Genomic DNA, 141,384 nt, shown 5'->3' on the forward strand with positions numbered 1-141,384 from the left:
TATAACATTATTATTATTATTACTATTATTATTATTTTCTTTCATGCTTTTTTTGAGACAAAGCCTCATTAGGCAGTCCCGGCTAGCCTAAAACTTGCTTTGTAGAGCAGGCCTTGAAACTCACAACAACCTTACCCTCAGAGTGCTGAAAGTCCAAGTGTGTACCACCTCACCTGGCTGCAAGGAACTTTAAAATAATCATGCTTAGGTAGAAAGAAGACTCAAGGAAAAAAAATTAAGCACAGAGAATTAATAGGCCACAGCCTCTGACCACCATCTATTAAAATCAGTCATGGATGCCATTCAAGGAGCCCCTCCATTCCTGAGTTCTCAAGTTTCCTTAATAAATCAGTGTTTGCTTTGCTCAAAATAATAATAATTCCCCAAATTCTACTTATAGTTCTTCCTAAGTGTCCTCAGGGGTTTGTTTCAGCGTTTCCTAGCATGCCTCCAGGTCTACAGATGGACAAACCCCATAGAAATGGTGTCCAGTTTGCATATAACCCATGCGTATACTCCCACATACTTCACTCTCTAGAGCACCTGCAAAGTCTAAAGGTTAGTCACTTTTATTTTGTCACTGTGACAAAACACCCGAAGGAACGAGCTAAGAGAGGAAAAGGTTAGCCGGGCGTGGTGGCGCACGCCTTTAATCCCAGCACTTAGGAGGCAGGGGCAGGCGAATTTCTGAGTTCGAGGCCAGCCTGGTCTACAGAGTGAGTTCCAGGACAGCCAGGGCTACACAGAGAAACCCTGTCTTGAAAAACCAAAAAAAAAAAAAAAAAAAAAAAAGAGAGAGAGGAAAAGGTTTATCTTGGCTCACAGCATCAGGGGTTACACATCAGTTCACTGGCTGCATTGTTCCAGGGCCTGTGCCAACATAGAGCATTGTGGAGAAACGGCAAGGTGGGACAGAGCAGTTTACCCATAACAGCCAGGAAACAGGAAGAAATATTCTCTCCCCTTTGTTCCTCCCTATTGAATGCAGCCCCCACAGGATGGGTCTACCTTGCTAATCATCTTAGGAAATGCCCTCGTAGACAGACACACAGCGAAGTGTGCTTCATTGATCTCTTAGGTATCTCTCAATTCCCATCAAGATACCAGCCCAACACAGATTAACCATACCAGCCCAGTGCCATATCACACTATGTAGCAGCTGTTATCCAAGGAATAACAGCAAGTTAAGATGTTGTAAGGTTCAGCAGAGATGCATTTGCCTTTTCAGTCTTCAGCTGGTTCAATTAAAGAATGTGGAGCCCTCATGTATAGATAGATAACTGTGTATAGAAATTAGGGCAAAGAGCTTCCCTAGCATTCAAGAAGCCCTGGGTTTGACTTGCAGTACCAAATAAAAATAGGTAAAAATGGTACACACCTGTAATCCCAGGTCTCCGGAGGTAGAAGCAGAAAGATCACAAACTCAAGGTTATCCTCTGCTACATACAGAGTTGGAGGCCAGCCTGGGCTACATGAGGCTCTACTTAAAAAAAAAAAAAAGAGTAGGAGGAGGAGGGGAAAAAAAAGAAAGAACATAGCAAGAAGCACATTTTCTCTTGGATAGAAGAGAAAAATCAAAACTGAAATTAAAAGTTACCTAGAAACAAATGTTGCAGCGAATGTTTTCATGGTTCATTTATCCATCCCTTTGTTCTGCAGGCGTATCTTAAAAACTCCCCCTGTTCCTGGAACTGGGAGAGGCCAGGGGAGCCAAAGCACCGTCTGGAAAGCTCTCACATTCTCATGACAGGAATAGACAGAACTAGTGACTGACCCTACCCAGCATGCAACAGTAGAGCTGCACAGACCAAACAGGTCAAGGAAGAGGGCTTTGGGATGGAGAAGGAGAGGTGAGGTTCCTGCTGAAGCTGACTAACTCAGCCAGTGGACAGGACGTTCTCCTGGGGATGGTGATATCTGGACAGATGGAGTGAGGCACAGCAGCCAGCAGGAGAGCAAAGCGCAGAGCTCAGGAAGAGGGAGTCAGCGTCCTCTGCACCTCAGTCCCCTAGGCTCTGATGTGACTCCTGACTCTAGGCGCAGAGTACAGGTGGAGGCTGAGCTCTGGCTTGTCTCTTGGAAGCATTGAGTGGGGGGGGGGGGGTTTCAGGAAGCTAACTTAGGTCACAATTTGGGGCACCCTTGATGGCCTTTGGTGCTAGACAGCTCTCCCAGGGGGCCATTTCACACTCAGGCACTATATTACCCTAGACACAGGACTGTTCTCGAAGAGCCAACAGAACTAGCCATCAACAGTTGAGAGACAGAGGCAGGACTTTGAGTTCAAAGGCAGCCTGGGTTACCTAATATGTTCTGGGATACATAATGAGACTGTTTTAAAAATTAGATGAATAGCCCCCACAAACAAACAACCAAGCTGCCCAAAGTTCTTCCCAAGAACAAAGTATATCCATTCAAATAGAGGGAGGGTCCTGCAGTTCCTGTGGCGAGACCCTTGGCCAAGAGTAACAGTTTCATCCTTAGTCCAGAACACACTATGTAGCATTATGTCTGACACACAGTAGGCACTTAGTCAGTGGCAGCTACTATTCTAATAAAGACTTAAGTTACTCGGGACCTGGGAAGAAGGTGCAATCATTAAGAGCACTGTTTGCTCTTGCAAACAACCTGGATTCCCAGCACACACAATGACTCAAACCATATGTAACTCCAATCCAGGGGATTCAACGCCCTCTTTCGACGTCTGCAGGTACTGCATGCACATGGTCTGCACATAAAACACGCAGGCCAAACACCCATACACATAAAATAAATTAAAAATAAAAGACAACTCACTTATACAGAAATTGAATTGAAAGCTGAATTTCCCTGTAGGCTGAGGCCTGGAGAGCCCTCCAGGGCTGGCCTGTGGGAACCAGAGGAAATCTGTTTCTAATAGGGTTCTGTGGAAGCTTAGTGAGTTCTTCTATCCAATTAACAGGCCCAGCGGACACGAGGGAACAGATTGCTTCCTGAGCCTGGACACTGCCATCCCTCATCCCGTGGAAATGAGATTATGATGAGGGCAGGGCCAGAGAGGAAGCTGACCTAACTCAATTATCAGCCCTGGTTTGTCCATTTTAGCCTGGGAGGAGGTGAGAGGGGAGGGTGGCCAGAGCTGCTCAGGAAATGACAAATCTGAAAACATGGCTGAGACAAGCCCACCTCAGCTTCCTTGAGGCCTATCCTGGAGTTAACAGGCTCATCTCTGTGCTCTTCTTATCAAGTGCTGGGTGCAAAGGTCCCAGTGGTGCCTTGGAGATCAATGTGGGCATCCCTTTATAGCTACAAAGACTCTGTCTGCTTAATCTCCCTAGAGACGAGGTGGTGGTTACCTGTCGAGGCCCTCAGTGACATTATTGATTCAAAGACAGCTGACTACACTGTCACTGAGACTAGGGACAGCTGGTCTTGGATTTGTCATAAAGCAGGTATGGAACTTTGGGAGGTCTCAGGTGACAGCCTCAGCTATAAATGAGATTTACGACCTGCGGTAGACACGAGTCTGTGTTCTTGGCATCTTTTCATCTCCTTCTGGAGGGTAAGGCATGATCTCCAGGTGGGTTCACACCAGCTCCCATCAGTCTTGCCTCTTGCCCTCCTACCCTTCAGAGCAGGAAGCCCTGTCCTGGTTTGTAGTGGCCCAGGCAGAGCTACCCTCCGACTCCATTAGGGACTTCAGAAAGCTTCTGTGTCTCGTCCAAGGCAGTGTGTTATCCAGAATGATGGTGCAGCTACCTCAACACCTCAGAAGAGGCCAGCCTGAGACAAAGCAGACACATACAGCAGGAGGCAGAGCCTGGAGAACCACACAGGAGGAACTAGGGCCCCGAGAAATGTTCGGCCACTCCATTCTGGAACCTTTCAGCAGTGCTGGCCAGGCAATAGCTCTCTGTGACATAACGTCATATAGCTTGTGAATGACAAACAGAAATAAAAAAGGAAAGGACATGACTGGTCCTAGGTAGTGGGGGAAAGTTCACTGTAGATAAAAGGGAGAGCATAGCCAGAGGCAGACACATCTGGCAGAGTCCAGAGTGAACAGCATCCTGAGCTGGGACATGTGAGGAAAGGGGGAGGGGGGAGGAGAGAGCTAGTCCAAGAGGTCAGGAGGGTAGAGGGTAGGAGACAGAATAGCCAAAAGGACTGGCTTAGCAAAATGGCTGGATTACATAAGGAGGGTAGCTGGGGGAAGGGCAGCCCAGGACCTGGGCTGGAGAGGTTCAGGGTAGGGGGCAGGGCATGCCAACCATACCCTGTCATAGGTAAGGACCTGCCAGCCAGGTTCACTTTCATATGTTAATGGCACCTCAGCCATTTGTCCTGATTTGAGACCTAACAGTTTGCAGGACAGTTCCTGTTGCCCGGCACCACCAGTATCTTTAGGAACCAAGATTTCATTCAGACTTCAAAGGCTCCTGAGGGGAAATTGGCTTCTGTCATTTCTACCCAAGGATAACAGTTGCACCCTGGGTGGCTCATTGGACACATCCACTCCGTTTCCACAGGAAGGGTGGTCAGGAACCTGTTGGGGACTTTTCTCATTTCTACCTCTGTCTGTAAATTGAGACAGATGAGCATTTTTTTTTTTTTCTAGGCTGGATAAAAGAAGCCCATCGACAGATACGCAGGGGGAGGTGGATGCTTTCTGGCAACTAGCTCTGTCAGAGAGATACTGCATTCCCTGGCTGGCCACTGCGCTTAAACTGGGTTTCGCTCTCTTGTTCTCAGGACGGCTAACTTAGAGTCAGTCTGTCTCCGTTTCTCAGCTCTCAACACTCCCGGCACACAGGATTTCAGCTATGATTATGAATCGACTCTTCCATGTTAACCCTTCTCTTACCTTCCCCAGACTGTTTTGGCTGCCTGTTTGAGGGGCTTGCTGGGCTTGGGATTCAATAAGCATCTAGCAGGTTCTATCTATGGGACAGGACCGTGCTAGGAGTTTTCACATACATTTCCTTATTTCCTATCCAAATTGCTCCTGGTGCTTCATGCTCGTTCCCTAGAAAGAAACTGAGTCACCAAGAGTTCTAAAGGTGCCTAACCAATACCAATACCGGTGCTGATAAAAGAAAATGCATCTTCCTCGAGCTACCACTGACCACTTCTGGTCGGGCGGCTCTGACGTCCCTTTCTTGTTCCACTGTGAAGATGGCAGAGGCTGATGTGATCATGAGATTCTTAGGCATTGGAGGAAGTGTTCTGAGAGCAGATGGCAGAAATTGCCAACCAGACACCCCCTCTTCCCCCCCCCCCCCATGGCAGTACTGAGTTCCTTTCAGGAACCTTTAGCCAATCTGGTTTTCCCAAGTCTGAAGGGCCAGAGGCAACTATGTGCCACTGGGGTGCAATGGCCCTAAGGCAGGGTCAAGGTAGGTGAACCTTGCCCAGTTCCTGTTTGAAACCAGAAGCAGAAAAAGGAAGTGGCCAAGGCCAATTCACAGGAGAATTTTCTCCTCCTTTTAATTTTCCTTTAAATGTTTTTTTTCCTGAGATAGTTTGTGTGCCCTAAAATTTACCCATCCAAAGAACACAGTTCATTATTTTGTGAACTCCTCTGTAAACCAGGTTGGTCTCGAACTCAGAGATCCACCGGCCTCTGCCTTCCGAGTGCTGGGGTTAAAGGGGTGCATCTTCACTGCCTGGCATTGTACTACATTTTAATCACTTGGCACTCACTCCCCATTTTCCCCTGGACCTTTTCATATCACATACAGAATCCAACAGCATGCCATCTCTGTGAATGGCACCTGCCACTTAGCATGTTTGTAAAGTTCACCTCTATTGAAGCATAAATCAATAGTCCCCCCCCTTCTTCCCTCCTCACCCCCCTTTTCTAAAATGGTCTCATGTAGCTCAGGCTGGACCTGAACTCACTAGGCCGTTGAGATTGGCTCTAAACCGTTAATCCTGCACCTACCTCTCAAGTACAAGGATTTCGGTGTGCACCACCATACCCTGCTCTGTGTGTCTTTTCCCTTTTTGGTGGCATAATAACCCATTGTGTCAGTTTACCATCAACTGAGTTGCCCACAGCTCGCAAGATCTTTATGTGACTGTGAAGTCCCTTCTTATGTGATCTACCCAGCCTGCCCTCACGTGGGTCTCCGTTCTAGTGTCTGTGATAGTCACTGCCCTTTGTTTTATATGGCACAGGCAATGTACATTCTCCTTTTATATACATGTCACCTCCCCCCTCCTCCTCTTCTTCCTCCTTTCCCTCCACCACCACTTCCTCCTCTTCCTCCTCCTACTTCTCCTTTGGTTTCTCTGAGTAACAGCCCTGGCTGTTCTGGAACCCACTTTGTAGACCAGGCTGGTCTAGAACTCTCAGAGATCTGTCTCCCTCTGTCTCCCGAATGCTGGAATTAAAGATATGTGTCTCCAGACCTGGCTTTTATAAACGTTTTTTGAGAGAGGGTCTCACTACATAAACCTTCTCTGGACTGGAACCTGACATATTGGCCAGAACTCAACAAAGGTCAGCCTGTCTCTGCTGGTGGAGTGCTGGGACTAAAGGCTCACAATACCATGCCTCACCCTGTACATGCAGTGTTCATTTCCATACATGGTACTGCCTTGGCTATCATTCTGCACTTTCCCCTTCACTGACAGAATCCATGCTGCCATGAGTCTGTCTGGTTATCCCTGCCCATAGCTGTGTAGCCTATGGGAGTGGGTTGCTACCACATTTTACATCTCCCCCCACCCCATGAGGATGAATACCTGTTGGTCCCAGCTCTCTGCTACTGCCCAGAGACCTGCAGTGGGCACAAGTAGGTGTCTGTTTCAGGACCAGGTGGGAACATCTAGAACACACCTCCAGGAGTGGATTGCTCTCTCAGAGAGTGTGTAGTCGCCTCCATTGAGGTTGTGAGAAGTCTTTCTCTTTCCTGGTGGACAACAAGACTGGGACCACAGCGAGACAGAGCTGTTCTCACAAATTCCCCACTCAGAAATGGCAGCCAGGACACACTTTCTGGGTAGGTCTGCACACCTCAGTGTCTCCTTGATGAAGTATACTTGACTATAGAAGAGCAGTTCTAACTCCATCCTGTGTGTGTGTGTGTGTGTGTGTGTGTGTGTGTGTGTGTGTGTGCACGAACAGAGGTGAAGAGGGGCACATGGGCCAAGCACATGTGCAGAGGTCAAAGGCCAGCTCTGCACATCTGTTTCTCTCCCTCGGTCTTTTTTTTTTTTTTTTTTTTTTTTTTTTAAACACAATCTCTCCTGGCAGACTGAAGCATTGAAGATGTACCTTGTTTTGTTTTGTTAAATATTTATTTATTTATTTATTATATGGAAGTACACTGTAGCTGTCTTCAGACATACCAGAAGAGGCCATCAGAACTCATTACAGATGGTTGTGAGCCACCATGTGGTTGCTGGGATTTGAACTCTGGACCTTCAGAAGAGCAGTCAGCTCTCTTAACCACTGAGCCATCTCTCCAGCCCCTCCCTCGGTCTTTATGTGGATTCCAGGCATGGAACTCGGGTCACCAGGCTTTCGTGGCAAGCGCTTTAAGCCACTGAGCCACCTCCCTAGCTGAGGTCCACCTTGTACTTCAGTTCTCTTGAATCCCCCGTAAGCAGCCTGGCCCTATTAAGTGCTGTTATTCTTTATGCCTCATGGATTAGAGTTTTCAAGGGAAATTACTACTCCAAGAACTTGCTTGTGTTTTGGGGGTGCAATGACTTGTAACTGGGGAGAAGTCACAGGAAGGAACGGTTTCCCTACTCACCAGGGAAATGGGGTCTGATGGGAATCTTTTTTTTTTTTTTAAGATTTATTTTATGTATTTATGTATAAGTGCTTTATCATCATGTACAACACCTGCATACCAGAAAGAGGACATCTGATCCCATTATAGATGGGATCACAACCGTGAGCCACCATGTGGTTGCTGGGATTTGAACTCAGGACCTCTGGAAGAGCAGCCAGTGCTCTTAACCACTGAGCCATCTCTCCAGCCCCTGAAGGGAATCTTAACCTACCAGGGCTGTTAGTTTCCCAGAGAGACTCAAACCATCCTGTGTAGAAGATTCTCTTGAGAGACCTCCTAAGTTTGGGGATGTTGGTCACTCAGGCAAAGCTGAGAGCCATGTGGGCTCCTTAAGGATTCCACTCAGAGCCAGGCAGGGGTGGCACATGCCTTTCATCCCAGCACTCGGGGAGGCAGAGACAGGCAGATCTTTGTGAGCCTGGTCTACAGAGCCAGTTCCAGACAGCCAGGTCTATACAAAGAGAAAACATGCCTCAAACAAAACAAAAGATTCCACTCAGCTACAGTGTATATCCCTCTAGCCCACAGTGCCTCTTCAAAGGCAGAGGGGTGTCTGAGAAAGTCTTAGGTAAAGAATCCATTTGTGTGTAATGTGAATCGCTTTGTCCTCATTTTGGTTTCTTGAGTTTGCTTTTTTCATAATAGGCTCTTCATAAAGTGAAAACAATAACCCTGCTTGACAGACCACAGCCCTAAGTGAACAGTCGGTCACCAGCAACGTATGTCACTGAGGCTTGCTGGCAGCTGGGATGGGAAATAGTAGCTACGGTGCCTAGGGCTCCCCCAAGCTGCTGCCATTTCTTTTCTTTCAAAACTTCTGGTTTTCTAGATGCTTCAGAAGTGTTTAGGAAAAGAAGGCAACCCTGATTTCACAACACGGAGCTTCGTCTGCATGTGTGCTCCCATAAACGCGGAGAAGGAAGATGGGGAGATGGTATTTTCAGTCTCCACGACCCGCCACCTATATTTCTTGTCAGCACTTTGCTTTATAGCAGCATCAAGGATGATGGCCAACAGGTCATCAGACACAATGGTGAGCATAGAAAAGGTGGGGTTTTTTTTTGTAACCAGGAGAGGCCCAGGACTATAGAGCTGAATAAGCTTGTCAGTCCTCTCTCTGCTGTAACTGAGGGGCAGCAGCAGCTGGAGATCAAAGTCCAGCAAGGAGCAGGAAGTGACTCAGAATGGTGTGGGGCAGGAGACCTGGACCTGCTAGTGACGCTCCTTTTCTGCTTCATTCTTCACTTCCACTGAGGGAGGGCCTGATGTCCCCTCCAGGGGGTCAGAATTTGTACAGCAGGAAATGTCTGGGAAACTGTGTAGCAGGACCATTCCGTGCCTCACTCCCCATGAGGATGGACAGGAAGACAGCACCTGTAACTGCAGAGTTTGCCTTCACCTAACTTCTCTACAATCTGAGCTAGTTGCTGTTGGGGCTAGGAGAGGGGGAGGGGAGACCCAGTATCTATTCACAAGCTCTAGGAGGAAGGGGTAGTAAAAAGAACTGACAGGCACTAATAATGCTCCTCTCTGGTCTGGCTATTCTCTGTGCTAAGATTGTATTGAGCCAGTTAAGCACATGACCAGCCAGTTAAGCTGGCTGTATGGAGTTTGCCGTTATCCTCTAGAGCCTAGATCTTCTAGATTTTGAAGGTGGGAACTCTAGAACCTGAGGAGAGTGGAGACCTGATTCCTTCCTGTCTGCCAAGGCCTGTCCCAACCCTGCAGGAGACTACATGATCTACGACTGCATTAATGGTTGTAAGGGCCAATTTCAACTAGAACAGATGAGCTAGTAATCCAAAACAAAAATATAGCTTGGTTGTCTTTTTTTTTTTTTTTTCCTCTCTCCTAAGACAGGGTTTTTCTGTGTAATCCTTGCTGTCCTGGAACTTACTCTGTAGACCAGGCTGGCCTCAAACTCAGAGATCTGCCTACCTCTGCCTCCTTCCTTCCTTCCCTCCTTTCTTTCTGAAGGTGCTGAGAGTACAGATGTGTACCTCCCTTGGCTTTGTAAACCTGACCTCCCAGCCATTTCAGTCTTTAGGGTAAGTCTGACTCTTGCATAGGAGATCCTAGAGTCACACTTGCCATGTCGTACCAGCATCAGCCCAGCCTACCCTTCCTTCATTCCAAGTGGAATCCAAGAACTTACTTTTCTCACCCGGAGGAGGAGAGGTTAAAAGTGCAGTGTTTAGCAGGTCCATACAGTCCCCTCAGGAGTAACTTATCTCCCAGTCTTAGGAAGTGTTTGCCTACTGGACTTGAAACCAGGGGGCAGGGGCGGCGGGTGGTGGGGGATCAGTAGACATAGCTGCTGACTGGACTATCTCCATAGGTCTCTCCGTGGGATCTTCAAGCTGGGGGAACCGTGATCCAGGCACTGACTGACCTTTGTGCCAGCCAACTCTTTCCTGACAGATGTGTGGAATAAGACAGAGCTGAGGCCAGCGTCCACCTTTTGTGCTGATCCATCTCTCTCAGTGGGTTTAATCCCCAGCGCCACAACCCCCCACCCCCCAAACCGTAAAGGACATGAGCTGCACACTGCTCATTCCGGCTCATTTGAGAAGACTCAGTGTTCCAGAGCAGAGTAAAGCTTGGGCTTGCACCTAGGAAGACTCCTTTCCTCACCAGGCCTTGCTCCTTAAGAAAGAAAGAGAGAGAGAGAGAGAGAGAGGGAGGGAGAGAGAGAGAGAGGGAGGGAGGGAGGGAGGGAGGAAGGAAGGAAGGAAGGAAGGAAGGAAGGAAGGAAGGAAGGAAGGAAGGAAGGAAGGAAGGAAGGAAGGAAGGGACAGGGTCATTCTATGTAGCCCTGGCTATCCAGAGAGTTGATGTGTAGGCCAGATCAGAATTCTGCCTGCCTCTTGCCTCCAAGTGGCTGGGATTAAAGGCATGTGTCACTGCATGCAGCCATCAGGTCCTTTCTTGAACTTGAAGGGTCTTTTAGTCTCAAGCCCAGGCATGGGCTTGTAAACGGAAGCAATCAGGTTCCTATTCTCTAGTTCCTTGTATTTCCCCATGTCCTGCCCCTCCCCCTCAGCATGTTGATGACTTTTCTCTTACAGCCAACCAGAGCTGAGAATGTGGTCAGAGGTGCAAGCTCTTGGGTGTAGGGGGAGGGTGTCCCAAACTCAAGTCACTCTTTTCTTTTGTCAAAGCCTCCACCTGACACAAGCTGCCTCCGTGTGACCATTTGCAATCCCTTACTATTGCTGTACATTGTGATCCAGCCCCAGTCACACTTGATAAGAGTGAGGCCATAAGGAAATCATGCAGGAAGCCAGGCCCCAGAGACCACATTCAGGAAGCAGTGAGATCAGTTGGGAGCACCAGCCTTAGTGATCAGCAACTGAAACTCCACCTTTGAAATGGGACAGAAGAGGCTGGTGAGGGCTCTCCCCCTCTCTTGTAGGGTCAGCTCTTAAGGTCCCGCCTGCTTGGTGCTTTGTCTGCTGTATGACACTGTGTTCTGACCTCTCTTCAGGCAGATGTGCTTTACTGGAAACCATTTCACCTTTAAGTGTAATTCCATTGCCTCTTTTCCACCAGTAATGCAAACCGCTCACCTCTCACATTTCTCTGCCCTAAGAACCGCGGCCATGCTCCCACATCACTAATTCAGCTCCTTTACCACTGCAGGCAGCAGATGTGAGCTTTCCTTCCTTGATCTATTGATCTATCAGACTTCCTTGCTGGTTTTTATGGTTTAGCCTTTTTGGATGAGATACTAAGATATTCTCTCTTCTCTTCTTTCTCTTCTCTCCTCTCCCCTCCCCTTCTCTCTCCTCCCTCCCTCCCTTTCTCTCTCTCTCTCTCCTTCTCTCTCTCTCTCTCTCTCTCACACACACACACACACACACACACACACACACCCCTCTCAATCAACCCTGCATAGAAAACTGGTTAACTCTTCTTTGGCACATGCAGCGGTTTTCCATGGCTCCCTCCTTCCCAGGTTCTTAGGGATGGCCCAGCACCAGGTCTAAGAACTTGACCTCAGAAGCCCAGAGAGCTTTGGTGTCTCACTTCTTAAGGTCTAGGTCTTTTTCTAGTATTATTATATTAAAATTTTAGTTTAATAACATTTGCCACCCCTTATCTCAACCTTTATAAGCTTGTTGTGAGCAAGGATCTATGAGATCTCTATCAGCCATGTCTGGCTTTTAAGCTTCCAGCTCTTAGGGGTGGCACTACAAAGGGTCAAAGGTCTAAGAGGTCTCCCCAAAGGCTCCAAAGCAAGCTTTGCAATGTCTATGGTAATGGGGAGATCTACTCTCTTCCAGTGCTTGTAGGCTGAGACTTGCTGTCAAACAGTATTCTTTCTCTGGAGGACCTTGACTATCCATATTTCTGATGGACTGACATCCAAAAAGCCTTCTTGTGGGGCGTGCACATGGATGTCAAGCCAGCAAGCACAACAACAAAGAGAGGTGCCAACGACAGGAATACTTGTGTTATCATGTCATCCTCAGATATGTGCCTTAATGTACATCATTCTTTTTTACATATACACATGCATACAGATCCTATGTTGGTTCTCTCTTACACACACACACACACACACACACTCACACTCTGAGGAGCCTGAGGTTCTGAGTAGTTAGTTGTCAAAGATCTTGGCACACAGTCTGGCTCTGTTGGGCACTATGGTGATGTCTCAAAAACGATGTCTGAGTAGAATCTAGAGAGCCCTCTGATCCAAGCTTCTGGAATGGAAGGAGCCACATTTTAGAGTTGAGGGACCTATTTGACAGTTCCCAAGTGTCTAGGGTAGTTGCCTGAATCCTGTCCTTCACTCAGAACCAATGTAGGCTACACTTCGTGTTCAAGTTCGGTGCTATTTCCACTCCCAGGTCTCTTAGGAAGATAGTAAATTAGCTATTATTTAAGGTGTGGTGTCTTGGAGTGCTTAGAAATGCTGGAGCACACTGACTCTGAGACCCTGAGGACACAGTGGGGGCTAGGGAGGTTGCTCACCAGTTAAGAGTGCATACTACTTATGAGGTGGCTCACAACCATCTGTAAACTCAACCTTTAGGGGGATCAGATGCCTCTGGCCTCAGTGGGCAAGCTCACATTCACACACTCACATCATTAAAATCACAGGAAGTGTCATAAAAAAGGTAGGGGCAAGCCTTCAATAGTCACTAACCAGAGTGGAATGGTTTGTACAAGCCTGTTACTCTGAAATGCTGCCAATCACCACCATACTCGCCATGATTAACTATGCTGGTGCTCTGGTTAGCAGTCTCAACCCCTCCCTTTTCTATGCTATTTATGCATTCTAGAAGTTCTCTACACTTCTATTGACTTCAGTGATAAAGTTGGGAATAAACCCGAGGGTTTTGTTTAGTGACTATTCTGTTTCTCGGTGCTGGATATCAAACCCAGCTCTGCATGAGGCAGAGCAGGCAAGTGCTATACCACTGAGCCCCAGCCCCTGACTAGCATTTTGCATGCCGGCAAATGGATCCAGGAAGCTGTTGACACTACTGGATACTCCATTTCTTTCATTGCAGTCTATCTTCTAAACCACCAGATGTCTTCCCTTTCAACTTCCCTTGACAACACAACTTCCCTTCTGTCCAAGGACTTTGTGGGGAGCAGGGTATCTTAGTATTTGTCTTTCCCTAGCTTTGGTGGCGTACTGACAGATAAAGGGAAAGGAAGCCAGCATTCTGTACTTCTGCTGGAATAGCCTGTGAGCCGAGCAAAGAGTCATTTCCCAACTTAGGCCTTTTGAGATGCTAGATAACGACTCCCAGTGGGGCAGGCTCCACAGAATCCTTCTAACACATTGAGAACTGAACTGAGTGACGACTTCTGCTTGTGCACAGTAGAGGTCAGAGTCATCTTTGCCTCTGAGTTTCCATCCCGGAAGAATCATACCCACTAGCAATGAAGTAAAACTAGAGCCCAGACGGGTTAGACTATCATTTATACTGTCAGAAGCACTGGGTCTTCATTTGAAGACAACGAAAGTGACTTTGTTTATCCAGACTCATGTTGTTTTATTCTAGTATGAATGCTCAGGACAAATGACCTTTCTGATTGGAATAACCCCACTAGAGACCCACACAGCTTGCCAAAGGCTGGAGTTGGGTGTGATGGTGTGTGTCCACCTGCAATCCCAGTACCCTGGCTGAAGCAGGATTATAGGCTAAGTAAAATCCTGTCCTAAAAATAATACAAGCAGGGAATGGTGACTTACATTTGGAAACTTTGCACTCAGGAGGCTGAGGCAGAAGGACTGTCAGTTTGAGACTAGCCTGGGCTGTACTATGAGACTATGATATTTTGTTTTGTTTTGTATTGAAGCAAAATACAATAAGTGAAGTTAAAACAACCAAACCACACCACACCCCCCTCCAACCTAAACCAATCAACCAAAGACCCAAGCCACTATCTTGCCATTGGGGACAGGCCCAGGGCTCAGGAGTGTGGCTGCACCTCAGTGTTTCCCCTATGGTGTACTACACGGTTGTACTCAGGTTGAAAGGGAACAATGGGCTTCCTCTGGAAGCTTGCTTTCTTGACAAGCATCTCGGTTGATAGGAAATGTTTCAGTTAAACACAGCCTCCTGCGGCTGCTGGTTTTATAGCAATGACACATGGTTTTGGGTTTTCCACTGTTTTTTTTGTTTGTTTGGTTTTGTTTTTTTGAAACAGGGTTTCTCTGTATAGCCCTGGCTATCCTGGAACTCACTTTGTAGACCAGGCTGGGATTTGTGCTGGGATTAAAGGTGTGCGCCACCACGCCCGGCTCACTGTTCTCTTTTAAAGACGCCATGAGAAGCATCATGGCATTTGGAAGCACCGGAAAACATCAGTTGAGGAAGGGCTGCTGGTGGTTTCTCTGCAATGTGAAATTCCAACTAATAAAAATGCCAGTTCCAGGACTTACTACCCTGAGTGCCCTAAGCCTGGGGGAGGAGGCCGAGCGGACACAGCCTCCTCTACCTTTCCTTTATTGTCAGATATGACCTTCGACCCAATATTCAGAAGTGGCATGACCATTGTCAGACATGGAATTTGTCTTCTAGTCTTCAGTATGGCTTTAAATTAAGTTTCCAACTGGGCAGGAACTAAAACAGCAAAGAAGTGAAGGAAGAGGGTGTCTAAGCAACCAAGTCTTCCCAGGAAGAGAGGAGGAAGGCAGGGAGAAGTGATTAATAGGTTTATTTGCATATACACAGAGAAGAGTCAGCATTGTTGGGTGAGAAGAGGCAGGCTGTGAGGAGGTAAGGCTTCAGCAGAGGAAGGCACCTTGACAGACAACACGAGACTCCTATTAAATCAGCACAGTTGCAAACTTCACCTGCCTCAAGCCAACAGCTCATTGAACTCATATGTCGATTGAGAATCATTTACAAAACCAGGAGAGAAACAATGGGAAGAGCAACGGTCTCTCATCCCTGGACCTGACACTCAAAACATTATGTACAGGATGCAGGAACAAAATCTGTCTGATCAGTGCCCTCTCCTGCTGGGAAAAACACCCATCACGGAAGAATTTGGGGATTAAATATGTCTTCAACAAGGGAGGCCTGGCTTCTACAATGGTTTAGGTAAAGGGGCCTTTGAAGTAGTTCTGGCCAGGCTTGCAATACACACAACACAAGAGCTCTGGAAGTAAGTGTGGAATGGCTGAACGCAGCATCCCTTTCTGCCTGCTCTGGCAGTTAATTTGGGGCCCATCTCCTGACAACCCAAACCTACGGTGCTGGAAGTCTCTCCCAGGATGGAAAGCATCCGCAAAGGCATCTACAGTTACAAACTCAATGACCTCTGACTTTTGAATGTTTTTGATTACCCAAATGAGATAGCGTTTAGCAATGAAAGACCATACTTGGCAATTGGAAACTAATTATTAAGAGCTAATTTTGCTTTCTTTTTCCTCCAGGAAGATATTGTGAAACTATCTGGTTAAAGTAAAACAGAATAGAAGAACCAGGTAAGCTAAGGGGAAGAGAGACACACACTGAGGGGTTATAACTTTTTTTGTATATAAAGGATTAAAAAATTCCAATTTAATAATTTTGAAAAGGCAAACGTAAAATGACTTGGGCTTATAAAACCAGAATTTACAATTATCTGTGAATAGTCAAAAGATAAATCATAGAACCATTTTGATTACAAATCTAAAGTAATTCTAACGTTGTTTACAGAGTCACTGTCTCACTTCCCAGGAAGAGTCCAGCTGCTGACCGTATCCACCCCCACCCTACTCAGGCGCCTTCCTTCCTCTCCTTCTCAAACCGTGCTTCTAGACTCCAGCCGCTACATCTCCCTTCTGCGAAGCTCAGAAAGATGCCACACATCCCCCTGGCTCTTACCAACTGCCTTCCTTTATAAGAACCCTGGCTCTCAGCACTGAGCAGCATCCGTCCGTCTGTCCGTCCGTTCTTCAGCCTTCACAGGTGGTCTTCTCTCGGCTCCATTCCAGCAGGACAGGTCCTCCTCAGAAAGCAACGCTGGCTCACGGAGGCCACAGCTGCCTGTGCTAAGTCCTCCCTATGCCAGTTCCAGCCAAGCTCCAGCTGTCTAGCACCTCTGCATCCAAAGTTCCACTGTTCTATCTTCCTCTTGCTTTTAACATCTACACCAATTAGGTCTTCCTGTCTTGCACAACCCTTCACTGACAACTCGGGGACTACAATCACCACTACACACTGGAAGTTTGATATTTTCTTCTCTCCATTGTTACCTACTTCAACAGAACAGAATGTCTTCTGGGAGCCAGGATACAAACCAGAGACTTGTCTCTCCATATCCCCTGTCCCCTAACAGACGTTACCACACTGCAAAGTTCAGGTGGAACCCACAGCCTCTGACAACTCCACGCCTGAGAGAAGGTGCCAGCCCCCATTTCTGACTGATGAATTGGCACTGGACTAGAACACAGTACCACATTCTGCTCGCCACTATAGCTCATTAGCATTCTTCTACCAGCCATTTTATTAGAGCAAGGGGGTCCTTCCTTTCAGTGTGCCTGGACTCCATTACCTGGAGCCAAGGAAGCACCTGCTGGCCTTGCGTGCCTCTTAGGAACCCAGCACCTAGATGGTTAGTGTGTTGTCCACTAGTCATTGTACGGCACCTCACAGCACATATCGTAGCTCTGCCCCTTCTGCACACAGTGACACTCTCAGGATCTGAGCTTCCACATCAACCTCTTATTAGCATGGGCAATGCTCCACTTAGAGCCACGGTAGAAGCTCAGCGATATGTCAGCTGGAGAAAACATGGAACATTTAAGAAAGGAGCCATGTTTTCCTCTTCAGCACAGCCAATGAGCTGAAGGAAGGCCTCTTTCCATTTGTATCTCCTTTCTGCTAGCATAAATTTACAACTCACCGCAGCACAATCTGATCTAAGAGACACTGTTAGGACCAGGACACCATGTCAAATGAACAATGGACAGGTGTGACGGCAAAAGCTACAGATTCACAGGTCTTTGCTGATGGACAGTTAAAAGAAAGGTCTCCTAAGACAACAAGCCCACATGTGCTAGTGGACACACACACACAGAACAAGCCGAATGTCCCAAGACGGGCTCATCGTCACAGAACCTGCACAGGAATGCTATGCTCACATCTCACTAGAGAAGAGCCGCTGGCAGTGCCCTCAGCAGAGAGCGAGGCAGTGCCAGCTAGACATGCTGACCCACTGGAGAGCGGCTAACAGAAGGAGCAGCAGCAGACACGTTTCAGGCCCTGGTTTTATGTGCCTTTAATACTTTTTCCTTTCCTCTGTGTTCACTAAACAAGAAAAATTATTCTGTAAGGCTACTTTTTGTAGCTTTTGTTTTCCCTTTGTATTTATCATGTTTTTAATTTCTTCTCTGAGGAGGAATTCTCTGACTCTGTATCTTCCAATTCAATTCGGTGCCTTTTGAGGCCGCTTTGGCCATGAACAACCTTGCTGCTGTCCAGGCCTGAAGGGTCAGGGGGGTCCTCTCTCATTCCAGCACTTGGGGTCTCACAGGCCATTTCCGACCCACAACAATCTTTGTGTAGAAATGTCCCTGTCAGGGATGGGCTATCATGGTCAGTGTCTAGGTGTCCTGGGGAAGAGCAGGCCACTGTCTCCAGCTCCCCAGAGCTCTGCCCATTGTTGTGGGGGTGCAGGGGCCTGGGGTGCAAGCGTCCATTGTTGTGGTTGGCACAGACAGTGTCAAGGCTCCTCTCCTCACTGTCATCAGACTGGGTCCTGGGACAGTTGCCAGATGCACTGTTGAGAGTAGAGCCCGATGCCTTGGGGCCAGGAGAGGCGGGTGGCTCCTCAGCCCGACTGCTCAGGGCCTTGCTCAGAGCCTTTCCATTGAGCTTCTTGGTTTCAAAAGAGTGTTCTAGTGGGCCACTGTTGTTAGTGTCCTGAGAGGTGCCCTCTGGCACCTCTGCCCAAGGATGGCTACTATGCTCATGGCCTGCACCGCTGTTGGGATTTCCGGCGGAAGTCCCTTCTTTACAAGCATCACTGCTGCAGCCTTCAGAGGGCAGGTCCTGGTCCCTCTGGGCTGTGGCTGTTAGACAGGCTTCCTTACTGGAAGAAGGGGTTGGGTTGTCTTTGTGGCTGGTTCCTGCTCTTCCTTCATCTGCCTCCTCTGCCATTAAGGAGGTTTCCCCATCTTTGTTATTCGAGTAAGAGATATAGGAGCAGCGGAGCCATTTGTAAGCTTTGTAAATCTTACGCTCAACTGATTCCATGTTGGCGGCTGGTGGTGCCCGGCTTGGCTGAACATCCAGAGTGGAAGCGCTCCGCTCAGGGGAGGAGTCTGGGGAGGGGGAGAGGTCATCCACCTTGATCTGTGGGTAGTCGTAATTGTCCTCTCCAATGTAGGTGTTGGTGGACTTGGCTGGACCAGTGGGCCGCTCATCCCGGGCTGTCTTTTGTCGCCTCCGCATGGCGTTCCGCTGCCGGGTGGTGGCTCGGCGTTGGTTCAGTTCCTCTTCATCCTCAGAGCTGGTGGAGCTGCTGGGACTGCTGGACCCATCCTCAGGGCTGGGCGACCGTGGCCGAGGGAAGAGATCTGTGTCCAGTTCAGCCTCACAAACATTCTCTTCAGAATCGGACTCATTGGACAGGGCCAAGAGGCGTTTGTCCTGGTAACGCCTCAGAGCAGACAGGCGCTGCTGCCGAGAGGACGCATCCTCACATGTTGGCGTTGCTGGGGTTGACGCCACTGCATTTGTGGTAGTGACGCGCAGGGGCCCCAGGTGGAAGGCGTTGTCCGCAGACTCGTCTACTGTGGGAGGTGGGGAGCGGGGCAGTGAGGCTGAAGATTCCGAGTCAGTGTAGCCTGAGCGCTCACTGACCCCTGCGTGCAGCTGGAGGATAGTGCTCTCGCTGAGGTCGCTGTCCGAGTCTGAGCTCCAGCCCTCAATTTCACGACGCACCAAGGAGTCAAAGAAAGCCATCATCCGAGGGTCCTCCTGGACTGACTGGTTAGCGTAGTCGTGGGACAGGCCACTTCCACTGTTCAGAACAAGGCTAATGTACTCCTCATGGGTGTAGAGGCAGCGGGAGTCATCTTCAATCCGACCATCCAGGTCACCTGTACATCCTGGCTGCTTGTATGGGCTCCAGATCTACACAGAAGATGAAAAACAAAGCAAGCAAATTGAATGGGAAGTGTTCAGTAGTTGGCCATGATCAATACCAGTAAAGAGCTCCCCCCAGATCACTGTCATTTTAAAGTCTCAAAGCAACTTCAAAACCATTTTCCTTACGGTACAATGGCACTCTTGTAATACTAGCACTTGGGACGGTAAGAAAGGAGGTCACGAGGACAACTTGAGCTATATAGCCAGGACTTGTCTTTAAAAAAACAAAAACAAAAAAAACAAAAAACAAAAAAACCCAAAAACCAAAAACCTAACTCTTTATTAGACTGACTCTTGTAAAATGTTTATCAAAAAATGCAGCTTTCAGAGGTTTGTAAAAGCAGCTTAGAGCATAGAATTACACTTGGATCCAGAGACCTAAGCATATCTTTAGGTGGAGGATACTCACATATTGTCTCTGCCCCCTTCATTTCCAGTACATTGGAAATTATAACTTTAATCTAAGAGGATGGTTAAAAGATGACTTTTAAAAATTTCAGAAGACTTAAGCTTTGCACAAAGAAGAGTTTTTCCAGAGTGAAAATATTCCTTGTCAGGCATGGTGGCACATTTCAGAGGCAAAGGCAGAGGCAGGCCAGTTTCTGTGAGTTCAAGGCCAGTCTGGTCTACATAGCTGAGTTCCAGGGCTACATTGTGAGACCCCATCTAAAAAAACCAACCAACTAACCAATCAAATACACACCCTAAAAAGATTTCAGTCTATAGCCACACTTCTTCCAAACAACAAAATTCTATTTTTAACCAATGAGAATTACTCACTAGTGCCTGACAAGAATAGACAACTGCCTACACTGTGCTCCCTCTTGGACACGCAGGCCTCAGTTACCCAGGAAACTGGGTCCTCTTAACCAGAGAGTTAGTTGCTGGCTTGCTTCAAGGGTAATTCTCATAGCTTCAGGAAGAGATGAGGCGCACTGCCCCTGGAGGGTGACTATAACTCCATCCCTTACCAGGTCCCCCATGGTTAAGGATATATACTCATAGCTGGGAAATAGCAAAACTAGAGTTTTAAACTCAGGTGTTTTTAGTCAAAACCTGAGCTCTACAGTGGAGTTAAGTTATGCAAAATCAAGTTTAAGATAACTAAGCTGTTGATGCAAATGAGAGCAATCAACTCTGCCTGACAGCCAGACAGGTCCACAGGATAACACCAAGCAAATCAGTTATGCCAGCCCATAGCCATGGCACCTCAATGAAATTTCAGCCATTTTCTTGCCTGACAGGCTGGTGCCTAACTTTAGATGACATCTAACTCAGAGGACAGTGTCCCATCCTACCCCATCCACGTTCTCAAAAGCGCACTAAGAGCAAATTCACCTCCCAGGAAACCTCCGAGGCCTACTGCTATCTCTGATAGGTGGTCTCTGAGACTTCCAGTTCACATGAGGCTTATGACACCTCAGGCTGGCTACTTCTCAACATCAGCAACCCAGATGTATTCTTTCAGTTTGTTTCCTTTCTACAGCCAGGACAGGGTTGACCCTGAAGCCCCATTAAGAGACTGTGACTCATTAAGTCACAAGATCATGTTCCCAAGGGGGTCAGTAGAGGTGGGATATGTTAACTAAATGCTACCATATAATAACCATAGAGCAAATAGCAGAAAGCAAAGGTTTAGTTTGAAGGACAGTTAAATTCTTTGTGACAGTCAATCACAAGCGTGGAAAATACTCAGGCAGCACAAGGCTCAAGCTTCAGCCAACCATCTCTGCAAACAGACTCTGAGGATATCAGAGTTTGGTGAATAGGAAGGGAGTTGAAGGGTTCCTTAGGATGCTTTCAGGTCTCATTCTTAATTCTGAGCCAAGTGCTTAATTTTCCCAGTTAAAAAATAACAAAATGTTATTAGCTATATTCCCTAATATGAAAACAAATATATTTTTCCTTCATAAAAATTCACTCTGCTCACAGAAATGGCCTAACTACTTCATAAGCCACTTTTTAAAATTAAAAACTTTATTTTACATAGCCTACCTCATAAACCACTTTTTAAAATTAAAATTTTATCTTATGCATTTTAGTGTTTTGCCCACTTTGGAGGCCAGAAGAGGTAGTCAGATCCCCTGAAACTGGAGTTACAGAAAGTTAGAAGCTGCCATGTGGGTACTGGGAACTGAACCCAGGTCCTCTGCAAGAATAACAGCCAGTGCTTTTACTCACTGAGCCATCTCTCCAGCCCCTTGAGAAGCCATTTTTAAAGTTCTAATATCAGGTTGGGTATTTAGCTCAGTGGTAGAGCACTTGCCTAGCAAGCGCAAGACTCTGGGTTTGGTCCTCAGCTCCGGAAGAAAGGGAGGGAGAGAGAGAGTGTGAGCGAGCGAGCAAGCTAGCTAGCTCTAATCTCAAAGTCCCTACATTTTCTCTTCAGGAATAAATATCACAAGTTTTTTTGTTTTGTTTGGTTTGGTTTGGTTTTTCGAGACAGGTTTTCTCTGTGTAGCCCCAGCTGTCCTGGAACTCACTCTGTAGACGAGGCTGGCCTCGAACTTAGAAATCCGCCTGCTTCTGCCTCCCGAGTGCTGGAATTAAAGGCGTGCGCCACCACGCCCGGCTAAGTTTAAAGTTAGTTATACGTTGACTCTGGAAGGTGCCAAAACAGACTAAGCTCAACTGTGTATTTCTGAAGACTGAGGCAACAGAATAAGCCCGGATCGGGAGGCAAGAGACTTGGGAGGGTGGGCTCCTAGTTAACTGGTAACCCTGGGTGAGGCGTGGCTCCTCCACCCAAGCAGTGAGTTAGATGGGCTCTAATGTAGCTCTAAGATTCAGAGCAAAACAAAACTTCTCCCTAGAAGTCAGTGTTTGGTTGAGAGCAGTACAGAGCAGCAGGAGCCCATGTCCCACCATTTCCCACAGTCCTGAGCAAATCCCTTCACCCTGGAAAGCCTCCATTTCTCAACCATATTATGAGAGTGATAACACGACACAGGCTATAGCCAAGCATTGATAGGCATGCTGCTTCCTCTTTAATTGGTGGCTGAACCTGTCAGCCAGAAAGCTTTAAGACCAAAAGGCATTAGCTGGCCATCAGAATTACTGACTCCCCATTATCCTGGTCCAGAACGATTTCAAACAATTATAAAACTGTTCATTTCTTTAGATCTAAGTTAGCAATTCAGAAGCAGAGCAATGCTGGGGCTGCAGAGAGGCCTCAGTCGACAGCACGTGCTGCTCTTCCAGAGGACACAGGTTTGACATCTAGTACCCACATGACAGCTCAGAATGGTCTAATTCTAGTTCCAGGGAATTCCATGTCTTCTGACCTCTGTAGGCACCAGGCATGCATGTGGTGCACAGACATATGCATGTAAAATGCTCATACACAAAATAATAAATGCTAAAAGTTTAAATTTAAAGACAGGCTAAGTGAATGTAGGATTCATGAAGGAACCCTGAGAACAGCAGTGGGAGGAGCTCCAAGTGGGCATGCCCACTGCTCTTGAAGTCTCAGTTCAAAGTCAAGCTCAGATAGTAACCTCTATTGAGATGATAAAAATTCTTCTTTCTAAAGTGCTTTGTTAACTGGGCAAATACCTCTAATTCCAGCACTTGGGAGGCAGAGATAGTTTGAGGCTAATCTGGTCTACAGAATGAGTTCCTGGAAAGCCAGTTACTGAGAGAAAACCCTGTCTTGAAAAACAAGCAAGCAAGCAAGCAAGCAAACAATCAAAAATTTGTCTCCATGTCTTGGGAACCCTTTCATCTTTATTTTTTCTCTTCCCTTCTGAGTCATTAATTCCTAGAGAGACCTGTGTGACCTTTGTCATTATGCTCCCCATAGGGGCTGCCACAAACAGCAAGCACACTGTAGACATAACATAGAGCTTTAGAGGAGAATTTGCCCCATCTTCTCAAACGTTAGCTATAAACAAACCCTTTCTTTTGCTGCGTGTGGGCATTCAGAGTAACAGAGGACCTGTTATGAGTGTGAAGAGGTTGGCTCTCTCAAAGGGGCCTCTTTTCCAAGATGACTGAGGCAGTAGAGGATGAGAAAGGAGAGTGGACGGAGGAGATCAGATCTCATGGGAGAGTATGCTCCTGGAGCCGTGACCTGACCCTGTAGAAGCAGCAAGCAATGAAGTGACATCCCATTAAATAACAGTGGTCAGGCCCAGGAGAATCCCAGGCAAAGGTGGCAAGTCCTCACAAACAGCAGACACGTACATTGCTGAGACGTAGGGGTCTTTCAGGATGATGTCAGCTTAGCTAAGCAAGGGTGGTCATTCTAACAGAGAATTGGGCCAGCACTGAGTTTCAACCTGCTTCTTCTCCAATGCCTTTCCTGCATTTAGTTCTCCTTTTCTTTTTCTTTTTTTTTTCTGAGACAGAGTCTGGCTGTGTAGCTTGGGCTGACCTGGGAATGTGCTGTCCTCCTGTCTCAGACTCTTGAGGGCACTCCACCAAACCCAACTATACTATGCCCAGCCAGAGGCAGGTGGGGAAATGTGTGAGAACCCAGAGAACCCAGAGAACTTAAGTGCTCTGCTCTCATTGCACGCTCACGGCTTTAAATGGCCTCTCTGTTCCTATGGGAACCTGGGAGCAGTGAGCTCCACAGCTCAGTCTGGATAACCTCACAGAGAAAACATTTTCTTCTCTTTCTTGAGAACTTGGCCAGTTTCCAACCTATGACCTTTAGAGTTAAGACTTTGGTTGACTAAACAATATCTGAGGAGACTCAGCACAGAAGCATCCAAGTAGATGTCAAACAGGAATTTCTCTTCTAAAGGAGATGCCCAAGCAGAGAGCTCTGAAGCGAATGACGTCAACAGGCCTAGAAAGGGCACGTTTTACAGTGCCAACCTATTAATCATAGGCCAGAGAGAGGGGAAGCAATGTGAGGAACAGGGCTATTTCAGTGACCGTCCTAGTGAAGGGTGACTGAGATGGTCCAGACAGATGACAGATGGCTGCTGTCCGCTCCCTTCGACAGCAAGGTGAAGGCGGTGGATAAGGTTTCCTCCTGGCTTTCTATACATTAACCACATGACAGCAATTTGTAATTTAAATTTCATTGTCTGAAAATATAAGAGACTACAGAATACTCTGTCCCAAATGATAGATCTAGAATCCTCCCCTTCCTAAAGCTCAGAGATCACTGTGAAGATGAGACAGGAACCTGTAAGAGGCAGAGGGGATGGATGACTACAGCAGAACTGCTTCCTGAACACAGCAGGGCAACTGCACAAGTGAACTTGCAGCGGCAAACTTAAGCCACACCAGACTCTAGCATGAACAGGAAGATGCTCACCAAGTCCCAACCTGAGCTGAGGAGCTAGAAGCAACTGATGGCTGCTAGAGGAACAAAGGAAGCTACACACACCCCTCACTCCGCCCCAAACCCCATACACAAACGAAAGCACTAAGTGGAGTAAATGGGCTAAAAAACTTACAAAGCACATAAAGTTGGGTGGGGAGAGTGGTAGGGGAAACCACTAGGCAGGAATTGTAAGGGAGTGGATGCATGTGTGAAATTCTCAAACAATAAATAAGGAGGAAAAATACTAAATCATCACAAATATACTTTTACTTTTCCTCTGAAAACTCTCTCAGGTTATATTGTCATTAAAAAATATTAAAACAGGGCTGGTGAGATGGCTCAGTGGGTAAGAGCACCCGACTGCTCTTCCGAAGGTTCAGAGTTCAAATCCCAGCAACCACATGGTGGCTCACAACCATCCCTAATGAAATCTGACGCCCTCTTCTGGAGTGTCTGAAGACAGCTACAGTGTACTTACATATAATCAATAAATAAATCTTAAAAAAAAATATTAAAACAAATTTTGAGGAAAGGTTGAAGAGATGACTCAGTGGTTAAGAGCACTGCTTGCTCTTCCAGAGGTCCTGAGTTCAATTTCCAGCAACCACATGGTGGCTCGCAACCATCTGCAATTGGGATCCGATGCCTTCTGGTGTGTCTGAAGACAGCAACAGTGTACTCATATACATAAAATAAATAAAACCTTTACCAAAAAAATTTGAGGAATTTTAACTATTGTAGGAAACATAATCTCTCCTTACTTAAGAGTCAAGTTATCACAGGTCCTAAAGTATTTATCATTTTATGGGGGCAGGAAGAACTCATAGTAAAGCACTTGCCTTGCATATACAAGGCCCTGGTACAATCCCTAGCCCTGGGCGAGGTGGAGAGAGAGGGAAGGAGGAAGGAAGAGGAAGGGAGGGAGAAATTATCATTTTCCCAAACCTTTGTTTCCTCGGATATGGAAAAGGGCCGCTAGCACTGTGAGTGACAACAGGTCACCCTTCTGTGAAACAAGCCGGGCTGGTCCCCTCTGTGCCAGCCAGGGTGAGTGTGTTTGGATGGCTTAGTATTCATCTCTAAGTCACCTCAGTCAAAACCACATGCAGGTTTTGTCTTTTAAAGTGGATTTTGAGCTAATTTAGTCATGAATCTGACAATTACTCAGTTAAACCTGGGCTAAGCAATTCAGCCATAGGGCACACCAAGCAACAGAAGAGACAGCGGTCCTCCTCCTCACATGAACGTGGAGAGCAGAACTTACTAGTCAAGATCAGAAGCTACTGGAACACAACTCATAAAGTAGTGTCCAGGGTACACTTCTGGTTTCCAAGCCTGGTGACGAGCCAAAGAGAAGTCAGGATGCTGGGTCAGGAGCCCCAAAATCTGCTTGGTTTAAGGCCATCAAATCTACACTGAGATCTATATAGGTCCTCTGTAAAAGTAAGTATGCTAAATTAGCAGTTACTGAAAAGCACATGAAGGGATATTCATGGACCACACACACACACACACACAAATGTATCAGATGCATACATACTGATTGACCTGGGATTTTTTTTCAATATTTTTTATTAGGTATTTTCCTCATTTACAGTTCCAATGCTATCCCAAAAGTCCCTCATACCCTCCCCCCAACCCCCGGCTTGGGATCTTAAAACATAACAAATAAAAGCTACCTATCTTTCTATGGAATTATGTACACACATGTGTATATGTAAATACACACACACACACACTTTTTTTTTTTTTGAGACAGGGTTTCTCTGTGTAGCCCTGGCTGTCCTGGAACTTACTCTGTAGACCAGGCTGGCCTCGAACTCAGAAATCCACCTGCCTCTGCCTCCCAAGTGCTGGGATTAAAGGCATGCACCACCGTTGTCCAGCACACACACACACACACACACACACACACACACACACACACAACTTATTTATTTATTTTAAAAGATTTATTTATTTATTATATGTAAGTACACTGTAGCTGTCTTCAGACACACCAGAAGAGGGAGTCAGATTTCGTTATGGATGGTTGTGAGCCACCATGTGGTTGTTGGGATTTAAACTCAGGACCTTCAGAAGAGCAGTCGGGTGCTCTTACCTTCTGAGCCATCTCACCAGCCCCCACACACACATTTTTAATTTAAATTTTTTTTGTGTGTGTTGAAACAGGATCTCTAGTCCAGGCTGACCTTAAACTCCCTATGTAGTAAAGTATAACCCTGACCTTCTGGTGCTCCTGCCTCCATTTCTCAAGTGTTTATACTTGTTTACAGGTATGTGCCATGATACCTGAACAAATGTACATTTCTGATAAAAAATGAGCCATATAAAAGTTCTATAAGTACACTGATTAATAAACATGTTACAATGATTCTGAAAGAAATATTAAAAATCACTTGAAAACAAACAAACACCAGACTCATAGTGTGTAGCCCTGCCTGGCCTGGATTCACTATAGACTATGTTAGCTTAAACTCAGAGAGATCTTGTATTAAACACATTTAACCCCACCCCCATGCCCCACCTACTTTTACAATATCAACTTCTGCAACATAGCTAGCTATTCTCTTAACCTTGGCTCTAAGTGTCAGGTTTACAGGCATGCACCACCATTCCTGGCACTCATGGAGGAGTCTGATAATTGTCAAGATTTAGATATAAATCCCAACACACATTGTTCTAATTTCTTCTAGTTATGAACTACAAACATTTCCCTAAAAGGACAGAAGAGGAAAGTGCCTCACCTTGATAATCTTTTCTACGCCAGAAGAGCAGATCATATAGGTGTGGGGGTTAAACCGAACCTGGTTCACGATGGACCGATGCCCTTTCAGCACCATGAAGGCTCCATTGACCACCCTGCCAATGCCACCTAGGAAGACAGAAGCAAACAAAATCAAATGATAACAGTTTCCAGTCATGACATATAAACAACTCTGAACAGGGTCGAGATTTTGACTGACTATGAGAGCAGAATGCAGAATCTTTAGATACAGTGCTGGAGAAAAAGGGGCAGAGCACCCCTCAGCAAATGGCTCTTACCAAGAGCCTTTATCTAGCCTGTAAGCAATGCCCACACCTACCCACAGCAACTCCATTGTCAATCACCCAAAGCTACTTAAAACACTGCGTTTTTGGTCTCCAAGTTTTAATCCAAATGTTGTATTAGAAAAAGCAATAGAGCAAAATGAGATTGAATACTTGGGATGAGCCAGGCTGCTAAGCCAGGAGCTTGCAAAACCAGGAACATGTGACGATTTAAATACACAAGACGTCTTTAATCTGTTTAACTTTCAATTTATACTAAGATGACATTAGAGGGAAGAAAATAGGATAACACAAAGAACCCTTCCTTTGCCCTTGGACAGCAGGAGATCTGGATCACAGTCCTAACAGTAAATATTAAGAGCAGGAAGGAGGACCAATGGATAAAAGCACTGTTGCCAGCCTGACAATCTGAGTTCAATCCTAGGGCCTCCCAACCATGGCAGGAGTTGTCCTCTGACACCCACATGCTGTGGCACACAGTAAGTACTAGGGGCCTGGAGTGTGTTAACAGAGTAAAAATAATGAACTTGGGCCACATTTAGGTTTAACATCCTGACATTGGTATTATACCCACACAGGACACATGCACTGCATTCTGAACAAGGTTGCTCTAAGGTCTAATATACAACTAAGTACAGCTAATAAGGCAGAGCATGAGGCATCCAGACACAAACCAAAGAGTGTTAATTGGACAGCGGATACTTTGTGCCTCTACGGTTTCTGTTCCATGTGTCTGCTCTACCCCACAAACACTTTGAACAAAATTCACTCCAGGGCTGGTGAGATGGCTCAGCAGGTAAAAAAGCACTGACTGCTCTTCCGGAAGTCCTGAGTTCAAATCCCAGCAACCACATGGTGGCTCACAACCACCCGTAATGAGATCTGACACCCTCTTCTGGAGCATCTAAAGGCAGCTACAGTGTACGTATGTATAATAATAAATCAATCTTTGGACTGAGCAAGCAGAGTTGACCAGATCAAGCAGGGTTGACCAGAGTGAGCAGAGGTCCTAAAATTCAATTCCCAACAACCACATGAAGGCTCACAATCATCTATCTGTACAGACAGCTACAGCGTACTCATAGACAAAAAATAAATCTTAAAAAAAAATTCACTCCAAACGTTTCCCCGTATCTCAGTGAAGGAGCGACGATTACAGCAACATGCTTTCTCCCAACTAATCTCTTTCTAGAAAGTTTCACATTTGCTCTACTGGTTAAAGTAGACTGACATGGTGGGATCCAGGCAAGTCTGACCTGTGAGTCACAGGCTGCATGAATTCCAGGATAGAAGTGAAGCTTGGCACGTTATATCACAACATCAAGTGCCTAAGGGTGGCATGAAAGGTGGGAGATATGGCTTGGGTCTCCTACGGAGATGGGGATCCATAGAAACCTAAGGGCATACAGTAGCTGTCTAGATATCGGGCTCACAGTATTTCTCGGGAGCACCTTTTAGTTCTGTTGTTGAGACTCTGGGAGAAAGGGTTTATTTTAGCTGACAATTTCACATTACAGTCCATCTACCACTGGGGCGAGTATTAGAGCAGGATCTGAGACAGCTGGTCATAGCACACCCACAGTCAAGAGCTGGAGAAGAACGCACGTAGTATTCGGCTAGGTTCCTAGTCAGATACAGTGCAGGACCCAAACAACGCTGTCCACAGTCAGGCTGGGCCTTCTCACATCACTTAAGGCTCTCCAAACTATCTTCCAGGTGGATGTGGCAGAGCAAACCTTTCACTCCAGCTCTTGGGAGGCAGAGTCAGCTGGATCTTTATGGGTTCAAGGCCAGCCTAATTTAATTTACACAGTGAGTTCCAGGACACCAGGGCTACAAAGTGAGACCCTGTTTCAAAAAATCCAGAATAAATAAAAACAATCTCCCAGAGCCGTGCCCACAGGCCAGCCTCATCTAGGCAGCCCGTCCTTCACTGTGACTCCCTGGTAATTCTAGGTTGACAAAGAAGCTAACGAGCATGAGCAGCTGTGTTTCTGCTTCTGTAGGAAAGGTTGATCTGACAAAATCAAATCAAAACAGAACCAAACAAGTAACAACAACAACAACAAGAAGAAGGTTGTGTATACAGTATGGATCTCTGAATTCCATTTTTTAACATCCTGTTCTTGCCCCCTAACCTGGGGTGGTCACTAGTAAAGAAACTGGATCAAAGCTCGAGTCAGTCTTCTGTGTAGTCTAACCATGGTGGGTTTTTATTCCTTCCTATCCAGATCCAGTGAACCTGAAAAAGGCTCTAATGATAGGACAGGTACAGGAAGCATTTCTGCCATTTGTTAGGGTGACCACAGCTGTGTTCCTAGAACTACAGCAATGGATGGCTCTCTATGCACTCACAGGACTTTCTCAGCACAGAAGTAACAAAGTATCAATGTATCTTGGGATTTCATTGTGCTAAAATGTTTGATTCCAAAACCTGCTGTTTGAGTTGCTAATCTGAGTTTCATAAACGATTGTTAAATTAGTTTTATTGGGATTAGGTCAGAATGCCCCACACCTTTTCAAATAGCCCTAAATATAGCCCGTCACTTTATACTAGATATTATGTGACGCAGCATGTGCTGATTGATGATCACACAATCAAAGTATCTACCAGCTCTGGACGATGGCAGAGATTCTCTATGTCTGCAATATCGAAAACTCAGTCACAACTGGACTAGTTCCTTATGTAAAAATAAACAAGCAAGCTGGGGATGTGACCCAATAGTGACCCAAGGCCCCAGTCCAATTCCCAGCACTGCAATAAGTAGATGAACAAGCACATCTATACCTATTAGGGTGCAAATTTGCTTTCCTTTTCATACAGACTAAAATTATATGAATACTAAATAATTGTTTTAAAACAAATTTTTAATTGTTTATTATCAGTAGTGGTTTGATTTATGTATCTATTTGATATGCCTATGTCCCCAGGGAATGTGAAACAGGGTTGCAAGGAGGAAAGCTAACAACACCCCGCTTGGCAGTACGGTTCTCAGGTTTCAAATGACTTGAATGACTGTACAGTTTATGTAAATGATTTGCTGAGTGTAGTCATGACCTAACCACTAATAATGACTATCAAGAAATAAACTAACACATGCTCAGGAAAAAGGACCCATCTTCCTAAGCTGCTATTTGATCAGTTCTGTTCAAACAGTCTTTTCTTGGGGCCATCGGCTTTGGTTGGCTTTGCTAAACATGGCAGCACTGATTTGTAGGTTTTGCTCAAAAGTCAAAGATGCAGAGCACAGAGATGGCTCAGTTGTCATGAGCACTTGCCACTCTTCCAGAGGACCTGGGCTCAGTTCCCAGCACCATGTGGTTGGTTCACGGCCACCCCAGTTCCAAAGGATTCAAGGGCTGCCTTCTGGCTCTGTGAGCACCACACACAGCAAAAACACTCACACACAAAATAAATACATCTGTTTTTTAAAGAGTCAAAGCTGAGGCTAGGAGATGGCTTGGAGTGAAAAGTGCTTACTGCACATGTGTGAAGCCCTGAGCTCAGATCTCTAGAACCCATACTGACATACAAAATGGCGAACAAACAAAAAAATAAGACCCTGTCTCAAACAAGGTGGAAGGTGAAGACTGACACCTGAGGTTCCCTGACTGCTACACATGCATCCTGGCAAGTGTGCACATACACACACACAAATAGTAAAGTCAGTCAAAGCTGAAGTTCCAGTTTCTTTCATGAAAAAGGGATGCTAGAGGTGGGAAAGGCTATAAATCCTCTTATGTATTCTGCTCAGATTGCAGAAAACAAAGTACAAATCCCATAGATGTTCATCACTCACTGTCTTAGGGCACACTGGGATCCAAGTGACTCACACAAACACGCTGCTCAGAACCCAAAGGCCTTTCTAAGATGCTCTGGCATTGTAGGTACAGTGGGCTCATGCCGATAATCCTGGTACTTGGGAGGTCTAGGCATGAGCACTGATACAAGTTTGAGGCCACTTTCAGCTATACATTGAGTTCCAGGCCAGCTAGAACTAATAAAGACCTTGTCTATAACGACCAACCAACTAAACTAACTAGGCTGGGTGTGGTAGCAAACATCCCAGCCACTAGTATGGTTAAGGTAGATGATTACAAATTCAAGGCCAGTCTGAACAACTTAGTGAGACTCTGTCTCAAAATAAAGGTGGCTGGAGATGTAGCTAACTGGTAGAACATAGCACATTTGCCTAATTCAATCCTAATTAGATCAGAGAGAGAGAGAGAAAGATGTGGGGAGGAGGGAGAGAGAGAGAGGGAGAGAGAGGGAGGGAGGAATAGTCTCCTCGAGACATTCCTTTGAGAAGAGGAAGGAAAATCGACTCAATTAACACTAAGTTGCAGGCGGAGGGAAGGGGCAGTCTGATGCAGGAAGCTTCAGAGCTTGAGGCCCTGGACTTTACAGTGAGACTTTGCTCCAAACAACAGCAAACCAAACCAAAACCAAACCAAACCAACCAACCAACCAACCAAAAAAAAAAACCCAAAACAATTAAGGCAGCAAAAAAGAAAATGTCGGGCTGGTGAGATGGCTCAGTGGGTAAGAGCACCCGACTGCTCTTCCGAAGGTCCAGAGTTCAAATCCCAGCAACCACATGGTGGCTCACAACCATCTGTAACAAGATCTGACGCCCTCTTCTGGAGTGTCTGAAGACAGCTACAGTGTACTTACATATAATAAATAAATAAATCTTTAAAAAAAAAAAAAAAAGAAAATGTCCATTTCCAAGCAAGAGCACAGGCCTTCATGAAGAGGAAAAAACTTGGATTTGCTTCAGAAGTCTGACAGACCCACAGCAACAATGAACTGATAAAGCATAATTATGAACAATACCTAGCAGAGCGAAACAACATTCTAGAAGCTGAAGTATCAGGTAATTTCAATGATACAGGGTGGGGGGCGCACAACTACAATGACCTTCTTGGGCTTAGGGAACTTTAACATGACAGCATGCGATGTTATCAGAGGCCAGTGGCTCACTCAGTTTCAACCTGACTGATCCTACTTGCCTACGTGATTCCACACAGCGGCTCCTCCATGTTTGGTTTTCAGTAATTCACCTCCTCCTCTTTTTCCCTCTTTCGTTCCCCCCCTCTCTCTCTCCCTCTCTCTCTCTCTCTCTCTCCCTCCCTCCCTCCCTCCCTCTCTCTCTCTCTCTCTCTTCCCTGCTTCCCTCTAATACACAGGCTTTGCCATATACTCTGGCCTGGCCATGAATCCATTTTACCTCAGTCACCTGGCAGGGATTACAGGCATACAGCACCACACCTGGCCATGGTCATTTTTTTTTGCCTACTCAAGAAATCCTAATGGTTTTATTTTCTACCTGTATCTCTGATCTAACTTTAGGCCTAGGTCCAAGCCACCACCACTCCTCACATGTCTCAGACACACAGTAGTTCTCCCCATTTCTCTCGTGAGAGCGTCACTCCTACTATATACCCTCAACTCAGCAGCCAAGCAATTCCTTTAAATTACATGTAGCCAGGGTTCTATTCCTGCACAAACATCATGACCAAGCAGCAAGTTGGGGAGGAAAGGGTTTATTCAGCTTGTACTTCCATTCTGCTGTTCATCACCAAGGAAGTCAGGACTGGAACTCAAGCAGGTCAGGAAGCAGGAGCTGATGCAGAGGCCATGGAGGGATGTTCTTTACTGGCTTGCTTCCTCTGGCTTGCTCAGCTTGCTTTCTTACAGAACCCAAGACTACCAGCCCAGGGATGGCACCACCCATAAGGGGCCCTCCCTCCTTTATCACTAATTGAGAAAATGCCTTACAGCTGGATCTCATGGAGGCATTTCCTCAGCTGAGACTCCTTTCTCTGTGATAACTCCAGCCTGTGTCAAGTTGACACACAAAACCAGCCATGCAGTATGTTCCCCTCTGCTGAATACCCATCCTCCTTTGTTCCACTTACCTTGGACCTCATCTTCCACTGTGTATCCCCTGTGATACCCTTGCTCTGCCTCAACCTATTAGCTTTCATGTGTGTCAAAATACACCGGGGCCACTCCTGCTGGCTCCCCAAGGCTGAGTCTTGCCCGAGTTTCCCACTCTGAGGGCTTTGCTCAGTTGTGACCTTCTCAATGAAGTCTCTTCAGAACATCTAATCAAAATCTGCATCTACTGACTCCCCATCATACTAATGCCATTCCTAAACCCCTTACTCTGTTGTTTTCCATTGCACAACTAGACATTCTGTTATTCATGTCTGCTATTCCTTGTGTGAAAAGTTCCCCTCACTAAAAGTAAACTCTGTGATGACAAGACTCTTGTCTCTGCTGAATCCCCAGTCTCTAGACCATTGCCTCAAAGCATGTTTCCGATAAATACGTGATGACCAAACTGAAACATGAATATATAAGACTGTGGAATAAGGGGGGGGGGACTCCACTTGTGGGGCTCTATTACCACCATATGGATTTATCCAGATGTTTCTTTGTCTCTATGTTCCTGATGCTAATTTTGGGTGTTTCCTTTATAGCATTTTTACTGTAGTAAGAGCAAAGAAACAAAAGCAGTTAAACTCCCACCTATCCTCCATAATGCTTTAAAATGTCAATTCTATGAAAATTTTATCAAACTCCTGAAATCTATTCACATTCCTCTTAACAATTATGTATGGACCTTGGAGTCCTCACATGTCTTGAGATACCGATCCAAAATCCACTTCTAAGTTGAGTATGTACACATGTAGGTAAATACCCTTTTGATCACCGCCCCCCCCTTTATAAGTCAAGAAAGTCTTGGCTGGAAATGTGGCTCAGTGGTATAACATTTGCTTAGTATATTCAAGGCCCCGGGTTAAGTTCCCAGCAGTGTTAAGGATCTGCCCAAGTAACTCTGCAATGTCTTCTCTACGACACCCAGTAAGTAAATGAACGCAAGTAAAGCCCCTTTCATACGCTCTGGAGCAAAGCTTGGAGGAGGAAGCGAGAGCTATAACCTGCAAGGATACGGCTTGGTAAACAGTGGCTGAGAAAATAAGCCTACTTCATCCCTGACCCCACTGATATAGAATTATGAGTTTACAAATATGGGTCTCCAGAAAGTTCCAGGACAGCCAAGGCTAAACAGAGAAACCCTGTCTTGAAAAAGAAAAGAAAAGAAACAACAACAACAACAAAGTTTATAAATATGAAAGGCAGAAGACATTTCTCTTCCTGGCACACTTAGAAGAGAAGCCCAAAGAAATCTTAACATTTTCAAAAGGTCTGAACTGACAGTTGCAGGCTTTAAGTTTCAAGTCACAGGGAAACACAATCAAGGATACTGACAAGACAGAGGGAGCACTAGCTGTCTCTTTGGACACACGTAACCACTTCAGAGATGAGAGAAAGCAGATGGGGACAGCAGTGCCCTCAGCAGAGCTCCAGCACTCCATAGGCAGCAATGCCTAATTGTACAAAGACAATTATACCTAACTCTTCCTTCAGCTGTACTTCACATGTGGCTGCAACCAACTATGTGTGGCCAACTGAAAACAGTTGTTTTTCTAGTTACAAGGAAGGGAAAAAACCAGATGCCTAAGCCTAACTCACTGAGAACAAATGTACATGTAGGAAAATTAAGAGAGCCGATGAGATGGCTCAGTGGGCAGCGGCAGCTCCCAAGTCAGCTGTGCAGAGCTTGATCCCTGGAACCCACCTGGTGGGAGGAGAGAAACAATTTGTGCAGGCTGTCCTCTGACCTTTGTGCACATGCACACACACACAGAATAAAGGAAGCGATATTGTCTACACATATATGCAGCCTGATAAGTACACCTTACAGCTGTTTCTAGCTTCCTGCCTGTGGGGCAGCTGACATGACTTGAGAGTGAAAATGCACGGTCTCCTTCTATTGGAAAGTCTGTCAAAAGGCAATCCTTCAGATGACTCATGATTCCAGCAGTCTTCAGGTAAGGACCACTAGGTCATTCATTCATGAGGATACAAAGGACAATATCTCCATCCTGGATGACATTGCTTCTTTGTGTAGGCCATGTTAGCCTCAAACTCACAAGGGATCCTCTGCCTCTGTCTCTGTCTCCCGAATGAATGCTGGGATAAGAGGCAGGTGGCAACACTGCCTGTCCATCCTACCTTTTTAAAAGGAGTATTCAAAAAGGGAGGAGACTATTTACTTTTTGTTTTTCAAGACAGGGTTTCTCTGTGTAGTTTTGGGTGCCTAGAACTGTAGACCAAGCTGGCCTCAAACTCTATGGGATTAAAGGTATGTGCTGGCATCCCTAGGTGGGAGAAACTTTTTAAATAAGGAAGAAATCACTGAGTTTGTAAGCACTCTCAGAGTAATACCAAGAAGGTAGACACTGCTGCTTTGGGTGACATTATCATTCTTATTTTACATGGGAAGAATCAGGTAGGAAGGGTTACAGTGTTTCTCTAAAGCCCCTGACTTTAAGATGAATGGATCAGGAATTTAAAAATCAAGACTATCATTCCATCTGGATTATACGCCTTTCCCATAAATAAAAAGGTTGGGGCAGAGAGACGTAGCTCAGTGGTAGGACACTTGCCTAGCATGTATGAGGGTCTAGGTTCAGACAACAGTTGTGCATACACACACAGCATCGAGAGAAGAAAAGAAACAGATCGTATGGAATTAAAGTAGACTCCTACCTCAGGGAAAGCTGCTCTGAGAAAACTTTAAAACAAGTTAGAGAAAGAGAAATACAAATATTTAAAGAGTAACCTGTCTCTGCCACTACTTTGCCAAATCAATTACTTCCATATGTAAGTCACTAGAAAAAAATGCTTTGGAGCTGCACCGATCGTAATACTCGTAGCAACAGCAGTAGCATGCATATATTAAACTATTATTATTAGCACTCAGAAGGCAGAGGCAAGCAGATCTGAGTCTGAGGCCAGCTACATACTGAGTTCCAGGTCAGCCAGAGCCGCTCAGCAAGACTTTGTCTTAAAAAAAAAAAAAAAGATTGACTTATTTACGTGTGTGCTTCTATGTGTGGGTCTGCACACCCCACAGCATGTGTATGGTGGCCAGAGAACAACGTGCAGACCTAAAGAGGATGGTCCTCTCCTACCATGAGGACCAAATTTAGGTCATCAGGATCAACAACAAAGGTCTGCTGAGCCATCTCAGAGGTCAATGTCTTCTATTCACGTATATATCGTTTGAAGAAAGCTTCTAGGGCTGTTAAACCATGTCTAAAAATACCTTAGACAATACCAGTTTTTGAGAATCTTCCCTAGACTATTCTTTGACCATGACACCACTAGATCTCAGGCCCGTTGCTCCTTTCCCTGGCTGGGTATGTAACTTCCCATCTGTTTGTCTTATTTTCAGGATTACAACACACAGCTGATGCCTTTCCTTCCCACTCGAGAGCTGTAAACATCCTCACAAGTGTTTTCTTTGCCACAGCAAAAGCTCCTGATTCTAGTCTGTCCTTTGACCTGGGGATTTTGAAAGTAATTTTCACCAACTGAAAAAGGAGACCTAATCTTGCTAGGTCAAGAGTTTGACATGGATACGGGTCTTACAACAGAAATAGTCCCTCAGCTCCATCTGAAGTCTTGCAGGAGGGAGATGGCTCAGTGGTTAACACTTCCTGAGTTCAATTCCCAGCAACCACACGGTGGCTCACAACCATCTGTAATGGGGTTCCTCATTCACCATCTGTAATGATGCCCTCTTCTGGTGTGTCTGAAGACAGCTACAGTGTACTCATATACGTACAATAAATAATTCTTTAAGAAAATTAATTTCTTTAGAATTTGTATAACATTAAAAAAGAAATCACACCTCAAATACCCAAAAAGAAAAGAAAGGGGAAAAAAAGCCCCTGACTTTGGCTTACACTCAGGATTTTCAGCATTTGGCAACCACTATAAAGCACACAGCAGGCATTTAATTAATGTTGATTACTTGTCATTTAGAGTCAAGTATTAGTTGTGCCAGTAAGGTACATAATACTAAGTCAGCTTTCTTTATCTGCTCACCTTAGTATCTTATGGTCAACAAGTATGACTAAAGAGGGAAACCGTGATTGTCCTCAGCCCAGAATCAGTTCATTTAAAAAGGCAGGAGGATGGATTAGGTCATTTCTTTTGACGCAGTCAAAACAAAAACTCAAGAGCCACATACAGCCCTCAGATGTGCTGTTTGCTTTGCTGAAAGTTGCTGAATGTTTTTTCTTTAAACTATGAATTAATTGCTAGCATTTAAAAATTAGAAGGCCAAAAGGATGGCTCAGCAAATAAAGGAATTTTGCTGCTAAGTTAGATAACCTGAGTCCAATCCCTAGGAACCATACAGTAGGAGAAAACAAACCCCAAACGTTGTCCTCTGATCTCCACATGTGCACCCATCCACATGGGTATGTGTGTGTGAGGGCACATGTGTACATGCGTGGGTGGGCATACACATGTGCATACACAGTAAATATAATTTTAAGAAGCAGAGCAATTACATTATAAAAAAGAGATGTTAAGCATTTCTGAAGCCAGTCTGAATAAAGGCTGAGAAAACACACACCCAGATGAGACAGCAGTTACATCATCACATACCTCTCTAAAGTCTACTTGCTAAGAGCTGCTCACCCCAAGTAAGCTGAGGCCAGGGTGCTAACTGATGGTGACCTGAACAGGTTTCACTATGGGGACATAAGCTGTAGGTGGAATTAAAGGAGAATCTGGAGATCTGGGAGAACCATAGCTCCAGTCTGCTGCGTGGTTTTTACAGGCAGATTTTTAAATTCTTTTGTTTTGGTGTGTGTGTGTGAGAGAGAGAGAAAGCGCACGAGAGAGAATATGAATATGGGTGGGCTTATTCTCATGTGAGTATGTATATATGTGTGTGTGTGAATGGGTGTGGACTTACTTGTGTCAGCATATGTGTGTGTGAACGGGTGTGGGCTTTTTTTTTTTTTTTAAAGATTTTATTTATTTATTTCATGTTATGTGAGTTCACTGTTGCTATCTTCAGACACACCAGAAGAGGGCATCGGATCCCCATTACAGATGGTTGTAAGCCACCATGTGGTTGCTGGGAATTGAACTCAGGACCTCTGGAAGAGCTGAGCCATCTCTCCAGCCCATGTGGGCTTACTCTTATGTGTGTGAGTGTGTGTGTGTATAAATGGGTGTGAGCTTACTCAATGTGTGTATGTGTGTGAATGGGTATGGGCTCACTCTTCTCACAACACTCTGGGTAGAGGGGTCAGAAGACAAATCTGTCTCCTATTATCCTATGTGATCTGGGGATTAAAATCAGGCCTTAGGCCATTGTCAGCTGAGCCACTTTGCTGGCAGTTATAGTAGTATTTTAACTGTCCATCAAATAGCTTCTGTGTAAAAGACTTAAGATAAATAGCAAGTTCTAGGCCAGCCAGTACTAGCAGGCTAGAAAGCAGACAGTAATATCCTGTCTAAAACTAAACCAATAAACTGAGCAGTGGTGGCACATGCCTTTAATCCCAGATCTCTGAATTTGAGGCTAGTCTGGTCTACACATCCAGTTCCAAGACAGCTAGGGCTACACAGAGAAACTCTTGTTTTAAAAAACAAAACAAAACCCAACCCTCCTCCAAAACATAACAAAAGAAATTAAACAACTAAATGAACAAATAATAAGCTGTAAGCTGTCATAGGGTGAAGTAGAGAAGGCTGTCTTGTCTTAAGTTCTAAATAATTATTTGATTTAAAAATTACACAATTAAAATTACTTTAATAAAAATAATTTAATTATAAGAATAGTAGAAGTAGAGAAAAAGGAGGCAGCTGGCCAGAAGAGGGAAGCTCACACATGAGAGAGAACGTGGGGGGTCTCAGAGTACTGGTGGCAAGGCTAGACTCCCGAGAGAGGCAGGCTTACTAAAAATAACTGCGAAACGTACTTTCGTTACATGCAGACCAAGATGATGATGAAAGGAAATGACTTTCTGTGACATGATGTAATGCTGGAAGACATACAGAGAGAGCAAAGCCCTCAACTACCAGCTCCTGAGACCAACAAGAGGGAAACCATATGACCCTGCCCTTGCAAACAGAGAAACCCAGTGTAGAAATGATGGCTTCTGGCCAGCTCAAGTATAACTGTAGTAGATGTGGGGTCTGTGGCCTCTAACAGCTTACCTGACACTTGACGTACTTCCTCATTATTTATTTTTAAGATAGGGTCTCATAATTTAATTCTGTTTGATCTGGAATTCACAGGGATCCACCTGCCTTTGCCTCCCAGTACTGGAAATTAAAGTTGTGCCCCTGGCCCAGGGTGTGCTTTCTGTTTCACCACCATAGCACACTTCCTTGGCCCAGTCTGACTACATCTTTGGAATCCCCTAGTTGGATTAACTGACAGGACAGACTCAGAGAGAAAGAAATGATAGCCAACCTCAGTTCTTCGAGGAACTATAAAAGAATCCATCTCTGAAGAATAGCTCAAAGGGGATGTGAGAGCTATCTTATAAGAGGAAAATTATCAGGGGTGTATTGCATAGAGGAAATGGGGACCAAGGAAGAAGACCATCTCTTCAAGTCAGAGAGAGAAGCACAATCTATGGGTGGCTCTTTGACCTTTTAGCTTTCAGAGATATGAGGGACTACATTTACGGGTTTTCTGTTTATTTATTTATTTTGGAATAGGGTCTCTTTACATAGCCCTGGCTGTCTTGAACTTGCTATGTAGACCAGGCTGGCATTGAACATTGCCCACCCCCACGCCCCAATGCTGGGATTAAAAGCATGCGCCACAATCTATCTTTTAATTCAGTTTGTGTTATTCTGGTATTGTAGCCATGGCAGACTAAGAGGCTCAAGCCTAAGGCAGTACACAAGGGACTTAGGGGGATACCCCAAAACCAAAACAAACAACAACCAAAACCCAACCAACCAAAACAAAACAAAACAAAAAAAACCAACAAATCTAATTAAAAAAATCCTCCCATTCTGTTGCTAGTCCCCATTTTTCTTTATACCAATGTGAAAATATGGCAGAGAAGCATTCCTGAAAGGGAAAGGGAAATCTACTTTCTACTGTTTCTAAACATTATAGTGGCTTAACAATCAAAAACACTGCAAGTCAGGTAAAATATACAATTAAACATGAAGGTGTGATCTGTGGAGGTAGGAAGCCTGAGCCAGAATAAACTTCAACAGAGTCTGTTCTGCTTGCCACATCTGGCTGACTGTTGCCACATCTGGCTGACTGTTGCCACATCTGGCTGACTGTTGCCACATCTGGCTGACTGTTGCCACATCTGGCTGTGCTTGAGGAGGAGCTGCTTCTCCACACTTCCAAATTCCACAAGGGAAGTGCTTATAACTTATTTAGCAACTAGACCACAGCACCTGAACACACCACACCCACACCTCGTTTAGAGTTTGGTAGTGATGTTATTCACTCAACAACACACAAAGCCAAAAATGCCTCAGCTCAGAGCACTAGACATGTGTGTCACACAAGGCAAAGTCCTCTGCTATGTTTCTGATGGCCATGTTCCAGTTTGATGCCATCCATGTATCACCCACTGCAGACAGCTAAATTGAGCTGCCCTCAAATAAATTTTTGTGGCAGTAGGTAACATTAAATAGGTGAGGATAGCAGTAGGCAACATTAAATAGGTGAGGATGCCATTATTTTAAAAATGAGATTTGAGGGGCTGGAGAGATTGCCCAACAGTTAAGAGTACTGTTGCTCTTGCAGAGGACCCAAATTTGATCCCAGCACCTACAAGACTCACAGCCATCTGTAACTCCAGTTCCTGGACCTCTGGTGCCCTCTTCTGATTTCCATGACCATTAAACACACATGTGGTGCACAGACCAGATAAATATGAAGGCAAAACACAATTCAATATGATGAATAAACCTTTTCAAAATTAGGTTGAAAACTTAAATGTTCCAAATGTATGGAAAACTATAGGCCTTAGTCAGAATATAGCTGGAGCAGATACAGAAATGGCTATTTGATGTCTGGGGTTATCAAACATCAAGAAACACACCTGCCCATCCTCAGAGAAGCCCTCCTTTAGTTTACATCACCATGGAGTCCAACAGAAGGCAAGGCCCTAACCAACCATGCATAAAACAACAAGCAGGATATGTGATGCACGAGGAAAAAGCACAAGAAAAAGCATTTCACAGCAAAATAAAAAAACAAAACAAAAAAACTTCAGAGCTGGAGAGATAGCTCTGCAGTTAAGAGCACTTCCTGTTCTTATAGAGGACTGGAATTTGGTTCCCAGCTCTACGCGATCCAAGGTCTCCGGCCTCCAGAGATACAAAGGCAGGCGCGCACACATGCACACACAACTTAAAATAAAAAATTTAAGTGTCTTGAGAAATCCTTTTAAACAAGATACAAAGGAGATCCCTGAGGGCTAAAGAGGGACTTTTAGGAGTAGGGTGTAGTGACAAACACTTAAGAATCTCAGCAATCTGAGTGTTGAGACAGGAGGATTCAGAATTCCAGGCTAGTCGGGAGTACATAGTGAAACCCTATTTTTAAGAACTACCTCCAATCTCTCCCATAAAGAGTGAATGAAAGTAGGGAAGGTTCTGGGATTGGAACTGTGATTCAATGGGTGAAGACTCTTGCTGTCCAATCCTGGCCTACATGGTGGAAAGAGAAAACTGACTATGGAAAGTTAGTTGTCCTCTAACTGCCACATATGTACCATGGCTAATGTGCATGCACACGTGTGTACACACACACACACACACACACACACACACACACACACATACTCAAACAAATAAATGTAAAATAAAACTTTTAAAAAAGGAGGTTCTTAGGAGAGAAAAATATCTAAATATCATTTATGCCAGATAAGACTATGTGTAAATGACCTGGCTTCTAATCTTTCTTTTCTTTTCTTTTTTTTTCTTCTTTTTTTTTTTGATTTTTCGAGACAGGGTTTCTCTGTGTAGCTCTGGCTGTCCTGGAACTCACTCTGTAGACCAGGCTGGCCTCGAACTCAGAAACCCACCTGCCCCTGCCTCCCAAGTGCTGGGATTAAAGGCGTGCGCCACCACCGCCCGGCCCTAATCTTTATTTTCAAAAATGAATGTTTTCTGATAAACTGCTTACATTAAAAGAAAGAAGTATAGGGGGCTGGAGAGAAGGTTCCACCATTAGCCCTGTTGCTTTTGCAGAGGACCCAGGTTTGGTTCCCAGCAGCCACATAGTGGCTAACAACCATCTGCGACTCCAGTTCCAAGGGATCTCACACTCTTGAGGGCCCCAGATACACATGTGACACATATACATTCATAAACAGGCAAAACATTCATGCACATAAAATAAAGTTTAAAACATTATTCTTAAAGAAGTATGTTCATCAACTGTACTAGTGCTCTCTCAGGGAACTGCATTCAAGCGGATTGGCACATCTGCCCGGGACACACCCACCTGCCTCTGGATCTGCAGGGATCTTCCACATGTACAAGTTGAAGTCATCGGAGCCTGAAAGGATGTACTGTTGGAACAAAAGAGACATTTTATATGTTATTTTATAATTGGAAAGACATATCCAATTACATATATCATTCTGTAGAGAGAATATTTAAAAAACGAACCAGGGCCATGGAGATGGCTGAGTGAGCAAAAGCAATCGCTATGTGAGCCGGAAACCTGTGATCCCTGATCCCACAGTGGAGGGGAATGGGGGAAGAATAGATCGTGCATCAAGGCTCCATCATTTGTGGCATCACCGTTTCTGTGCCTCTCTTCCTCCCTTTCTGTACATTAAAAGGTGTTTTTTTTTTTAACCTTTTCATTTATTTTATTTTTGTACATGCATACCATGCACTTGTATGGAGGTCTGAAGGCAACTTGCGGTTATTTGTTCCCTCCTTCTCTTTTTTTTTTCTCTCCCCCCCCCCCCCCCAATAGGGTTTCTCTGTGTAGTCCTGGCTGTCCTGGAACTCAGAAATCTGCCTGCCTCTGCCGGGATTAAAGGAATGTGCCACCACTGCCCAGTTTGCTCTCTCCTTCTACTATGTGGGTCCTGAGGAGGACAGCTCAGGTCATCAGGTTTGGCAGCAAACACCTTTACTTTCTGAGCCATCTCAACAGCCCCCACAACTGTACATCTTTAAATTAAAGGTTTGAGGGACAGTGAGAATTGAGCCCAGGGCCTTATACATGTGAAACACCATGCTATTGAATTATACCTCAGCTCCTAAAGTGTACTCTGTGTGTGTGTGTGTGTGTGTGTGTGAAACTGGGTATTGCTAAGTAGCCAAGGCTGGACTTAATCTTAATCTTGTTAATTCTCCTGTCTCACCTTCCTGGGTATGAAGATTATAGGCATGTACATATACACCCAGATCAAAACCTAGTACTTTTACATGGAAAAATCTCAGATAATATTTGTGTCACAATTTTTTTTTTTTTTTTAGGGTTTTCGAGACAGGGTTTCTCTGTGTAGCCCTGGCTGTCCTGGAACTCACTCTGTAGACCAGGCTGGCCTCGAACTCAGAAATCCGCCTGCCTCTGCCTCTCAAGTGCACGCCCGGCTGTGTCACAATTTTTAAAAGTGTAGAAAATAAAACTTAGGCCCTTCATAGAGATCTTTGAGGTCAAGTATCCTAAGGTTCTCTGTATCTCCCTAACATCCTGGAGCAGCAGGCTACCTCCAACCCAACCATGACAAGGACGTAAGTGATGTCTTTCTATGTGGCAGCTTCAAATCATTATTGCTAGGTCTAACCTAACTAATTAGACTCACAAATACATTGTGTTATGAGCAAACAGTGACAAACAGCACCTTGAGCACACACTTATTTCCAGATGTTGACAGACGCTGTAGCTCCCCGCCCTTGGGCCACCTTCTGCCTGGCTGCCTACTGCTAGCCTCCCTATCTCTGACAAAGGCTCTCCCTCTCCAGAGCATGTTTGCAAGTTGCTCCAAGAAGTGAATGCTGCACAGGAACAGCCCACAACCAAAGACTGCTGTGAGTGGGCCTGTGAGCAGCCCAGCTTCCTGTCCTGACATAAGAATGAGGATGTCTGTGCTCTATGGCTCCCCTCTCAAGGGCAAACTCAAGGGCTGGTAGCCATAGGCAGTCCTTGTCTTCCACACTACCCTGCTCTGCTGCGAACTGCATTTCCAAAGAATTAGCTACATCTGAAAACTGAACCTCTAGTACGGCAGAGGGAGGGAGCCAGAACACAAAAGAATCATCTACTAATTACACGCATGTATGCATGTATGTATTTATGCATGCATGCATGCATGCATAGAACAAAACTCGCTAGTCCATACCTCATTCTTTCTTGTTTTCTTTAAAAGAAGCCATGAACCTAACATCAAATTCCTGCTTCCCTCCCTCTCTGAACCTCACCAACCGAAATAAACAAAAAATGCATACTAAAAACAATACCACAAGGCTATACTCATCAGAAGTCTTACTTTACTGAAAGATCAGTATTTTCCTAATTGCTTAGTACTCACTGGGGCAGAGCCCAGGACCGTTAAAGGGGCCAGCTGTCCAGACAGAACGCTGACTCAGAAGACAGCCTTAGAAGGAAGAAAACATTCCCAGAGTTAAGTCTGCTGGTTCTGATATAGCTCCTCAAACACACAGAAAATGCTTGGAATGCTTTCAATGCTTTTGGGGGTAAAGCAAGTTCTGATAGTTCTTCTCCTTAAAACTCTTCCATCTACCAGGACTGATCATTTCCGGGGTGGTGGGGGTGGGGTGTCTCCACCCACTGACATCTAGCCAGACTCTGTAAGTGCTCACACCAACACTGGAATTACAAGCTGCCCTGAAGAATTCAGTTATGGCATTTAGTGGTTGGCTGTTGGATTCTTGCCAACATTAACAGTTGGCTGCCTGGGATACTGTTAACTGTGAGAGCCTGAAAATAAAATGAGTTCATTCTTTTATTCTTTAAACAAATATTTATTGAGTGTCTACTATGTATTGAGCACTATTCTAGGGAAGGAAAGAGAAATGGCGAAGAGAAAGCAACGCTGTCTCTGCTCTCACGGGACAATCATCTTTTATTGAGTCGGGTAAAATTATACACATATAATGTGGGAAAGGGGAACAATGTTAGGAACAAGAAACAAGAAATATATACGTGACGTTCCCAGTGGGGGCAAGCATTAAAAGAACAGGGAACCATCTAGATAAGAAGCTGAGGTAGCCGGGGTAGGTGGTTTCCATTTATGTAAGGTGGCCACAGAAGACTTCTCTGATAAAATGGCACTGTGAGCAAAGCCCTGAAGGAAATGAGGGAGCAAATTATGTGGTTATCTGGGAGAAGACTATTCCAAAAAGGGACAGAGAATTCTGGGATATTTAAAATATAAAGCAGCAAACTCTGTGTAATGGCTGAAACCTGTAATCCAAGTATTCAGACGGCTTTGAGGCAAGAGGCCAAGTGAGGAAGAGCCTAGCTTAAACTATAAAGAGTTCTAGGACAGCCTGGACTACAAAGTCACAGCACATCACAAAACAAAGTAAAAAGCATAACAAATTAGGTAGCCAATGAGCCTGAGGCTCCACTCATGCTGGGCAGGAAACCCCCTCAACTGTACTCCTCCTGACCTTTTCTTTTTTTTCCATTTTTTAAAAAATTTATTAGGTATTTTCTTCATTTACATTTCCAATGCTATCCCAAAAGTCCCCCATGCCCTCCCCGCCCCAACTTCTTGGCCCTGGCGTTCCCCTGTTCTGAGGCATATAAAGTTTGCAAGACCAAGGGGCCTTCCTCCTGACCTTTTAAAACTTGTTCTGAGACTGTGTCTTACTAGCTTGCCGGTCTGACCTTGAACTTGCCACCACAGGCCTTTGTCATTAGGCTCCACTTTTTTCAATGTGTGTAGAAGATTATCTCAAGTGGGCCCTGAGGTAGTGACACATTTAACCTCACCACTGGGAGTAGAGCTTCCTTTCCTAAGGTTGCCTCCTAGGTCTGGGCTGGATGAAACATCAGACTTAGTGAGGCCTGGCAATGGTCAGTGCTCACGGCACTGAAGTCCTGGTGTGCTCTCTGAAAGATTTCTGCTGTAGAAACAGAGACAGAAGAGCTCTAATGCCAATCACTCCCAAGAGAAATCTACAGTCCATGCTCTCATTAACATTCATAATCACTTGTACTAAACCATAAAGCTGAACTTCATAAAGCAGAGGTGTAATCTCTCTCTGTCTGTCTGTCTGTCTGTCTGTATTGGTTTCTCTTTCTTTCCTAATCACTGGGATTACAAGACTGGGCCACCATGATCCAGTGTTCTGCATGGGTCCCAGATGGTGTGTGTATTGGGGGTGTTGAAACTGGGTCCATTTAATCCCAGAAATCAGGAGGCAGAGGTAGCAGATCTCTGTGAGTTTGAGGCCAGCCTGGGCTACATAGAGAGACCCTTTCTCAAAGCAAACAACCCCCCTCCCCTCAAATCTCAGTTCTTAGGAGCCTTTACCTTATAAGGTAGAATAGAACAGGGAGATGCCAGAGGGAGACTATTTCAAATACAATACATAGGCAACAGTGTCTCCATTTCTCCCAAATACTTAGAACTGAGGAAAAGGAGAACCATATACTACCTTGGGGCAAAGGAGACATACTTTGTCTGGCTTTGGGCTAGAAAGATAACAATACAAAACCGAGCATGGGTTGTACAGTCTGTATTCTCCACAATCTTTTTCCAGCTAGTATCAAAGCTTAGCTGTTGTCTCCACAATGACTCATTTCACTGCTCACAGGGAAGTTTAACCTAATCCACGTCAGTACACAAATACTAACTTGATCAAGTACAAGGGCTCAACAATCACTCCTTCACAATGGGTGTCATAAAAAAGAGGACCACACAGGGAGCTGCGTGGGCTTGCTTGCCCTGATACACTGTAAGTGTGCTAACCTATAAGGCAACAGTGATTTAGGCCATACTCTACTTTCTGGTGCTATGATAAAAAGCAATGTTCGCGCCAACAACTTCTGCCCATTTCTTCATTTCTCTTTTTCAAATTAAAAAGGAAAAAAAAATATACACGTGTATGTATGTGGTGTGTGTATATGTGTGTGTGTATTTAACTAATTTAACTATGTCTATGTGTGAGTGCAGGTGCCTGGAGGCCTGGACTGGAGTTACAGGTGGCTATGAGCTGCCTGCTGTTGGTGATGGGAACTGAATTCAGGTCTTCTGGAAGAACAGGATGTGCTTTTAACCACTGAGCCATTTCTGTAGCCCCTACTTTTTCATCTCTCATATTTAAAGATGTTTTAAAATTTGTATATACAAATGTTTGACCTGCACTGTGTAAGTAAGTGTACCATGTGCATGCATCAGCTCCCCTGGATCTGGAGATGCAGATGGCTGCGAGCTACCACAGGGGTCTAGGACTTGAACCTGGGTCTTCTGCAAGAGCAACGGGTGCTCTTTACCACTGGGTTATTTGTAATGGCTTGAACAAAAACAGCCTCCATAGGCTCGAATATTTGAATACTCGGTCCCCAGTTGGTAGAATTATTTGAAAAGGACTTAGAGATGTGGCCTTTTGGAAGGAAGCGCTCTCTCTCTCTTGCTTATGCTCTCTCTCTTCACTCCCTCACTCTCCCTGGCCCCACTACTTGTGGATCAAGAGGTGAGCTCACAGCTGATAATACCATCATGAGCTCTAACCCTCGGAAACTATGAGAAACATGAACCTCTTTTTCTTTTTTATATGTTGTTCTGGTCACTCACTGTGTGTTAGCACAGCAATAGAAAAGTAACTAAGACACCATCTTTCTAGAGCTCGTCTTCATCTCTTAACACTTTGTCTAGAAATGTCTCTTTCTGTTGCAAGGTGCTTTTACTAGTTGAGAAGATGACATAAGAATCATTGAAGACAAACATATACACGTATGTGTACACACACACACACACAAATTTAGTGTATTGAATACTCAAAGAAAGATCTAAATGGCTTCTTATAGGAAAAATTATTTCAAAGGACTATCTGGAGTACAGGTAAATTCTTGGCAGCTACACTGTAAGTTTTATATAATTTTAAAAATATGGTTATAAACAAAAACCGATTTCCTATCTGAGTTAAAAGGAAAAAAATCAAAAGGTACAAGCCACCCACCAGACATAGTCCAATTCATACTCTGAAAAGGTCTCAACAAGCCCTTTGGTAAAAGAAAAATCTCTTGCTTCTTTTTTGACATTTATGTAGATAGATGGATGGATGGGTGGAAAGACAGGCACACACAAAATTGTGTGTGTGTGCGTGTGTGTGTGCATGTGGTATGTGTGTCTACAGTGTGTGTGGTATGCGTGTCTGCATGGCTCTCACAATTCCCCACCATCTCCTGAAGGAAACACATCAATCCATTACTACTTGATGTGTGCTGATCAACTTAGTTCTCTCCAAAGGTTCCTTCCACACTGATTACTCCCCAATAAAAGGCATGTCTGTCTAATTAACTGTATTGACCAGGCTAGAAAAACCAGATGGCTCTGTGGCCAGGATCAGTAAGAAGAGAAACAACTATTTTTATTCAATTAAACACAGTTCTTTAGTTCCCCTGACCTTTGTGAGAAGGGGAAAAAATAAGGTAGTATAACTCTGAGAGAGACTCGTTAGCGGTCATTTCTACAGAAAGGTTTGCAAGCTGTATAAATACAAGTCTGATTATGCCATCTATAATATAGTACTACCTGCCACAATGTTATCTAAAGCAACAGAGCAAGCTTTCTCCTGAAATGGGCAAGCCAGAGATTTAATTGGTGATAAGACAAACAGAATTGCATTGGCTTTGAATGAAAACCCATAAGCATACCCAGAAGAAAGCATATGCATATGTATGTCCAGAGGAAGAGCATATACGTATATACACATCCAGAGAAGCAGCATATATGTATATTTACATGCAGACCAGGATTACATATGCATATGTATACCAATAAGAATAATGTTAGTTCTGCATGTAAAGTTATATTATTCTTGTTTTGGATCACTTCCCATTTCAGCTCTATTAAACTCCTGGAATTTTTGATTTATTAATAACCAAACTTTATGAGGTATGAGTAGGGCAAATATGTTAAGAAATATTCCACAACAGCAGCCAATAATATTCAAATACTCAGTAGGGAAGAAAAATGTTACCCAGCTCTATCTAAATCATCATCAGCTGCTATAGGCAAGTAGCCTGCCTTACTTGAAGGCAAGAATTTGTGGAAATTCATTTTGGAAACCCAGGTTTGGTCTGAAGAGCCATTAATCAAATGGCATCAGTACCCAGTCTTTCTCCATGGGCCTCAGCTCTGATACTCCGGGGCTGGACTATCTCACTCCAGCGACAGCCATTGGTCAAACAAAGGCTCTAAGCATTCTTAAGAAGATGAGTTCCCCTTTTCTCCAAAGCTTAAGCATGAGAAAGAGGCAAAGCTATCGGCTGAGTGATATTTTGAAGGGCGTGGGGCAGGCAGAGCAGGCGCTACGACCTGTCCGGCTTTGTTAATGTCTACTGGGGTTTCCGAGTAGATCCCAGCTCCCAGCTAAGGTTGTGCGTTAAAAGAGAACTGTCATGTCACATCACCAGAGCACAGCAATCTCACTTATTCCTAATCTAAGAATAAATTCAAGTTACCTCATGGGCTTTTTCAAACAATTATTAACCTGTCTACCCCTAGCAAGCTTTCCATGATTTCTAAACTCCAAACCAGTAAATGGACTACAGGATGAACCTCATCCAAAGAAGATTGTTGAAGATTGGTAGTGCCTGAGCCTCCAGGTCCCAGGAGTCCTGTAAACCCTTAGGATTATCTACCACACTATCTAGTTATATGTATTTTCTGACAGTGTTCATGGCTTCTGGATTTTTAAAAAGGTCAAAAGTTCAAAAGAATTCGAAACAGCTGATTTAATAAACAGGTTCTCTGCAATCTACCTTTCCTCTTTGGTACTGGGTACTGAGTCCACATGGAGGGCAAGTGCACCACCTCTGGGTTACATCCCTCCCAAGTCTTCCTCTAACTTTATTTGGGGACAGGAGACTCCTTCTGTTTCAGTCTCTGCAGTAGCTAAGACTACACTGTACTACCAGGCCTGGTTAAATAAAAATCCTCTAAAATTCACTCACAGGCCATACTGCATATGCCTTTAATCAGAGGCAAATGGATCTCGATGAGGTCCAGGTTCCCAAGGCGCCACAGTAAAACCCTGCCTCAAGAAAACAAAACAAATATATAAAATATTCACTCCCTAGTGGTTGAGGAGATGGCTCAGTGGGTAAAAGTGTTTGCCATACAAGCCTGATAATTAAATGTGCAGAGTGAGGAGACCCTATCTCAAACAAGACAGGAAGGTGAGGAACACCACCTGAAAGCTGTCTTCCACATATGTGCACATGAGCACACACAAAAAACAAGTAATAATTCCTTTAAAAATCCACTCCCTAAACAATACATACAAGGAATTTGTCAGCCATACGCTCTTTCTCATTGGCCCACAAAGACCACTTGATCTCAGTAATATGGAGGGAGCATGATCATGAAAACAGGCACAGTCACAGGCAAGGGTGTGAGTTTAATCCTGGCTAGTCCACCACTGACTCACACTGCACATCACTCTGGGCCTCACCTTTAAGGGGAATGAAACCAACTGTACCTAAAGGTCACTATGTGGACTCAAATGCAAGAGAAGAAAATGAGCAAGGAAGTGGAAAAAAAAATTGGCCAAAAGCCATAAAACAAATCAAAGGATGGAATCCAAGAGTTATATCTTCCTATAGAAAAAGTATATTTTTATCTCATATGAAAAAGAACATATCATATGTGGAGTCCAGGGGTGACAGTCATAGAAAGTAGAGCTATAGTGTGACAGGGCAGTTCTCCTGCTGTTGTCATGTAGTAGTCTTCCTCCTCCTCTTCCTCTTCCTCCTTTAAAGATTTATTTACTTTAAGTATGTGAGTACACTGCAGCTGTCTTCAGACACACCAGAAGAGGGCATTGGATTCCATTATAGATGGCTGTGAGTCACCATATGGTTGCTGGGAATTGAACTCAGGATCTTTGGAAGAGTAGTTAAAGAGCCCCACCCCCTTTTCTGTCTGTCCTGGAGCTCACTCTGTAGACCAGGTTGGCCTGGAACAGAGAGCTGACTGCCTCTGCCTCCTTAGTGCTGGGTTAAAGGCATGTGCCATCACCATCTTTAATCAGTAAATTTACTAGCATTAAATCTATACTACATTCTTGCCCCTCATCCTACACATACACATAGCATCGACAGAGAGACGTGAGCAGTGACATCATGTCTAAGGCCAGGCCACATCTTTTTTTTTTTTTTTTAAAGATTTATTTATTTATTATATGTAAGTACATTGTAGCTGTCCTCAGATACTCCAGAAGAGGGTATCAGATTTCGTTACGGATGGTTGTGAGCCACCATGTGGTTGCTGGGATTTGAACTCGGGACCTTCGGAAAAGCAGTCGGCGCTCTTAACCACTGAGCCATCTCGCCAGCCCCAGGCCACATCTTTAAGGACACTTTGTTAGATTCATGGATTCATTCACAAGACAGCTCTTTGGAGGAGGGCCAAATGATTTCATTAGCATGATTTTGGGGGCCCTTGCCAACTGTCAAATCCCCAAGAAAGAGAGCCCAATGCTCTGTCACCCAGTGGCTCACCTTTTCAACTACACTTGGTCATATTTTCCTTTCCTTCTCTATTCCTTTTTCAGCAAGATATAGAGACAAGCAGGCCTTGCATTAATTGAGACTAGAAAAGGGAAGATTTTAAAATAATCAGCACGTCCATTTCTAGATATACAAGCTGCTTGCATGAAAAACTGCTTTTTCAGAAGTCTGAGCATCCCGCTGGACCCAGCCTGGGACAAGAAACACTTAAGGAATCGTGAAGGAAGGAATAAAAGGCAACTGCTGCTTTCTTAGTGTGTACAGAAAGCCAGCAGGTGGAACACTAGCATTCTCTTTAACCTGTTAAGAGCTTTGCTTGCCTACCTGGCTGTACATGGGGCTGTAAAGCTTAGAAGACAGAATGTAGCCAGTCCAGCTTTAGCAATAAAAAACAAAATGTAAGGATAAGTGAAAGCAGAGAGAGAATTTGAGCGCAGGTGGCTTCTGGGGGAGGAATGCTGACTCTGGGACTAGAGGGTGTACTTCCTGAAAATCAAGTCCACAGATGGACAGCTGCCCATGCCTGTAGCTCTTGATGCTCAAGGGAGGAAGCTCAAGTTGGAGGATTAGTTTAGGCCCAAAGTTCACGGTCGGCTTGGGCCACATAGTGAGACTGTGTCTCAAGAAGAAAAAGAACAAATTCAAACCTTTTGTTACTATTGATATCCAGCTGTCTAAATGTTACTGTCATTTAATCTAGTGGTGAAGATGGTTAAATTTGGATAATTCAAATATACTAGAGATCAACCAACCAATGCACTGGCAGCCTAAAGCATGGAAGGCGGACTATACAGAGGCTGTGAATGAAAATCAAGCCGGGGACTGGCCCACCAAAGCCCCTGGAGCACAGTAAATGCTCCCCAACACCTGCTGCATTGCTTTAAAAGGCATAAAGCAGGGAAGGCTGTTCTCACACATCCACTAACCAGCCAGACCATGGAACCACACGTGAGATAAACAACTCTGAGGAGTCAGACAGGGGTCTCATGAAGGCCTATGTCAGAATACAGATAGTTCACAGATTCACTCTATTTCTACCATTAGTATCAATTTGCCACTGTAATTAAAATCAAGAAAATCTACCTACTTGTTAGGTCAGATCCTTGGCAACGCATCGGCTATCATGGCAGTGATGGGCTGAAACTGAGTGGAAGCCATCCCACATTGCCAGAAGTCAGGCTTTCCAGTTAAATGCAGTTTCCTTTTTGTATATGCCAGACAAATTCACTTATTTTTGAGTCTGAGTTGTAGTCCTTGCTTAGCTATAAACACACATGTAGCAATAATCTGGTCACCTTACCTTTCTGAACCTCAGATTTCTCAAAAGGAAGAGTTGGTTCAAATGATCTTGGATAGCTTTGTGGTTAGAACTTAGAAGGCACAGGTGGGCTCTTCATTATTTCATATTTTATTCCTTGAGTATAATTTATCAAAACATTAATTTAATTTTGAGGCCAATGAACTATCTAGTGAACCTTGGATAGTAAAAATTAAAAATAAAAATAAGTGCAGGCCCTCTGGCACAATAGCTAGATCTATAGATGGGGTCTGACTAATCACTTTGTAATTAAAAGCTAGAAGGCTGTCTAGATAGGTGGGGTCATACATGGTCATTCATTCCTATTATGGAAATCCCCAAATTCCTCTCCCGTTACCTAGCCTATGACTCAAGGAAGACTGCACAGCACAGAGTCCCAGGCTGCAGGAGTTCTTGGAGTACAGACACAGGAATGATGTCAGAGATAAAGACCAACTAAGTGTCAGCTGCTGTGACCCTGCCACTTACAAGGCTGAGACATTATGATTGCAAGTTTAAGCCCGAGTGGGCAATGAGTTGAGACCCTGCCCCAAACAAATAACTTAAAAGCAGCAAAAAAGGCCAGGCATGGTGGAGCCATTAATCCAGCACTCAGGAGGCAGAGGCAGGCAGATCTCTGTGAGTTCAAAGCCAGCCTGGTCTATAAAGCAAGTTCCAGGACAGCCAGGGTGGTTATACAGAGAAATACTGTCTCAAAACAAAACAAACAAAAGGGCAGCCAAAAGATCCTGTCTGAACTAGTCTAAAAAGCTGCCAGAATATAGATCACTGTGAACTGGCCAATGCGGCATTAACCTTGGCTATGGAAAGTCAGAGCCTATGAACGAATCGAATCACCTTTAAAAAATATTTTCTATGACTAGGACAGTAAGTCTGTTTGGCACTTAAACTGTTTGCACACTTACAATTATAAGCTTAATTGACTAGTTTTACTATAAATCCATAGCTTTTTTTTTTTTTTTTTGGCTATCTTGGAACTTGTTCTGTAGACCAGGCTGGCCTCAAACTCAGGAGAACCGCCTGCCTCTGCCTCCCAAAAGCTAGGATTAAAGTCATGCGCTACCACTGCCTGGTACAGATCCATTACTTAATTTATCCTATCAAAGCCTCTCTAAAAGTTGAGCAGGAAAAAAAAAACTATTATCAATCCTGATTTATAGTTATAGAAGCTTCTGTCCAGAAAGCTAATATTATACACCGACCAAAGTACTCAAGAGTCACTTCAACAGATCCTTAGAGTACTCTTACGACATTCTAGGCCTTGAGACAAGGCAGTGATGAGTTAGCTCTCTTCCTAGCCCTTGAGGACTGAAAAAAAAAAAAGTCAAACATAAATCTAGTTCCTAATCCACTAGGTTAGATATCTCGGATAATCTGAAAGGGGGCTATGAGCAGCCTGAAGGCTGACTCAAGGCCAGAGGCAGTAACTTACATCCTCTTTCATCCAAGAAAAACTTTTTACTGCAACCACAGAGACTATAACGCCTACAGACTCTCCCACTAGGATAAAAGTAATAATAACTTAGTCAAATAATTGATGAAATCAAAGACAATCAATGTTTCTATCATTGTATACTAATCTGTAAGGTGAAACCAGCTGTATCTTCAAAACGTGGCTCTGCTCTCACAGTGCCTGCCCCAGTGCCTGTTGGCATGCCACATAACTACACTCTAGATGACAGTTCCTCATCTGACACGAGCTCCTCTTTCTTTTCAAAACCGCACATTCTTAGATTCTCAGAGTCCATTCACAAATGTGGCAGAGCTGGTTGCTTAGACCATGCTGTAACTTAGCCTTGGTTTAAAGGGTGCGCCTTGTAATATACATACTCCTGGTACCCTGGATAAAGAGAGTCATGAGGCAAAAAGACAGAATCGCTACTCCCTTCAATAGTTTCTCCTTCATGTGGTACAAAAGAGACTGAGAGCACTACAGAAAGACATGGGGATGCAGAAGGCGAAGGCACTGACCTGGTCACGATCCCCGGCAAAGCAGCAGCTTTTCATAGTGCATGAGTTGAAGTAACCCTGATTGTCAAACTGGAACACTGGCAGGCGGGAGTGGATGTCATAGAGGACAGGGGGCAGGCGGCGCCGCAGTGCCAGGAGTTGGGTCCCATTGCTGTTGAATCGCACACTCATGGCACTCTGGAGAGACAGGTTGCCACCATAGCGCAGGAGAGAACTGGAAGTTAAAAGCACAAGGATCAAGTCTTTGGCAGACAGGATAAAAGCTTGCAAAACACACTCAATTTGCTTCTTCATGTGTGTCCAAGCTGTCCTGTAAGGCTTAAATCAGAGTTTCAACCAATGGTAATTAAATCCTAGAGTATCTTTTATTAGAATATAGTAGTTCCTCGAAGCCAGGCAGTGGTGGTGCAGGCCTCTCTGAGTTTGAGACCAGCCTTGGTCTACAGAGTGAGTTCCAGGACAGCTAGGGATACATAAAGAAACCCTGTCTCAACAAACAAACAAACAAACGAAAAACAAAAGAATTGCCCCTTGGAAACAAACAAAAACAAAAACAGGAAAGAGGAAAGAAGAATATCTCTTTGGTTACATTAACATAAACTTTTTTGTTTGTTTGTTTTTGGTTTTGGTTTTTTCGAGTCAGGGTTTCTCTGTGTAGCCCTGGCTGTCTTGGAACTCACTTTGTAGACCAGGCTGGCCTCGAACTCAGAAATCCGCCTGCCTCTGCCTCCTGAATGCTGGGATTAAAGGCGTGCACCACCATACCTGGCTAGAAGTGTTTAATTTTAATTTGTTAAAAGATGAGCTGGTAAATTGGGCAGCAGTAATGGATGCCTTTACTCTCTTCATGTAAGAAGCAGAGGTTGGCAGATCTCTGTGATTTCAAGGCCTGCCTGCTCAATAGAGTTAATTCCAGGACAACCAGGGTAACACTCACACAAAAAACCCTGTCTTTAAAAAAAAAAAAAAACTGTTAGAATACCTGATGATACCCCAAGCTCAGTTCCCAGAATTTACATGGTTGAGAGAGAAGTTCTATAGAACTGGCTGATCCCACAAACACAATGGCACATGTCTCACACACTCACTCACACACACACTCACACACACACACACACACATACACACACACACACACACACAGAGTTTTTTTAAAAAAGTTTTTGGTTTTGTTTTGGCTTTGGTGGGCTCGAGAAATGGATCAGCCATTAAGAGCACTGGTCCCTCCTCCAGAGAACCTGCATTTGATACCCAACACACACATGGCAGCATATAAGCATCTGTAATTCCAGTTCCATGAGATCTGGCTCCCTCTTCTGGCCTCCAAGGACACCAGTCATGCAAGTGGTGCAAAGACATATTCAAAGCAAAACAGTCACATACATAAAATCCACTATATTTTATAGATTTGTCTTTTATAACATGTCTGTTGATGTGCCAGGTCAGCTAAAGCTGCATACTGAGACTGTTTCCAAAACAAACAAACCAAAACAACAAATAACCAAACAAATAAAAGAAAAAAAAATTCATATTATATATGGGCCAACCAAATAAGTAGCCTAAATAAAGACTTCAATGTAGGCACATCCCCAAATGCAATAGGAAGAGTATACCTGTTTCCTTTTAATTTAAAACAAAGGTGGTTTATTTTTAAATTATTCATTTGTAAGATGAGGGGCATGCACCATGGTGCACGTGTGGAGATCAGAGGGCAGTTTATGGGATTTAGTTCTCTCCTCCCACCATTAGTGTTCCAGAGATCCAACTCGGGTTGTCAGGCTTGGAAGCAATGCCCTTACCTACTGAGCCATCTCACCAGCGCTTGCTTCCAGCTTTTCAGTTCCCAAGTGTATATTCAGCTTTGAAATATCTTAAATTTATTCATGTACTCTCATTTATCTAGCGTCCCTGGAAGCCAGTCTCCCACTAGCAGTCTTCAGATGAAGATGTAGAACTCTCAGCTCCTCCTGCACCATGCCTGCCTGGATGCTGCCATGCACCTGCATTGATGATAGTGGACTGAACCTCTGAACCTGTAAGCCAGCCCCAATTAAATACTGTCCTTATAAGAGTGGCTTTGGTCATGGTGTCTGTTCATGGCAGTAAAAGCCTAACTAAGACATACAGTATATTCTGGTTCACTTATTATGCTATAGTGTAGTGTGTGTTTTATGTGTATATGTGAATGTCTATGTATATGTCTGTGCACCATGCATAAGTCTGGTGGCCAGAAGAGGGCACTGGATCTCTTGGAACTGGGGTTAATGACAGCCACCAGAGAGATGCTGGGAATCTCAAGCCCAAGTTTGCAACAGCTCTTAACCTCTGAGCCATCTCTCCAGCCCTTCCAAGTGCTCATAACTGAGCCGTCTCCCCAGTCCCTCAACAGAATTCTTGATTACCTGGGCCTTATCTCACAGAGGGGTGGTTACCCATGCCACAACCATGTTCTCTTTTATATCTCTGATTCACTGAAGTCAGGCTATGTGAGTATCATTTGTATAGCTTTACTAAGCGGTTATATGTTCTTATTGCATTATTTTTTCTGTAGTTTCATAATGTTTATAACATTTTTAAAGTCATGAAGTGTGATGTTTGCATATGCTCTACCCAGGGAATGGCAGTATTAGAATGTGTAGCCCTGTTGGAGTAGGTGTGGCTTTGTTGGGAGTCATGTGTCACTGTGGGTTTAAGATCCTCATCCTAGCTGCCTGGAAGCCAGTCTCCCACTAGCAGTCTTCAGATGAAGATGTAGAACTCTCAGCTCCTCCTGCACCATGCCTGCCTGGATGCTGCCATGCACCCGCATTGATGATAGTGGACTGAACCTCTGAACCTGTAAGCCAGCCCCAATTAAATACTGTCCTTATAAGAGTGGCCTTGGTCATGGTGTCTGTTCATGGCAGTAAAAGCCTAACTAAGACATACAGTATGCTTCTAAATGACTTCTTTTGCTGATGAGGTCCTGACTTGCCTGAAGATGACCTACAGGAAGAATGGCCCTGAAAACGTTCATGCAGGAGCAGCTGCCAACCTGGCATGGTCATAAACACAACCTGCCAACACCAGCCGCAGCCATGCCTACTTTACCCTCCCAAAGCAATCTTCTCACCAAGGGAGGAATGCTGTGGTACTGCGGCTGTGTGCAGAAACAAGGTTTGGATAAAACATCGTGCCATCCTCCTGGGTGGAATGGATGGAAGACAGCAAAGACAAAAACCATCCCCAGAACTCCAAGTACCAAGGAGGAGTCTAGAATCCCAAGTCCCCAAATGATAAACCCAGCAAAGAAATAAATGATCTTATAATGTCTTGAATACAAGCCACACTCACTCACTCATACACAGAGAATGAAAGGACTGGGCAGCTGGAGCCCAGGCATTTCCTTTATAGGGAGCCCTGGCCACCACAGGCATGCGGTGCTATCTAAACACTGAGTTCAAAAACAATGAAAGGCTTTCAATCTACAGTCAGCATGGAGCTTGCAACTCAGCCAGAATCTGTGGAACTGAGGGTGGGTGAGGGGTGGAACAAGACTCAACAGAAACAAACTTGGCCAGCACAGCCAGCCCAGCAGAGCCCAGCAGAGCCCAGCAGAGCCCAGCACAGCCCAGCACAGCCCAGAACAGCACAGCCCAGCCCAGAACAGCCCAGAACAGCACAGCCCAGCACAAGAGCACAGCCAAGCACAGCACAGCACAGCACAGCACAGCACAGCACAGAACAAGAGCACAGCCAGCACAGCGCAGCGCAGCACAGCACAGCCCAGCACAGCACACACAGCACAGCACAGCACAAGAGCACAGCCAGCGCAGCGCAGCACAGCACAGCACAGCCCAGCACAGCACAAGAGCACAGCACACACAGCACAGCACAGCACAAGAGCACAGCACAGCACAACGCAGCGCAGCGCAGCACAGCGCAGCGCAGCACAGCACAGCACAAGAGCACAGCGCAGCACAGCACAGCACAGCACAAGAGCACAGAGCAGCACAGCGCAGCGCAGCGCAGCGCAGCCCAGCCCAGCCCAGCCCAGCCCAGCACAGCACAAGAGCACAGCGCAGCACAGCACAAGAGCACAGCGCAGCACAGCACAAGAGCACAGCGCAGCACAGCACAAGAGCACAGCACAGCACAGCACAAGAGCACAGCGCAGCACAGTACAGCACAGCACAGCACAGCACAGCACAGCACAGCACAGCACAGCACAGCAGCAGGGTTGACATCAGCTCAAGTCCCTGACAGGAAGCAGGGGCCTCTGCTAAACTCCCTTCTCATCAGTTAATAGTTATCCTCTCTGTCCATTCCAGTCAGGCCTGAAGAGGAGCCTGCCCATCACTGGCCCACGGGTCTATTCTATCCCCACCCAAGATCCTTGACCTGGCATTTATAATTTGGTTAGAGTGCAGGAGTGTGGCTCCAGTAACTTTTCTTCTTCCTGCATTTCTGGGTAAGAAGATTAATCTTTCAACCAAGGAGAGTGCACAAGAACCTGATGTAGTTAGGAGTACATCGTAGAGAACAAAATGTGATTCCTTCCAGAAGAATGGATGGATACATCTCAGCAGGAGTTTATGCAGCTGGCCATTTATAGTGAGAATAAGGAATGATCTATTTTGCCAAGAGAAAAGGCTTTCTTCCCACCGCCTCCCCAAGCCCCCTGAGACAAGGTTTCTCTGTGTAGCCTTGGCTGTTTGGCTGTCCAGGAACTCACTCTGTAGACCAGGCTGGCCTCAAACTCAGAAATCCACCTGCCTCTGCCTCTGCCTCCCAAGTGCTGGGATTAAAGGTACACGCCACCACTGCCCGGACTAAGAAAAGACTTAAAAACAGTTTGTCTTCATAGTCAGGATACGGTAATGTTTCTTTACTTCAGATCTAAAATGCTGGCTTAGTGGTTAAGAGCATGCACCAATCTTCCAGAGACCCTGAGTTTGGCTCACAACCACCTGCAACTTTTGCTCCAGGAGATCTAATGCCCTCTTCTGGCCTATGTACAAATACACACACACACACACACACACACACAATGCCCACTTCTGGCCTGTGTACAAATACACACACACACACACACACACACACACACACCCCTCCTCTCACATACACACAAAGTCATCCAGAGACTAAGCATAATAGGTGTACACCTATAATTCCAAAACTTAAAAGATACTTCTTGAAAGTTAGCATGGGTTACATGTCAAGATCCTGTGAGGGGCTAGAGGATTTTTTTATTGAAAATTTTTTGTTTGTTTTGAAACAGTCTCTCTCTACATAGTCCTGATTGTCCTGTAATTTATGGTGTATACTAGGCTGGCCTCAAACTCAGAGATGCTCTGCCTCCACAGTGCTGGGACTAAAGGTGATCTAGAACATGTTAAAATGTAGGTTTCCATATGGCTCAGCTTTGCCACTCTTGGCTACATATCTAAAGGACTCTGCTGCTGAGATATGTGCGTCTGCTGTTCTGTTCAGAATAACTGGGGAATGGAGTCAGTCTAGATGTCTATCAGCTGAAGGATAATAAAAATGTGGTACCTACACATAATAAAATTTTATTCATTCATATCTGTAAAGACAACTGAAATTATGAAATTTGCAGGAAAATATATGGAATTAGAAAATGTTATTCTGAGTGTGGTAACCCAGGCCCCCCAAAACACAATATGTTCACTATAACATAATTCTAGCTTTAAATTTTTAGATTTGTGTGTTTAATTTGGAATTTCTATAGAGGCCAGGGAGCTAAAACCAGCTCCTGATGGGGTCTGCGGGGCGTGAGGCAGCAGCATGGAGGGGTAGTGGTGCGAGTAGAGGGCACAGGGATGAGAGTGCAGGTGACGTTCTGGGCGTGCAAAAATTTATGTGGGGATGAGGGGCAGAGGAGAGGAGATGGTGAGGGTAGAATCACCTAAAACCAAGGACATTTGAAAAAGCCTACTGATCTAGAGAGATGGTTCAGCAGGTGAGGCAACTGCCGCCAGCCTGGCAATCCCAGATCCATCCTAAGACCCACACAGTAGAGGGAGAAAATCAACTCCCACAGTTACCCTATGACAGCACATCTGCACCACGGCATGTATGCCTTCATCCATATATCCATCTATACATACATACATACATACATACATGTAATAAATTAGTTTACTTTGTAATTTATAATTAAATTTGTAATTAGCTTACTTTGTACTGTGTAAAAAGGTTTGAACTCAGGTCCCCTATATAACTGGTTAATGCTGCTTCCAGATTATTAAGTGAAAATCCATTGCCAGGCATGTGATACTTCCCCAGTTACTGACTGGGGAGACCCCAAAGGACCCCAGCCCAAACAACATGTGCTGTCATCATTGCTCTTGTCTGACTACCAGAGCTATATGGTGAGGGCCTGGTGCTACAAAGCCTGGGTACAGGACAGAGAAGCCAAGCTCTGAACTGAAATGGAAACTTCCTATCTACTGGCTAGCCTTCATAGTGCTGAAAGATGCTGTGCAGGCTGCCAGGGAGAGACACCATCAAACATCTTACCAGCAAGGGACCCTGCATGCTATGCCAAAATACCAGTCTCCCAGACAAGACGTGCCTACTGGTGCAGTAGTGACCTGTTATGGACCACACTCTCATTGAATCTGAGGCCACACTTACAGGAGGCAATCTACTCCTCGTACTATAAATTTGGTTAAAGGATCATGGCCGGGAAGATCATAGACTCTAGGAAAGAACACATTACTGTTGTTTGCTTAATAGGTTTGTTGCTAAATGGCCCTTAAATATTTATGAGTATTACAGTTTCTCTCTCCTCTGTGTATGTATGTGTGTGCACATGTATGGGTGCTTAAGTGTGGAAATCAGTTTTCCTCCCACCATCTGGGGTCCTGGGGACTGAACTCGCTCAGATCATTACGCTTTGTGGCAAGTGACTTTACTCACGCAGCCAGCTTGATAGCTCTAAATATTTATATTCATATCCACAGGTGAGCATTGCTTTCAGTCTTGATCAGAGAATCGTTTTACAGTGGGCAGCAGTTAATGCGAGACTCTAACTGAATTAAAATGCTGAAAAGTATGCTTAGACTTAACAGTGCATGACTTCCACTCCCGCAAGGCTCAGGGGACACTGTTGAAGGGGCGATGAGAACAGTGTAGGAGCCAGAGGGTATAAAACAGTGTTCTCAAGTGTTCTGTGAAGCATGACGCGGCCACTGTACCCCGACAGCAGCTGTGGTCACTTGCACAAGACTGAAGCCGTCAACACTCTAGCATGACCTTCACCCTAGCAGAGGAGCTATGGTTACAGGGAGAAGGAGTCATTTTCTTCAGTAGTATAGCAACTGGGGAGTTGCTCCCACACCCTTATAAGCCTACACCCATGCTCGTGTAAGCAACTTTAATTAAATGCATGACTTTAACCCCATCACTTAGGCAGAGACAGGATCTCTGTGAGGCTGGCTATGGAGAGCTCTAGGACATCCAGGGTTCTACAGTGAGACCCTGCTAAAAAACCAAAATGAGTGGGGGGGGGGAGAGGGGGGAGGGTAAGGAGGGGACTTTCAGGGGTGGAAGGAAGAACAGCATTGGGAAAGAGATAAGGGAGGACAATAAGGGGCTGAAAATGATCAGAATACATTATATATACATATGAAGTTGTCAAAGAACAAAAATTTTTACTGGAGACTTCCTTCTCAGAAACATGACTCCATTTTGGAAAGAGGATGAGCAAGGTGGACAAAGATTACAATCTCAATGAAATTCAAATCAAGCCGTGTGGGAAGGTTTCAGCCTCTTGTCTATCACTAGAAAGCTGCTCCTGAGGGCAGAGTGCCACTGTTCCAATGTCTGCAATGTCTGTTTTCCCCCACCCTCCTTCCTTAACATGTTCCCTGAAAAAGAACATTCTCATTCCTCTATAACAACTGAGTGATGTTATAAGAGAATGCTTCTATCCTGATTTGCTCTCAGAAAACCGTTTTTTTGTTGTTGTTTTTGTTTTTTTGGGTTTTTTTTGGGGTTTTTTTTTTTTTTTTTTTGGTTTGTTTTTTGAGACAGGGTCTTCTCTGTGTAGCCCTGGCTGTTCTGGAATGTACTGTGAAGACAAGTCTGGCCTCAAACTCACAGAAATGTGCCTGCCTCTGCCTTTGGAGTGCTGACTGGTGAGATTAAACCTGGCTCAGAACACCAACGACAAAAATGCCACGGTCTACTGTTCACAGCAATATCTGTCACTGCATACCCAAATCTGGGTGGCACGTGAAGCTCTGCTCAGCACATGACAATGAGTCAAGTAAAAACATCCCTAAAAGAAGAATGCAAGGTTATTTTCCACTAGCGACTTGCTGTAAAATGCAACAAGAGCATACAGGGGGTCGACAGCACAAGACCTTAGACTACAGGCAGGACGTGAGGTGCAGCAGCCTGAACCCGACAGCCTACACTACTGCCAACTCAGTTTGCTCCTTGCTGTTGTTTAAGGTACAGGAAGAAAATACTCGGGCTGGTGAGATGGCTCAGCAGGTAAGAGCACCTGACTGCTCTTCCGAAGGTCCTGAGTTCAAAATCCCAGCAACCACATGGTGACTCATAACCATCCGTAACAAGATCTGACTCCCTCTTCTGGTGTGTCTGAAGACAGCTACAGTGTACTTACATACAATAAATAAATAAATCTTAAAAAAAAAATACTCAGCACTCTTTACTGCTCTAAAGGAGCAAAAACACTTGACCAAGTCTAAGGCCTTGGAAGAGAAATGAAACAGGCCAAGGAAGTGATTGGGAAAGTCATGTCTAGTAGTTCAATATAGGTGTCTTTAGTATTCTACTGCTGTGAAGAGACACATGACCATGGCAACTCTTATAAAGAAAAGCATTTAACTGGGGCTGGCTTATAGATTCAGAGGTTTAGTTCATGGTTATCATGGCAGGGAGCATGGCAGCACCCAGGCAGACACGGTTCTGGAGAAGGAGCTGAGAGTTCTAATCTGGATCCACAGGCAGCAGGAAAAAAGATAGCCAGTGGGCCTGGTGTGGCCTTTAGAAGCCTCAGAGCCTCCCTCCAGTGACACACTTCCTCCAACAAAGCCACACCTCCTAGTTCTTTCAAATAGTACCACCCCTTGGTAGCACTGAAATCTGAGCCTATGGGGGAATTCTCATTCAAACTATCACAATGGGGCAAAACTGCCAAGTATAGACCCTATGAAACACATTACTATAAGTCCATGACTAAGTAACTTATCTAATGCTGCCTGATGCTGCCAGCAAGATTTCCAATACACAATAGCACCAATTTCTCCACTCTGTTAATGTCTGGGTCAACACACTGCTATTCTAACTCAGATATCAGGGCTGGTTCTTACTGCAAGCAGAGGCAAAATAAAGCCAGTCACAGGAAGTGAATCCCTCCACATTAGTTTCTGCTTTAGGATTATATATGTGGAATATTCTGTAATCTCTATAATTGGAATATTAAAAGATACTAGAAATAGGTATCTATTTTACCATGTTTAGTAGTTCAATGAATGCCAAAATGTTTCTTTTATATGAGCTGGAGGGAAAGAAAGAATCTCCCATCTCCCTTCTCCTGTCTGCCCTACCTACACAAAAGATGGCTCTTTCCCTTTCCTCTGGTCTCTCTCTTCGTTTCCAGACTGGGTGTCCTTATGCTTCCCATACCAGCCTTATATCCCTAGACTCAATATCGAGCGCCTAACTACAAGATGCTTTTGTTTTTTTCAAAATGGTCTGAGCCTTATTCTCAAGAATGAAACCACCCTGAAGGGAGTCAGACCTTCAGAACAACTAGCCCGAGAAAATTACACAATAAACTATGGTCTGTGGCTGAACAAATTTATTGTCCCCTGAAGATGATTCATTATGAGTCTGAGTTCAGATCTAGAAACATCCAGAACTTTAATATCTAGAGTACCTAGATATTTAGTATTTAATATCTTAGATATCAAGAAATTCAATTTTTACTGAAGGAATTAAAGTTCTGGCAGAGATATCTTTGCATAGTCAAATGGAATACCTAGTCCAGCTATGATGAAAACATGGATGATAGGCACTGACGTCACCTTTATCTTATAAAAAGGAGCTTCCCTGACTGGAAGTATTCCAGATCCTCCTCCTAGATGTTTCATTTTGGAGTCCAAAGATCCTAAAACCCTTAAGGAATTAAGATAGTGCCATAGTGGATTTCTTCGAGGATTACTTATGACTTTCCCATAACATCAGGGACCCACTGGGTTCTTAAGGTGTCTTGGTTCATTCTAAATCCCACTGAGTGTGGTGGCAAGCACCTGTAATCCTATCACTTGGCAGGCAGTAGGGGGAGTTATGGCGGAAGATCACAAGTTTGAGACCACACAATCTGAAAAAAAAGCACACAAACCAAGAGCAACTTTGAAAACACCCACACAGGACGCTGTACGTGCCTTTAATCCCAGTACTCAGGGTTGACTGAAGCAGGGGGATTACTAAGAAGTTGAGGCCAGCTTGGTGAACAAGATGAAATTTTGTCTAAAAACAAAAGATATCCTTACGCCTCCTTACCACAAGCTTTGTGAAAGAGATCATGTGTGAATCTGTTCCACATAACTTCAGCCCTGACCTTAGGGTAAAAGCTAAAGCTAAGGAAAGGCTAGTCAGTGGATAATGGGGGGGAGGGGGCGGGTGGAGGTTGAGATGGAAGTTGCTACTAGCACCAGGGATGGTACAGGAGCAGGGAGGAAGATCTGAAGTTCGGAAGGTGGAGGAGATCTGAAGGAGGTGCACACACAGCCCTAGGTGACAAGACCACAGAACAGGGGAAAAAGCAAAAGGGGAAGGGGCTGGAAGATTCCAAGCAGGAAAGGATCAGAAAACAATATTCGCAATTGGATAGCTTCTGAGAACTTTTAGGGGAAAACCCCTGAAATGAAAGAAGACCAAGAGGTCACAGAGTATGGCGAGTGAGACAGGATGATGCAGGAGGAGATGTGCTTCATACAGGAGCCACTCGCCAAGAATGAGTCGCTCTGGCTGACAGTGTGATTGCCATGGTTTCCAGATTCTTTTTATATCTTTGTAATAAATGCATTTTATGCAGCTTCCCAGTACACCCACATTTATGACACAAATCACCATTACATGCAATGCAACACTTTGTATTTTACTTATTTTTATATTTAACAAATTCTGTATGACCATCCCGAATGATTTCATGCTGTACTAGATTATCAAAAGAATTTGCAACTAAACTTCCTTGCTTCCATCCTTTTGTTTTAATTTTTAAATTTTTATTAATTTTATAGTTATGAGTGTTTGCCTGCTCGTATGTCTGTGTGCATGTGTGCAATGTCAGAGGTGGCCTGAGGTAGGAGGCAGGTCCCTTGGGACTGACTTACAAATGGTTGGTTTGTAAGTCACCATGTGTGTGCTGGGAACAGAAGCCAGTAATAAACAGTGGTTTGAATATATTATCTAAAAGATCAAGATAGCAGTCTATAAAAGTCTTGACTTAGAGTATAAAAATAAAAATTTTAAAAATCCTAAACTAGGTGAGGTGCCATGCCTTTAATCCCAGCACTGGAAAGGCAGAGGAAGGCAGATTTATACTAGTTTAAAGCCATCTGGGACTACATAGTAAGTTCTAGGGCAGTCAAGGTTACAGATTGAGACTCTGTCTTTTTTTTTTTTAAAGATTTATTTATTTGTTTTATTTATATGAGTACACTGCAGATGTCTTCAGACACACACTAGAAGAGTGCATCGCATCCCATTTCAGATGGCTGTGAGCCACCATGTGGTTGCTGGGAATTGAACTCAGGACTTCCAGAAAGAGCAGTCAGTGTTCCTAACCGCTGAGCCATCTCTCTAGCCCGAAGACCTTGTCTGTCTGTCTGTCTGTCTGTCTGTCTTTTATTTATCTATTTATATTCACTTTACATCTTGCTCACTGCCCCCCCCCAAGTCACCCCTTCCTACAATCCTTCCCCATCCCCTCTTCCCCTTCTCTTGAGAAGGTGCAGGCCCCCTTGCCCCCCCCCCCGCGCCGTATCCCCTCACCCTGCACATCAAGGTGAGACCCTGTCTTTAAAAGTTTCACACAGCTCCTGACATTTGCCTGTCCAGTAAGTTCAAAGCTATCTTTAAGGGAGAGGCTTCAGGGAAGCACTGTGGTGAAGGCCTAAAATACTAACACTCAAAAATTAAGCAGGAAGATCACAAGTTCAAGGCCAGCCTGAGCTACATACAGTTCAATTACAGTGAATAAAAAAATAAAATCTGTCTCAAATAAAACCAAACCAAACACCCCCTGCCCCAAATCCACAAAGAGCAGGGAAGGGACTGGAGAGATGCCCGGTACTGAGGAGTATATGTAGCTCTGAGGGCCTGGGTTCAGTTTCCAATACCCACAAGGTGGCTAACAAATACCACAAACGAGGATAGGTAACTCTAGTTCCAGAGGATCTGATGTCCTCTTCTGGCCTCCACCAGAGCTAGCACCAGCCATGCACGTGGTACTTGCAGGCAAAGCACACACATAAAATAAGTCTTTAAAAAGACAGATACTATAGAGACGGCTAAGGGAGCAAAGTACTGCTGGGTAAGCCTGACCGTCTGAGCTGGATCCCTGGAGTCCACAGAGGCAGCGGACAAGAAACCTACTTCACAGTGCTGTCCTCTGACCATAGGTCTGTGAGCTTAAAAGAAAATCCAACCTCTCTCGGCAACCACAGACACCTTCCACTATTGGAGAAAAGCCAAGTTGCTAAAATTGCGTATAGAATATTTACTTAAAGGCAGTAGCTCATACATAGGTCTCACTCTAGACCTGTGGTTCTTACCTGTGGGTTGTGAACGCTTTAGTAAACCTCCATCTCCACAAACATTTACATTACGATTCATAACAGTAGCAAAATTATAATTGTGAAGTAGCAATGAAAATAATATCACGGTTGAGGTCACCACAACATGAGTAACTGGATTAAAGGGTCACAGCATTAGGAAGGTCGAGAACCACTGCTCTAGACCAACAGTTCAATCTCTGGGCACAAATTTCATTAGAGCACTTAAACCAAGCAACCTGATGCTTGATAATCATGAAGTCTAAAGGACATGTGAGCCTGGAGTCCTCCACCAATGAGCAAAACTGATTTCACAGTGCCACCTTGTGCCTTAAAGCTAGAAAGCAACTTTACTAGAATACCTGGCCTTGTCTCTTACATGAAAAGCCCAACAGGAATGTGTGTACCTCCCACTAAGGTCCCTGTTATTACACTTCGAACGTATGGACTGCTTGGCTGGAGAGGCTGAGACAAGAAGATTAGACTACATAGTCTTAATCCCACCCAAATCCTAAAAAGAACACTGAAAACAAACTATTTACATTTGACTATAGTTCTAAGCATTCACTCAACATTTACTAAGTTCCCATAATATCCCAGGTTCTATGCTACACACTAGAGATTAAAGATGCAAACAACATGGTCCTTTAAGATTCAGAAAAAAATCAAGAACTACAGAACAGATTAGCATGCCTCTTTCTGGGTAGTGACCCTTGCACCTGGGAAAGGACAGCAACTGGTTTCCCTGAGGACAAAACAGAGTCACTTAGTAAAATCCCCTCAGAGTAAGAGGAAATTTGACTCACTAGATACATATTTTGTGGCAACGCCATGGTAGGTGCTAAGAACACAAGGGGCAAGCTTTTAAAGATCTGCCAGGGAGGTCTAGTGAGGGAGTTTCCTCGGGTAGCTAGGAATTGAGCAGATGAACAACAAGGAGAGCGGTGTACACTAGGACAACTGTAGTTCTAGTACTTGGGAGGCTGGGGCACCATGAGTTCCAGGCCAGTCTGTGTTACAAAACAAGGCCCTGTAACAAAAATCAGAAAAAGGGGGATGGAGAGATGGGTCAGAACTTAAGAGCCACAGGCTGCTTTTATGGAGGACCTAAATTTGATTTCCAACATCCACATGATGGCTCATAACACCAGTAAATCTAGTTCCAGGAGATCCAATGACCTCTTCTGGTCTCTACAGGCACTAGGCACACACATGATGCAGATGCAAACGAATACGCATACGTATACAACAAAAGTTTTAATAAATCAAAAGAAAAGAGGACAAATCCTTGTGTTGTATCTAGAAGAAGAGAGACTGCACAGAAGGACAGGCTGCTTAAGCAGTTCTTCTTTTATTTTTCAATCTAGTGAAATAGGTTATTGATTAAAAATTATTTAAATTTTTATAGCATCATACACAATATATGTTCTGGGTATATAAATATGAACAAAGATAACCCCAACGAGCTATAAGACAACAGCAAAAATTGTTTAAGAATCTGCTGCTCTAAATACAAAATTCCAAGTAAAGAGGCAGTGTGGACAGCAACTATGGGAAGGAGGTGACAGCTATGACGGAGAGGCTGCTGGAACTTGAGGTGCCAGGCACGATTAGAGCAAGGAAACCTATGCGGGGCTCCAGGATTTCACCCAGAAAAACTGTAGGAGTGAGGACGGCATTAAGAAAAGCAATGGAGAATAGAACAGAGCGCTGGGGAGAAAGCAGGCGTTTAACAAATGTGCCAGTAGGTAGGAAAGAGGAGAAGGGGAAGAGACCGGCTAGCTAAGTGTGGGGGCCACTCTTGTAGTGAGCACTTGGGAAGATGGCACAGGAGGACGGCCAGATATTGAGGCTACCTTGGGCTCCACAGTGATATTTGTCTCAAAATACAAAGAAGAGAAGGGAAGACAGAAGGACTAGGGAAGAGAGGGAAGGAAAAGGAAGAGGAGCTGACTAGCTAGCCCCTAAGTAGAGCTATTCGATGAGGAGGTCTGCTCTTTGCTGTTTTTTTTCTACTGTTCCATCTAAGCTCCTGGGTCCTCCTAATCCTGATCTCTCTTTGTCCCTTCATCAGCTCTCTACACAGTTAATGAGGCTGTTGTGAGCACTGGACTCACAGGGAATAAGGTAAATACTCAATGAAGTAATAGTCTTCCACTTATTTTCCTAACAGAGTAGTAACTTCAGTTTATTTCCTTTTTGTAAGATAGTACATTTAATCAGCAGAGATCCTAAACAAACTAATAAGGAAATCAGTAAGTAGAGTGAGAGTCTAAGGTTGTATGGAGGTGAACGATCAGACTCAGCCAGCTATTCTAAGTCAGACAGAGACCTCCATATTCATGTAGGACCGCTGCCTTCTGCAAACAAAGGCATTTTCTCCTTTGTCTACATGGTTGGTTTTGCAGCTTCCAGTTTGAATTCCTTTTGGTCAAACTTATTGACCAAACTTATTGTCCCTTAGATAGGCTAGAGATATACCTCTTTCGCATGTCTATGTAGTGTGATACCCTGGAGTTGATCCTCAGCACCACACATTCAAACACAGCAGTTAACATGATACACTACTATGTATTAACTCTACATGTACCTAGTTGAATATGTTATTTCAAAAGTATACACCAATGAACCACACCAGATCAAGACATGATTTCAAGCTTGGTCAATATCTTACCCTGGGATACCACTATTCTAACACCTATAATCTGCCTGTCCTTAAACACCACACAAACGGAATCATAGAAGACAGGTTCCTCTGTGGCTGTCTTCTTTCACTCAAAATTCTAGCCATGAGGCTCATGCACATCTACATGTGTGAGAGCATCAAGGTGTTCTTTTAATGTTTGCCCAGTGTTTTACTACATGGCCACTGTCCGCTCTGCTATCCACTGTCCTTTAGTGGACATTAGGCTTGTGTCAGCTTTTGGCTACACTAAGTAAAGCAGTCGCCATACTCCTGTATTTACTTATCCCCAGTGGAAACACAATTGCATCTCTTAGGGAGATCTGAGAGTGAGGCTCAAAATGTTATAAAGGCCATACCTTTAGCCTCAGCAGACACTGACCGCTTCCCCTGACGGCAGTACCTATTTAGAGTTGCCGAAAGTATAAAGCAGGATGGCTTCCTTAGTCTCACATCCCGGTCAACACTATCAGTCTTTTCCACTGGAACAATTCCAATCATTTTCAGTTACCTCATGAGTAATGAAGTTGAAAAGCTTCCTTACTTTTCTTCCTTCCTTTTTTAACTCTCATTAACTTCAGGCTGGCCATTCAGGTAAAGATGACCTTTAATTCCTGGGGTTGCCTTTCCAGAGGTCCTGGGTTACATTCCCAGTACCCACAGCTTACAACTATCTGTAACTCCATTTTCTAGGGAGTCCTACACATTCTGCTGACCTCTTGGGACACCAGACACACATAGAAGGATTAAAAAATTAAAATTACTTTAAAATGGAATTCTATCTTTCATAGATCATACTTTTTTATATACTCTGGCTATAAATTCTTATTCAATATATACATTACAAATTACAAGTACTTGTCCTTGGCTTATCTTTTCACAGATGTCATACCGTCTTTGATGAACAGAGGTCTTTAATTTTAAGAAATCAAATTTAGTAATTTTTTTCTAGTTCTATCCATTTGCCTAAGAATTTCATGAATTCATTGTTTTTAATAGCTGAGTTGTACTCCATTGTGTAAATGTAGCACATTTTCTGTATCCATTTCTCTGTTGAAGGACATCTGGGTTCTTTCCGGCTCCTGGCTATTATAAATAAGGTTGCTATGAACATAGTGAAGCATGTGTCCTTATTACATGTTAGAGCATCTTCTGGGTATATGCCCAGGAGTGGTATAGCTGGGTCCTCAGGTAGTACTATGTCCAATTTTCTGAGAAAACTGCCAGACTGGTTGTATCAGCTTGCAAAAAGAAATTGATTAAGATCTCAGAAAATGGAAAGATCTCCCATGCTCATGGATTAGCAGGATTAATATAGTAAAAATGGCCTTGTGCCAAAAGCAATCTACAGATTCAATGCAATCTCCATCAAAATTCCAACTCAATTCTTCATGGAGTTATTAGAAAGAGCAATTTGGAAAATCATTTGAAATAACAAAAAATTCAGGATAGCAAAAACTGTTCTCAACAATAAAAGAATTTCCGGGGGAATCACCATCCCTGACCTCAAGCTGTACTACAGAGCAAGAGTGATAAAAACTGCATGGTATTGGTACAGGAAGATCAGTGGAATAGAATTGAAGACACAGAAAATGAAACCACACACTGATGGTCACTTGATCTTTGACAAAGGAGCTAAAACCATTCATTGGAAAAAAGACAGCATTTTTAACAAATGGTGCTGGCTCAACTGTCGGTCAGCATGCAGAAGAACACAAATGGATTCATTCTTATCTCCTGTACAAAGCTCAGGTCCAAGTGAATCAAGGATCGCCACATAAAACCAGTTACACTGAAACTTATAGAGAAGAAAGTGGGGAAGAGCCTCTAACTTATGGGCACAAGGGAAAAATTCCTGAACAGAACACAAATGGCTTATGCTCTAAGATCAAAAATTGACAAATGGGTCCTCATAAAATTGTAAAACTTCTGTAAGGCAAAGGATACTGTCAATAGGACAAAATGGCAACCAACAGATTGGGAAAAGATCTTTACCAACCCTATATCTGATAGAGGGCTAATATCCAATATATACAAAGAACTCATGAGATTAGACTCCAGAGAATCAAATAACCCTATTTAAAAAATGGGGTACAGAGTTAAACAAAGAATTCTCAACTGAGGAAACCCGAATGGTTGAGAACCACCTAAAGAGATGCTACACATCCTTAGTCACCAGGATACCTTTCTTATACCTCTTCTCAGGACACCCACCACATGGTGGCACCACCCCAGTAAGCTAGCTCCAATAACAATCAGCAATCAAGAAAATGTCCCACAGGCATGCCAACATCCCAATCAGATGGAGGCGACTCCTTAACTGAGATTCCTTATTCTCAGAAATCTAGGTTTGTGTCAAGCTAACAAAATCCAACCACACCATTAGGAATTTGTACTTGCCCACTTCCTCACATGTTATTTACACAACACCTAAGATACCATCTCATGAGGTTAAATCTTTATGGGGATTCCTGACTTGCCTGGTTTTATTATTAGGAGAGAAAGAACCACCTCCCCTATTATCCTTGTCAAAGCTAGAGATGGCTACCTGACATAAAACTAACAGCTCCTGACAGAAACCAAAAAGATGGAAAGGGGAGGAGATGGTGGGTGAGTAGACAGCTAAAACAGGCAATGAAGGAATCAGATGGGCAGAGCAGGAAAGGGGGACAATTGCTTTCTCTCCATTCTCTACACAGTAGAGGACCTCAGTTCTAAAGACTGTTCCAAGGCTACTGCAGGCGTCCGAGCATGGCATACGTGGGATGTCGGCACTGACAAAGAAGGATGGCTACGAGAATACACCAGAAACTATCTAAATGAAATCAATGACATCTTGTCTGAATATATAAAATATACTTGTGGGTGTGAAGTTCTCTCTTTTAGTCAATTATATGCAAGTTTCTCCTCCCTACGGCCCTGTCATCACCACCTAAACTCCAAAAGCTAAACTTTCCAACCTTAAGTTTATTGGGCCAGGCAAGCCATCTAAGGGCTTAAGATTAAAATTAAGCCTTTAAGAAATGCTGGGACCCTGAATACATTAAGAAGTTTAAAGAAGAGCCCATGGCTCAGTTTTAGATGTTATCATGAAAAAAGGTCTTTAGACTTTTCAAAGTTGTGCATATACATAAGCAAAACATTCCTACACATAAAATAAGATAATGTTTTAAATGGATATTTTTAAGGCAAAAACTTAGAGCCAAGTCACATGTGGTAACATAGGCCTGTAATGAGACAGAGGCAGGAAGACCATGAGTTTAAGGTCATCCTGGACTATAACACCCTGTCTCCACATTGGTGTCTTAAGACTTCAGATTGCACTGGAAGAACGCACACTGTCAGTGTCTTCCCTTACAGTTCCCTCTGGGGGGTCAGAGCAGATGCTAACTCAAGTCCTTCCCACCGTTAACATTTTATCCTGCCAACCAGCCCTCTCATGGTTTATTTCAGGGCAGCAGTGGGACAGCATGACTGTGCGGCACACCCACAGGCTTCAAGCTGAACTGGAGCAGTGTGGTTTAGGAGAAGGCAAAAGAAGCTGCTCAATAGCTCAGTATCCATAAACTGTGCCAGAAGGACAGGTACTCAGTGGGAAGGCCTCCTCATGATCGTAAGGAGTTATACCTCTAGGTGCCCAGCAGCCCTTTAGACCCCTCGGATCCTCCCACAGCCTATAAACTGGACATAATTTGATCCGAGACCCATATGGTAGAGGGAGAGAATTCTTTCTGCTATAAGTTGTTCTCTGACCTCTACACATGTACTGTGGAACATGAATGTGTGTGTCCATGCATTCACACACACATGAGCATGGGTATTATAACATATTACATGTTTCCATCATTCATAGGATACACTTACTGGTATCAACATTAAATTATATTCCAAAAAGACAGACACATAAACTGTTCACTGTATTTAGAGTGTGACTTTAGAGGCAGCGACTACAGACTAAGAAAAAATGAGCTAATGGACATTCAAATGGATTTTTCCTCTTTTCTCTCTACACTTTTTTACATAAAAGTCTTAATCCAATGTGTGTTACTATACAAATAAAATGGTGATCATCAGTTAGGGCCTGGGCCTTTCCTATGGGATGCTTGCCCAGCCTCTCCTCTTCCTCTGCACATCACCCTTCCACATGGGCCTGGAACTGCTCCCAGATAACCTTTCACCTTCTTCCTACTCCTTAGCAAACATGTTGAATGGCTTAGAAATTTTAAAAGAAACAACATTTAGAGAGGAGCCAAGGGGAAAAGGGATAAGGGTCCACTCAGTGCACAGTAAGAAACTGGCTGGGGATTCCAGGGGTAGATCAGAATTAAGACATTAGGACACTCCTCTCAACACACTGCTGTGACACCATAAACCACTCAAGCTTTCTACTGGAGGCAACCTCAGTGCTCCACCCCAGTTGCCAGCTGTGCACTGCAATTCTAAGTAGAGCAGACAGCAAGCTGGAGGGACGCTGGCATTGTTGGTCCAAATTTGACCTATTTACATAGAACCGTTGTACTGAAACGGCAGAGAATGCTATGCTGAACCTAAGAGGCTGTCCTCTTTGCAGACAGTGCCCTCCTTAGGCACATGGTGCAAAGGCCCATGTGAGGGCGTGGCACTATGTGTCAGAGAAGCAGGAGGGGTGAAGGATGTGCGACAGAGTGAGGAGGCAGTCTCCTCAGCCCTGGAGCCTCAGGGAACCCTGCTCGACATGAGAGGCACTCCTCAGCTGCAGAAGTTCCAACTTCTCAACTGCCTGCCCTGGGAAGAAAATCAAGAAAGATAATCCTCTACTTAACTGCCTATTTCATCAAAGGTCCCTTAAATGAGAACCTTGCTTATTTTTCCATGGCATTCTGCAAGATTGCTTCACAGAGAGCTATATTCATCTCCACATAGGATTTCCAGAGAAGTTAACTGTTTTTATAAACAAGGCAAGTTTTATGTACAAGTGCCAAAAGAGGCCCTGCCTTCATCCCAGGACGTAAGAAACATGAAAGAGCCTCCTATATATATACTCCATCCTCACCACTTTTAATGACTCCTGAAGTTCCCTAATTAGTGCTTCTCGTCAGGACTCGTGTACTAAAAAACAGAGGGGGAAAAATCAGCTCCCGAATATCACAAGGTCCTGGCTGTTAACTTGGTAACTTAGTTCTTCTAAAGATTTCCTTCTCAAAAGCTATACTTACATGAATAGATAACAATTTCCATTTAATTTTGGTAGTTCACAGTTCTATTTAAGTCTACCTAGGGATGTCCTGTGGACTCAAGAAACCCTAGCTTGGAACACCACCCCCTTGGGCCCCAATCCCACTCCCACTCCCCCAGAGCAGAGCTCCTGGGCAAGTAGGGAGGGATTGAAGGAGACTTTCAACTCTTCAGACGTGCCCAGAAGTGACCCCATCTAGAGTCCAGACTACAACTTCCGACTCCACAGGAAGTAGAGTGGTCTGCATCACCCGTCTGATGCTCAGGAGTAGGCGTTCCAAGCTCCAGAGAAGCAGGGCATGGCAGAGAAGCCCAACTGAGCTCACACAGCTACTCCACAAGTTCTTGCCACACTGCTGATTCTACTCCCTGAGAAATGAAGAAGGGAAAGTGAAGACCTTACAAGCCAGCGGGCCTTACCTCTGAGGCTTTCTAATGTCCCAGAGTCCCACTCCTTCCTTTGAATTGGCTGTGGCCAATAGCCGGGGCTCCACGGGGTTAAACATGACGCTGTGAAAGGCTGACGGATAGTTTGCCAGGCAGAAGGGCTCTGTGAAAACAGAAATTACAATCATGTCACCTGAGGCATCGCTCCAACAGGGGCAGGCAGTGGACACAGCAGGAGCAGACTCTTAACTGCCACCCCAAAGGTGGCACCACTCCCATGTAATACACACCCCATGAGGTACCAACTTTCATGTCTCCCTGACCCCTAACACCAACCAAATCCATTTAAGCCAAGCCAAACTTAAACACTCAGATCCTAGCTCAAAGGGGAAAATGAGCTGTCTACAGAAGTAAAATGAATTCCCTAAAAACTTTCACAACCAACTCCTAATACAGTTATCACATTCTTTTAAGATTTATTTATGTATTTTATGTATGTGAGTACACTGTAGCTGTCTTCAGACACACCAGAAGAGGGCATCAGATCCCATTACAGATGGTTGTGAGCCACCATGTGGTTGCTGGGAATTGAACTCAGGGCCTCTGGAAGAGCAGTCAGTGTTCTTAACCACTGAGCCAGCTCTCTAGCCTCCCAAGTTACTATAACTTTAATGCTTATAAAATTGCAAGTTTTATACACATATAGATTTAATGAAGACAAAGTGAAACAGTGAAAAATGAAGACAAAGCAACACAGTACAGCTTCCCTCTAGTTCATGATGCTCCCTGAAGGGTTAGGGCAGAACTGTGTCTTCCAGTATCAAAAAACAAAAACAAAAAACAAAACAAAACAAACAAACAAACAAAAAACCCTGCCTGGTGCCCCTTTTCTGTAATTGAAGGAGAAAGACTGTGAGTTCAAAGCCAGTCTGAGTTGCACAGCTAGACTCAGATTTTGTTTTTGTACAGTGACAGGTAGGCTGACTGGTAAACGTATTCCTCTGCGACCACTCAGGGCAGGATGGGTCTCCAGTGTTATGTGTGTGTGCTGCATGTGAGAATCCTACATTTCTATCCTCTGGATGCTACTCATACACTGACTGTACTCAGACTGTTCAGCACAATCCAAAACTGTCCAAAATGACCGACCTCCATGGGGAGACTCCCGGATATCCCAAATGAGAACCCGGCCATCATCTGAAGAGCTGGCAAAAATGTTGTCATTCACGGGGCTCACTGACAAGCCATATACTGCATCTTCATGAGCAAACACATCCAGGGTCTCACTGCTGAGAAACAGAAAAGCACATAGACATATTTATATACACAAACATTGTTCAGAGGCCCAGCCCTATTGTACCTAACTAGAGTTCAGTTTCTTTTATTAACAAGAGAAATTTAACCCAGGTAAACCAACAAGATGCTAAATTAATATAATGGGCAATGTTCAAGTGAAAAACATTAAGTATCTAAAATGTCTGCATAAATATATATGTATATTTAAAAGTATTACTTGTATAAATTTCCTAATTTTCACACTAAACGTATTTAAAAATGACCCAGTAGCTGAGTTTTTTGTTTTCATTTATCAGTTGTATGGAGATTTGAGGGTGGTACTAGATTTCCAAAAACAAAGGGGAGGTTTTAAAGCAGCAGAGGTAGAGGGCCTCCCAGGAGACTAGCATGTGGATTAACAGCACAGCTCTGAGCTAACAAGACCCGGTGCAAAGTCCTAGCATTACCTGACCTTAAGTTACCTAAGAGCTCTGGGCCTTTGTTCCCTCTTGTCATGGTTATCAACAATATCCCTCACTAAATGGTCATAATGGTTAAGTGGGGAACACAAAAATCCCTTAGAACAATGTCTGGCACATGACAGTAAAAACTCAATAAATATTTGTTATTATTAACTATTAATTTTTATTATGTAATTATGTATAACATATAAATATAAAGAGGAAAAACTGTTTTCTCCCTCTTTTTTTTTTGGGTTTTTCTGAGACAGGATTTCTCTGTGTAGCCCTGGCTGTCCTGGAACTCACTCTGTAGACCAGGCTGGCCTCGAACTCAGAAATCTGCCTGCTTCTGCCTACCAAGTACTGGGATTAAAGGCGTCTCTTATTATTTCTAATTGTATGTCAACTTTGCAAATCTTCCCTTTCTTTAAATAAAACTGAAACTATTATAGTAATTGGTTTGTTTGCTTCAGAAAACTAATATTGGTTCCATATTAGTTCCCTCAGAACCTAAAATCTATGTCTAAAAAGATATTTGCCACTGTTCATGTAAAAAATGGTCAGTCATCGTCACACACCAACAATCTATTTACCTTTCAACATCATGGAGGATAACTTGCTCATCATTTCCTACAAAGGAAAAAAATAGACATTTTATAATTCCTACAAGTGATCCCTTCCACCCGACAATATAGGATTTTAAAGTTTCTAAAAAAAAAAAAAAAAAATCATAAATTGGCTCAGTTTGTGGAAGTCTTGAAAAGTCTGAATTCCTGAGCTTGATTCCCAGAACCTATGGTAGGAGGAGAAAACTAGTTACTGCATTATTGAAAGTTGTCCTATACATCTGTGTGTGCGCGTGTGCACATGTACACATGTATACACACACACACACAGACACACACGTGCACATGTACACACACACACTCAAATACAACATAATAGAAAATCGGAGTGTTAAGTTAGGAGAGACTATGAAGGCAATCTAAGAAGTCAGGCACAGTGGTGCTTGCTTGTATGTAATTCCTACCCTTAGGGGAGGTAGAGGCAGAAGGATCAGGAGGCTCAGGGCCAGCCTAGGATACATGAGAACCTGTCTCAAAAAGCCACATATTCTCTCTTTTAAAAAATATTTAACAGAGCTGTCTTTATAGAGTTTTGTTTTGTTTTTTAAGCAATAAAGTATAACCTGGCAACAGTTCAGAATGCATTATTCAAGGGATCAGACCAAAATAAACTGCTGTCACTCAGGAAAAGTAAATGGCCAAACAGTTCACTCAGCCAGGCTAACCCACGCCATGTCTAGCAAAGCAACCAGCAATTATAAGACCTGGAATAAAATCTCTTAACATTTCTAGGCTCCGGCTGTCCACATGAACATAGGGATAACAAATGTCTACTATTCTGGGGTATTACAAGGACAAGAGCTTGTAAAAAGCATTCAGAATAGGGCTGAGCACTTGAGAGGCCCTGGTAACATCTGCTGTTTCTACCTCATCCTTCATTGCATTAGAGTCTGATAAGTGTGATCCTAAATGATTGTAAAGCTTTCTTCCATAACTTCCTCTTACATTCTTATTCTAAGAACCTAAAATACCATATTCATGATGTCTTCAAATGGCTTATAAAGCCGAAAACAACTACAGTACGCATGTGTAAGACAAAGACATATGCCACTCTCAAGTGCATAGTCCAAAGCCACCTAAGCACAAAGCAGAAACGGCAGCAAGGTCTAAGTCATCTCAGCTTTCCAAGCCCTGTAAAGCCGTAAAGTCTCCTGTGGGCACATGCCAATAGCATAGACCAACTCATGCCTTCCAGCTCAACCTTCCAGGTGCCAAACATGGTGGGGCACTGGAAAAGATGCTGTCCAGTCCTTTAAGAACTGAGAGTCCAACCACACAAACTACTAGTAGTAGGAGGGTGAACTGTGGGAAAACGGGACTTTTAGCTTCATGTTCAGAGACAAAGAATCAGAAATCAAAGACACTCGAGCAACTGACAACTGTAAACTCCTGCAGGTGGGACAAGGATAGGCTGTATATGTGGCTGGAAACTATAAACCCAGGACTCAGGAAGCAGAGGCAGGAAGATTACCTCAAGTTCAAGGCCACCCAGGCCAACTTGGGACCCAACAAGACCTGCCTCAAGAAATTTTGAAAAAGTGGGAGGGCACAAGGGGCAAAAAAAGCAGCCCAATGCCACCTAAGACATCAAGTTGTTTAGTCAGCAAGGGGATGGAGGCTGGACAGGTCAACTGGATTACACCTGATTCTGTGGACCCTAAAGGTGAAAGGAAACCTGTAAAAGTGTCCTATTACCTGCTTACTGCTTAATAAGCTCACTCTTCCGAGTTCTTTCTGAATTCTAGCTGACTGGTTCAACTAGCTGTGATGGCTCACACTCCTCTACAAGCTGACTGATTCAATCTGGCTTCTCTCAGCTTCTCCTGAATTGCTCTGTTTGGCCTTAAACTAACTCTGGGTAATTTGTTCTAATCTTCTGGCTCCTCATTTTCTGGCTTCAACTGCCTGTGTTGACCTGCATGAACTCAAGAACAAACAACTCCACTGCACTGGACTGACTCCTATCTGAACTCCCTCTCCCTCTGATGCCCTTAAATAGCTTCTCTTTCCTGTGCTGTTCTCCTGAGAGTTGGGCTTATCCTATCTCTGACTGTCAAAGATAGTCAAATCTTTCTCTTATTTGTCACTTTGTCTGTCCCTCAATTAGACATCACTGTTTGGGATTAAAGGTATGTGCTAAAGCTGTGTCTATATTCCAACCAAAGGAATTAAAGATCTGTATTCCAGCTAAATCACACGGACCTAGCAGGTCTTTGGATGTTGATCCCTTGCTAGAGCAGCCATGTTGCTGGATTAAAATTCCCCTACAAAAATATGGTCAATTTTTTTAAAATGTTAATTTATGGTCAGAGAGAGATGGCTCAGAGGGTACAGATCTGCCACACAATTCTGGTGACCTATGTTGATCCCTGAAATCATATAAGGTAGAAGGAGAAAACTCAACTCCACAAAGTTGTCCTTTTACCTTTGTATACACAATGTGCCCACATAGATCATGCACATACAATAAATTAAAATTTTAATGGACATAGTACTACCAGAAGATCCAGCAATACCTCTCCTGGCATATTCCCAGAAGATGTCCCAACTTGTAATAAGGACACATGCTCCACTATGTTCAGAGCAGCCTTATTTATAATAGTCAGAAGCTGGAAAGAACCCAGATGTCCCTCAACAGAGGAATGGATACAGAAAATGTGGTACATTTACACAATGGAGTAATACTCAGCTATTAAAAACAATAAATTTATGAAATTCTTAGGCAAATGGATAGATCTGGAGGATATCATCCTGAATGAGGTAACCCAATCACAAAAGAACTCATATGATATGCACTCACTGATAAGTAGATATTAGCCCAGAAACTTAGAATACCCAAATACAATTTGCAAAACACATGAAACTCAAGAAGAACAACCAAAGTGTGTATACTTCGCTCCTTCTTAGAATGGGGAACAAAATACCCATGGAAGGAGTTACAGAGACAAAGTTTGGAGCTGAGATGGAAGGAAGGACCATCCAGAGACTGCCCAACCCGGGGATCCATCCCATATATAACCACCAAACCCAGACACTATTACATATGCCAGAAAGATTTTGCTGACAGGAGCCGGGCGGGGTGGTGCAAGCCTTTAATCCCAGCACTCAGGAGGCAGAGGCAGGTGGATTTCTGAGTTCGTGGCTAGCCTGGTCTACAAAGTGAGTTCCAGGACAGCCAGGGCTATACAGAGAAACCCTGTCTCAAAAAGCCAAAAAAAAAAAAGATTTTGCTGACAGGACCCTGATATATAGCTTTCTCTTGTGAGGTTATGCCAGTGCCTGGCAAATACAGAAGTGGATGCTCACAGTCATCTATGGGATGGAACACAGGGCCCCTAATGAAGGAGCTAGAGAAAGTACCCAAGGAGATAAAGGGGTCTGCAACCCTATATAGGAGGAACAACAATATGAACTAACCAGTACTCCCCAGAGCTCCAGTCTCTAGCTGCATATATAGCAGAGGATGGCCTAGACGGCCATCAATGGGAGGAGAGGCCCGTGGTCTTGCAAAAATCATATGTCCCAGTACAGGGGAATGCCAGGGCCAGGAAGCGAAGTGGGTGGGTTGGGAAGCAAGGCGGGGGGAGAGTATAGGGGGCACTGGGGATAGCATTTGAAATGTAAATGAAGAAAATATCTAATAAAAAAATTAAAAATTTAAGAAACTTCAGCAATGTTTAAAAAGTCATTCGAAAATACACAGATGAATGAAAATTTGTGAAAGCAATGACTTGAGGGAAAGTGAGTGATCAGGGCAGGTAGAAGGAGAGAATCGACTTTAGTAAAGTATCCTCTGACCTCCACATGCTTGCTCGCCATGGCATGCACTCCCTGAATAATTAAGTAAATGCTATTAAAAGAAAAAGGGTGTTGTTGTTTTACATCAAGCTTAATGTTCACAATAGGCCTATAATCCCAGTGCCTGAAGTTAGGAGTTTAAGGCCAACCTGGGCCAACCTCTGTCATCAACCTACCAAACAGCAGAAGCAGCAGCCCAGATGGAAAGCAGGGAAGGCAGGCAATGCCTGTTATCCCAGCACCTGGGAGGCAGACACAGGTGGTCAGAGGACAAGTCATCCTCGGCCTGTACTTGTCTCAAAAAACAGTATGGTCAAATCTTTCTAGATGAAAATTTAAAGCTGGAAAGATGGGTCAGGAGAAGCAAAGGAACTTGTTGCATAAACCTGGTGACTCAAGTATGATTCCTAGAAGCTATGTAAAGATGGAAGAGTACACATACCCACATGCCCACTAATAATTAAAAATACAACAGGACAAAAATGAAATATCAGAAGATATAGAACAAAATAGGAAGCATGCACTGTATGTGGTAAGATTATTACTTCCTGTGTGCGCGCTACAAATTAGCATACTTTCAGCCAAGGCACAAAGGGGCGGGGCATGGAGAAAGGATGATGGATCCCTAATTCACACATCTAAACTGCTATAACGCACAGAAGTAAAAATGATAGTCAGCCAGTAATTTCACAGCTCAGTAAGCTATGGGAAGAAAAATACGCTCTTACCACTCTGTCTTTTCACTAATTTCCCACGGTAGAATCTGTCTTCTTACCTCCAGAGAATACTTTGGTGTTCCCACTGTTGAAAGCCAGGCAGAAAATGTTGGAATGGTGTTCCCCTTTCAGCTGTATGGGTTTGACCCTGGAATGGATAGCTTGTTCCATGTGCCATAGCAGAACTCGGCGGTCGTCTCCTCCTTTAGCAGAGAGCAAGAATCTAGGGTTAAAATAGTTATTGCAAGGCTAACATTTGGTTTTGCCACCTCAACTCCCATCCTTTCTGAATCTATATCTCTCCAACTATGGAAGACTCTGAGAGGGCACATAAATCTAAGATTTTTTTTTCCCATGAGGCACATGAACTCTAAAGCACCCACACTTTCCCAGGACTTGTTTGGTTGACTGTTTTAGGTTAGTGGTAATAGAGATGGAACCCAGAGCCTTGTGCATACTAGGCAAGTGCTCTATCTACCACTGTGTTAAGTCTCAGCCCTCTTCAAGTTCTGACTCTTAAACAGATAATACAGAAATTAAAATGAATAAGCTCTGGCATGAGACACTCCTTACCCAGTACCACTTTGTCCAGCTTGGCTTCCTTGAGACTTAGCATTTAAATGTTTATTTGCTTATTATTTGGAATCTTTCTAGTAAGTTTTTTGAGAAGGGAGCAGGAAATAGCCATTAGAACCTAAACTAGTTTCTACTACTTGTAACCAAAGAACTCTTAAGTAGTATTTCTAGCATAACAATTTGCAAAGCAATCTTTGATGTAGTCTTGGTGACTATGGGACAGTATACACACAACTAAGGGCCTAACTCCTATTAGGGTTGTTATACTGCAGTTCTTCTGGGGACCTGGCTCTTTTCATGTAATTTTCAGTGGTCTGAACTGCAAAAGCAGTAGCACACTGTATCAACTAGCTCCTAGAGAATCAGAATACATACGTGTGTTCTACATATTTGCCGACGTGTTAAAAAGTGTCTGGAGAGAGGAACAAACTACTAATGAAGATTACATCTAGGAAACAGAAGTGGGGAAGAGATTGCATTTCACACTTTGCACATACTCATGCACACATGCACATGCACACACACACACACACACACACACATGCACATACTATCAAGGTTCAAGTGCTTACCACTGAACTATTTATTATACCCATTCCTACTTGACTTTTTAAAAAATGGAAGTGTAGGTGTGTATCTGCATGTGGTTATGTGCACATGAGTACAGCTTCCTGCAGCGGCAGAGATGTTGGATTCCCCTGGAGCTGAAGTTGTGAGCTGGCTGACATAGGTGCTGAGAACTGTACCAGGTCCTCTTGAGGAGCAGCCAATGCTCTTAATTGCTACGCTATTTATCCCACGTCTCCTGTTTGACTTTTATAACAAGCCAACAACACCTGTTTGACTTTTATAACAAGCCAACAACATACTTATCTTAGTCAGGGTTTCTATTCCTGCACAAACATCAGGACCAAGAAGCAAGTTGGGGAGGAAAGGGTTTATTGGGCTTACATTTCCATACTGCTGTTCATCACCAAAGGAAGTCAGGTCTGGAACTCAAGCAGGGCAGGAAGCAGGAGCTGATGCAGAGGCCATGGAGGGATGTTACTTACTGGCTTGCTTCCCCTGGCTTGCTCAGCCTGCTCTCTTATAGAACCCAAGACTACCAGCCCAGAGATGGCACCACCTACAATGGGACCCCCCCCCCATCACTAATTGAGAAAATGCCTTACAGCTGGATCTCATGGAGGCATTTCCCCAACTGAAAGCTCCTTTCTCTGTGGTAACTCCAGCCTGTGTCAAGTTGACACCCAAAACCAGCCAGTGCAATACTCTTTTCCAAAAAATAAAAATAAAAAGATAAGCTACATGGGCAGCAATTAACAGTAGCCCTGAGCTTCTGGCTCTCCATCTACCCAAGGTTAAAAATATAAGGACTGGAATGGCCAAGCTAGTGGTGAAGCTATGCTGCCCTAGGTAAACAGTGCACTTGGCACCACTTACAGCACATCTATACAAACAGGATCATGCCACAGAGCAGGCTGTCAGTGGTTTATAAGAGCCTGTGCAGAAGTACCCAGAGGTCTTTTCTGGAGGAAGAATTGGGTGTAAAAGAGTATGGGCGCCAACATCCATTTGTGAAAAATATTTTTTAAGCTACATGACAGCAGAGATTTTGGCAGTTTTGTTGAAACGTTGGAATCTAAATGAATGAACCAAAAAGTCAGTGCTGGGGCTAGAGAGACGCCCCAGCAGTGAAGAGTGAGCACTGTTCTTACAGAGGGACAGAGAGAGTTCAGTGCTAGCACTTCATCATTGTGGGTCAGGGTCACCTGTAACTCCAGTTCCAAGAGATCCACCGCCCTCTTGTGGCCTGACAGGGTACTGTACTCATGTAAAAAGGCACACACACACACAATTAAAGATAAAAATGTTTTTAAAAACTAAGCACTGGACAGGATTATATAGCAGATTTTGCCTACACCTGCCTAGCCATTCCTAGGTGATTTTGCAGTATGGGAAGTTGTTACAGTGCCCACTGTAACTATTAGGCTGGTGCTGGGACACTTAAATAGGATAAAAAATGGGAAAGAACTACAGGAATAAATTTTCAGAGAATGTCTGATAAGGTATTCGAATTATATAAAGGGCCATTAAAGCTGAACAATGATAAACAATCTGAATCTTTGAAGGGGTGGGGGCGAACACACATTCGCTGATGTGGGTGCAGCCTCCCTGACTTCCCCTCCATGATGGACTACATCCTTGAACTGTGAATCTAAATACACTCACTCTCCCTTCTTAGGGTTCATTTCACTTTGAACTAAGATCACTAAAGAAGAAGAAGGAGGAGGAGGAAGAGGAAGAAGATGATGATGAAGAAAGAGGAGGAGGAGGAGAAAAAAAGAGGAGGAGGAAGAGGAGAAGAAGAAAGAGAAGAGGAAGAGGAAGAGGAGGAGGAGACGGCGGCAGCTTTTAAGTTACAGAAGAGTAGCCTTACCCAGAGGGTCCTGGCACTAAGCAGACTATATACCATGACTAAAGCTGTCATCTGGCATTCTTACTTTATGGTCCAGAACAGCTCAACACAGAAGGAAACAATTTGCTTTGCGTGTCCTCAAAAAGCTAGGCAAGCCCAGGCCAAGACCAGGGGAGAACCCTGAGACTCTAGGCAATAGTTAAGACTGAAAACCATCTAAACGCCTACCAACTGAAGTCTGGTTAGACTTCCTGTTTAAGACTGGGGGAGTGAAGTACTCCCGACACTAAGGAGCCTGAGGGAGGAGGATTACCATGAGTTTCAGACCAGCCTGGGATATGAATACTGAGTTCCAGGCCAACCTAGGGTACAGAGTGAGACCTTGTTTCAAAAAGCCAAAATAGAGGCTGGAGAAATAGCTCAGCAATTAAAAGCAATTGTTTCTCTTCCAGAGAACTTGGGTTTGGTTCCCCATGACCATTTCGGGTGGTTTACAACCTCACGTAACTCTAGGGGATCTGATGCTCTCTGCTGGTCTCTGTGGGTACTGCAGCAGGTACACAAACACATGAATGAGCACAAACACATAGAGATTTAAGCTGAGCCAGGCTAGTACTTGGGAGGCAGAAGACTGTGACTTCCAGGTCAACCTGGTCTACATAGTGAGTTCTTGGACAGCCAGAGCAATGTAGAGAGACCAGCCAGAGCAACGTGGAGAGACCCTTTTTCAACAACAACAACAACAATAATAGTAGTAATAATAATAATGTACATACCTCAAAACACCCTAATTTCTACAAAGTATCATCTATGAATTTATCCTTGCCTTTCAAATTTTTTATTTTTTTTAAAGATTTATTTATTTATTATATGTTAGTACACTGTAGTTGTCTTCAGACACCCCAGAAGAGGGCACCAGATCTTGTTACGGATGGTTATGAGCCACCATGTGGTTGCTGGAAATTGAACTCAGGACCTTTGGAAAAGCAGTCAGTGCTCTTAACTGCTAAGTCATCTCTCCAGCCCCGCCTTTCAAATTCTTTTAGGTAATACAGGACTATGAATCACATGAAACCCATCCTAGCACTTGGCAAGTAGAGGCAGGAGGACTATAGGAGACCACTGGGGGTGGGGGGGCAACAATGATCTGAATGCAGGACATGGGCACCAGAGACTGCTCCTTAGTCTACCTCAATCCAGCCTATTGACAGTGAAGAGATACTGAAACTAGGCAGATTAAATGGCCAGGTTTAAAACTTTTTAAAAAGAGTCAGCTTGATCTCAAAACTTCAGTGTAGCTAAAATGATGCCGAACCCTTGATGCTCTTGCCTCTTTTACAGACAACCAATAAGACATCAGGTTTTGTGTGGAGCTAGGTCCCAGGCAAACACTCTAGCAGCTGAGCTACACCACCTGCCCAAGTTTTTGTACACTGAATGATGGCTGCATTTGACCACAGGTAAGCTAGGTTGGGTGATCTGCCAAGGCACTAGGCTTTTTTTTTTCCTTCTTGCTCCAGCCCCACTCGCTCTGGCCCAAAGATGTATTTATTTATTATATGTAAGTACACTGTAACTGTCTTCAGACATACCAGAAGAGGCATCAGATCTCATTACAGATGGTTGTGAGCCACCAAGTGATTGCTGGGAATTGAACTCAGGACCTCCGGAAGAGCTCTCAGTGCTCTTAACCACTGAGCCATCTCTCCAGCCCTAGGCTGACTTTCAATGACACTTCTTAAATCAGGAGTATGGGTAAGGAATCCAAAGGCAACACAAGCAAGTCTGAAGAGGTAAGGGCTCCATCCAGACTTTGACCCCCACTGCAGAAGTTGCCAGAGACAGAACCAAGCCTTGTTGCACTGTCCTGTAATTAAAACTACTCTGGAGGCTGAGACAGGAAGATAAAAATGCAAAGCTTTCTTAAGCCAGAGGTGGAATAACATCTATAGGTATCTGCAAACACCCAATTTTTACCAAGGACTTTCCTTTTAAAAGATAAATCTGTTTATCTAATTTTATCTCATACCAGATAAGAGAGCAAAGTTATTCCTATTTTAAAAGGCTCAAAAGTCAGGGCTAGGCATGGTGGCCTATACCTATAATTCCAATATTTGGGAGGCAGAACTGAGGTAAATTTGAAGCCAGCTTGGGCTATAGAATGAGATCCTGCTTGGGAAGAAGGGAAAAGAAAATGAAGTCTGACTTGCCTTGGTTCCTATCTTGGAGTACTCTACATTAAATAGGTAGTGGGTATCAAAGCACCACTTTTAACTGGATACCTAGAACCCCGAGAAATAAAGTGCTTTCTCTAGAATCAGATAACTAGTGTGTTGGAATATAATAAAGTTATAGCTTTAAAATCTGAACTCGATCCAGTCAGTCTTAGACAATGTTTCTAATTCCTGGGCAGAAACAGATGAAATCTACCATGCTCAAGTGTGCTTTCTCCTCACACCAGTCACTCACTCTCAATCATCCCTGGGGGATTATTTTCTCCAATTGCCCCATTTTGCTTATGAGGAAACAAATATAAAAGAAGCTAAGCTCACTAGTCCTAAGGTACTACCATCAATTAGGGATTAAAGTTCAACATGTCCTTGCTCTTCCTAAACACCACTGGATAATTCTAGACACTGGAGAAATGTTCTTTGTAGTTTAAGGTATATTTAAAAAAAAAAAAAAGCACAATAAAACCCACAGCTTCATAGACATTATAGTAATATAAAATTTCCTTTCAAATACTGTTCTCAAAAGAATAAACTTAGCCGGGCAGTGGTGGCGCACGCCTTTAATTCCAGCACTTGGGAGACAGAGGCAGGTGGATTTCTGAGTTCGAGGCCAACCTGGTCTATAGAGTGAGTAGAGTGAGTTCCAGGACAGCCAGAGCTACACAAGAGAAATCCTGTCTGGGGAAAAAAAAAAAAAGAGATGCTGGAGAGATGGTTCTGTCAGTAGAATGCTTGCCAACAGGAGGGCCTGAGCTCAGTCCCAAGCACCTACATTAAAAAACTAAAAACAGACAATAGCTGAGTGGCTGAGTGGTGGGGGGCACACCTTTGATCCCAGCACTCGGAGGCAGAGGCAGGAGGATCTCTGAGTTTAAGGTTATCCTGGTTTACAGAGTGAGTTCCAGGGTATTCAGGAGTGCACAGCTAAACCAAGTCTTGAAAAAGCAAATTAATAATCTTTTTAAAGATTTATTTATTATTATATATAAGTACACTGTAGCTGTCTTTAGACACATCAGAAGAGGGCGTCGTCAGGTCTCATTACGGGCGGTTGTGAGCTACCATGTGGTTGCTGGGATTTGAACTCAGTATCAGTCAGTGCTCTTACCTGCTGAGCCATCCACAAAGATTTTTTAAATTGAAAAAACCGTCAGTTAAGGGCTTGCTCTCTTCCTGCCTCCATCTTGGGCCCGTGTTCTCACAAAAAGGCCTAGGAAAGCACAGAAACCCATTCTGCTGCAGTTGCCACAGCGCTGGGTGGAGGCAGGGTCTGAGCTGAACCCCACAGTGATGAGTAGCAGAGCTGCTGAGAGTCACACACCACACACACACAAACAGGTGGCAGTGGCAGCTGACATCAGCAAGGAACCAGTGAGTGACAGAAGGGAAGGAAGGCGACATCCCAAAGGGGTCCACAGATCTCGGGGACCGCTAGAGGCAGTCCTGGGGAAATCTACGAACACCCTCTGCTCACCCCAAAGCCTGAAGTGCGCAGGAGCCCAGCTACAGAGGCCTGCACAGTTTTGTAGGAGCCAACACAGAAGACTTAGCTCAGCACACTTAGCTGGCAACTGCTGAGAAACAAAGTGAAAGTACTTCCAACATTCAGGAAAATAGACGCAACTGCATAAGAGGAGGAAGGGGTTGTTGTCACAGGTATGGAAGTTAAAAACATAGACTTGGTCAAGTCACCTGTAAGTGGGAGCCTGAACACCAACAGTGGTGGCCCTGTAAATGTTGTTATGGAACTGACAATCTAAAAACAAGGACTCTTCTGTTCCACATTTCAAAAGGAGCACTACAAGCCAAGAGTGTGGCGTACATCCCAGCACTCAGAAGGTAGAGACAGATGATCTCTGAATTCAAGGGTAGCCTGGTCTACAACCCTGTGTTCCAGGCCAACCAGTGCTACACAATAAGACCCTGTCAAGAAAAAAAAAAAAAAGTGGATTTTTTTAAAGAACAGCTTGGTTCTAAATTTGCACTATTTATATCACCAATAAAGTCATGGCTTCTTGTGGGGATCGGGGTTAAGAGCAGGTACAGTGACATACATTTGTAATCCCAGCGCCTAGCAGGGTCCTGGAGTTTGCTGGCCAGCCCAGCATAGCCAAATTGGTGAGCTTAAGTAGGAGATTCTCTCAAGCATGAAAGAGGAGAGTAATTAAGGAATACACCCAACATGGACTTCTGGTAGTCACAGGCACATGTAGAGAAAATATCTTGTGTCTGTATGGATATGGTACCTGTCAATAATAAATCTGATGGCCTGTGGCTTGGGTAGGAATTAGGAGGTAGAACATCAGGGAGGCAGAAAGGATTCTGGGATAGGGCCAGGTGGAAGGTTCACCTGGGAAGTGAAAAGACAGAGTCATGGTACCTGAGCACAGGTAAGCAGCCATGTAGCAGAATGTAGATTAGAATAAATGGGTTATTTTAAGTTATGAGCTAGTCAGAGAAGGGCCTAGCTACATGGCCAAGGTATTTATAAATATATTTTGAGTGATCTTATTTCATGGGGCTGGGAGGAAGAACCGTTACTTCCACAGGCACAGGCAATCTACAACTGCAACTCCATACAAGCATGAGCATGTGAGCACACACATGCACACACACAAGTAGGATAAACAAAGTGAATTTTGAAGAAAAAGAAAGCTAAACAGCATGAATGACATACTTTAAATGTGATGAAAAATCAAAAAAGTGCAGTTCAAACTTCTGAGATTTGGAAAACAAATTACCAGCCAGCTTCACTACCTCTAAGAGAGCACCTCTGTGAGGTAGAGACTCCCAAATACACACACTGTAAGTGCAGAATGACCTCAGAAGGTACAGGACAACTGTTTTAACACAGTTAAAAGGTCACAAAATCAGCAGTAGATGACGTCATCCGTAATGTTCTTTTCTGGTTCTTGAGAGACAGAATCTCATGACAGACGAGCCTCTACTAGTGACGTTTTGTATACTGTATGAAGATGTGTCTCTGTCCTTCCTTGCCTGCCTAAGGCATCTTCTGATTGGCCATGGCCTATAACATAAGGCAGAATAGTGAGGTGGCACTTCCAGACAAAGAGAGGAACTCTAAAAAGAGTCAGGTGAGGAAAGATTCCCTTTGAGATGGAGGAAGTTTGACTGTATATATGGCAGACCTTAGATTAACATAAACAGAATAACTGAATTACAAGCTAGTAGGCATTAATTCATAAATAAACCTCCATGTCATTATTCAGGAACTGGGTGGACATAGAAAAGCTCAAACAGTTACAATCCTCAAACTTAGTATATAGCTATGTGAAGCTTGTCTTGGACTCCTAAGCCCTCTGCCTCCATCTGTCAAGGGCTAGGATTACACGTACGGCATACATGTATATATACATACACACACACCACCTTAACCAACCTACAAAAATATTTTTAAAATACAAAAATTACTCACATTCATTGGTTCAAAATTATTTTTAAGATTTATTCTAAAGAAAAAATTAATTTCCAAGATGATCTAGCTACAAGGTGTACAAAGAAAGCAAAAATTAAGTATAACAAAAGTTGATTACATTTTCTTTTTTGTTGTTGTTGTTTTTGGTTTTTCGAGACAGGGTTTCTCTGTATAGCCCTGGAACTCACTTTGTAGACCAGGCTGACCTCGAACTCAGAAATCCCACTGCCTCTGCCCCTCTCCGAGTGCTGGGATCAAAGGCGTGCGCCACCACGCCCGGCTAAAAGTTGATTACATTTAACATAGATGTTTAACAGCATGTTGTTGTAAAGGGCTTTAGGACATCTGGTCTCAAAGCGTGTTGGGGTGGACTTCAGAAAGTCTGCAAAGCTAGAACAATGCTTCTTTTTCCCTTAGAGTGAACTAAGGGCTGAACCCAGGGACTGAAGATGTCAGACACACACTCACCACAAGGCTAAACGCACTACCCCTTTGTACTTGACAGGGTCTCACTAAGATAACTGGTCTTAGAAATCTTCCTGCCTTGTCCTATCAAATAGCTGGGATTATAAGAATGCTTCAATAAGCCTGACAAATTTTTATTTGCTTTTACAAAAATTGTGTGAGTAGGCATCCAGAGATAGCGTAGAGGGCTGTCTTAGTAACTCTTAATATACTCTTCTACTACTGTCAAGAGACCATAACCAAGGCATCTTAGAAAAGAAAAGTGATTAAGTGGTGACATGAGTAGTTTCAGAGGTGGGTCCTTGACCATCAATGGTGGGAAAGGTGGAAACGAGCAGAAGGTATGGCTCTGGAGCAGTAGCTGAAAGCTGGCATCTGATTTTCAAACCCGAGACAGGGAGACCCGAAGCCCACTTCCCAAAGACACCTCCTCCAACAAGGCCCAACTTTCTAATCCTTCCTAAATAGGCCACCAACTGGGAACCAAACATACAAATACATGAGCCTATGTGGGCCATTCCCTGGATACCACAGACCTACTAGCCATACTATAATATAAAACACACTCAGTCTAACTCCAAAATTCCATAAATCGTTCAGTCTCAAGACTGTTTAAAAATCCTAAGTCTCTTCTGAGATGCAAGGCAAACTCTTGTTATTGTTGTTGATTTTGTTGTGGTGGTAGTGGTATTTGTTTGTTTGCTTGTTTTGTAAAACAGGGTTTCTCTGTGTAGACCTGTCTGTCCTGGAACTCTCTCTGTAGACCAGGCCAGCCTCAAACTCACAGAGATCTACCTGCCTCTGCCTCCCCTGTGCATCAAGGCAAACTCTTAACTGCAACCCCTGAGGTAAAAAAATCAAAAAACAAATTATATACTTCCAACATACAGTGGCACAGAATATACATTACCATTCCAAAAAGAAGGAAAGGGGGGCAGGTAGAAAATACTGGACCAAAGCAAGACTGAAACCCATCAGGTCAAACTCCAAATCCTGAAAGTCCATGCCAAATGTCAAACGGCTTATTATATGGTTCCTCAAATCTCCCACTCCTTTCAGCTTTTTTCTTTTTTAAGATTTATTTATTTATGTATATGAGGACACTATAGCTGTAGATGGTTGTGAGCCTCATGTGGTTGTTGGGCTCCAGTAAACTCCGCTTACTCTGGTCAGCCCCTCTTGCTCAGTCCCTGCTCACTCAGGCCCAAAGATTTATTTATTATTACAAATAAGTACACTGTAGCTGTCTTCAGACGCCAGAAAAGGGCATTAGGTCTCATTACGGATGGTTGTGAGCCACCATGTGGTTGCTGGGATTTGTACTCAGGACTTTTGGAAGAGCAGTCAGTACTCTTACCTGCTGAGACATCTTACCAGCCCCTCCTTTCGGCTTTCTTGACTGCCATATACTTCTCTCTCTTGAGCTGGTTCCACACCCTGTCTTCAGATCTCCTTGGCAGGTATCTCAAGGCTCTGGCATCTCATGGCTCTTGGGGTATCCAGTGAAACGTAGGCTTCACCTTCACAGCTTCACTCTGGGGCCTCTCTGGGCCCTCTATGCTGGGACACCCCTCCCACACACCTGGCCTCAGCAGCTTTCCTGAACTGTGGAGAAAATTCCACAACTCCTTTATTCCTGTATGCTTGGCTTTAAAGCCAGAATCACTTTGGTCAAATCTGCCAACACATGGAATAGAATCTGGCCCACTTGAGGAATTAATTTGCATAAATTTGACTTGTTGATGCTCTCCCTAGTAGAAAATTTTTCCTTTCCTTTAAAAGATTCTTTAGGCATTTAACACCTAGGAAGCTTAGCTGGGTGGGGTCCGGGAACCACTCCTTTTATCCCTGTTTAGTTAGCCATTCTTTAAACTCCTTCAGCTCAGGCTCCACCATTACATTTCCTGGTGACCTTTTCCTCCTAAACTATACATTTAGATTTTTTGGGGGGCCTGGCTTGCTGCTTTTTTGTTAGATATCTACATAAAAATGATTACTAATAACCACATAACACAGCTCATACTAGACTGTCTTGAAATCTCCTCTGCCAATGACATTAGTCCAAAAACTCTTCAATTTAACATCTGGCAGGACAAAACAGCCATATTCTTTGTCAAATCATCATAAGATTGCTCTTTAGCCCAGCTGCTAATATCATTTCACCATGAAATTGTGAGTTGGGCTTCACACTCCACATTGCTCTCAGAACTACTGCATTCAATCACTTTTCTAAGACAAAGTCTACATTCCACCAACAAGCAGTACAGTCAGGCCGCCCCAGCATCAGTACCACTCCCTACAATCAACTTTGTCTTAGTCACTCTTCTATTGCTGTGAACAGACACCATGACCAAGGCAACTTATAAAAGAAAGCATTTAACCTGGAGCTGGCTTACAGTTTCAGAGGGTAAGACCACCATGGCAGAGAGCACGGAGGCAGGCAAGTATGTGGCACTAGAACAGTAGCTGAAAGCATCATCTTTTGAAACCTCAAAGACCACTCCCATTGGTACATTTCTTCCAACAAGGCCACACCTCCTAATCCTTCCTAAACAGTCCATCAACTAGGAACCAAACATTCAGAGATATGAGCCTATGAGAGCCATTCTCATTCAAACCACCACAAGGTCAGAGGACAGCCTTTAGGATTTGGGTTTTCTCTAATCAATTCCAGGAATCAAACTAAGGATATCAGGCTTTCACTGCAAGCCCTTTTAGCCACTTAGCCACCTCACCAGCCAATTTTCTTTTTAAATTGTATTGATAGTCCAAAGGTAATGATGGCTAAATCACTGATAGCTTAGTACTGGTTAGAGCAACGATATAAATCTTACTGGTCATCAGTGTATTCTTTATAATGTTTTATGCTTATTTATTTAATTTTATGTATATGAGTCTTTTGCCTATTATATGTTTGTGCACCATGTGTGTGTGTTGGTGCCTTTCAGAGGCTAGAAGATGTCAGATTGCTTGGAGCTAGAGTTATGGATTGTAGTCAGTCAGCAGGTGGCTGCTAGGAACCAAACCTGGTCCTCTGCAAGAACAACAAATGCTCTTGACCAGAGCCATCTCTCCAGCCCCTCATTAGTTTAATCTAACTCCTAATCACTTGTAGTAAAACAAACAAAAATAAAAAAAATACCATCTTCATTTAACCTGTCCTTGATGAAATAACAAAATCAAATTTCAACCACAAGACATAGCCTAAATACTCTGTATGATAAAACTCAAAGTTCTTAATAAAACACAAGCACATAGAACAACAGCAAATTCCACATCATATGCTAACCTGGATGTCTTTCATTTCTACCACTTTTTTTTTTAACCGAAACAAACAAACTATGGTTTAAGACTCAGGAACTTGGCAATATTTTTTTTTCAAATTAACAAGATAGGGATTTGGTATTATTTTTTCAAAATGAACAAGATAAGCCTGAGATCTCAAGGAAAATAACTAGCAACTATCCATAACCAACAATAAAATTCAATTTTTCAAGTGAAAAGATATTCCAAAAACTTGTATTTGCCACAGTGAACTAAAATACTTGTTATTGTTTGAAAATATCTGATATTTGTGATGATACTAATAAAGTGATTTAAATGTTTTAGTTTAAGGTGTCAGTTAAATGGCTTAGTGGATTGTTGGGAGCCGCCCCCACATTCGCCGTTACAAGATGGCGCTGACAGCTGTGTTCTAAGTGGTAAACAAATAATCTGCGCATGTGCCAAGGGTATCTTATGACTACTTGTGCTCTGCCTTCCCCGTGACGTCAACTCGGCCGATGGGCTGCAGCCAATCAGGGAGTGACACGTCCGAGGCGAAGGAGAATGCTCCTTAAGAGGGACGGGGTTTCGTTTTTTCTCTCTCTTGCTTCTTGCTCTCTTGCTTCCTGCACCCTGGCTCCTGAAGATGTAAGAAATAAAGCTTTGCCGCAGAAGATTCTGGTCTGTGGTGTTCTTCCTGGCCGGTCGTGAGAACGCGTCTAATAACAATTGGTGCCGAATTCCGGGACGAGAAAAAACTCGGGACTGGCGCAAGGAAGATCCCTCATTCCAGAACCAGAACTGCGGGTCGCGGTAATAAAGGTTCCCGTAAAGCAGACTGTTAAGAAGGATTCAACTACATGAATTCAGAACTTTTCAGCTGGGGAACGGTGGATACCAGTAAGTATAGCTTTACGAGGTACGCCTGGCCTTGAACTTTCTAACGAAATTCAAGACAGTCTATCAGAAGTAAAGTGGGGAATAGCTTTACAAGGTACGCCTGGCCTTGAACTTTCTAACGAAATTCAGGACAGTCTATCAGAAGTAAAGTGGGAAATGGCTTTACAAGGTATATTTGGCCTTGAATTTTTTCTGGTGTTAGGAGCCCTTTTGTTCCTTTTCACATGTTATCAAGTGATTAAGATAGGGCTGAAAATTCTAGAGGAAATTCAGGACAAGCTATCAGAAGTAAAGCGGGGAGAGAGAGTAGGAGCAAAGAGAAAATATGGTACACAAAATAAGTATACAGGCCTTTCCAAGGGTCTTGAACCCGAGGAAAAGTTAAGGTTAGGTAGGAATACCTGGAGAGAGATTAGAAGAAAAAGAGGAAAAAGGGAAAAGAAGAAAGATCAATTAGCGGAGGTCTCTAGGAGATACTCGTCACTAGATGAGCTCAGGAAGCCAGCTCTTAGTAGCTCTGAAGCAGGTGAAGAATCCTCCTCTGAGGAAACAGACTGGGAGGAAGAAGCAGCCCATTACCAGCCAGCTAATTGGTCAAGAAAAAAGCCAAAAGCGGCTGGCGAAGGCCAGTTTGCTGATTGGCCTCAGGGCAGTCGGCTTCAAGGTCCGCCCTATGCGGAGTCCCCGCCCTGCGTAGTGCGTCAGCAATGCGCAGAGAGGCAGTGCGCAGACTCATTCATTCCCAGAGAGGAACAAAGGAAAATACAACAGGCATTTCCGGTCTTTGAAGGAGCCGAGGGTGGGCGTGTCCACGCTCCGGTAGAATACTTACAAATTAAGGAAATTGCCGAGTCGGTTCGTAAATACGGAACCAATGCTAATTTTACCTTGGTGCAGTTAGACAGGCTCGCTGGCATGGCACTAACTCCTGCCGACTGGCAAACGGTTGTAAAAGCCGCTCTCCCTAGTATGGGCAAATATATGGAATGGAGAGCGCTTTGGCACGAAGCTGCACAAGCGCAGGCCCGAGCAAACGCAGCTGCTTTGACTCCAGAGCAGAGAGATTGGACTTTTGACTTGTTAACGGGTCAGGGAGCTTATTCTGCTGATCAGACAAACTACCATTGGGGAGCTTATGCCCAGATTTCTTCCACGGCTATTAGGGCCTGGAAGGCGCTCTCTCGAGCAGGTGAAACCACTGGGCAGTTAACAAAGATAATCCAGGGACCTCAGGAATCCTTCTCAGATTTTGTGGCCAGAATGACAGAGGCAGCAGAGCGTATTTTTGGAGAGTCAGAGCAAGCTGCGCCTCTCATAGAACAGCTAATCTACGAGCAAGCCACAAAGGAGTGCCGAGCGGCCATAGCCCCAAGAAAGAACAAAGGCTTACAAGACTGGCTCAGGGTCTGTCGAGAGCTTGGGGGACCTCTCACCAATGCAGGCTTAGCGGCCGCCATCCTCCAATCTCAGAACCGCTCCATGAGCGGAAATGATCAGAGGACATGTTTTAATTGCGGAAAGCCTGGGCATTTTAAGAAAGATTGCAGAGCTCCAGATAAACAGGGAGGGACTCTCACTCTTTGCTCTAAGTGTGGCAAGGGTTATCATAGAGCTGACCAGTGTCGCTCTGTGAGGGATATAAAGGGCAGAATTCTTCCCCCACCTGATAGTCAATCAACTGATGTGCCAAAAAACGGGTCATCGGGCCCTCGGTCCCAGGGCCCTCAAAGATATGGGAACCGGTTTGTCAGGACCCAGGAAGCAGTCAGAGAGGCGACCCAGGAAGACCCACAAGGGTGGACCTGCGTGCCGCCTCCGACTTCCTATTAATGCCTCAAATGAGTATTCAGCCGGTGCCGGTGGAGCCTATACCATCCTTGCCCCCGGGAACCATGGGCCTTATTCTCGGCCGAGGTTCACTCACCTTGCAGGGCTTAGTAGTCCACCCTGGAGTTATGGATTGTCAACATTCCCCTGAAATACAGGTCCTGTGCTCAAGCCCTAAGGGCGTTTTTTCTATTAGTAAAGGAGATAGGATAGCTCAGCTGCTGCTCCTCCCTGATAATACCAGGGAGAAATCTGCAGGACCTGAGATAAAGAAAATGGGCTCCTCAGGAAATGATTCTGCCTATTTGGTTGTATCTTTAAATGATAGACCTAAGCTCCGCCTTAAGATTAATGGAAAAGAGTTTGAAGGCATCCTTGATACCGGAGCAGATAAAAGTATAATTTCTACACATTGGTGGCCCAAAGCATGGCCCACCACAGAGTCATCTCATTCATTACAGGGCCTAGGTTATCAATCATGTCCCACTATAAGCTCCGTTGCCTTGACGTGGGAATCCTCTGAAGGACAGCAAGGGAAATTCATACCTTATGTGCTCCCACTCCCGGTTAACCTCTGGGGAAGGGATATTATGCAGCATTTGGGCCTTATTTTGTCCAATGAAAACGCCCCATCGGGAGGGTATTCAGCTAAAGCAAAAAATATCATGGCAAAGATGGGTTATAAAGAAGGAAAAGGGTTAGGACATCAAGAACAGGGAAGGATAGAGCCCATCTCACCTAATGGAAACCAAGACAGACAGGGTCTGGGTTTTCCTTAGCGGCCATTGGGGCAGCACGACCCATACCATGGAAAACAGGGGACCCAGTGTGGGTTCCTCAATGGCACCTATCCTCTGAAAAACTAGAAGCTGTGATTCAACTGGTAGAGGAACAATTAAAACTAGGCCATATTGAACCCTCTACCTCACCTTGGAATACTCCAATTTTTGTAATTAAGAAAAAGTCAGGAAAGTGGAGACTGCTCCATGACCTCAGAGCCATTAATGAGCAAATGAACTTATTTGGCCCAGTACAGAGGGGTCTCCCTGTACTTTCCGCCTTACCACGTGGCTGGAATTTAATTATTATAGATATTAAAGATTGTTTCTTTTCTATACCTTTGTGTCCAAGGGATAGGCCCAGATTTGCCTTTACCATCCCCTCTATTAATCACATGGAACCTGATAAGAGGTATCAATGGAAGGTCTTACCACAGGGAATGTCCAATAGTCCTACTATGTGTCAACTTTATGTACAAGAAGCTCTTTTGCCAGTGAGGGAACAATTCCCCTCTTTAATTTTGCTCCTTTACATGGATGACATCCTCCTGTGCCATAAAGACCTTACCATGCTACAAAAGGCATATCCTTTTCTACTTAAAACTTTAAGTCAGTGGGGTTTACAGATAGCCACAGAAAAGGTCCAAATTTCTGATACAGGACAATTCTTGGGCTCTGTGGTGTCCCCAGATAAGATTGTGCCCCAAAAGGTAGAGATAAGAAGAGATCACCTCCATACCTTAAATGATTTTCAAAAGCTGTTGGGAGATATTAATTGGCTCAGACCTTTTTTAAAGATTCCTTCCGCTGAGTTAAGGCCTTTGTTTAGTATTTTAGAAGGAGATCCTCATATCTCCTCCCCTAGGGCTCTTACTCTAGCTGCTAACCAGGCCTTACAAAAGGTAGAAAAGGCCTTACAGAATGCACAATTACAACGTATTGAGGATTCGCAGCCTTTCAGTTTGTGTGTCTTTAAGACAGCACAATTGCCAACTGCAGTTTTGTGGCAGAATGGGCCATTGTTGTGGATCCATCCAAACGTATCCCCAGCTAAAATAATAGATTGGTATCCTGATGCAATTGCACAGCTTGCCCTTAAAGGCCTAAAAGCAGCAATCACCCACTTTGGGCAAAGTCCATATCTTTTAATTGTACCTTATACTGCTGCACAGGTTCAAACCTTGGCAGCCGCATCTAATGATTGGGCAGTTTTAGTTACCTCCTTTTCAGGAAAAATAGATAACCATTATCCAAAACATCCAATCTTACAGTTTGCCCAAAATCAATCTGTTGTGTTTCCACAAATAACAGTAAGAAACCCACTTAAAAATGGGATTGTGGTATATACTGATGGATCAAAAACTGGCATAGGTGCCTATGTGGCTAATGGTAAAGTGGTATCCAAACAATATAATGAAAATTCACCTCAAGTGGTAGAATGTTTAGTGGTCTTAGAAGTTTTAAAAACCTTTTTAGAACCCCTTAATATTGTGTCAGATTCCTGTTATGTGGTAAATGCAGTAAATCTTTTAGAAGTGGCTGGAGTGATTAAGCCTTCCAGTAGAGTTGCCAATATTTTTCAGCAGATACAATTAGTTTTGTTATCTAGAAGATCTCCTGTTTATATTACTCATGTTAGAGCCCATTCAGGCCTACCTGGCCCCATGGCTCTGGGAAATGATTTGGCAGATAAGGCCACTAAAGTGGTGGCTGCTGCCCTATCATCCCCGGTAGAGGCTGCTAGAAATTTTCATAACAATTTTCATGTGACGGCTGAAACATTACGCAGTCGTTTCTCCTTGACAAGAAAAGAAGCCCGTGACATTGTTACTCAATGTCAAAGCTGCTGTGAGTTCTTGCCAGTTCCTCATGTGGGAATTAACCCACGCGGTATTCGACCTCTACAGGTCTGGCAAATGGATGTTACACATGTTTCTTCCTTTGGAAAACTTCAATATCTCCATGTGTCCATTGACACATGTTCTGGCATCATGTTTGCCTCTCCGTTAACTGGAGAAAAAGCCTCACATGTGATTCAACATTGTCTTGAGGCATGGAGTGCTTGGGGGAAACCCAGACTCCTTAAGACTGATAATGGACCAGCTTATACGTCTCAAAAATTCCAGCAGTTCTGCCGTCAGATGGACGTAACCCACCTGACTGGACTTCCATACAACCCTCAAGGACAGGGTATTGTTGAGCGTGCGCATCGCACCCTCAAAGCCTATCTTATAAAACAGAAGAGGGGAACTTTTGAGGAGACTGTACCCCGAGCACCAAGAGTGTCGGTGTCTTTGGCACTCTTTACACTCAATTTTTTAAATATTGATGTTCATGGCCATACTGCGGCTGAACGTCATTGTTCAGAGCCAGATAGGCCCAATGAGATGGTTAAATGGAAAAATGTCCTTGATAATAAATGGTATGGCCCGGATCCTATCTTGATAAGATCCAGGGGAGCTATCTGTGTTTTCCCACAGAATGAAGACAACCCATTTTGGGTACCAGAAAGACTCACCCGAAAAATCCAGACTGACCAAGGGAATACTAATGTCCCTCGTCTTGGTGATGTCCAGGGCGTCAATAATAAAGAGAGAGCAGCGTTGGGGGATAATGTCGACATTTCCACTCCCAATGACGGTGATGTATAATGCTCAAGTATTCTCCTGCTTTTTTACCACTAACTAGGAACTGGGTTTGGCCTTAATTCAGACAGCCTTGGCTCTGTCTGGACAGGTCCAGATGATTGACACCATTAACACTTTGTCAGCCTCAGTGACTACAGTCATAGATGAACAGGCCTCAGCTAATGTCAAGATACAGAGAGGTCTCATGCTGGTTAATCAACTCATAGATCTTGTCCAGATACAACTAGATGTATTATGACAAATAACTCAGCAGGGATGTGAACAAAAGTTTCCGGGATTGTGTGTTATTTCCATTCAGTATGTTAAATTTACTAGGACAGCTAATTTGTCAAAAAGTCTTTTTCAGTATATGTTACAGAATTGGATGGCTGAATTTGAACAGATCCTTCGGGAATTGAGACTTCAGGTCAACTCCACGCGCTTGGACCTGTCGCTGACCAAAGGATTACCCAATTGGATCTCCTCAGCATTTTCTTTCTTTAAAAAATGGGTGGGATTAATATTATTTGGAGATACACTTTGCTGTGGATTAGTGTTGCTTCTTTGATTGGTCTGTAAGCTTAAGGCCTAAACTAGGAGAGACAAGGTGGTTATTGCCCAGGCGCTTGCAGGACTAGAACATGGAGCTTCCCCTGATATATCTATGCTTAGGCAATAGGTCGCTGGCCACTCAGCTCTTATATCCCATGAGGCTAGACTCATTGCACGGGATAGAGTGAGTGTGCTTCAGCAGCCCGAGAGAGTTGCAAGGCTAAGCACTGCAATGGAAAGGCTCTGCGGCATATATGAGCCTATTCTAGGGAGACATGTCATCTTTCATGAAGGTTCAGTGTCCTAGTTCCCTTCCCCCAGGCAAAACGACACGGGAGCAGGTCAGGGTTGCTCTGGGTAAAAGCCTGTAAGCCTAAGAGCTAATCCTGTACATGGCTCCTTTACCTACACACTGGGGATTTGACCTCTATCTCCACTCTCATTAATATGGGTGGCCTATTTGCTCTTATTAAAAGAAAAAGGGGGAGATGTTGGGAGCCGCCCCCACATTCGCCGTTACAAGATGGCGCTGACAGCTGTGTTCTAAGTGGTAAACAAATAATCTGCGCATGTGCCAAGGGTATCTTATGACTACTTGTGCTCTGCCTTCCCCGTGACGTCAACTCGGCCGATGGGCTGCAGCCAATCAGGGAGTGACACGTCCGAGGCGAAGGAGAATGCTCCTTAAGAGGGACGGGGTTTCGTTTTTTCTCTCTCTTGCTTCTTGCTCTCTTGCTTCCTGCACCCTGGCTCCTGAAGATGTAAGAAATAAAGCTTTGCCGCAGAAGATTCTGGTCTGTGGTGTTCTTCCTGGCCGGTCGTGAGAACGCGTCTAATAACAGTGGATAAACGTACTTGCTGCTAAGCCTGAGAGTGGAAGAGGAGAATCAAGTCCTTCAACCTGTCCTCAAACATTCTGCACACCCAAACAAACAGACAGACACATACATTTAAAGAAAAAATGTAAAGGCTAGCAGTGTGGCTAGGTTGGTCTAGTGCTTGCTTAGGATACATGAAGGCCCGGGTAGAATTCCCAGCATAACTGTGGTACAGTGACACATCTCTGCAATGCCTCAGGATGTAGAAGCAGGAGATGAACAGTTTAAGGTCCTCCTAAGCCAGCTTAAGATACATGACAGTCTAATTTTTAAAAAAAAATAATAAATTAGCTGGGCAGTGATGGCACATGCCTTTAATCCCAGCACTTGGAGGTAGCTCAGAGTTTCAGGTCAACCTAGTCCTCAGAGCAAGTTCCAGGACAATCAGAGCTATACAAAGAAACCCTGTCTCAATAAACAAAAACAAATCAAACAAAACAAAAAGATTAAGACCGAGTAATGGCAAGGCACACACCTATAATCTCAGCACTCCAGAGGCTAAAATAGAAGGACCTTGAGTTCAAGGCCAGCTTTTAGGAATCATTAGTAGGTTTTAGACTAGCCTGGGCTACATACAGAGACCTTATCTCCAATATAAGTAAACAGAAATAGAAAATCAATCTCTCAGTCTCTCTCTCTCTCTCACTCACTGTTTTAAATGATTAAGCGTTCTCAGTTTTAATTTTAATTCTAGTGCAATAAAATCATAAAGATAACTCAAACTGTAGTTTTCCTGAGATCTTTAATGATTTCAATGTAAAAATGTCTTGAGACCCAAAGTTTTTGAGAATTTCGTTTTACAGCAACTTTTTAAAATCTAAGTTACCCCCCCCCAAACCCCAACCCCTCATTCCCTCCCCACTCCACCCCACCCTAGCACTGGGCATCTTTATAGACATTTTTTGATTGTTACAAAATGGGAACTACAGTTACCACAGGAATACTGAGTAAAAACTAGTGAGGCCACTACTTTGCACAGGATAGCCCACCATAACAAAAACATTCAGTCCCAAGACAGCAACATTGCTAAGCTGAAAGAAAAATATTCTTCTGAATGGTCAGTAACATGTGAAGAAAATATTCACTTTAAGAAATGTTGCAAAATAGTGGAGATGATCTCATTCCAATTTCACATACATAAATCTGGGCATGGTGATCTATGCCAGTAAATCCAGCGATCAAGAAGTGGCGGCAAGGACCAGAGAGATGGCTCAGTGGTTAAGAGCACTGTCTGCTCTTCCAGAGGTCCTGAGTTCAATTCCCAGCAACCACATGGTGGCTCACAACCACCTGTAATGAGATTTGATGCCCTCTTCTGGTGAAGACGGCTACAGTGTACTTATGTATAATAAATAAATAAATTAAAAAAAAAAAAAAAAAAAAAAAAGCCGGGCGATGGTGGCGCACGCCTTCCCAGCACTTGGGAGGCAAAGGCAGGTAGATTTCTGAGTTCGAGGCTAGCCTGGTCTACAAAGTGAGTTCCAGGACAGCCAGGCCTATACAGAGAAACCCTGTCTCAAAAGACCAAAATAAATAAACAAACAAACAAACAAAAATAAAAAATAAAGGCAGCCTCAGCTACAAACATAATCTGAACCCAGTCTGGGCTACATGAGACACTGGCTTAAAAAAAAAGTATACATATATACCAAAAAGGTAAAAATATCCAGATATTAACAATAGTGATCCAAAGTAGGAAGAATTATTTTTCCTTTAATTAATTGTGTTTGTGTATTTGTATGCCATATTTGTGCAGGTGCTGGAAGAAGCCAGAAGGGCTCCCCTTGAGCTGGAGTTACAGGCAGTTGGAAGACACCTGATGTAGGTGCTGGGAACTGAACTCTGGTCCTCTGGAAGATCCAGTGGAAGAGCACCAAGTGCTCTGAATCACTGAGCCATCTTGCCACCCAGCCTAAATTTACTTTTTCTTAAAATCAAATTTCCTATCTTTAGCAAATATTTGTAAAAATTATAACTAGAAGCTGGAGATAGAACTCTATGAAAGAATGCTTGCCTGGCATGCATGAGACTGTTTTCAATCTCCAACATGCACGCGCATGCACACGTACCCACATGTATACACACACACAAACACACACAAATGAAACAAAAAACAAAAAAGGGTGGGCAAAGTGGTCCAGAAAGTAGAAATGCTTGCCCAGAAACCTGATGACTGAGTTCAATCCTCAGATCCTCCAAAGTGGCAGGAAAGAACTGACTTCCAAGAGTTGTTTCTGCCCTTCACATGCACACCATGACACTTGAGTGCCCACATTCACATATGCACACAAATGAACAACTTTTACATTTATTTATTTTTATGTGCACTGATTGGTGTTTTATCTACATGTGAGTCTGTGTGAGGGTGCCAGATCCCCTGGAACTGGAGTTACAAACAGTTGTGAGCTGCCAAGTGGGTGCTGGGAATTAAACTAGGGTCCTCTAGAAAAGCAGCCAGTGCTCTTAACCACTGACCCCATCTCTCCAACCTCATAAATAATTTTGCTTAATGCACAAAGCTTTAGTCCCAGGATTCAAAAGGCAGAGGCAGCTGGTTATCTGTGAGTTCAAGATCAGTCTGGCAACAAAGTAATACTTTCTTTCAAAACAAACAAAAATAACAAATGGATGGGAAGATTCTTATAACTATCATATTCTGATAACTATTGTGAACGCCTTATTTGAAAGAAAAAACAGAATTATAATAGAGCTAGACACTGAAAACAACATTTTCAGTACCTAAACATTAAGGATCCATAGGAGTTATTAAGGTAGTAGCTGTTGCAATGTAAACATTCCCAGATCACAAGGCCATTATTCTTTCCAGTCTCAACTCTTCTAATGCAGGAAACTGTAAGGTCTTCTAATTATACCAGATACTCCATCCACACCTTCTGGGCAGTTTATGCTATCATTTTTCTAGGTAAGATCACTGCTTACACTTTTACAAAACTTTTTGCAAAGAACAAATTAACACCATAAAGCTTATCTTTCAACAATTCTAAGATTAAATCAATCACCTGCCACTACCCACCTACCAGCACTTGGAGACTAAACCAAAGCTGCCAAACATCCACATTTTAGTTGTTCTTCCCACAGCCCATTATAAAATGAGCTATTGAGATGGTATATGTTGGGGGTGGTCTTGTGTGCTGTGTATTCAGATTCTGAGTTCTGTGCCCCAAGATCAGGTTGCAATCTGGACATGGGCATTGTATTGACCAATGTGCTATAAAGAACGCATTCCAACAATCTCTGATTGGACAAAAAGGTAGAGCCTAGGCAAGGGCAGGAGAGAGAGGCAGGACTTGAGATCAAACACGGGATCTCAGATAGGACCACAAAGAGAAGGAAAAAGGTAGAGGAAAGAAGAGGTTGGCATGAGGCAGGATGAACCATGAGTGCATGGCCAAAAGCAGCTCACAATGAGGACACACAGGAAACAGCACAGCTCAGCTGGCAAGGAATGCAGCATTTACCTGGTTATTAATAGCCTAGCCGGGTTATAATAGTCTCAGAATCTTCCCAGTTTAGGATTGTAGCTTGTTAATAAATTCTGATGTCTTTGTGTTGTTTACTAGAGAGCTAAACAGGAAAGATTGGAGCAGAATCACCCACCTCCCAAAAAAATTACTTCTATAGGTAAACATACTTACTGCACAAGCCTGGAGACCTGAATTCTATCCCTGGGAACCATACAGAGTGGAAGGAGAAAATCAACTCCACAAAAATTCCCTTCTCATTTGACAACCATTCCAGGCCCCACACTCAGGCATCATGCCTATAGGGGAGCGCATGCATGCATGCACACAAAGTAACTAAAAGTATTTTTACTGCCAGGCAGTGGTGGCACATGCCTTTAATCCCAGCACTTGGGAGGCAGAGGCAGGCAGATTTCTGAGTTCAAGGCCAGCCTGGTCTACAGAGTGAGTTCCAGGACAGCCAGGGCTACACAGAGAAACCTTGTCTCGAAAAAAAAAAAAAAAAAGATAAAGTATTTTACTAAGCCATCACACACAGTCAATTTATCTAACAGTAAGAAAGACTATCCTCAGAGGTCAAAATAAGAAGCAAAGCCAAGTGGTACAACTAGAATTTAGATAAAGACTTGAATGAGAATTCAGAATAAAGAAAGCTACGTGACAGTTTTTGACAGGAGGTAAGGGGAGGGCCATCAATTCAAGGTCATTCTCAGCTACAAAATGAATTCAAAGCCTACCCGGACTTCATAAAACCAATCTTAAGAATGAAAAACAAATTCCTCTTCTTGACCAATATTCTAGGAAAAAAACAAAGACCTCCAAAGTAAGATGCATAGCTCAGCTTCACACTGGAGACTCAGCAGGAGAGACTGCCCAACTCTACTCTGTAAAATCTCCCCTTATGGGACACCATCAGTTTAACACAAACAACTATGCTTAGGATGGTGAAACTACAGAAGAGTTACACTGGCAAAGTAACCCATCTAGAGAGCTTGTCACTACTTGAGCAGGTCTTTATTTCTGTCCATTTGTAAGGTTCAAATGAAACAGCAACTGTAGCAGCAGTAGGACCTCTAGACAAGAGGCAGGACTAAGCCACTGTGTCAACTCATCAGTCTCCATCCCAAGCCCGGGAGATACGCCAACCTTACTACCTGGATGAGAAAAGACACAGGATGAATGACTTGTCAAAGCAACTACGTTAGCAAGAGTGGAGAATCTCAGTCTCTCTCCATAACTGTGGATCCCTACCACAGTGATGGTTGAGGTCCATGTAAATGTTATAGTCTAAACAGCTGTCTCCCTTTATAAAATATGACCAAACAACTAAATGTCTCTCCCTGTTCACAATTCTTCTTTGGAACAGCATAGCTGCTACCTGAAAAACTTCCGAAAGTACTTTCCTTAACATTTAGTCATAAGCACCAGAATGATATAATAATTTCAATGAAATAAAAACTTTAGCTGGGCGTGGTGGCACACACCTTTAATCCCAGCACTTGGGAGGCAGAGGCAGGTGGATTTCTAAATTCGAGGCCAGCCTGGTCTACAAAGTGAGTTCCAGGACAGCCAGGGCTATACAGAGAAACCCTGTCTCGAAAAACCAAAACAACAACAACAACAACAACAAAAAACTTTATATGGGCCATTAATTCACTAGCTCTACAGAATCCAATGCCCGCAACCTCAATGAGGGGGAAATAATATTACAGCAAACTCTCATTACTAAAGAACAGAAACCCCTTTTTCCAACTGCAAAGATTCTATTTACACAAACCTTTACACTTATAAAATATAAGAGATGCTGGAGAGGTGGCTCAGCAGTTAAGAACACTGGCTGATCTTACAGAGGATCTGTGTTTATTTCCCAGCATCTCAGAGGGGCTCTCAGTAACTTCAGTTCAGGAGATCTGACACCCTCTTCTGGCCTCTGGGCACCAGGCATAAGTAGTGCAAACACATACATGCAACAAAACATCCATACACATAAAATACGATATAAGAAGGTAATTTATAAATCCATGTCCGATATCTACAGAACTATTTCTGATTGGTTTTCCACACATCTCAAAGATGTTCAACTTGGAGGGTACTCACAATCACCCAAAGGGTTATGGATTCTAAGTAGCCATGTGGCTGCTAGGAACTGAACCCGGGTTTTCTGAAAGAGCAACCAGTGCTTTTAGCTATTGAGCCATTTCTCCAGCTGCGTAAAGCTTCTTTTCAAAGTCTAGTTAATGCTTTTGATAAGCTTCTTTATAAATATGTATATGTATATACTATGTGTGTATATTTATAAAATATTTAAATTTAAATACATATTGCATTATCATTCAAGTGATGAGTGTTTCTTGCAAGCAATCCTAATGCTATTAATAAGGTTAGCACTACATATCTATAGGGGACACCCTGGATTTAACCTGTTAGCTATGTGGGTACACTCTGGTGTAGCTTATTCCCTTGCAGTTGTGGAGCCTGAACTTTGGGTCTCGAGCCTGCTAGGCAAGTGCTTTACCACTGAACTCCATTCCCAGTTCCAGTATGTACAATTTCACTACCTCGTCAGTTTTCCCTTTTCCCTATTCAGTGCTCTTTTATAGGTTTGCTTTTTTTCTTTGGAAACATGAACCTAGACTGGACTCAATTTCACTGCGTAGCCGTTGATGGCCTTGGATTTCTGAACCCCCTGCCTCTGTTTCTCGAGTTCTAGGATCACAGGCATAAACTCTCCTGCCAGCTTTGCCCTGTGCCATGTTTATGTGGTGCTAATGCCAGGGCTCAGGGCTTTGTGCCTGCTATGCAAGCCCTCTGTCAACTGAACTACATTCCTAGCCTCAGCACTGTCATGAACAGCAACTTCACTGACCATTCATTACCACCCTGTCTTGTACTTAGGACAATCTATTACCTGAAGCAGTTTACCTAAATCTATACAATCTATGACTACAGCTAAGACTTCTAACTTCAAAGCATATGTCACCCTATCCCAGGTGTTTTCCACTGTTCAGGCTCCACAACTGCAAGGGAATAAGCTACATCAGAGCATACCCACATAGCTAACAGGTTAAATCCAGGGTGTCCCTACACCAGAGTGTACCCACATAGCTAACAGGTTAAATCCAGGGTGTCCCCTACACCAGAGTGTACACACATAGCTAACAGGTTAAATCCAGGGTGTCCCCTACACCAGAGTGTACCCACATAGCTAACAGGTTAAATCCAGGGTGTCCCCTACACCAGAGTGTACACACATAGCTAACAGGTTAAATCTAGGTGTTCCCTATGGATATGTAGTGCTAACCTTTTGTGTCACAAAGTCATAAAACTAGCTACATGAGTAATCCCAGCATTTTGGCCTCAAGGCAGAAGGATCCAGAGTTTAAGGTTAGGCTGCTGGGCATGGTGATAAAAACCTTTACCAGCACTTGGGAGGCAGAGGGTGGTTGATCTTTGTGAGTCCAAGGTCAGCCTGATCTATACAATGAGTTCAAGGCCAGCCAAAGCTACATTGTGAGACCCTGTATCAAAAAAATAAAACAAATAAACAAACAAACCAAAAAAAACCACTAAAGGCTTAGGGTAGAGCACTTGCCTAGAGTGCCCAGAACTTGAGTTCAATCCCTAGCATGGCAACAAAAAAAGTCACAAAACTATACGGTCTGCCCAATTTGCAGAGGTCTGTTACAACAGTATTAGGCAACTATGAGGGAAAAAGTTAAGAAAGCAAACAGGTTTTTATTATGATTCTGTGCAGCACCCTACATAAATCTCACAATAACCCCTCAGGTAGGCCTGAAATTCCCACTGTACAGACCAGGAAAAACAGCACCCAAGAGGCTCAGTGATGTGCAGTCACAGGCTCGAGTGGCCTAGCAATGATCTTAACTACATGTAGTGCCACAATACTACACTGTTTGCATGGCACTACAGTGATACTGCTTTCTGGTCAATCAAAATAATAATAAAAGTAACTTCTTTGGTGAAAATATTTTAATATTCCTTAAAACCATTCATGGTTGAAGCACACACCTATAATCCTGTCACTGGGGAAGTGGAGGCAAGAGGACCAGAAGTTCAAGGAGAATGTGTGTATATCCCAAACTGGGAGAACTGAACAGAGAGCCCTGGAAACTAGGCCAATCGCTCTAACATGTATGTGTACATACAACTAAGCATTTTTTTTTCCTTTTTAAGTAAGGCTCTTGCTAAATTACTCACATTGACCACTTTATCCTGCTCTAACCTCCCAAGTAGATGAAACTTCAAATGTGTGTCACCATGGCCAGTTTTCACAACTTGAAAGTATCAAATAAAACTAGAGAGATGTCTCAGCAGTTAAGAGTACTGCCTGTTCTTCCAGGAGACCTGGGTTCAATTCCCAGTACCATGTGACAGCTCACAACCATCAGTAACTCAGTCCCAAGGAGCTCCAAAGGCACCAGACATAGACACGGGACAGACATACATGCACACAAACCAAACATACACATAAGACAAATAAATAAAAACTTAAAAAATAAAAAATGAAGTGCCAACTAACTTAAAGTATCAAACATCCTCTCCCTTGCTGTCCCTCACTGTCCTCTGTCAGACAGACTAGCTGACAGGAAAGCGATGTATCCTTAAACAGTAACCCTTTATAGGCCACAGAAATATGCTTGTCCTAGGCCTCAATTAATCCTACCAAATCCTGTGTATTAGTTACAAAAAAGCGGGCCTGCCCAACTATTAGTAAATGTAAACAACTACCTAGAGACAGTCTGTCAAGGGTATCTTGTCTCTCTAAGGGCTTTCACCAATCCTGATCAAGATACAACAAAATGCAGAAAAATACTATCCCAGAATCTGATACCCCTCCTTACTGGGGATAGATGCGCCAATCAGTCTCACACTGGTTTGATTACCCCTCAGGTGATAACTGTTAATAAGGGACAGTGCCCAGTAAGAAAACAAAAGACAAAGGGGAGGGGCTCTCACACCTGTAATCCCAGCATCTGGAGGATCAAGGAGTTCATTGGCCAACCTCAGCTACACACCGAGTTCCATACTAACCTGGGCTATGAGACCCTGTCTCAATAAACCAAAGGAAAAAAGCATGCAAATATGACACTTCAAATACTGTTAAACTTGGAAAGATCACTGAAGGACTTCTCAAGGGAAAACATTTTTTAATTAGCTTTAACAAGTTATGGAGTATTATGAATCCCCAAGGGGGCTTCCTTGTCAAAAGCAAGCAGAATGTATCGTTAACACAAGCTGTACTTACAATACAAGGTGAATTGCTTTTAACAAAAACTTGTGTTCTGGGAATAAATAATATCTGAGTCCAACCGGATGGGCCAATAGAGCTGCCTGCTGGCAGGAAGGACTAAGAGCTGGGACAGGAGTAGACCGAAATGAAAATGAAAACAAAAACAAGACAGGAAGAACGAACTGGGCTGGGAGGTGTGATGGGGGAGGGCAGGTGGGCTGGAACCCAGGAAGTACTGACTGATGGAGATGGATAACTCGGGACTAGAGAAGGAAGTGACCACCTGAACCAGAGAGCCTGAGCCATGCGCCCAGTCCTTTCCTACAGCACACACTGAAGATCCTGCCTGCATGACTCACAGCTACAATCCCAGCACTCTGGAGGCTGAGGCCCCTGGGGCCAGGCAGAACCTCAGTGTGAGTTCCACAACAGCCTGGGAGAAGAAGGTGAGATCCTGTCTCCTAATAGGAAAAAGAAATAAAGCAATATAAGCTCACCACTTGGTAGGTAGAGATAGCAGGGTGAGCAGTTCAAGGTCATCCTGGGTGGAATATTGAGCTCAGGCCTGCCTGAATTACAACAGACTCATTCTCAAACAGAAATTAAAAAGAAAGAAACTGGCCAACACTAGAGATAATGGGGCTCAACCAAGATATAGAGGCACCAGTTATAGAGCAAGACCCTGCCCCAAAACAAAACCAAAAGATCCTAAGAGAAAGAGTACAGAAGAATGCTGGGAGTATACACAATCTCAGTGAGCCTAACCCTAACCCCCTAACCCCCCTGACCCCTGACCCCTAACCCCCTGACCCTAACCTCTAGGCCCCTAACCCTGGCTTTTAAAAATGTATTAACTCTTCTTACTCCTCTGCTTCTCTGCCTTCTGACTAAGAGTAAGTGAAAAATGTACAGGGTGGTGTGGGAGCACACCTTTCATCCCAGCAGAGAAAGGCAGGCAGATCAAGGCCAGTAGAACTACACAGAGAAACCTTGTCTCAAAAAACAAAACAAAACAAAACAAAAACAAAAAAAACAAAAAACAAAAAAAACACACACACAATGAAAAAGAGTAAAATGCCTTAACTTTAAATGGGAGAACTTTATGGTATTTGCATTATATTTCAAGTTTAAGTCTAAAATGTGTTAAGCTGGGCCAATGTGTGATTAGTAATGATTAATTAGTTCGTTATAAGAGTATCCTCACAGTCCCTCATTCCTTAGGTAAAGTGACTGTTTGGGAGAGCCGCTCATTGGTTAATACATTAATCTCAGGAGAGAGTTGTATTACAAACACAGAGACAGCCTTCAAAGAAGCGTTCTTTCTCTCCATTTTTGCACTTGAATTTTGTTAGGTAAAATTCTACACCATGGTGTGTGGGAGAAAAGCTTTTTAATGTAGGGCCTGCCTTGAAGTAGTATATCAGGTTTCTTGGGGTCAGGGGGTGTCATCTAGGGTCCAAACTTTAAGCAAGGGGAAAATAATCTGGTGTGAAAAGATGGGGTCAGTTCTAGAGAAATCTCCGGTCTATCATGAAATAATCACAGACCTCTTATCTCTGCTACCCACAAACTGGACCATACTCATGGTGGCACTTCCGCCTGATACTTGCGAAGACAGATGCTTTGCCATAACCGCCGAAGTTTCTGGAAAGCTGCCCACTGACGCAAATTAGAAAGCCATTCAGGTATCCACCTGGATGAAGTTAAGCGCCACGTCCAGGGCTGCCCCCCCCCCCCCCCCCGCCCAACCCTCCCAGTATAGGAAAAAGGGTCGAGGAAGGAGGCGAGCGGGAACGCCCGATCTGGTCTAGGCCCTTCACAGCGCAGCCGGGTTTCAGGGAGCCGCCCCTTCTCGGGCAAGAGCCCAGCCCCACCCGCCCACACCCGGGGCCGCGACCCCAGGGGAGGAGCGGGGGCAGCCAGCGACCCTGCCGCGGCGTACGCAGGCGCCGCCGCTGCCACCGTCGCCGCCGCCGCTCGGGTCCGGCCTCCCCCCCCGGAGCAATAGGCTATCGATTCAGCTGCCTGTCGCTAGGAGCCCCGAGAGAGCAAGGCCTACACCGCCCGGCCGGAGCCCCGGCCTCGATTGCACCACTTTCCCCCACCCCAGCGGGGAGACCCTGGAGGCAAGTAGGCCCAGCTGAACCGGGTGGGGGAGGAGGCGAGCAGCCCTGCAACAGGAGCCGCGCGGGTGAAGGGGGTCCTGGAGCCCGCCTCCCGCCAGTAGGTCTCCCGGGGGGTCCTCCTGAAGCCCTGCCTCCCGAACAGCGCATCCAAGTTCAGGCTGGTTGGTGTCCCTAGGTCGCTAGAGCCCTCGCCACTCTCGGAACCATAATAAAAACAAGACGCTGAAGAGGCTACCACTGCGTGCTGGGAGATGGGATTGGGCCCTGAGAGAGCCAGGGGGAGGGGACGCCTCTCTGCTACCCGTCACCACCCGCCCGACCCCGCTGGCCCCACGGTGTCCGGCTCTGTCACCGCCGGCCTCCGGCTCCGAGGCCCCTTTTCTCCATGACACCGAGGACTGGGGCTCGAGCTTCGCCTGGCCTTTGGCGAGCCTTGGTCTCCCCCCCCCCCCCGGCCAGCCCTCCCCCCAGTGCCCCCCGCACCTTTTAAACTACGCAGAGGAAGAGTTTGCCAACCAACTTAGTCAAACCGTAACCTCGTCCCCCTCCCCGACCCACACTGGTGGGGCAGGCATCTGGAGGGACCACTTTGCACTTGGGATAAAGCACATTAAAGACCTGTCAACCATTTTAGGTCTTTTTTTATATATATAGAAGACATCCTCCTCTCCTTCCCCTTCTTCCTTCCCTCCCCCCTCCCTTCCTCCCTCCCCCTGCAATGGTATTAATTTCACACCAAATCTTCCCACCGCTGGAGAGGGGTTGAGAAGGGCGGGGGTGGGGACGCAGGGCAGCAGGAGGGTGGCGGGGAAGGGGAAGGGGCAGCTGGAAGGGGAGCGGGAGGCGCGGGGAGGGGAAGGAAGGGGGTTGATTTACCTGAGACCAGCCACTGGCCTCCATTGTTGGAGAATTCAATGGCATTGACACAGCCGAAGTGGCCGAGAAGGTCCTTCTTGTAGAGGTTTCTGCAGCCCCGCAGGCGTCTCCTCTGAAAGTCCTGAGTGAGCAGGGGGTCCCCATGCAAGCCCCGCTGGGACAAGAAGCCCACCACTGACCTCATGCTGCCCCCCAGGCCAGCTCTCCTCTTCATGCTGGAACCGCCGCCGCCACCGCCGCTGCAGCTCGCGCCGCCGCCCCTCCCTCGGCCGCACGCCGGGCCGCCGCTCCCCTCCCGTCCCGTCCCTCCCCGCGCGCAGCGAGCCGGAGGCTTCTTTAACCAGCCATGGCAGACGGAGCGAGGTGTGCAGACGGTCGGTCGGCGGCGTTCGCGGCTTCCTCACGGTCGCGTCCCTCCCTCCCCTTCCCCCCTAGGCTCCGCCTCCCTGCCGCCTCCAGCAGCTGATCCCCAGCTGCGGTCGCGCTTCCGCGGTGCGGGGCTCTTCCGCCGGCCGCCGGGCCGGAGAACGCGGGCGCCAGCTGCCCCTCCCCCGCGGACGGCTGCCCGGAGATGGCGGGCGGCGGCTTGCAGCGGCCGCTGACCGCGCCGAACCACGGTTGGCTCAGGATGGCGGCGACGGGGCACCCCCGGCACGCCGCACTCTGAAGTTGGACACGCGTAACAATCAGAGTGGCAGCCGGCCTGCGGGCTCACCCTCCTTCCCTGGAGGGACAGCGGCTCGCCCAGCGCTGCTCGCTGCCTCCTGGGGCGCCCAGTTCCCTGTTCAAGTGAGGGAACCCACGATTGGACTGGACGTCTGGAAGGAGGTTGTCTGTGGGGTTTTATCGGTGCACCTGCCCTTTCCAAAAATGTTGATACACCCTTCTATTCTCCAATTCAGTTTTCTAATTGACACTCACCACCACCCCCACCACCACCCCCAGCCTATCGGTTTAAAAAAAAAGGCAGAATTATTCAAGCTGATAGGACACTTGGGTTTAGGGGGTTGCGGAGAGGTGAAAAGAGAATTGAGCTGATATAGTAGCCATATAGTAGAGCGTATGCTTTTTGCATTCTTCAAGTTCTGGGTTCAATCTCTAGCACTAACAATCCCCACCCCCCACTCCCAAAAGAAAGTGAGAAGAAAATTGCCAAAATCAAATTGAGAAGGTCCTCTGTCCATTGGTTCCAGATGCATTTGCAAGCCACAAGAAACATTATGAAACGTAGCAGTATCTTATTTCATTGGTAGGGGTGAGGCCAAAGGTCTTGAGAATGGAGGCCTGGAGATGCACAGCTGTTAACCAGCAGCCACAGTATAGTCCAGAAGTAGCTGCCTTTCAATAGTGCAGGAGTCCTCAGTTGAGTTGACCTCAGTGAGGAAACTGGGTAAGTGCACTGGAATTTTACCAGGTAAAGTTGAAAGTCCCCTTTTCAATGGAGTGCTTTTCCAGGAAACTATCCTCTATCATTAGTGGTAATTAACTAACCTGAAATAGGCAGGTGTCAGGTTTGCCCTTTCAGTTTAACACGAATTACAATCTCAGGACCAGAGATGGCACAGGAGTGGTTAAATACAACCATAGGTGAAAGATGAACTAAAGAAATTCTTAAGATAAAGATGGGGAATGAGGAAGAGGTTCACCTGTCAAGCAAAATTATTTTTTTGCAAGTAGTTAATTCAAAAGTTCATATAACAACATTCTAAATTTATTAGAAGGTCACCAAACCCAAAAATGAGAATTCAAATGGAATATTATCCCTTAAATAAGAAAATGAGGGGCTGGTGAGATGGCTCAGCAGGTAAGAGCACCCGACTGTTCTTCCGAAGGTCCTGAGTTCAAATCCCAGCAACCACATGTTGGCTCACAACCATCCGTAACAAGATCTGACTCCCTCTTCTGGTGTGTCTGAAGACAGCTACAGTGTACTTACATATAATAAATAAATAAATAAATCTTTAAAAAAAAAAAAAAAAAGAAAATGAGTAATGCTTAAAAAAAAAATCCTGTGCACACTGTGGTTTGTACATATAATCCAAGGACTTGGGAAGTGGAGGTGGGAGAATCAGGAGTTCAAGGTCAGCCGATAGGCTATAAGAGACCCTGATCTCAAATAACAGTAGCTGAGTAGTAGCGGCTCATACCGGCGCATACCTTTAATCCAGCAAGAGGCAGGCAAGTCTCTTGAGTCTACCGAGCAAGTTCCAGGACAGCCAGAACTACACAGAGAAACCCTGTCTCAAAAAATAAACAACACAGTAAGTTTTGTTCATTTATTGCAAGGTTTTTCCCATCTCAGTTCCTTTTCTTGGCATGCTCAACTACACATTTAAAAAGCGCCCTTTGGCTCTGTTGTATTAATCAGCCATTATTTATCTCTGCCTTATTTGCTTAGGGTAGGGGAGAGAGGCCTAGTAATGATGTGTCTGAAGTGGCCTTACTGTGTCAACATATGACACACTACTCTCTTCTCTTAAATATATACTTTAATCCACAATTTAAAATATGACTCTTCCCCCCCCCCCAATCCCTGGAAAACTTCAGCCTAAAAATAGTTCAGGATCTGGTCACAAGGTAGCTCAATTCTAGGGCTTTGTGGGAAGTTCCCTAACTGTCCAGTGACCAACTAGAGCAAAGATGAAGGACCACCTAGTCTTTATCCTACAGTTATTCTGGATAGATTTTATTATCTCATTTTGACAAATCTAGGGGTTGAGTTTAGAGCCTGGGCATGCTTTGCAAGTGCTCTAGCACTGAGCTAGGTCCTCAGCATCTCTGAGTAAGCCACAGTGCTCTACCTCTGAGCTAGGTCCTCAGCGTCTCTGAGTTAGCCACATTTCTATAAATAGGTTTTCCAGAGAAAAATTAAAAAGCATTCATTCAGTTCAGCATGAATTTCAGATGAATGGTGAGTTGTGTTTTAGTATTAATATATCCATGAACTATCAGGCAGACATTTTTAAAATAATTATTCATTGTTCATCTGAAATTCAGACTCATTGAGTTTCCTATAATTACTTGCCAAATTAGCTCTATTGAAACAGTTAACTTGCCAGGCGTGGTGGTGCACGCCTTTAATCCCAGTACTTGGGAGGCAGAGGCAGGCAAATTTCTGAGTTCAAGGACAGCCTGGTCTATAGAGTGAGTTCAAAGTGAGTTCCAGGACAGCCATGACTATACAGAGAAACCCTGTCTCGAAAAACCAAAAAAAAAAAAAAAAGAAAGAAAGAAACAGTTAACTTCAGGAGGTAAAGCACCATGTTATTTATTTACTTATATTAAGAATGCGAGGGGGAGGGGCTGGAGAGATGGCTCAGTGGTTAAGAGCACTAACTGCTTTTCCAAAGGTTCTAAGTTCAATTCCCAGCAACCACATGGTGGCTCACAACCATCTGTAGTGGGATCTGATGCCCTCTTCTGGTATGTCTCTAGAGACAGACAGTATACTAACATATATAAAATAACTAAATAAATCTTTAAAAAAATGTAGGGGGGCTGAAGTTCAGAGCACTAGTTGCTCTTGCAGAAGACCCACAACTAATTTTCATCACCCATGTCATGGCCACTAACAACCCACTGTAGCTACAGTTCCAAGGATCCAATGCCCTCTACTGACAAGTGCCTTTATTGAGCTATCTCAGGAGCCCAGTTGTTTGTTTGTTTAGTTGGTTGGTTGGTTGGTTTTAAATTTATTTTTAGCCAGGTGTGGTGGTCATGCTTTTAATCCCAGCACTCTGGAGGGAGGCAGAGACAGACCTATCTCTGAGTTTGAGGCTAGCCTGATCTACAAAGTGAATTCTAGGACAGCCAGGACTACACAGAGAAACGCTGACAGACATCCCTTAGGGCTCACTTGTCCATGTTTCTGTAACTTCAAAGCCTTTGACACACTGATCTTTGCAGAGGAACTGAGTAAGCCACCACACCCTGCTCTGGTGCTGAGGATCCAACCCAAGGCCTCCAGCGTGCAAAGCTATACCCCAACACTAAATATAATCATTGAAAAATTACCAATCTATAGGGTTACATAAGGCTATTAACAATATATATGTTGCTTTGAGTTTGGGCTATTCTTGAGACACTATGAAACCTAGGCTGACCTTGAGGTGTCACAGATTACAGATGTGATGTCAACATGTCTGATGACATAGTTGTCAAAAAGAAAAAAATGATTTCAACTTTAATCCCAGCACTACAGAAGTGGAGACAGGAGGATTGAGAGAAGTTTGGGGCCAGTATATTCTATGTAGTCAGTTTCAGACCAGCCAGGACAACACAGAGACCTCGCAGAATAAATAAATAAAACAGAAAACATACTATAATGGAAATACTTCTAAATATCATTTTTCAAAATATCCTTTGGAACAGCTTTTGAAAAGCAGTTGTTTTCTCACTTGTCAAAATGCCAACCCTACATTGGAACAGAATTTAAAAATATTGTTTCTTAGTATCTGCAAAGTAGTGTACAACTGACAGCTGCCTTATTATCATTGACAAAGCCAGCAGACTGTTAATGCTTGAGTTTTTGTGAAAGCACAAGTTATTTATAGATTCTGACAACTATCTTAATACTGGACAAGAAACACCTCACATAGCCGTGGATAAAACTAATCCCTTCGTGATCAGCCCGTATCTCACCACAGACAACAGTATTGCAACAGTTCTCAACCTTCCTAATGCTGCAATCCTCTAATGCAGCTCCTCGTGTTGTGCTGATTCCAGACCATAGAATAATTTCATTGCTACTTAATAACTGTGATACTGTTATGAATCGTACTGTAAATATGTGATACACAAGATATTCAATATCTGACCCACAGAGGGGTTGAGACCCACATACTGAGAACCTCTACTGTTGTAAAGATCTTGCTGTGGGGGGCTAGAGAGATGGCTCAGAGGTTAAGAGTACATACACATTGTTCTTGTAGAGTAATACAATATTTTGAATGGCTCTCAACCCCCAGGGGACCCAACACCCTCTTCTGGACTCTGAAGGCACTGCAATAATGTGCACATGCCTAAATTCACACATAGCTAAAAATAAAATCTTCTGAGGAAGAAAGAAAACTCCTACTATGTAAGATATAAGTGTCTACAAAAGTTAACATCATTTCTTGCCCCCCCCCCACACACACAAATATTACTTGGAAAGCACTACCTCCCGTCTGTTCCATAAAACTCTTAGGCCAGACTAGAGTCAAGCTCAACAGGGTCTTCTTTCCCCGCTGATTCCGCCAAACCCGTTCCCTTGGCTGTGGTTTCGCTGGATAGTAGGTAGGGACAGTGGGAATCTCGTTCATTCATCCATGCGCGTCACTAATTAGATGATGAGGCATTTGGCTACCTTAAGAGAGTCATTTGAGAGTCCAAAATGGCTCAGAACTATCCAGTCAAAACAGAGATGAAAACATTTATATAGTAAATAGTAAGGCTAAATTTATTTTGTCCTTTTTATATTTAATAACTACTGTAGCAGGAGGTGGTGATGCACAACTTTAATCCTACCACTCAGGAGACAGAGGCAGGTAAAGCTCTGTGAGTTCCAGCCCAGTCTGGTCTGCAGGGCCAGTTCAAGGACAGCCAGGGCTACATATAGATAGGGAGAGAGAAATGTCCTCCACATTTGAATGGCTCGTACACCCCTGTGGACTTGCTCTTCCCACTCTGTTAGTGGATTAGAGGATGTGGTGGCTCAGGCTTTTTCTGTGTTACAAAGGAATGTGAAACACACACACACAGTCACACAGTCAAGGAGTTGAAATCAGAAAAATCAAACTGGAATTTTCTAATATGGCTCCACCCATCAGCTGTGTAATTAGGTACTGTGGAAATTAGGTAACCATTGAGCTGACACATTTTAAAGTGGAATGCTATTGTGAAGTGGAGGTAAAAAACTTGTTACTGAGTTAACAAGAGACAAACAAGTTTTAAATGAGTATTACAGTAAACACTTGAAACTTCAGAATTCAGGAGGTGTAGCCACGAGGATTAGGAGTTCAAAACCAGCCTCAGTCACAACATGAATTGAAACCTACTTGACCTACATAAGACCCTCAAAAAAAAATCTTTTTAAAAATCAAAACTAAGGAAAGAAAACCTTGTAGCAGAGTTCAGTGGCTCACAACTCTAAGTCAAACATTCAGGAGACTGAGACAGGAGGATGGCAAGTTGGAAAACAGCCTGAGCTATTATGAGACCTCATCATACAAAACCAAAACAAGACAAGAAAAAAAGGTTTGCTAATCTATGATACTATTTCTAAAGCTTCATAGATGGAGCTAGAACACACTCCCAAGCCCTGCTCCTGAGGCTTGACTTCTTGGCCATTTCTCAGGGATCAGAGATCATAGAGATCTGCCTGAATTTCAGCTCTCCTCACCGCAAAACTCCTCTCATCCAACCACCACCTCATCAAAGAAGCTTCCCATTTGATTTCCTCGTTGGCCTGTTCGATTACTAACCTGCCGCTGCTTTCTCCACTATGCTAATACATTGTATGTTACTGATCCTCTTCCCAAAGTTAATAAGTATGATCAAATAATCCCCAATAAAAAAAGATTTAGCACACTTTAATCCCAGCACTAGGAAGGCAGAGACCGGTGGAGCTCTATGAGTTTCAGGCCAGCCAAGCACTTCACAGTGAGACTTTGTCTCAAAAAGGGGATAGTGGGTAGTGGCTGGAGAGATGGCTCAGCAGTTAAAAGCACTGACTGCTCTTTGAGATGACCAAGGTTCCATTCCCTGTATCCACAGGTGGCTCACAACTGTAACTCCAGTCTCAGAAGATCTGATAGCAACCTTTTCTGGCTTCCATGGTATCATGATATCAGGCATGCACCTGGTGCACAGACACATATGCAAATAAAACAATCATACACATAAACTTTTTTAAAAACTAAGGGTGTGTGTGTTAGTGCTATTTTAGTAAATGTTGTAGTTTCCCTCTTTTTTTTTTTTTTTGTTTTCTTTTCTTTTAGGTTTTCTTTTTTTTTTTTTTTTTTTTTTTTTTTGATTATTTATTTTATTATGTAAGTACACTGTAGCTGTCTTCAGACACCCCAGAAGAGGGCATCAGGTCTCATTATGGATGGTTGTGAGCCATCATGTAGTTGCTGGGATTTGAACTAACGACCTTCAGAAGAGCAGTCGGGGCTCTTAACCGCTGAGCCATCTCTCCAGCCCCCATAGTTTCTCTCTTAACCCAGCTAGCTCCCAAATAATTGAGACTGGACTACTATAGTTATTTACAACTTTAAGGGCACAATAACTGAGCATAATATTTTACTCTACTTTAATCCTCTAAGCTAATCAGGCTACCTCCCAGCCCAAATCTCCATGATTCTTACAGTTTATGGCTTTCTCTGCTCTGGGAGTTTTTCTGATCTCTCCAGGGCTCTCTCTTCTTTCCCCTCCCCTGTTTGGAAAGAAGCCCTGCTCTATTCTCTTTTCTGCTCAGTCATTGGCTGATCAGAATCAGCAATGTTTGCACAACACTGAGACAGGATAGTCTCAGAATAAGGATTGCAACCAGATAGCTATATCAGATAACTCTGGGTTTGAATGATGTGGAAGAACCACGGAGAATAATCCTGACATCCGTTTCAGACCTCCACAGGGATGCACACCCCATGTAATACACCCACACATGTAAACACGCACTTGTTTGGGATTGGTTCTAATGCTTTAAATTAATCCAGCCCCCCCCCCCCAATCAGGAATCTCTGTGTCCAAACACTGAAGGTCCTTGTCCCCAATTGTTTTTTTTTTTAAAGATTTATTTTATATATGTGAGTATACTGTAGCTGTACAGATGGTTGTGAGCCTTCATGTGGTTGTTGGGGACTGAATTTTTAGGACCTTTGCTTGCTCCGGTCAACTCCACTAGCTCAGTCCCTGCTTGCTCCTGCCCAAAGCTTCATTTATTATTATACATAAGTACACTGTAGCTGACTTCTGATGCACCAGAGGAGGGCGCATTACAGGTGGTTGTGAGCCACCATGTGGTTGCTGGGATTTGAACTTAGGACCTTTGGAAGAGCAGTCAGCACTCTTACCCACTGAGCCATCTTGCCAGCCCCCCAGTTGGTTTTTGATTGATCAACAAAGAACCAACAGCTAGTGGCTAAGCAGGTAGACTGAGGCAGGACCTTTAGATTTGCAAGGCTAGTAACTTGTAGAAAGGAAAACAGAATCACTATGATTCGGAGGGAGATGGATCAGATTTAGAGTAAGAAGGATCAGAGTTAGAGCTACAGAAGGAAAATCATCCAAAATGTAGGTGAAAAGGAATGCAGCCCATGGAAGGACTGCCCAGAAGTGTCTTGAGCAGCAAAGACTAGGGTGCCACCCAGAAGGAGCCAGGGCAACAACGATAAAATTTAGAACTGGAAGGCATTAAGCCAGGATTACAGGAGGGAAATGTGTGCTAGCCATAGGGAGGATTAGAACTGCCGAACCCAGAGAAACCCTGTCTCAAAAAAAAAAAAAAAAAAAAAAAAAAAAAAAAAGAACTGCCTAACCTTTGAGCAAGTCAAGGCATATGAAAATTAATGTGTTTCATTCATGAATCCAGGTTGCTCCTGGGTGGGTGCACACATGCCACCTGCAGGGAGCCAAAGTGGTATAGCTAAATCTTATCACACACATACACATTAGGAGTCAAAACAAGATGGCTCACCAAATGGCGGCGCCGGGGCTCAGGTGACTGTGATTCTATTCTCAGTACTGAAATGATGAAAGGGGAGGACCCCTGTGACTTCGCCTCTGCTCTCCCATGCATGCTGTGGCACTCGCAGCCACCGCCAGGTACACATAGGTTAGACAAGTTTAAAAGAAGGAAGCTGCATAGCTGTCCCTATGCTAGTTTCTGTAGGAGGTTGTGAGGCTGTTGCATTTATTTGTTTATTTATTTTTGGTTTTTCGAGGCAGGGTTTCTCTGTGTAGCCCTGGCTGTCCTGGAACTCACTCTGTAGTCCAGGAAGGCTTCGAACTCGGAGATCCACCTGCCTCTGCCTTCCAAGTGCTGGGACTAAAGGCGTGCACCACCACTGCCCGGCTCACTCTAGGTTCTTTAGCTACTCCCTGAACCACATCTTCATTCCTGAAGGACCTAATCCACTTCAACAATCCATACTTTTCCCCTTGCTTCCATTCTCCATTAGTTTCTCTTGTTAATCATGGAAAACTGGCTTTGTTACCCTTCTCCCCCTTTAAATTGCCTTAAAAAATGTTTTTTCACACAATATATTTTGTACAGGTCAAGTAGTGGTGCCACACACCTTTAATCCCAGCATTTGTGAGTCAGAGGCAGGCAGATTGGAGTTTGAGGCCAGCCTGGTCTACAGAGTGAGTGCTAGTACAGCCAGGGCTATACAGAGAAACCCTGTCTCAATCAAAACACCACCAATATATTTTGTTCATATGAAACCTTGTCTCAATAAATTCAAAACAAAACCTGTATATTTTGTTCATATTCTTTCCCCTTTCCCAGGAGAAGGTGGAAAGATTAAGAGCCAGAGGTGGTGGACAGCTCCAAGAAATACACTACAGGAGTGATGGATGTATAACACCACACAGACTATGATGGCATACAAGGCCAAAGAATCCCTTTGATTCCAGAGAAATTTGGGTACCAGTCCCCACCAGGCAACAGAAATCTAGAGGCCAGAGAGATGGCCTAGCCATTAAGAACCCCTGATGTTCTTCCAGAGACCTCAATGTTGGGGTGACTTTATTTTGTGCACTGTGTAAAGACTGTCTTTGTACTATTCATGTGCTGATTCTGGGCAATGATATATATATGGCCAAATGAATGAGTTCTACAGATGCCAGCATATTACAACACTTTCCCTCACTCTCATCTACCTCTCCTTCCTACTCCTCCTTCCCCAAAGATGCATGGTAACCTATGCTTTACCTTGAATTTCATTTTGTTTTTTGAGACAGAATTTCTCATTGAGACAGAATTTGTCATTTCCAGGACAGCTCCTGGCTGTCCTAGAGCTCACTCTATAGACCAGGCTGGCCTCACAGAGGTCCACCTGCCTCAGCTTTCCAATTGATAGGATTAAAGGTGTGCAGCACCACAGCCTGGTATGAATGTAAGGTTCTTTAATGCTTAGAATGTTTGTTTCCCTTCGATGCTGGCAATAGTTATAGTACCTCTGTGAACAAGAGGAAAGCCTCTTTCACTGTCACTGGAAGTTTGTGAGGAGACTTGGTTGTCAATGGATCCTAACTGAACTGACCCACTATCCTTAGTCCAAGCTCCAGAGTTCTGTCAATCCATGCCCTATCTTTCATTAGAGAGATTTAACAAGATCGTGAAGGCTATTTTGCTATTCTGAGAGATGCACAAGTAAATTTTGTATTTGAGCTTACAAAAAAAAATATTCATCGGTAGGGATGAAAATCAAGGATTGTCTTAGTCCTGCCATGGAAGTCTTTGTTTTCTTTGACTTGAGCTGAAGGCTTAAGCACCAGAACATCTCATTTCTTCAGGTCTTCAGTGTGTTTATATGTTGTCACCTCCAACCTACCATTGTAGAGACTATATCAAAAAGCAAATGTTGCTCCAAAGTGCTTATTTTTTAGACACTTCAATACAGTTGACTAAGGGTGAGAAGTCTATTCCTTGTGATACTAGTCTATTCCATTTCCCATTGGTAAGCTATTCAACACTGCATTCGAGTGTAAGGGCATGTATAGAAAGCATCAGTGAAACCAGAAATGTTAACAAAGGGTTGTCTCTTCAATGGAGGAAATGAATACCTATTTTCTACCCAGAGAGCTAGGAGTGAATATTGTTTTTTGGGCTTTTTTTTAAGGAGTGAATATTGTTAATGAGCCAGAGACCTTTGCTATCTGTAAAGCCAGACATCATCCAAACCCCCCAAGAATATTTATCCCAGACTCTCCCCCCCCAGATATTAATTTTTAGTCTGTTCCACAGTCAACAGAACCCACTCTCAGGGGAGATATCACATGTACTTTATAGCCTGGTGACCTCCATGCTATCTTGATCAGAAACCACACCAGATTGTAGGCTCTTAGGCTATAGAACCCATCATCAAAGTCGCATATACTTTGCACAATTAAAGTAGTCACACCCTAAGCTTTATTGTGTACATGGGATTGAGATAATTTTCCCCAAAATTATACTGCACTTAAATATGTCTAAAATAAACTGCCTGGAGTCAGACTCCAGAAGTTTGAGCCAGCCTTAGCTAACTAAATTGTGCTGAATACTTTTCCATCTTTTGTCACCCTGATCATTTCCCTGCTGACAGTACGGTTTGCAGGGTCACACACATACACATACAGGTATGAGTAAATCAACTTGAAATCTCAACTTTTGATACAGGGTTGGGGGTATAGCTCATTGGTAGAGTGCTTGTCTAGCAGGTACAAGGTCCTGTGTTGGAAGGTGTTTTGTTGGGGCAGACATGTGAAGGATTGTTTTCCTGAAGTGGACAGAGGTAAAAGATTAAGGCAGACTCCTGAAGGAACATTCTGTGTCACTGAAGCAGACACAGAAGACAGGCAAGACCCTGCTGAACTCGGCTTGCTCATAGTTAGCTGTGCAACACTCGTGGATCCCAAGCTGATCTTCACTTCCCTGAAAGAGGCTGTACTGGCTAGTTTTGTGTCAACTTGACACAGCTGGAGTTATCACAGAGAAAGGAGCTTCAGTTGAGGAAATGCCTCCATGAGATCCAACTGTAAGGCATTTTCTCAATTAGTGACCAAGGGGGAAAGGCCCCTTGTGGGTGGGACCATCTCTGGGCTGGTAGTCTTGGGTTCTATAAGAGAGCAAGCTGAGCAAGCCAGGGGAGGCAAGCCAGTAAAGAACATCCCTCCATGGCTTCTGTATCAGCTCCTGCTCCCTGACCTGTTTGAGTTCCAGTCCTGACTGCCTTTGGTAATGAACAGCAGCATGGAAGTGTAAGCCGAGTAAACCCTTTCCTCCCCAACTTGCTTCTTGGTCATGATGTTTGTGCAGGAATAGAAACCCTGACTAAGACAAATTGGTACCAGCAGAGTGGGGTATTCCTGTGACAACCTGACCATGTTTTGGGGAGGACTGTGGAAGGACTTTGGAACTTTGGGCTTGAAGATCCATCCGTTGTTAAGAGCTCTGTCGGATGTTGTGTAGGAGCTTGGAAGATAATGTTGAGAACACTGCAGAAGATGGAGGTCTGGTTTGTGAAATTTCAGAGGGAAAATTAAAGACTCTTTTCAGGGCCATTGCTGTTTTGATTGTGAAGATTCTGTAGTTCTGGTTAGCTGGGGCTGAAGAATCAGCGATGATTAACAAGATACCAGAACTACTAAAGCAAAAACTTTACATTACTGGGACTATTGATGCTGGTTAGCTGGAGCTAAGAAATTAGCGGTGATTAAGAAAAGACCAGCATCATTGAGGTGACATCTTCTGGGAAGTGTTTTCTGAAAGCACAAAGAGGCTGTGTTCCAGAGATGGCCAAGGTTGTACTCCTGCTGCAGCGGGACTTGGTAATATGTAAGGGTCACCCAGGTGGTACTGGTTTTGAAGGCATGAAGGGGTCACGCAAAGCAGCTGAGGCTCAGCACTGTGAGAGGCCATGGCAGGCCATTGGTGAAGGTGCAGCCTCAGTTGCAATTGAAGGCCCAGGACTGAAGGGGTCATGCAGTGTTTTGGAGATGCCAGTACCATGAGATGACCACCAAGAGCAGCAGCAGCAGTGGAGTACAGGCATCTGGAGCCTAGAGGATGACGCGTGTGCTACAAAGGGCATTGCTGGAGAAGTGACCCAAGCCCTTGGAGAAGCCCAGAAGATTGTAAGTTGGATCCCAGACATTGGACGGTTGGAGATTGACTTTTGCTTTTGATTGTGACTGTGCCCTGATATTTTCCCTCTTGAAGGAAGAAACTGTTTTAGTGGATGGAGCCCACAGTTAAGACACTTTTAATTGTAAAAAGACTTTGGATTTTAAAAGAGATGGATATTTTAAAGAGATTGAAATTTTAAGAATATGTAAAGACTGTGGGACTTTTAAAGTTATTTAGATCTTGGGGATGAATAAGAATGTAAGGGTTGAGGCTTACTAGTGATGCTTTTGTGTGTCAAGTTGACAAGGGGTCAATTGTACTGGCTAGTTTTGTGTCAACTTGACACAGCTGGAGTTATCACAGAGAAAGGAGCTTCAGTTGAGGAAATGCCTCCATGAGATCCAACTGTAAGGCATTTTCTCAATTAGTGACCAAGGGGGAAAGGCCCCTTGTGGGTAGGACCATCTCTGGGCTGGTAGTCTTGGGTTCTATAAGAGAGCAAGCTGAGCAAGCCAGGGGAGGCAAGCCAGTAAAGAACATCCCTCCATGGCTTCTGTATCAGCTCCTGCTCCCTGACCTGTTTGAGTTCCAGTCCTGACTTCCTTTGGTGATGAACAGCAGCATGGAAGTGTAAGCCGAATAAACCCTTTCCTCCCCAACTTGCTTCTTGGTCATGATGTTTGTGCAGGAATAGAAACCCTGACTAAGACAGAGGCACAGCAGAAGAGAACTTCTGACACAGAATGTTCCTTCAGGAGTATTTTGTCTGTAGATGAACTGAGGCAATTCCTGCCTAGTGGCTCTCTTGCCACAACTGGAGCAACTCCAACTGATCCTCAATTTCTTCTTTGAATCCAAGAAAGGGAACGCTGTCAGGAGCACACTTGTCTCAACCACAAGTTAATAACTAACATTAAATGTCACATTCTGTGGATTTCTTACGTTTTTTGAAAACCAACTATCTATGTAAAGTAGTCTATACTGTTCTGTTAACTACTCTCAACCACTTCTAATTAAAATAAATGAAAACATCCTAACAATAAACTCAGAGCCATGAATTTCCTACTTGGCCCTAAACTCACAAGCTTAATCATCTCAACTCAGTTTCTAACAACAGTAATAGAAGGGCTGGGTCCAATCCTTGTATTCTTAATTGTGTTAGATAGGTACAATGCCTATGTAAGAGTGACAATACTAATCCTAATTTTATATCAATAAAATTTTCATATCAATGAAAACATTAAATTTGTATCAAGTAAATTCTGTACCAATGTAAGATATAGCTATGTAATATTTTGCTTAAGAGTAAATTTGCTAACCTACCCCTATTTGTCTATTTCTATAATATTACTATATCCCCCCTTTCTTTCCCAACCCCTACCTTTTTACCTAAGAAGGAAGGATAGAGAAGAGGAAAGGAAAGCTAGAAATCCCCGAGTTTAAGCTCTCTAGTTCCCTTTTACATTTGTAAAGTATCCCTTAAATGATAACATATCTATAATTCATAACATAACCAGAACCATCCACCCCAACATAAGGGACTGGGACGATGCTCCTCTTTTGTCTGCTTCCAGTTGAAATCGGGGTGAAGAATTCCCTTCTGTGGACCCAAAGGGAAATGGGAAAGTTGGCTTTGTCAAAGGAGAGCTAGCTGGCATCATTTGCCTTCCAGTCACTGTGTGCTGAGAAAGTTCATTGCTTAGTTAACATCTTGACTATGACAGTCTGAAAGACTGGATAGGCAAGCTAGCAGTTCTGGAAAATTTCTGGAAGCAAGTCTCTGAAAGCAGCAGCTTCGATGTCATTGAGGTAGCACTAAGCTGGAATGGATGGTTCCAGAATCTCAGCATCCCGGAGTGTGAATCTCTTCAGGGCTGTCTTTATCTTCTTTCATCCTACAGTATACAAAACTTAAAAGCAACATACAGTTTTGTAAAGACATTTACCAAAAAATCTCCATTCACATGGAGAGTGTAGAGTGCAAAAATTGGTCAATGAAGATCAATAAAGGTGACTGCCTTTCTTCATATTTATTTGATCATATAATCAAACTGCAATATAACTTTGTGTACTTGCCCTCATAAAGGACGGTATGTAATAACAAGTGATGAGAAATTTGTACCAAATAAACATCACCACATATACATCACCTATTTTGTTGATTAGTCTCCCTTTTCTTCTCTGTTGCCAAAGTCTTCAGGAGGTCTCCCTTTGTCATGTCTGATTTCCTATGAAAACATAGGCATAGTGTAAAACAGTTCTCATTTTCCATTCTGATGTTAGAATATCCTTAATATAAACAGGCTGGTTTAGTTCAATAGTTCTTTCCACAATCCAGTCTTTCAGCAGCTGTGGTGTTTTGTTCATTAGCATTTTTAAAATTTAAGGTTAATAAAGCACTATGTAATCTATCTTTGGGGGTTCTTGTTGATCCCTTTTGCCTATTAAGGCTCTCCATTAGAGTTTGATTAGATCTCTCCACAATCGCTTGTCCTGTAGGATTGTGTGATATGCCTGTGTGAATATGTTTTATAATATTCAAAAATTGCTTCATCTTATTAGAGATATATGCAGGACCATTGTCTGTTTTAATTTGTATGGGTACTCCCATAATGGCCATAACTTCTAACAAATGTGTAATTACAGAATCAGTCTTTTCTGGCACTAAGGCAGTTGCCCATTGAAATTCAGAATATGTGTCTATAGTGTGGTGCACATATTTCAGTTTACCAAACTCTGTAAAATGGAAGACATCCATTGGCCAAATATCATTTCTTTGGGTACCCTTGCAGTATCTGAAAGCTATCCCTTTCTTGGATTCAAAGAAGAAATTGAGCATCAGTTGGAGTTGCTCCAGTTGTGGCAAGAGAGCCACTAGGCAGGAATTGCCTCAGTTCATCTACAGACAAAATACTGTCCAGAAAAAGGACACTTCATGCGGAATAGTCGAATGATAATCTCTGCCAAGACAGGGTAATCGGCCCTTTAAAATTCGGCATTACAAAGGTCTGTCAGATGACCCTAGGCCAGATGGCTGAAGACCAGATGCTCCAACCTTTTGAAGTATAAGGGGCTGTCCAGGTGTTCAGTGGTCTCTATCAATTGGCTAAGTTCTGGAAGCTATATTTTGTGCTTCTCATATTTTCAGGTAATATTAGTCACTCTTGGATTTCTGATGGGGTTAAAGACTGGTAGTCTCATAGCCAACCTAGGTTTATTAGCATTGAGAAAGAGGATATAGGTTTGAGATGATGGTTTTCAGTTAGCATACAATCTAGACCCAGGACATGAGTAAGGTATGTAATTTTAAGTCTTTTAAGATAGGTTCTATTTAATTAACAAAGATGGTGGACTGGGTGTTAGGTCTCTTGTACTTTATAAATTACAAAATAGTAATTAATAGTTGTGTTCAATTATATCTGAGATAAAATAGTCTTTTAATTGGACAGAAAGGGGGAAGTGTTGTGGATAGCCCTGGGGCTAACTGTATTTGATGTTAATTCTGTTCTCTTGTGAGGGGTTGTGAACAAGGAATTAGTCAGCACTCAGGTGTGATTTCCTGTAAACCTGCTTCCCACCTTAATGTATTAATAAAGCCTAGAGTGGGAAAAAAAAAAAAGCCTAGAGCGTTGATTGGGCAGAGAAAGAAGGGAAGTTGGAGCTGAAGGTTTTGGGAGGGAAAAGAGGGAGAGAGAGGACGATGGAGGAGGAAGAAAGTAAGTAGAGCCAAAGCACGTGGCCTGGAGACACCCAAGTTAAAAGGGGTCTCATAGATGGGGAAGATGGTAGTGTAAAGGTAGATCTGCCCAGTCTAGGTGCACAGCTTATATTCATATTAATTGAGTTGTGTTTTCATTGTCAGGGCTTATTTGGGTTGGAGATTTACCGCAACACTTCTGGTGTCCCTCCTGGGTCCCTCCTGCTGACTCAGGCCAAGGCTGAGGCCTGCCCGTCTCTGCTAGGTTGTGCCACCCCTGTTGATTCAGGTTTGCTATATTGACCCTACAGAACTGGATGCTGGTGTATCTGTGAAGTGATTTCAAGTGGATCGAGTGGCTGCTGCTGCTGACCTGGGAACTGAACTGCTGGATTTCCAGACAACACAGATGGGAGTTGCTCTATAGAACCTTTCTAAACAGGTCCACTACCCCCTTCTGCATCCCTTCTTGTATCCTTTCTCTCCTACTACCTCTGGTGAGTAGTGGGCTAAAAGGAAAGTTAAAGCTTTTAAGAACCATCATTAAGCCTTTCATGAGGAAAATACCTAATATTAAAACAGAAAAAAAAATCAGATCATGAAAAAAAAAATGATATGTGTCAAAAATAAAGAAAAACAAATCAATACTTTAAACCTGAAAAAAAAACATCATTAAAAACAGGCTTTGAAAAAAAATTAATGTTACAACACATGCTTAAAGATAATTTTTTAAAGAATTAGATGGGGCTTTCCGATCTGAGCCAGTGCCCTGAGCAGACCTTGGGTGCGAACTCTGTAGCCAGTCTCACAACACCCAGAGGATGCTCCATTCCCAAGCTCTCAAACACACCCAGGATCATAGGATCAGAGGTAAGGAGGACACAACATCTGCCCCAACACTGGAAGTAACTGGGATCAGTAACCAAGGAACTCCACCCGACCAGTGGCACAGGTTCCTTCTGGTCTGAGCTGATGCCCCAAACAGACCTTGGGAGTGAACTCTGCAACCAGTCCCACAACACCCAGAAGAAGTTCCACTCCTGCTCTAACAAGCCCAGGACCACAGGATCCCAGGATCCAATGAGCTTGGTCACACCAGGATCTCAGGGTCCCAGAGGCAGCTTGACTCTCAGGAGCTCTGAGACATCCAGGATCTCAGAATCACAGGATCCCAGAGACTGCTGAACTCTGAGAAGTTCTGACACAACCAAGATCACAGGAAGGACAGGCCACAGTCAGATATAGCAAGGGCAGATAGCACTAGAGATAATCAGATGGCAGGAGGCAAGCCTGAGAACATATGCAACAGAAACCAAGGTTACTTGGTATCATCAGAACCCAATTCTCCCACCATAGCAAGTCCTGGATATACCATCACACCAGAAAGGCAAGATTCAGATCTAAAATCACTTTTCATGATGGTGCTAAGGACTTTAAGAAGGACATAAATAACTCCCTTAGAGAAATACAGGAGAACACAGGTAAAGAGCTAGAAGCCCTTAAAGAGGAAACACAAAAATCCCTTAAAGAATTACAGGAAAACACAATAAAAAAGACAAAGGAACAAAACCGTCCAAGATCTAAAAATGTAAATAGAAACAATAAAGAAATCACAAAAGGAGACAACTCTGGAGTTAAAAAACCTAGGAAAGAGGTCAGGAGTCATAGATGCAAGCATCACCAACAGAATACAAGATATAGAAGAGAATCTCAGGTGCAAAAGATACCATAGAAAATATTGACACAACAGTCAAAGAGAATACAAAAATTCCCTAACCTAAAACATCTAGGAAATCCAGGACACACTGAGAAGATGAAACATAAGGATAATAGGCATAGAAGAGAGCAAAGATTCCCAACTTAAAGGGCCAGTAAATATCTTCAACAAAATTATAGAAGAAAACTTCCTTAAAGAAAGAGATGCCCATGAATATACAAGAAGCATACAGAACTCCAAACAGACTGGACCAGGAAAGAAATTCCTCCCATCACATAATAATCAAAACACCAAATGCACTAAAAGAATATTAAAAGCAGTAAGGGAAAATGGTCAAGTAACATATAAAGGCAGAACTATCAGAATTATACCAGACTTCTCACCAGAGATTATGAAAGCTAGAAGATGCCGGGCAGATGTCATACAGACCCTAAGAGAACAAAAATGCCAGCCCAGGCTACTATACCCAGCAAAACTCTCAATTACCATAGACAAAGAAACCAAGATATTCTATGACAAAACCAAATTTACATAATATCTCTCCATAAATCCAGCCCTACAAGGGATAATGGATGGAAAACACCAATACAAGGAGGGAAACTACACCCTAGAAAAAGCAAGAAGATAATCTTTCAAGAAATCCAAAAGAAGCCAGGCAGTGGTGGTGCACGCCTTTAATCCCAGCACTTGGGAGGCAGAGGTAGGTGGATTTCTGAGTTCGAGGCCAGCCTGGTCTACAGAGCGAGTTCCAGGACAGCCAGGGCTACACAGAGAAACCCTGTTTCGAAAAACAAAACAAACAAAAAAGAAAAAGAAAAAAGAAAAGAAGATAGCCACACAAACATGATTCCACCTCTAACAAAAATAATAGGAAGTAACAATCACTTTTCCTTAATATCTCTTAATATCAATGGACTCAATTCCCCCAAAAAGACATAGACTAACAGACTGGATATGTAAACAGGACTCAACATTTTGCTGCACACAAGAAATGCACCTCAGTGATAAAGGCAGACACTACCTCAGAGTAAAAGGTTGGAAAACAATTTAGCAAGCAAATGGTCCCAAGAAACAAGCTGGAGTAGCCATTCTAATATCAAATAAAATCATCTTTCAACCAAAAGTTATCAAAAAAGATAAGGACACTTCATGCTGGTCAAAGGAAAAATCTACCAAGATGAACTCTCAATTCTTAACATCTATGCTCCAAATGCAAGGGCACCCACCTTCATAAAAGAAACTTTACTAAAGCTCAAAGCACACATCATACCCCACCCAATAATAGTGGGAGACTTCAACATCCCACTCTCAGCAATGGACAGATCATGGAAACAAGCTGAATAAAGACAGTGAAACTAGCAGACTGTATGGACCAAATGGATCTAGCATATTTGTGGAACATTTCATCCTAAAGCAAGAGACTGTACCACCTTCTCAGCACTTCATGGTACCTTCTCCAAAATTGACCATATAATTGGTCGAAAAGCAGGCCTCAACAGATACAAGAAGATTAAAATAATACCATGCATCCTATCAGATCACCACAGACTGAGGCTGGTCTTAAATAGCAACAAAAACAATGGTAAGCGCACATACACATGGAAGATGAACAACACCCTTATTCAATGATAACTTGGTCGAGGAAGAAATAAAGAAATTAACGGCTTTTTAGAATTTAATGAAAATGAAGACACATCATACCAAAACTTATGGGACACAATGAAAGCAGTGCTAAGGGGAAAACTCATAGCTCTTGAGTGCCTCCCAAAAGAAGGTGAAGAGAGCTTATACTAGCAGTTTGACAGCACACCTGAAAGCTCTAGAACAAAAAGAAGCCAATACACCCAAGAGGAGTAGATGTCAGGAAATAATCAAACTCAGGGCTGAAATCAACCAAATAGGAAAAAAAAAAAAAAAAAAAAAAAAAAAAAAAAAAAGAACTATATAAAGAATCAACAAAACCAGGAGCTGGTTCTTTGAGGAAAAAAAAAAAAAAATCAAGATCGATAAACCCTTAGCCAGACTAACCAGAGGGCACAGAGACAGTATCCAACAAAATAGATCTTGAAATAATTTTTTTTTAAAGATTTATTTATTTATTATATGTAAGTACACTGTAGCTGTCTTCAGACATTCCAGAAGAGGGAGTCAGATCTCATTACAGATGGTTGTGAGCCACCATGTGGTTGCTGGGATTTGAACTCTGGACCTTCGGAAGAGCAGTCGGGTGCTCTTACCCACTGAGCCATCTCACCAGCCCAGATCTTGAAATAATTATTCTGTTTGTTGAATATTAACAGTTGAATATACTAAAATCATGTTCTACAAACATCATGGAAATATTATTGATAATTTTTCTCACTGTGCTTGAAATTAGCATTTCCATAATGTTTAACTTCAAAGAGTTTGATATGTTGAAATTTAAAAAATATAATTACTGATAAAATAATTTCTCTCCTAGAAACACTGATAATCTTTTTTAAGTTAACTGATTGTTAGACAATGTACATAGGTATATAATGCGTTTTAAACACTCTCTTACTATATCAGGTGATATCATATAGTAGCTTTTGCATATATTTCTTAATGATTCATTTTTAATATTTTATGCTTTTTACTATGCTTAATTCCCAAAGAATATTTTTGCATGCTTTGAAACAATTTAGTATTTAACATTGGATATAGGTTCCTCAGTTATGGATAGTATTAAATATTCATTAATGATATTTTTAGGGTATGAAAGGATATGAATATAAAAGTTGAACAAATTATTTTGTTTGTTTTAAAGATTTATTTATTTATTATATGTAAGTACATTGTAGCTGTCCTCGGATACTCCAGAAGAGGGCATCAGATTTCGTTACGGATGGTTGTGAGCCACCATGTGGTTGCTGGGATTTGAACTCGAGACCTTCAGAAAAGCAGTCGGCGCTCTTAACCACTGAGCCATCTCGCCAGCCTCAAATTTTTATGTACTATTTGATTCTCAAAACACTCAATATCATTATGTTTGATGTATAAAGTGTATTTGAATAATAAAAATTAAGAAAAAAAAGAAAGCCAGGTTGTGGTGGCACACGCCTTTAATCCCAGCACTTGGGAGGCAAAGGCAGGCAGATTTCTGACTTCAAGGCCAGCCTGGTCTACAGAGTGAGTTCCAGGACAGCCAGGGCTACACAGAGAAACCCTGTCTCGAAAACAAAACAAACAAACAAACAAAATCAAAAAAAAAAGAAAGAAAGAAAAGAAAAACAAAACAACAAGAACAAAACAAAAACACATCAAGCATTTTGATTACTGATATCTCTAGCCACAATTTGCCCTATGATATTTGCATTATACTCCTGAGAACCAATACCAGTTGTTTCCATTATCCATCACATTTTCTTTTTTTTTCCGACTTGCTTAATTATACTTCTTTTTTTAATTAGGTATTTTCCTCGTTTACATTTCAATCCATCACATTTTCAATGGTCTGATTGCTCTTACATTCGGTGTTTGCATTCTCAGAGGTCAATATTTCTCTATCAATGACTGTCTGGTTTCAGGGTCTGATATGGTTCTGTTCACAGCTGAACTCAACCTCTGTAAGAATTCTGTAAAGAATTCTCCAGAATCCTATATTATTTTAGTAAAAGAGGAAAAGCGGTAGAGTCGTCGTCCCTCTCCCCCCCCCCCCCCCCCCAGGTTCTGCAACCAACTCCCAAGCTCTTCAAGTGGCAACACACATTGGTCAGTTACACTATCATCAGATCGGATTTGTTTTTGTAAGTCAGCACAAAGGCCCTTCACCCAGCAGCTGGTCTTTAGCAACATATATTGCCCTAGCTAAATTACATTGTGCTAAGTTTTTTGGACCAGCTGCTAGAACAGCTGACACCAATCCCTTCCAATCTTGTGGGATCTCCCTATGCTGTGTTGCCCAGTTATTTAGCATTTCTTTGACAAAGGAAAAATGTAAGCCGTACAAAACAACAGATTCTTTAAAATGCTTTAGATCAATTCATTATAGGCAAGAATACCATCATTAGCAGGCACATGCTGCACAAAGACTGGGAAGGCTGTGTAGGCCCACGCAAATCCTCTGGTGGTGCACTCGGTTGCACATTAACCCTTTGTGCTTGCTCTTCCCGGCTCCTTGTCTCACTGAGGCACTTTGGGCACCTGGTATCGAAAGTGCGTGGAGCAGGGCAGGGCAGTGTTTTATTGTCCAGCCTATTTTCTTTCCCCTTTTCTCCATGCAGTCCATTCCCGGTCCTACTCACCAAGCTTGAACTCTGTTGTTCTCCCCCTGGTTCTTTTTGCTTTCTAAGCACCTCGACTTCTAGTCACAAACTCTACATGCATAGCCAAGTCTGCAATGTTTTCTAACAAAAGAGAATTGAGTTAACCTCCTGAGTTTTCAGCTTTCCCTCCAAACTTTCAGAATAGTATATGTGAACACTACAAAGCAAAACTAGAAAACCCCTGCTAGGAACATAGTAGGAGACTACCCAGCAACTGAAGCTGCCATTTTGCTATTTTCCTTAAGTAACATTGCTAACCCCTCATAATCTACAGTTTTCTCTACCACATTAGAAGCAGAGTTACCCATTATGCCTAAGCCACATTGGGTGCCACCTGTAGGCATAATTTTTTGCAACCTACTTTTAACTTCTCCTTTAGCCCACCATCCAGCAGAGGTAGTGGAAGAGAAAAGTTATTAGGATACAGGGGAAGTGTACCTGTTCAACAATAGTTCTTTGGGGGAAGCTCCATCTTCTTACGCAGCAGTTCAGTCCTGTAGCAAACACCAAACACAACTTTGCAGCTGCAGACCAGTCCTCTAGGCAGGCAGGCAGACAGCACACATGAACCAGCCGCTACAGTCCAGTCCAGTCCTTTCAGTCCAGTCCAGTCCTTTCAGCAAACAGACACCAGGCAGCTGCAGTTCAATCCTGAAGAAACCACCAGGATCTCCAACCACCCGAGGTGAGGCCACAGAAGTGGCAAGTTGCCGCAGGAACTTCATGAGCAGTTCTTGGGAGTGTCTCTCTCAACAGCAGTATTATAACATGTTGAGCTCAACAATGCTATGTAAGGCGAACCAATACATGCGTGCGTGCCTTTAGCGAAGAATGGTAAGGCAGAGCAAACCAAACCGAAGCTCAGTGCCCATCTCCCACTGTCTGTGGGGTCATATTTATTCTCCTTCATCAAGAGTTCTTTCACGTGTCTGCTATAGCCAATCATCCTTTCACCTGTGTCTGCTTCAGAAAAACAGTCTTTCAGGTGTTGGCTTTAGCAAGACATCCTTTCAACTGTGTGCCCCAGCAAAGCATCATTTGGCATAAATAACTTTTCTAAGAACTAGAAGTTTCTACTTAAACACAGTTTTGCTGTGTGGCCCTGGCTGTACTGGAACTTGTTGTGTGGACCAGCCTGGCCACGAACTCAGAGATCCACCTGCCTCTGCTTCCAGAGTGCCGAGATAAAAGGTGTGTGTTACCACAGGCTGGCTGAATTTTGTTTTTATTTTGTTTCGAAACAGAGTCTCATTTCTGGCTAGTCTGGAACTTTTTGATCCTCCTGCCTCAGTCTTCTACATGCTGGTTTTGAAGGCTGGTGCCACCATTCCCAGCTCTCAAACTTGCTCGTGCCTGTCCCCTTTATAGAGGACAAGTTAGCTAAATTGGTTCTCATTATCCTTCTGTTTTCTGGCTTTTGGACCATCAGTGGTTTGATCTCCTTTCCTAGGAGAGTCTGAGTTTACAGCAGACAACGACCCAGACCATGTATGAGGGTAGAACTCTGATTCGCAAGCTCTGCAGCAGTCAGCCAGCATGGTCAGGACTTGGTCAGTGAGTTAGCATCCTTATATTTTACTGACACGCCCATTTAAAGACAAGCCAGAGAAAACCAAATCAACCATAGAAAAAGCCAGTCTCATAGTTAATCCAGTAGTAGTAGTAGTAGCAGCAGCAGCAGCCCCTTGTCAATGACCTCTGGGCTCGAGGGGTGGCTCAGTGGGCTAAGAGTCCTTACTGTGAAAACACCAAGGGCTTGAGTGCAAATCCACGCCACTGTGTGGCTGCACCTGTAACCCCAGCACTGGGAGAGGTTGAGACAGGAACATCACTGGAGTGGGCCTTGCTAGCCAGGGAAGGATTTGAGGACTGGAGTTTCATATGCTTATGAGCTGCCATGTGGGTGCTCAAAGATGGAACCCGGATCCTCTGCAAGAGCAGCAAATGCTCACAATCTAGCTCACATCTCTCGAGCCACCCCACCTTGAAGTTTTATATATTTAATACACTTTGTGGGGGCACGGTTGGGATAAAGTCTTGCTTATGCAGCCCTGGCTGGTCTGGAACTTGATATATAAATCAAAGTGGTCTTGAATTTGTAGTAATACTTCTGCTTCAGTACCCCTGCCCCACCCCCACCCAGTGCTGGGATGATAGGTATGTACCACAATACTTGTCCTCTCCTCCCCACCCCGTGTGTGTGTGTGTGTGTGTGTGTGTGTCTGTGTTTTAGACTGGGCCTCCCTCATATAGCTGAGGCTGGCTGAACTTGGTCTTCTTGCCTCCATCTCCCAAGAGCTGGAATTACAGGCTTGTGCCCTGCCACCCAGCTTCAATCTATCACCTTTAACTCTCCTGTGGTGATATTTCTTCTGTGGTCTACATGTCTGTGGCTACATGTCATCTGGCCACTCTTTGCCCTCCAGCTCCAGCAGATCCAGAAGTAGCCTTGTGTTGCCTTCTTGCAAAGCTGGATTTGGAGTTCTTTATCTATTTCAACTCCTCCAAAGAATCTACTAGAACAAAAGCAGGACAGAATGACAGACTTTACTGACCTTTGTCTCTGGAAGATCAAACACCTTAAACTTTTCTCTCTTCCTTAACAACTCTCTTCTATAGTTGTATTCTCCTTCCAAGAACTTTAAATTCTTTGCTGACTCTTCTCTGATTTTCTGTATTCCCTCCTTTCTTCCCTCCCTCCTTCTCTTTTTTTCTTTAAAACCAAGTCTCTAATGTCAGCCAAGCTAGTCCCAAACTCACTACTTGTATGGCCAATGGCCTTGAACTTCTGATCTTCAGGCTTCCCCCTCCCAAGTTCTGGGGTTATAGGCATGTGCCATTTACTTTATATAAAGTGTTGGGATTATAGGCATGTACCACTTACTTTGTATAAAGTCTTAGAGTTTCTTGTCTCCTTGTCATCTTCACCTCAATCCCTTAGTGATTTCCTCCAAAACAAAGAGAATTCATATTTAACCTGTGGGTTGTTCAGTGACTTATCCCTTTGTGTGATGTGTGAGAATAGCACCATGTCTGAGAGGATTTTATAGAGTTCTAAAATTATTATGGGCATTTCCCTCAAATTTCTGTATCTTCAAAAGATGTCCTCTCACTTCTCACATTGTATGTGTGTGTGCTCAAGTGCTACTGTGGATGTTTCCAACCAGCCTCTAAGCTTCTTGAGTGGACAGAAAAAGATGAAAATTTATAAACAAAACAAAACTCCTTCCTTTTTGAGATAGCGTTTCGTGTAACCCAGGCTTACCTCAAATTTATCATTGTAGCCTGAGGTCTAGATCCCCACCACTGCATAAACGGGGTGTGGTGGCCCAAGCCTGCCTGTAATCCTAACACTTGGGAGATGGAAGCTGGAAGATCAGGAATCTAAGGTCACCTTTGCTCACATTTTGAGAGTTGAGAGCCAGATTGTGCTACACAACACCCTGCTTTAACCCCCTTAAAAAAAAAATCAATCCTGAATGAATGGTTTCATATATAGACAATATTGTGGTTGTTATGAGGATATAGGGACCAGGAGAGATGACAACAGTAAAGAGCACTGGTTGCTCTTCTGGAGGACC

At 43.9% G+C, this 141,384-nt stretch overlaps 1 protein-coding gene, 1 long non-coding RNA gene and 2 other non-coding genes across 5 annotated transcripts; all 4 read right to left on the bottom strand.

Annotated features, from left to right (window-relative positions):
* Positions 1-14,952: 14,952 nt before the first annotated feature.
* Positions 14,953-115,706, bottom strand: Dcaf5 (DDB1 and CUL4 associated factor 5). Of its 2 annotated transcripts, none has more exons than NM_001364324.1 (9): positions 115,469-115,706; positions 83,660-83,803; positions 79,054-79,090; positions 77,874-78,013; positions 76,758-76,887; positions 55,623-55,836; positions 43,109-43,175; positions 27,425-27,552; positions 14,953-19,381 (listed from the first exon to the last, which is right to left on the bottom strand). In NM_001364324.1, exons 2-9 carry the CDS (start codon positions 83,769-83,771, stop codon positions 17,615-17,617), a joined length of 2,595 nt encoding a protein of 864 aa, NP_001351253.1. In that variant the 5' UTR covers positions 83,772-83,803; positions 115,469-115,706; the 3' UTR covers positions 14,953-17,614. The 2 variants fall into 2 exon arrangements, with proteins under 2 accessions (NP_001351253.1, NP_796241.3); NM_177267.5 differs by having other exon boundaries at positions 115,290-115,706.
* Mir1843a (microRNA 1843a) lies at positions 70,718-70,782 on the bottom strand. Its single transcript, NR_037207.1, has one exon. It is a non-coding gene; the product is annotated as a microRNA 1843a (primary transcript).
* Positions 70,719-70,842, bottom strand: Scarna3b (small Cajal body-specific RNA 3B). Its single transcript, NR_028544.1, has one exon.
* Positions 115,707-129,582: 13,876 nt separating the features above from the next.
* Positions 129,583-138,231, bottom strand: Gm46363. The gene is made up of 2 exons (XR_001780646.1): positions 137,783-138,231; positions 129,583-130,331 (listed from the first exon to the last, which is right to left on the bottom strand). It is a non-coding gene; the product is annotated as a predicted gene, 46363 (long non-coding RNA).
* Between the last annotated feature and the right edge of the window lie 3,153 nt (positions 138,232-141,384).

Source organism: Mus musculus, chromosome 12 (assembly GCF_000001635.26).
Source record: "Mus musculus strain C57BL/6J chromosome 12, GRCm38.p6 C57BL/6J".
NCBI classification, from domain to species: domain Eukaryota; kingdom Metazoa; phylum Chordata; class Mammalia; order Rodentia; family Muridae; genus Mus; species Mus musculus.

Coding starts and splice junctions, on each gene's coding strand:
- Dcaf5 (NM_177267.5), bottom strand. CDS start 115,503: ATGAAGAGGAGAGCTGGCCTGGGGGGCAGCATGAGGTCAGTGGTGGGC. Junction 76,888..77,873: donor CCGGGAGTCTCCCCATGGAG/GTCGGTCATTTT, acceptor CTGTTTTCACAG/AGCCCTTCTGCCTGGCAAAC. Junction 43,176..55,622: donor TTGCCGGGGATCGTGACCAG/GTCAGTGCCTTC, acceptor TTGTTCCAACAG/TACATCCTTTCAGGCTCCGA.